Source organism: Platichthys flesus, chromosome 9, assembly GCF_949316205.1.
Source record: "Platichthys flesus chromosome 9, fPlaFle2.1, whole genome shotgun sequence".
Taxonomy (NCBI): domain Eukaryota; kingdom Metazoa; phylum Chordata; class Actinopteri; order Pleuronectiformes; family Pleuronectidae; genus Platichthys; species Platichthys flesus.
Window position 1 is genome coordinate 10,583,133 of NC_084953.1, and position 144,179 is coordinate 10,727,311.

General features: G+C 42.0%; 4 protein-coding genes and 2 long non-coding RNA genes across 8 annotated transcripts; 3 read left to right on the forward strand and 3 right to left on the reverse strand.

The window, feature by feature from the left end:
- Positions 1-1,093: 1,093 nt before the first annotated feature.
- LOC133961001 (arf-GAP with coiled-coil, ANK repeat and PH domain-containing protein 2-like) lies at positions 1,094-45,922 on the forward strand. Of its 2 annotated transcripts, XM_062395915.1 has the most exons (24): positions 1,094-2,384; positions 14,166-14,223; positions 15,324-15,443; positions 16,112-16,165; positions 18,246-18,304; positions 19,357-19,540; positions 22,622-22,666; positions 22,748-22,843; positions 27,465-27,539; positions 32,891-33,003; positions 33,451-33,502; positions 34,096-34,196; positions 34,360-34,465; positions 34,827-35,035; positions 35,775-35,844; positions 36,033-36,127; positions 36,362-36,564; positions 37,533-37,634; positions 38,207-38,299; positions 38,508-38,740; positions 38,925-39,034; positions 39,126-39,236; positions 39,969-40,030; positions 43,895-45,922. In XM_062395915.1, exons 1-24 carry the CDS (start codon positions 2,332-2,334, stop codon positions 43,990-43,992), a joined length of 2,502 nt encoding a protein of 833 aa, XP_062251899.1. In that variant the 5' UTR covers positions 1,094-2,331; the 3' UTR covers positions 43,993-45,922. The 2 variants fall into 2 exon arrangements, with proteins under 2 accessions (XP_062251899.1, XP_062251900.1); XM_062395916.1 differs by lacking the exon at positions 37,533-37,634 and having other exon boundaries at positions 1,105-2,384.
- Positions 45,923-49,842: 3,920 nt separating this feature from the next.
- LOC133960449 (uncharacterized) lies at positions 49,843-52,943 on the forward strand. The gene is made up of 3 exons (XR_009921925.1): positions 49,843-50,273; positions 50,433-51,634; positions 52,100-52,943. It is a non-coding gene; the product is annotated as an uncharacterized LOC133960449 (long non-coding RNA).
- An 873-nt stretch (positions 52,944-53,816) lies between these two features.
- psmd1 (proteasome 26S subunit, non-ATPase 1) lies at positions 53,817-84,529 on the reverse strand. Its single transcript, XM_062395059.1, has 25 exons — positions 84,349-84,529; positions 83,383-83,426; positions 83,076-83,149; positions 82,608-82,777; positions 82,183-82,391; positions 81,829-81,972; positions 81,402-81,628; positions 81,076-81,136; positions 80,835-80,963; positions 80,645-80,733; positions 80,449-80,527; positions 80,175-80,348; positions 79,787-79,898; positions 79,271-79,467; positions 78,797-78,892; positions 78,101-78,165; positions 67,995-68,109; positions 64,171-64,287; positions 63,340-63,442; positions 60,062-60,231; positions 58,021-58,113; positions 57,584-57,670; positions 56,327-56,530; positions 55,037-55,193; positions 53,817-54,014 (listed from the first exon to the last, which is right to left on the reverse strand). Exons 1-24 carry the CDS (start codon positions 84,362-84,364, stop codon positions 55,047-55,049), a joined length of 2,922 nt encoding a protein of 973 aa, XP_062251043.1. The 5' UTR covers positions 84,365-84,529; the 3' UTR covers positions 53,817-54,014; positions 55,037-55,046.
- On the forward strand, positions 69,766-77,868 carry htr2b (5-hydroxytryptamine (serotonin) receptor 2B, G protein-coupled). Of its 2 annotated transcripts, XM_062396413.1 has the most exons (4): positions 69,766-70,435; positions 70,831-71,431; positions 74,319-74,519; positions 74,801-77,868. In XM_062396413.1, the coding sequence occupies exons 2-4, from the start codon at positions 71,170-71,172 to the stop codon at positions 75,751-75,753; spliced, it is 1,416 nt and encodes a 471-aa protein (XP_062252397.1). In that variant the 5' UTR covers positions 69,766-70,435; positions 70,831-71,169; the 3' UTR covers positions 75,754-77,868. The 2 variants fall into 2 exon arrangements, with proteins under 2 accessions (XP_062252397.1, XP_062252398.1); XM_062396414.1 differs by lacking the exon at positions 69,766-70,435 and having other exon boundaries at positions 70,775-71,431.
- A 4,726-nt stretch (positions 84,530-89,255) lies between the features above and the next one.
- Positions 89,256-93,518, reverse strand: LOC133960600 (uncharacterized). Its single transcript, XM_062395341.1, has 3 exons — positions 92,634-93,518; positions 91,592-91,705; positions 89,256-90,740 (listed from the first exon to the last, which is right to left on the reverse strand). Exons 1-3 carry the CDS (start codon positions 93,397-93,399, stop codon positions 90,646-90,648), a joined length of 975 nt encoding a protein of 324 aa, XP_062251325.1. The 5' UTR covers positions 93,400-93,518; the 3' UTR covers positions 89,256-90,645.
- A 606-nt stretch (positions 93,519-94,124) lies between these two features.
- LOC133960602 (uncharacterized) lies at positions 94,125-96,746 on the reverse strand. Its single transcript, XR_009921936.1, has 3 exons — positions 96,573-96,746; positions 95,032-95,111; positions 94,125-94,385 (listed from the first exon to the last, which is right to left on the reverse strand). It is a non-coding gene; the product is annotated as an uncharacterized LOC133960602 (long non-coding RNA).
- Between the last annotated feature and the right edge of the window lie 47,433 nt (positions 96,747-144,179).

Here is a 144,179-nt window from a genome sequence, read left to right on the forward strand (position 1 = left end):
ATGGCCATAATGGTAAAAAATAGCTTCAGCCATTTTCAAAGCCAACTGTAGAGATTTGATTTTTATGTATAAATAGTACTTGTTCAGAATTCAGGCAGCCACTGGTTTCAGCCACTGGAACATTTAACTGCAAAGATTTTAAATCTGCCGGTGTTAGGTATTCCATTAATTTGTCTTTTCTCGTTACCCTGATGCCATTGTGACTCTAAAAGAAACTAATGCAGATCATTTTCATAGTGATGGTGAATCTGCTGAGACGTATCGGGTCTGCTTGTTTTTCACATCAAATGGGAACAATTAGGTTACTTTTAGCACATATGTAGAAATCTGTTTAGAAGTTCTTGCCCAGCAGTTCCCGGAAATCAGTGAAGCCGCACAAAATTTTACACACACATAGATATAAGCTCCCTAAATGTATCTTTTCATCAAGATCCATGAATTATTACCTCATGAAGAAGAGAAGATGTCCAAAACAAAGAAAGAAACAAAGTTTTGCAATTTGAAAGAAAGAGATGGATAACTAAATCAAGGATCCACCTCCCTAACTGGATCCTCAGCAAAAGTTAATGGGTCCTTTCATTAGGAAATTAATGGAGACAGCTGGCTCCATGAAGAAAGAAAGATATTGTTTGGTCTTGGATATAATTAAAATAAATAAAGCAACTGTCGAATATCCCAGTTTTACAATAATCTGAAATGTTGTACTTTGTCAAATTTTGGCTGTTTTCACCCACATGGCCGCCGTAGTTTTTATAAAGCACTGTATTTAAAATCTGTTGGTTTGATATCCTGTGATGTTGTGTGGCAATGCCTTGCTCTGATCATCAGGTGGCGCTGGAACACAACACATCTGTCTCCTTGTTGACTTTCCAGTAATTCTAATAGGATGAAGCAGAGGTCCGTGTTCGTGCGGGGATTATCCCACATGTAGTGTGGGCTCCTACAACTGAGCCTGAACGTACATCTGCCGTTTTCATTCAACCACAACGTAACGTTTGTAGCGCAAATCACCGCAGGATTATTCTCCACTGCTGAATGAAATAACACATGTTGGACACACTGGTCATGTATGATCATAGTGTGTAAGATCATAGTGTGTATGATCAGTGTTTGTATGATCATAGTGTGTCTGATTAGAATGTGTATGATCAGTGTTTGTATGATCATATTGTGTAAGAACAGTGTTTGTATGACCAGGGTTTGTATGATCAAAGTGTGAAAGAACAGTGTTTGTATGATCATATTGTGTAAGAACAGTGTTTGTATGATCATAGTGTGTAAGAACAGTGTGTGTATGATCATATTGTGTAAGAACAGTGTGTGTATGATCAGTGTTTGTATGATCAGAGTTTGTGTAGGAGTCTGCAACAGAAAACAGTAGAAGAAGAAACAGGGCGTCTGTCGTGTGTCGACGTTAATTCCTCTGGATCAGGAAGCTCCTGTCAACTCTGCCACAGATAGTGCACACAAACACTGAGGCATCACTCCCACCCTTTTTTCGTGGCTCGTTCTGATACTACACATCAGTGGTAATATTGTTATATGAAAAGAGACACTAACTGTTTTCTATACAAGAAATGAAAAAAATCCAAACAGTTTCCAAATCCATCCAATTATTTAGGGCCCGATCACTGACAGGCGCTGACAGACAGTTGAAATTGTAGGGATTATTATTTAATTTTTTCAGGCAAATTAATTGGCTTTTTGAGGACTTTAACAGGCTCAAGGTCTTACCAAAGTTTGCAGAAAATTAGAAAGTGTATTCTGGAGGAATTTCCAATGAGAATGGCAAAATGGCTGAACGGTTTTTGTTTATTTTGTTATTCTTTTTTTTAACTTAATAAATGTTATGTTAAATTTTGATTATCATCAAGGGTTGGTGATTTGTATCTTTTCCATAAACTCAGGAGCAGCAGCAGAAGCGGTTCACACGCTAACTGGGTAGTGATCCCTCTCTCCGGTGTAGACGATCTCTCTGTGTGTGTAGTACGTACACTGGCTGCTCTGCTCGGATCTGACCGGAGCAGCTACCGGGCGACTCTCTCGTGTCTTCACCTCGGACCGCTGCGTCTCTCACGGTCGAGTCCGGTTCGTCGTCGGGGAATCTGAGACCTCCAGCGTCCCGTTGTCTGTGGTCGCGACACCGGCAGCTGCTAAGCTCAGAGGCTCGCTGGCTAACGGAGCGGCGGCAGAGAGGAGGCAGCAGGTCGGACCGAGGCGCAGGGGACGTTAGCAAACAAGCTAATTAGCCAGAAGGACCGAGCCTGGATTATTGTCATTAATCAGAGAGGAACCGAGCGAGTCCGCGGAGAGCCTCACTGCGGCAGCAACATGAAGATCACGGTGGAATTCGAGGAGTGTTTGAAGGACTCCCCGCGGTTCAGGTGAGTGTCCGGCGTTTGTCCCCGTTTCTTTGAGTTGTAATTCATTTATGACAGAGGGGGAAAGTCTGTTAGCTGCTGGGCGCTAATCGGCATTTACCAGCTAGCTGCCTGCTACTTTTCTATTTTTGTCTGAAAGGAAGCCGGGGAGCAGAGGACAGAGACAGGGGAATCAAACCCTCACTGACTGATGGGCTGAGCCCGTGTGTTCTGTTCCAGTGGCTGTACATAAATTATGTAAACATATTTAAAATGCAGGAAGTCACACACAGTTCCACGGGCTGGTGTTAATGCATTTTCTAACATGCTGAGGGACACTGTATGTCAACTGACGCCATGGGTCAGCGGCTTTGTCCCGCGAGATTTAATCACCCCCCCCCACGGTCATAAGCATCACAACTGAACCGATCTGCCTCCCACTTGTTGGAGGTATGGGACATGGGCCAGAGAGGAAACCATTACACTTTGCTAAAGATTCATTTAGAAAGGCAGCTCCTCAGGATACATGTTATGGACCTGGCTGTACAGAAATGAGTGTATGAGTTTCATCCCTTCATTTGATTTCTGTTACAGGAGCCAGACATTCTACTGAGCGTCATTCTGGTTTTTATTTTATACTCTTCACCCGATTACATGATCTCAGATAACTTGAGTTATATGTACTCTTGTAGGTGTTTCTTGTGGACGGGCATGGATCTCACTTCTCTCCCAGCAGCCACAGGACCTGGTTCCTCCCAAAAATGTGCAGACTTTGCAGGATTTGACAACTGTAAATGTCATGTGCAATATACAAATAATTCAAAAGTACTCAGCTTACAATGATGTTTTGCAATGAAAAGCAGCAAATGTTATTATTGGAGCCTGGATTTACAGAATGTTTGGCATTGTCTCCCCATTAATCAATCAGTTCATTCCTTTTTCTTGATTAATCAACTATCAAAAGAGATGTGATAGAGGATAACTTTCCTGTTGATCACCTAATCAATTACTCTAATAATTTTAGACCCCCCCCCCCTCTAAACAACATCTTTTGTTCTTTATTACTGAAGATGAAGAAAACTTTGAGATGTAAAATGAAAATGTGACAAATATTCACATCGTAGAAGCTGACACCAATAAACTTTCAATATTATTATTCCATGATTAGCTGCCCAGCATCAAATTCATCAGTAACTTATTTTATAACGGACTAATTGACTGACTCAGCTTTTCAGGTATTGACCACAGTAGGTAATACATCCCAAAACTCACCATCTATTTTCATTATACATCAGTGGTTATTGTTTTTATTATAATTAGTAGAAGTACTAGTAGTAGTAAGTATTTAGCAGAAGGTATGACCTCTAAGTAATGGATGGATCGTCACTTTAGTGTAAATGAGCCCCTAGCAGTTGGGTCAGGTGGTGGCTGATCATGTGATGTATTCCGAGGAGCTTTCACATCATCACTCACTCTTCTCTTCCACTTTGTCAAGGAGAAGTTTTTGTCAGATGGGATGTTAGCTCTCAACTTCCTCCTTCGCCTGAATTTGCGTCGTACAGAGATTTGAGAAAGCCCCTCCCTCCTTCCTCCCTCAGCCCCCGCTCCCTCCGCTGCTGCTGCTGCAACATCCTCTCCCACAAAAACGAGGAACAGATGTTAGAAAGTTGTTTGCAGAAGAATGGATCTTTTTTTAATCTGAGCATTTCCTTTGGGGGTTTGGATAAAGGAAAAGTTCCCAGTCAGCTGTGTGACTTGAAGTTGGTTGGAAAATGATGCTGAACAATCTAATTGGTCTATTATTCACAAGCATTTCTTCAAAAGCACAACCGCTGAGTGCTTGTAGTTGTCGCAACCAGCAGTTTCATTATTGTATTCGTCAGTGGGTCTAATTGTCAAAAATGGTACAAAAACATCTAAAGTGATGTCCACAAATGCCTCTTTTATGTAAAACTACATCAAAAGAATCATGAAGAAAAGTAGAGAATCCGGCTATTTGGCCGTATTTTGTGTCTTGTCCAGGTTTTGCTTGAAAAATTACAACCATTGGTCACTCAGCCAACCAAGAAAAGGATCAATAATTTTAGCCCATTATCTTAACATTTTGGTCTCGTCTCCTTCAATTCCGCTCACATTCGATCGATTGTGGATAACAGAAAGTGCTGAGTTGCTGCAGGATGTTCGAAGCCGTCTGTGTCAGTGCTGTTACAGTAAAGTGAGGACGCTACTTAAGCTGAGCCGCAGACAGAGTCTGTGGTAAACTCACATTGTCTGAAAGTTAAACCTTTAACCAACGACTCTCAGTCCATAAACAATCCCATGTTCCCATGAACTTTAAATCTTTCTTCCCTGATGAAAGTTAGACATTTATGTTTTAAGTATCCTCCCTGACCATTAATAGATAGTGAACTACGACAGGCAGACCCAAAGACTTTTGAATTCAACTATTGAATGTAGATTGGACATATGAAATCACATTTCATTCAAATGTGCAGCTATAAATATGCATTGTACCCCTCAGACTATTGTTAACAACTTGGAGCTAAAACAATTGCCTAATTAAAAACTTATTACAAACATTGCTAACTTTATTTACTTCTGTCTTCTCATCTGTGAAGACTGCTTTTTTTCTCAATGTAATGTCCACCTGTTTCACCTGTTTTCCATCATTCACATGTATAATTACAGTTTCCAATTGGTCATTATGAGTTGTTTTTGATTACAAGCTGTTCCTGTGCTGTAAAGCGTGTCGTACAACTGTGACAAGTTACATGTGACAGAAGCTGTAAATCTGATCCAGACATGGACAATGTAATTAGCACCTATTAGAAAATATTTATTGAACCTCTATTACAGGTTGTAGCAGAAATGTGACATTTACCAAAGCATTCATAATACTGGTGTATGAATTGAAACATTATACAAACCTTCTGCTCTCTGGCAAATCACTTAGTCTGATGGGAAGCCACTTCCCATGATCCTCGGCTGCTGGGTGCCACGGCTAAGCGCATAGCCTCATCTCTCCCTCTCATCTCTATCTATATTTTTATCGACCTTTGGCCTTGTTTTGGAGTCATCTGTCAAAGTTTCCTGACTTTAAAGTCGTCTGCAGGTTCATCCTGACGAGTTGGTGCTGATCTGAGGTTTTCACGGCAGTTTTCCACTTTGACCACCATCGTTTTAATGTCATTTTTACAAAACCCCACTCTGTATGTTTAGCCAGAAAAGAGGACAGGGCAGGAGAGAAAGAGAGAACGGATGAAAACATGGAATATACACCAGTGTGAAGCAGCTCTCCCTTGCTGCAACATCTGTTTCCATTTTGGTGTTTGCTTTCAACTCTGTGCCAGCGAATATGAAGCCCCCAAACGCAGAGAGGGTTGTTTTCAAGTGGTGATTTGGCACACCCTACACTTTCTGCTCTCATCCTCATTTGAGTTAGGAAGCTGTCTTTGGTTATATACCATGCTTTCAGCCCGGAGGAGAAATGCACTAGTGCAAAGAATTATGTATTTTTGGCAGTAAACCCTGGTAGCCTAGTTTTCCACTTGAGAGTAGACATTAGACTCTGCCATGAGAGCTTTCCTGACTCCTCTTAAACTATGAGAGTTTTAAATTCCCATTCAGAGGACTGTGGCTTTTCTCTCCACATGTATATAAACACAAGTATTGCTCCACGTGCAATATGCCTTTCTCTTCTGAAAGGTCCCAAAGTAGCTGCTGTATATTTTTCATATTATGTTAGCAATATGATATTTGTATTGATAGTTTAAGGCTTGATTTTCATGGCATTGACCAATCTTTGTAACATATGTGAAGCTGAGGTGTTATATCTTTAACAGGGGGTTCAAGAAAGCCTTACATCAAGAAGTGAAATCCTAAAACCTTACAAAAGAATGGTGGGTATGTTTTTATGCAGAGTAGACATAAATTGCCTGAACCAGATGAGCTAATTTCGGTAATTAACAGCAACATGTTTCTCTTGATTCTCATCCTTATCGCCATAATGTGATTACTCGCTCCTGATTGGTTTGGCTGATTTGTGAGGTTGGCTGAGCCCAGTGACATGAAGTCACCAGTCGCACAGTTCCCCCTGAGTCACTGACAGCAGCTGCAGAAGCAGCAGAGCACCATCAGTCTCTGAGAGCTCATTCTGTGATCCACTCTCATTAGTTTCCCCTGAGAGTCCTGTTACAGGCTTGTTAGCATGCCCGGGGCTGTTGCAGGTTGATTTAATTGAGCTGCAGGCCATTTCCCTTTTAATGGATATTAATTAAGGAGATTAACAGCTAATGAAATATGAGGTATACTCTTTTGTTAATGCTACTGCAGGCGAAAGTACACCCAAGCAAATAATGTACATACATGTACTGTTATCTTATCTGAGCTGTAACAATAAAGAACATTTAATTAATCTTCTTTTAGAATGGTACAGACCTTATTTTTAACATATTTTAATCAATTAATTGATCAACAATCAAGTTAATGATTGTACATTTTGTATAGTTAAGTTTTAAATTGATTCTCTCACACACATTACATTAATGACCAAATTACAAATCTCAAACAATCTCAGCGTTTATTTCTAAAAACACTTGGCTGTGACTTCCACCTTCTACTCAGTGTGAGTTTCCTTCCTACAGTTTGTGTGTGACGTAGGACGGCCGAGGATAAACAGTCAACACAAAAATTGGCCTTAACGTTCATTCATTACATCATCAGGCAGAATTTCCCCATAGCCTTTGTCAGTGTTTATATTTAAGTAATTACCTCATCTAGTTGATGTTGTTGAAGCTCGTGCGTGTAATGGTGGGTTTTACCACAGCGGGACCCCTCCTCCCCATCAGCACTGCTCTGCTCTCTAACAATCACAGGATCTTCGTCACAGCACTGAAGCTCACCCCATTCTGCACATTTCCATCCACAGTAACAAATTCAAAGTGTTCAATTGTTCACCATAGCCACCACTGTTATGATAGTGCGGTAGAATACACCTTTTAATTCCTAATATAGAGCTTTCATGGCAGGTGTTGGACTGAAAAGGATAAACACTAAGGCAAACAACATTTTTGACTTAAAGATTGGGACAGTGTTGACAACAAAAACACTGGAAGGAAGAAGAAATTACTAAATACCGCGGGACACTGTACAAAATATAATTAGGAAACATCAAAGAAAAGCTGTCAGTAATAAATTAATTGGATTTGTCATACTACATTTTGAAGTAAGCCGGCTTTGGAGTGTGAGGCTGTATTATGCAGGAAAATATAAATTTGGGATTGGACTCAGTGCTGGCAGATATTCAACCTTAAATGACTCAGTTTGGGTCACTATAGACACGCCTATATCAGTCCCCAAATATGACAGATTTTTATTGATAAAATCCATTAATTAGTCCTTGGTAAATAAGTGTATTTAAAAAGAAGGTGAAAGAGTTCCTTCTTTCTAAGCCCATGTCCCATCTTGCCACCAAGTTTTGTGGAAAACACTAATTTGTTATGGAGTAATCCTGCTGACAAACAAATAAACAAACAGATAGGGTTGAAAGCACAAGTTAATTGGTGAAGGAAATGAGTTAACTAATCATTACAGCCCTTCATGACATTCCCTATATAGGCAGCAGTTCAGATCGTACAATGGAAACAGATTTCCATTCAAACAATACAATCCCCCAAAGTGCAGAACATCTGCAATAGAAAATATCTTCCACTTATTAGGAAAGTTAAGTGAAGAGCAGGTGGTCTTTTGATGTGAGCTCATTATATCTCTGAAGTGCCAGCTTCGTTTGTGCCACAGGCTCAACTGAAGACGTGTGCTGGCTCCGTAAATTACAAACGTGCTCAATGACTTGAGTCCTGCATGCAGAGTGCACACGGCCGGCTGCCAACAGCCAGACCCACAGTCAGAGAGCCTGCACTCTTTGTTTTGGAGACTAGTCAGTGAATCAGTGCGGAAGAATGAGATGTCTTCATTCTTACTGGAGACAGTGCTCTATAGCTCTGACTAACAGGTGGGGGTTTGTCCTCTCTTCCAGTTTTTTAATGATGGGTCGTGAAAAGTGTTTAAAGTGCAATTATGTTCTGAACACAAAAAGATGTTTGTATGTGAACTTACAATTAGAGGAATGGAGAGAGATGGTAAAAAACTGAACCGTTCTCCTGGCCCACAGCAGCTCCTGAGAGGCAGTTAGACTGACCTACAAGTCCGCTCTCAATGGTGGTTAAATTCGCAAAATACCACGTTAGCAGAGTTTGGCTAACATTAACAGTGTTAGCGCCAGCAGCCTTCTCTATATGCCAGTTAATGTCAACTGTCTTGTGGTTATGTATCAGCCATGTTTGTGTAGTTATGCTACTTTTTTCTGACACAGCTGACATAGAAATGTATTTTCATTTTCTAGATCAAAATACCTACAAACCAATTTCCAACGTGTTTGTTTGCAATATTCGGTCATTGGTTTGGGTAGACAGGGCCTAGTGATGGGTGGCTACGTAACTTAGATGCAACAGTTAATGTACATTGTTGTACTACATGTCAAGAGCTGAGTGGAACCCAAGTCAATAGGCTTCGAGATAGAAGCATAAAAGTTAGTTTGTGATATTTAAAAGTTTAAAAGACATGGTAGGAGATACTGACATATATCATTATCGTGCAAATATTAGAACATCTTTTTATTTATCAGACTGATGAAATTCAAGCAGTTGCCTTCTGTTCTAGTCATTCAGTACTTTGGACTTATATTGTGGTGTTGCGTGTTGTTAAGTTAACCTAAAGAGAACTAGGACTGAAAAAGTTCCTCAGTGATACTGAAGAAGTCTCTTTCTTGCTTCTTTTCTTCTTTTCTTCATGGGCTGTCGCCAGCTTTACCCTCACCGAGATGTCTTGGTTCCTTAATTTATGTGGTTCAATTAGTGAATAGAGGTTCTAATCCTTTGTGTGATGTTTCCTATTACTTTTCTGCTGAAATGTCCTCTGACCAGTCCTGCTGTGTCATGGAGAGTGAGTCCTCCCTTGGTTCCAAAGGTCAACAAATTATGTGGATTAGATTTCTCTTTACAGCCGAGTGAGCAAACTCAAACACTGTGTCGTCATAGCAAATCCATGTTGAGATGTTCATATGACACTTATTTTGTTAGGAGCTGGGACAGAATTTGTTAATAAAATCAACAAAAAATTATCCTCAATTCTAATAATCAGTTTTTTGAGGAATAGAAGAAATAATTGGCTACTGTTCTTAAATGTGAATATTTTCAGTTTTTCCATTTCTTCTCTTTGATACATTTTCATTTCAAAAAAGCAATGGATTGAACTCATGTCATTCTGATAGTAACATATAGTTGGATGTATCATGGTACCTTGTCCCAATTTGATGGGATTTCGCAAATGTTGCATCTGACATACAAGACAAAATTCCAACAATTCCGTATCCCCGTCATCATGATCACATCTTTACATCAATCCAAATGCTGGTCTGCTTTGGCGGCAGCTGCCACCTTTGTTGCGTTTACAGGCGCCACATATCAGATGTTTGGCTCACTTTACTCACAGAGCCGAATACCTACATCATGTGAGCTGTATCCTTATCATCTAGTCTTTGTTATAGCCCCATGTGGGCTCTTTAGAGATTATTGAGGCCATATGCAATGCTGTGATACATTTTTTTCACAGTCATATATTTTCTTAAAGTTTGGGAAATATGGGTCAACTAAACATCTTATTTTCAGTTTTCTGGGAGAATTCAGATTAATTCTGCCCTCACTGACAGAGAACTAAAAACAATTGTCATTTTTGTATAAAACTTCAGTGATTTCTATCTCTTTATCTAGTTTTCAATACTCGACCCATAATTGATTTAATCCAAACGTAGTCAATTTGCACTTATTTTTGTTTCAACACCACTCTAACGTACCTTCCAAGATAATGTAGGTGCAATATCTTTGTGTTAAAATCTATGCAACTGACAACAAATATTTGTTTTATGTACCCTCCTCGTTAATAAAGTCTCTCTAACCGTAAACTATATGATTTACTTATTAGGTGCACCTTCATGCACCCACTGAAGGACCTTGTCAGGTAAAGTCAGAACACCTTTGTTTGACCTGCAAACTTCCAATAAGCTCATTTGGTAGTTGACCTTTTCAATCAAGAATGAAGTTAACCAGTGAGCAAATGTGACATTGTCCCGGCTGTGGTCCTGGGCAACTCAGTTTGAGGAAAAATTGGCCCTTAAGTGAAAAGGCTTAAGGGTTTTATTTCCACAAGGGCAACTGAGGTAACAGCTTTCTCCAAATAAATGTTTATATCCCCGTACTTTTGAACTCTTGGGGATTTGTGATCAACCATCTTCCATTTAAGTGATAACATTTATCAAGATATATCCCAAGACGTACTGGAAATGTAACACCAAACAGGGAGTATGCATCACACAATGAATTCTACTGTTACAGCCCTCCCCGAATCTTTGTTGTGTATTTGAGAATCCTCAATAAAACCATCAACTCAGTTTAGTTCAGACTAGCTTTGGAAAGACTGCTGGTTCAGCAGCAGTTTATCAGTAGAAATTCAATGTTGCCAGAGTTTCTCTGAAGTTTCTTCTCCTCTTTTTCTGTTTGTGATAAATTTTTCTCTAGTATGAGTACAAATATTTGTGTCCACCTCATTTTTCCACTAGAAAAGCGCTATATAAATACAAAACCATTTGTCATTTTCCATTGTCTGATTCTGGTTCTCTCCCTCTTTCTTCCTCTGCTCATTATCTAGACTCAGGCAGGTTGGACATGCTCCAAGGTCAGAGCTGTGAGGCAATGGCCCAGATTTACTTTTTGTCAGAGCCCCTCCCTTTCTTATCCTCTGTCAGCACTTTCACAAGTTCACTCTGCAGACTTGAATTTCAATATCAGGTGGACGCAGTCATGTTCATGTAGTTAAAAAAACCTGAGAGTGAAGGACTGACAAAGGATTGAGTTCCCAAACTAATCTCTTCCCAGAGAAAGACAGCTGAATGTGTCTGACCTTTTCCCAGTCACCCTTCCTGCTATTGACTCATTTAAATGCATTTACCTCTGAGAGCAGCATCCTCAGCAGGTGTTCTACTGTTGGCCCCGGGGCAGGTAAACTGCAGCAGGTTGGGTCAGATACTTTTATCAAGGACAAAACTACAGGGGATTTTTTTTTTCAAGCAGTACTGTTGGCGAGCCTGCTGCTGTAGTAATCTTTGCATTTGTACTGTAACTGCAAAATGTCTTGTGTATAAAAAGAAAAATACAAGAACAGGCCAAATTCTCTTAAATCCCGAAATTACAGGTTTTCAGAGGAAGTCGTTAAAGAAATGGACTTTGCCTGAAGCAGCTGACAAAGGCAAACAGTGCTCGTAACATGCGCTTTAGCTTTTGACCGAGGTTGAGGTCTGTGAGAGGGAAAGAAGCTCTTAATTGCTTTTGACCCTGTTACTGGCCTCCTCGTCTGAAGTCCTCATTTAATCCTGCTGTGTTTGGATTGAGAGTAAAGCCTCGTGATAATGGACAGTACAGTGTTTCATCTCTGTGAAGCTGCTCCCATGTTACATATTTCAAAAATCTTTCACGGTAAGGGTGTTACAGTTTAGGTTTGTATGAACCAAATAGGGCTCACAATACAGCCTTGAGGGGGTGTGGGTTTAGTGCGAAGGGGCTGGATGTTAACATATTTGGCTGAATTAGGCTCATGTTAGTTTTGCAGACTCAACAGTGAGGTTTTGGTTTTCATATAATCCAGCTTGCTGAAAGATGGACTTGCCCCCCGTGCCTGCTTTTCTGGTTATTACCGAATAAACCAGCCAGTTAGCTCTGATCTCAGATTAGCAGTGGAGAAGCAGTCCTGAGGGTTTGGTGAGTTAGTCATGGACTTAATGAAGGCAGATTCCTGGTCCCACTGAGGCTGTTATGCAGCCAGATAATTGGTTTTTCTCCAATAAGCATTCTACCTCGTGAGATTTCAGCAAAGTTATTGCAGTTTCTAAGGACAGACGACCTACAGTGCTTTATCTTATGCAGTCAAATCAATTACTTTCTGTTGCAGGAGTGTCTTCCAAGGCTTAAAGGTTGCATTTGTTCAGTGTTGTGTCTTGCTGATGTGGCACAACTGCAAAAGACAATTCAATAAACGTGATGAATTATACCACACCAAGCACTTTTTTGATTCTAAAATCTTTGGCTGTAGTTGTAGAGTTGTCTGTAGTCAGAACACATTGAGACAATAGATATAACTATGTTGTATAAATCTGTTCTATACATTCAGCAGGAGCTTTCTTTACATCTGTATGTGAATTGCTCGTCCCCACATCCCTTATTGAAAACACAGCTCAGTCTGTCTCTTGTTTTTCCCTGACAGTGGCCAGATGTTGGCAGCTGTCAGTCTGATACCATATGGAAGAACAAGCAGCTTGGGGGGGGGGGGGGGGGGGTAGGGGAACACCGTCTGCTGCTACTGCGGGGGGGCCCTTTCTTAATCCCCAACACATACAGGCAAGCACACGGTGCTGCATATTTTGTCAGTGTTCCCTTAAATGTAGAAAAGATGTAATCAACATTCAAGCTTAAAACTAATATTCCTATCTTCAGAGATTTACCCTGAGTGCAGGAGGATAACAGCCTAGATCTCGATTATAATTTCTACCATAAACACATACAATTGCTCCAGTGGCCCCAGTATGACTAGGCCTTTTCAATGTTTCTATTGTGTAAAGTTTCCTTTCTGCAAATTATTACCGCTAAACTCTTTTTGATGTGGAACATGCGTCTGAGCTGTGTAACAATTGTGTGACACACCACTGCTTTTGTCTTGTCTTTCCTTTGGTGCTTGTTGTTGCTTTTATTTTTGATCAGGGCTGACAGCATCAGCTCAGACTTTATTGGCTTCTTGCTGAATCCGGTGAGAGTTTGAAAACAATTCACCTAAGTGTTGTGGTGATATCGTGCAGCTGAGTTCAGTCTGTTCTGCTGCTGTATCCTGACCTCTAAACAGAATCTCTGGTTACAATGTCTTGTTTATTAACTGTTTGCCCACTTTTTAAGTTTACAGTGTTAAAAAGATGTTCATCTGCCACTTATCTATTGGGTACCAGACTGAAGTAAGGTCACAGTAACGCGTTGAACGGTGTAGGGATTAGTTCAGGGAGGCTGTGCTGGGATAAGGTCTTTGAGTTTCTTCTTCGCCTGTCGAGGCACCGTGAAGCTCGTAGGCTGTTGATCCTGTGGAGAGCCAAGCTGTGCTTTGTCAGGTTTTTAAGGGCACAATGCCAGACCTGACTCCAGCCCTGCGGCATTACCCAAAATGGCAGCTCTCAGTTTGGCTGCCTCTAATGGAGTGAGTGTCTGCATGTGCTTGTCTCAGTACTTCACAAGTATATACTGTCATGTATTACAGCTCTACTTTTCAGAGGATGTAATTGTAGAGTATGTGCGCGCTGGTGAAGCGAAATTGTTGCGTTTAACTTAAGTCTCTCTTGTATTTAAAAAATGATTGACATGCAACAAGTGTTCTGTTTCACATAAGAGTGTGACCGTAGCTAGCACTGTGTAGATTATGATTTTGTTTGATTCATTCATTCTTATCTGATATGTTTGTATGTGGTGACAGATGATATATTGGAAATTGATAATAACGTGGCAAAGATGGTGAATCATATTGGCACAGGGTTCTTCACACAATGATTTCCCTCCAGTGTATCTTTTCTCTGTGTTCTAATCAAGCATATAAACATGTCTCCATGTCAGTGGAGTTGATACCATTGACACTTGATTTCAATCTTTTTTTCTGTCCCAACAGAGCCACCATAGAGGAAGTAGAGGGGGATGTGTGTGAGTTGGAATCCAAGCTGGACAAAGTGAGTACCACCCATGAAAAACATTGCTTAATTGTTCATTTGTTCTACTGTGTGAACTGGCTGCTACAGAGGCCATCCTGTGAGTGGGAAAATGTTGGCTTGTCTCTGGCCTTGTCCCCCTGTACATCCTCTGACAGATTGAGTAAGACTTTAATATAGACACTGTCAGGGTGCGAAGTACGCACTGGCAATCGGGTCCTCCCCTACCTAGCGCTCCAGTGTTGTGCTGAGGCGAGCGCAGGTCAGCGGGCACAATACAGCACCAATCCTGAACCAGCAACAGGGACATAGTAAGCGTTTAAAAGACATTTTGATGTAAACTTTGTCATGTAAGTAAATAAAAATAAAAAATTCAATTGAGTTAACCACCATAAAACTGTGCGTAAACACTATTTTGTATTTTAAAAGTTGCGTATACGTCGTAAACATGCCTGTACTCCCAACTACAGCCCTGGCGATGATCAAGTAGCTTTGTCTTTCTCCATATAGTCTATGGTTGATACTATGATGGTTAAACATTCTTCTTACAGTAAATTAAAGATGCAGATTTTTTGTTCTCCGCGTCATGGTTTTCTGTATCTCAGTGGGATTTGTTGAATATCTGCTTGACTTTTTAAGTAAAGGTAAAACAGTAATCCATGCTTTTTAATGACAATAGGTTTTTGCCTATTGGGGATATTTCCTTTAGCTGGTTCAGATTGCTGTCACATTCATGGTGTGCATCATCACAGTTCATTTCAACCATTCAGCTCAAATTAACTTGCCCAAAGTCAAAAAACACAGCCAAACAATCTATTGTTAAGCCTTACAGCTACCCAACCCTGTTAGGAAAAGGATTCTTTCTAACAATGGATCTCTACAGAGCTTGTTCACTAGCTAAGGACGAGGCCTCGAGCTTAGAAGATCACAGCATATGGTTCCTGGACTAACAGAGTCCCGCCCTCCTCATCGCCCCACCACTGTGACTCAGCCCTGTGATTCAGTTTCTAAAGTGTTTTTACGGAATCTTTATCATCTATTTCTGTTTCTGTCCATTACTACGTCTCGCTATTTCTTTGTCCCCCTTTTAAGTGTTTATCTCTTTGTCTTTCTCTCTCTAGTTGGTGAAGTTGTGTATTGGGATGATCGATGCTGGGAAAGCCTACAACGCAGCCAACAAGCAGTTTGTCAATGGGATCCGAGAATTAGCCCAGTCGTCCACCAGAGATGAGGTTATCGAGGTAAACTATAAAAAACCCTGTCTTGATCTCAAACATTGAAATAGTATTACTTTTTTTTGAGTGCGTGGGTGTTGGCCTCTATTGACATGTATTATGTGTTAAAAAAACATCAGAGTTTGAATGAGTAGTAATACGCCTTCATCCTCGGTGACATTAACAGATGAAATCCATATTTAGATTTAAAAAAGCCCAATTAAATTCCTGTACCATCCTTTGGGTCTTGTCAAGCACAGATGTTTTGTTTTGTTTTCTCACATGAATTTTGAACGGCAAGGCCAGCACTTCCTCTCTGTCTTTGTGTATGGGCCTCACTGCCTCTCCCTGGGGGTTGAACTTCAGCCACTGCCTGTATTTGGAGTTAGAAGCGTTGCCAAAATAATTCTTTCCCAATTACCATTCTGTCTCCAAAACAAAACACAGTTTACATTAAACCATACCGATCTGACAGAGTGTCACTGTGCAGTCTTAGATTTAGCCTTTGGCAGAAATTTGCATTTCATTCCATTTGTGGTTTGTGCAGCCTACTTTTTATAGTTTGCCCTGTGCAGTTTATTTGTATTTCATTGTTGTATTCTTAACTGTCGGGTGTAAGAATACACACTGACAATCTCTCTCTCTCTCTCTTTTTCTCTCTGTCTGCCTTCATGTCTGTCCTCTTCTCTCCACAGTCCAGTCTGACAAAGTTTGCAGAGAGCCTGCAGGAGATGATCAACTATCACACGGTATGCTATCACTGCCATGTGAAACTGAATGTATTATCATTACTTTTTCGCTCCGCTCGACAGCTGCGTGATGACAAAACTCAGTCTGGGACAGCTATTTAACTCTCAAGAGTTTAATTTACTGCTGGGAAGAACGGAAGCAGACTACAAGAAAAATTGCAATACATTTAATGTGCAGCTGCTTTCATTGGGGCTATTTCGAACCTTGAGGAACTTGAAAAATGTGAAGCAGAATGTTGCTGAAAATGTCTGGCTGCAGAAGCAAACACTGCCCTCCATAAAAAGTGGTTAAAGAAAAAGGCTTTGGGTCAGATGCAACAAAAAAACTATTTTTTTTCTTAAACCATGACTTGAATGTCAACATAGCTTTGGGATTTTATGGTCACTTAAGAAAAAAACAAACCTTCCTCCTCAGGCGTGTAAAGTCAGCAGCGAAGCGAGTCTCTGTTGTAAAATCAGTTTGCTGCCTTGCATGTTTTCCTTGAGTGTTTATCTGTTGAAGTAAATCATGCGTTACTGAAGTAAACACAGTCATGGTCAGCTTTTTACAATATGGTTGTTATCATGGAGGCAAATGAAAATTTAGAAAACACATTGTAGGCTTTATTCAGAGTAATATAGGTTTACTGTTCAGCCACTAGATGTCAGATAATAAATATATATTACACCTTATCCCTTGTTTTAATTATCATTTATTTAGTTTTTTCTATCCCCTATTAAACCCTCGGAGGAGCCCGGTGGGGCAGATCTGATTAAGTGGCTTCTCTCTCCCAGTATCCCCTTGTTGGTCTCAGTTGTCAGAATCTGGTAGACATGACGCTGACATTTAAAAATGGAGACACAACCTTCCTCTGCTTGTGTTCTCATTAAGATGCCTTTCAGCAAAAAAAGAAGACTTGTTCCACACTGACAGTTCCTCTTTGGATCTCGCTCTTGTCATGTCTTGTTTATATTAACATGTTCATAGTGAGTTTCCAGTCCGCGTAACACGATCATGTGACATCTGTGATGTGAGATATTTTTAGAACGTCTTGTCTGTGGCTGATGAAGAGTTAAACAGTGCTATGGGATTTATTCGGGAACAATAAAGAAAAAGTAATATCATAATTGAAGAGTCTGTTTGATTGTAGTGTCCCAAACACTCCATACATTCATTGTTGTTATTGTTTATGCCCATACCCCTGATTATTTATATTAGAAATAGGTTACCTTTATTTTGCCTGTTTTTTGCATCAATTGATGGGCAAAAAAGACATAGTTAAACCTTTTGTTTTTACACTGTCCATTTGATGGAAAATTGGCAAGTTGGACCTCGTTTTCTGATCCAATTGAACAATCAAAACAAAAGGAAAAAAAGGATAACACAAGGTAGATTGATAGAGAACCTCACGTTTAAAACGAATGCATTCAACATTATTGACGCTTTTAAAGCTTCAGCATTAAACTTTGCCTTGTAGTGATACCAACCTAAAATGTAATCCTCACCAGTGTATTTTTGAAAGGTTTTTCCCAGAATTGGTTTAGAGTTCAGTTAGGATTTGTCCAGGTGTGTTTTAATTTGCACTTTTTAAACCAGAGTCTTTCCTTGTGAATCATTTTATACGTTTCCTCGATTCGTCCCCTAAACGCCTCCAGGCGCCACAGTGCGTGAGACTGACTCAACAATGCAGACTGTGGTCACATCAGCTGACTGTCAGATAGTTCTTTTTTTTTTCTTTTTCTACCAGTCAGCCATCTTCCAGCACATGATCCCCTCAAACACAGAGCTCAATCTGTTTTCAGTAGTCACGTCTCATCACAGCCACACTCGTCATCTTGTCTTGTCCGGCCACGAAACCCCACTGAAGTTTTTGTCCTTCCTTTTTTCTGTGTCGGAGCTCCTTTTTAAGGAAGCATTGATGTTAATAGGGGTATAACTCGCAACCGAGACTAAACGAATAACGTAATATCTCTTGTTAATATCTTGATGAGGGGAGTTGTAGCCTTGAGTCGTTTTAATGATTGACATATTCAAATAACAAGGGAGACCCCTTTTTTTTCAAAACAGGGAGGATCATTTACACTTTCTGTCTCTTCGCAGATATTATTTGATCAAGCCCAGAGATCAATCAAGACCCAGCTTCAAACGTTTGTCAAAGAGTGAGTATAAAGTGCTGTTACAATTGAAAATAATCAATGAAGGTGTTTGCTTTAAAGCATTCAGAGCTTTTTTAAGAATGACCTAAATAAACAGTTTTGTTTCATCTGTCAAAAAGGCAGAGCACATTAATACGGAGGGATTAAGTTCAGTTGTAAATAAATTAAAATGAAGAATACTTGACAAACATAACACACCTGCATTTCAAATCCATGTTATTATAAATGTGGAACGCAAAACGCCTTGTCTTAAACTTATGAATATGAAGAAGAAGCTCGAGGGACGTTTCATATCTGATGTGCAATGGATTTAGACAGAGCATGTAACTACATCACACTAAGATAACCACAAAATTGAAAAATTTGATTTCATATAATAAAGAAAATTGCCCACAGTTCTATTTTCAAATCTACTGCGGCCCTCATTTTGCTTCCAATGATACAGCTCTGAATATTACAGTACTAACATAGGTGCAGGAAGCAGTGGAGGATTCTGTTGTATTTCATTACAAGGATTAGCAGTTTTTGCCGTTTGCACAACAGCGCTAAACACCCACATAAGCCGCAGCCATACTTCCTTCACAACTAGTCAGTACCTTTCAGCACTCCGAAGTGACTTAATCTCACTCAGGCAAAACACAACAAACAATTAATGTGGATCACAATGCTCAAGGATTCTTGTTTATCCTCCTCAAAATTACACAATCGCTTGCACATATACGCAGCAGCTTTCCAGTCACAAGAGCAGGGTCAAGAAGTTTCACCAAATCATTTAGTTTGTTTTAAACTTTTGACCAAGGTTTTTTTTTTACTATAATCTCCACCACTTGACATTCCTTTACAATAACTCTAGAGTCTATCCACCCTACTCAGGTAACATGATTTTAAGTATTAGTACTGATAAAAACTGTTATTAACATTATCTCGAAAATCTGTATATATATCATAATTGAGTATCTTCAAATGTGTTAATTGACCTTATTCCCCAATTTTCCTCCCACACAATTTGAAATGTGAACTAATAATACCAATGCACCTTGTTTCCTCTTTGCCAGTGACCTGCGTAAGTTTAAAGAAGCCAAGAAGCAGTTTGATAAAGTTAGCGATGAAAAGGAGGCAGCGCTGATAAAGAACGCCCAGGCGCCCCGCAACAAGCAGCATGAGGTGGAGGAGGCCACCAACATCCTCACTGCCACACGCAAGTGTTTCCGACACATCGTGCTCGACTACGTCTTACAGGTAGGAGGGACACTTGCCAATAATATTAAAATAATCAGTTTTTCTCATATTGATACAACAGTTGGGTGACATGTTGTTTCACAGTCAGAAGCTTTGTTACATATATCAAGAAGCAGCTGAAAGTTAATCTTATAGAAAAGTGGTGGACATACTCTTATGGGACATGAGGTCATAATGGAATTTCTTTTAATGTGGAGTTTTATATATAAATATATATATATATATATATATATAAGGAAGTAGTTTGCTCCTGTGTCACCAATTGCATTCTCACTGTGGGAACGTCTGGATGTCTTTATGAGTGTAAAGTCTAGACATTACTCTGTAAAGGGTCCTGAGATAATGTGTGTTGTAATTTAGTTAAGAAAAATTGATTTGAACTGAATTAAGTAGATTGCTGACATGCAGCTTTTATCATGGAAGCTTAAGAAAAAAAGCAGAGCTGTACACTCATAGCCAACATTTGCATGGGGAAGATAATATGCTGAGTCAGGTTAAAAACGCTGACGTGTTACAGTCAAGAGTGAACCACAGCTGTGTTTGATTGTGTTGCATTCAAGTTCATCCACCTGTCATATTCAAGTTTACCACAGCAGAGATAATTCAACCCCAAAACATCAGCAGCTCACAAGGATTTGATAGTACTCAGTGGCATACTACATCTACTTGTAACGCTGTTTAAATCTGATCTTGGGCTGTGAGTAGTGCTCATGCCTCATTGAACACATCAGCTGAGGCCCTTCCTCTTTCCTCTCACTGACGAATGTGTGCTGTCTTATCTCATAGGGAAACTGCCGGCCCTGATATTGAATCCGACTTCAAAGAACAGACAATGCTTCATGTGGCTCCAAAATTAGACTGAACAGAAACCCCAATATCAGGTTTCAAAATAGGTCTGGCAGTCTTCTCCACTGTCCCACTACATAATCACTGGCTCATAAAACGGAGCCTGGCTGTGAGAAAATTGGTTGATTTTTTTATCTTGCCTCTTAGTGTGCTCATTGGAAATCTATACGCTGAACAGCTAGCACAGCTGATCTAAATTGGTCTCCTTTTAAAGTTTCACATTTAGGGTTGTGCCATCAGCACTTTTTTACGATGCAGCTAACTTATGCAGCCATTCTCGCAGGAAACATTTGAGACTGATTGTAGTTTTATTCTTTTTTTTTTCTTTTTAGATTGTTTTTGCTGCATTTTTGCTTAATTATACAGTGCACAGTTTACAGTGACATGCAAGATGGCAGAGGGAGAGGAAAATGTATGTGAGGGGTGGTAAGGCGTACCCGCATTCATCGCATTTTAAGAATGGAGCGTGTCTGTTTTACCCTGCGTGCCACGTAGAGCTGTGTCGTAAAATACTAAACTTGACCCTTCGGGGTTTGTTTCATTGATGGTTATCAAGCCTAGAAATAAAATAGAATAGAGTGGAGAGTATTTGTATTGTACAAAAATAAAACAAAATTATGAGTGCTACTCATGGTGGGTGCATAGTAGTAAAAAAAATACATTTCATCGATTATAACATGCAGGTAAAACAACCTTATATATTCCTGACGGTCAGGGATGTACCTTGCTTGCAGAAACTCAGCAAGCGAAAAAGATTTCACACAAGATAAAACAGAGCCCGAACAGAAGGGCAAAGAGCCGCTGCACTTGCCATCTTCAGATTTCATTTAATAGATGGAATGAGAGATCAACAGGAACAATATTAATACACATGACAAAGAAAATCTGATCTTACTTCAGAAATATGGATGTCTTATTTCTTTTACATCTAACAAACATGAAAATTGCCACTCCTATATAAGGTCTGATTTGAGCCTAAATTTCACCCAAATCTGCAAGTCTGGAATTACCACAATTTACCAGCAAATTACCAACGAATGCTGATAAATGTTTTGTGGCTGTTGTGTTTGTGTGCATTTCCAGTTAAACACGGCTTATTAGACATGCTACTTGACTGTAATCTCTGTAAAGACAAACAGGGGCCTTGTAAAAGTTATGATACATCAGCCACTGGGATTAGTAGTTGGAAAAGTAAGCCTCCTTTCCTAAGTGGGAGTTACATCTGTGTATAAACACAAGTGTGTGGTTAGTGTTGCTAGGGAAAAGGGGGCCTTGACACTTCCTGCCAACAAACATATAGCTGGCCACAACAAGGATTTTTACTTTTAATCTTCACCGGATGGAAGTTCCTGCTTTACCGAACACAAAAAAGGAAACCAAATGGTCTGTGCTAACCATGAAACAGAGTGAGGAAGTGTAATCATAAGCCCTGCTTTTCATAGTGGCCATATGCATCCACCACACCCAGTCATTACCTGTGGAACTGTTATTAATTCCTCTCTGTCACATAGAATCGCAAGCATCGGTCTACATGTTCAACCAGCCATCAATTTATCCCTAATTTACAACGTTAACCTCACAGAACAGACGGGCAGCATGTTGGCAATGAGCTCTGGACACACACAGACACGTTTGTACTTCTATATAAGTGAAACAATACATTCCCTAGCCCCTTACCCATATCCTTAACCACCCAAACTAAAGGCCGAACCAAAACCTTATCCTAACCCTAACCCTGAAACCAAGTCTCAACCCTCAAACAGCCAAATCCAAAAATGTCCTCACAATGCGTAAAAGGTTTCTCACAAAGATATAAGCACAGGAACAAAAGAGCAGAGCCCTCCCTGCTTATGTGTGAGACAATGAATGCACCAGGACAGATTTTGAGTGAGAAGGGCTACAGCAGCAGCCACAGGGCAAACATGAGATATAGGGCTCCCCCTTGTGCCAGTTGTAAGGACGGCTGTCCAGTACTCCCTGGGCTGACATTATTTAACTTCAGTACAACTAATTTCACGCTTGTCTGCTTTCTTTCATTTGCCTTTTTTCCATCATTTGTTTCATCCCTCAGCATTTTACCTAATCGTTCCTTCTCGTTTTGACACTTTGTCAGATGGGATGTGGTCACAGTAGCTTATTTAATGTGAAGCCTTTTTTTCTTTTCAGCAAAGCATGATCAAGAAACATCAGAGGTAAAAAGTAGTTTCTCACTGTTTTGTTTTTTGCTCATTACAGATCAATGTGCTGCAATCCAAAAGAAGATCAGAAATCCTGAAATCAGTAAGTATAATTTGTTCACACATCAACTTACTCAAACATCATTGCCTTTACCTCATTGAGTAACAACCGTCTGATCTACAGATGCTGTCCTTCATGTACGCCCACTTGACCTTCTTTCACCAAGGATATGACCTCTTCAGTGAACTACAACCTCTTATGAAGCACCTTGGAGGACAGGTACAGCCCACAGCCGATAAACACATGCACACTCATTACAGTAGCTTCATTCAGGAGCATCAGCAGTTGCTCTCAGACAGACACTTTTTGTTTAAAAAAAATACTTGCACACATTTTTAACATTAGGTTTTAAATCTTAATGACATTATGGTCTGGGTCAAAATTTACTAAGCTACCAGATAATTAAGAATATGCACACAATTGGCCAGAAACAACTTGTAAAATTAATTTTATTTGTGCTGTATGGATGGATGCTCTATCCATACTAATTACTTAATTAAATCAAACTTGTAAGAAAGACATAGGGCCTTTTCCAAATTTTAGTAGAAATTCTCAAGACATTATTCATATTGTTGATGACAAAAAATGTGGCATTTTTGCTAAACTGATGTCTATGTGTGTGTGATATTTGGTTCAGTTTGATTTGAATTCACGGGGACTGTTGAGCCTTTGTGGTGGTATGTGCTCTTCTGAGTGCCATTCTAATTATAGTTGATATGACTTCATCAGGGTTACTTCATATTTTAAGTCTTGTTATGATCAGTGATGTGAAAGTTGTATTTGTTATGTATTGATTTCTGTATTCTATTAAACAAGTATATCTTTGAGCACGTCCCTCAAATTATCGTAAAACTGATTTTAGTACATAGTGTTATATAACTATTGAAAGAGATGTTGTATAACAGTTTTTCTAGGTCATAAACATTTGCTGTCCCATTCAGTTATGGGGGGGAAATGTAGTTCATTTAGCTTATGATTCAAGTGTCACTTCCTTTTTCATTTTAATACTTCCTGAAAAAATATACATGATACTGGTCCCGACAACATTTCCGATGCTGTCAGAACAGACAATATAAACACTTGCAACACAAGTAAACTGGGGGCTATTTTTAGTGCAGTGGAAGAATAACTGTTAGCTGAGTTTACATACCAGTGCACTGTCACAAGTAAACAGGTTTTATTATGTAGGAAAGGACTGTATTGCTTCCTTATTGAAACATTTTGGTTCAGGGCCTCAACTCAAGTTTAGAGGAATCGTTGCAGGTGATAACTTGTCTTGCAATCCTCTGAAATTGTACATGAGTGATCCTGAGTTTAGTCACATCATTATGGAGCAGGTCAACTACACTTTGACCTTGAGCCTCTACCTCTAGACAACCTCTCTTGTGTGTGTAGTACTGCTATCTTTTTGTCCACTGATGCTTCCGCTCTGTGTGTGTCTGTGTGCATCCTCTGAAAACAAACAGAGCCTTCCTTCTGGGCCAGAGGATGGCCCAAATGTGACTTTTAGATGATTATCACAGAGGAACTGCTGTTACAGTGAGAATGGAATGAGGAAGAGAGCAGCTAGGGGTTGGAAAAGGATTTTTCTGCAGCTAGACTCACACTCTTGAGGGTCAGCTGAGCAAACACTGCTAAGAAACCCAAGATATATACCGAAGGTTGTGGAATAAAAACTGGTCACTCTGAGGCTGGAGCACTGGAGGAGCCGAATGAGAAGAAGGCATTTCTCAACAATGGGTGCAATACCTAGGAAGGACCCAAGCCACACGTACAGGAGTCAAGAGGGAGCTCATTACAGCTTGTCAACATATTTCCTGATTTGTAAACCAACAAATTTGACAAAAAACGGAACTAAATTGTGTTTTTTATTTGACAAAGAGTAAAACAAGAGTATTTTTGAAGCCAGATCTGAAGACTGGAGACAGCGGTCCTCTGAAGTGGATTGGTGGTTTTTAACCCTCATCCTCTGAAGTTGGAACCATCTGCAGTTGTACTGTCCAGAAATTCACAGACAGAACCAAAGAGTACAGAGAAGAGACACAGACCCACCTCCAAAAGCAGATTTTTTGGGAGGAATACGGAGCAGAATGTAATTTTCTCAAAGCACAAAGTGATTGAAGCTGAATGGAAAGGCATGGACTGTAAGCCTGTGGCTTCAACACTCAAAAGACTGGAGAAAAGAAAAGCAAGGATTGTGAGGGGGGGATGAGAAGTGAACAATACCCTGAAGCGGGAGGGAAAGAGGGAGAGATAGAGGGCTGGTTACAAGCTGATGAACAACTGGAGTATAACTGCCGTGTAGTTTATAAGCCCGTCGCAATGAATTTGGAGCAGTATCAAAACTGAAAAGAAAAAGGAAGACCAGACAGCGAGCTGCAGGAAGCAGCGACCAGAAGGATTGTGGATTATAACTGAACCCTCCATCATGAAGCTGAAGAAGGTGGATAGGCTGTGCAGGGAGGTGTGGAGGAGCTGTCAGCAGGTCAGATAATATAACTTGATGCCTGTGACCGATTAGTTATCAAGGGTGGAAATAGTCTACAACAATAAACCAGTATATATGCAAAAGAAATAATCTATTACAATGAATACTCTGTACATTGTTTTAAATTAATATACCTAAAAGGTAATGTGAGGCGATTCTTTTTCCATTTTACCAGTTTATTTTCTTTGACTTGGTTTTGGAGAATATAGACTTAAGTATAGTATATAGTATAGTATGAACTTAAGTGCAGCAGAGGTGAATCTATTTACTCCTCCTTATCTTTATCTATTCTATAACTTGGGGTAGGTGAAATGAAAGTATAGAAGTGAGAGGAGGCTAGATTTTATGGAATTCCATTTGAAGTTCTTTGCATAACAACTTTATGACTTGTGTAAAATATGGGGCTTTTTCCCGTCATTGCTTCTAAATATGAGATATCTACCGAATGCATCTTTCCGTGACACAGATGCTCACAGCAGAACATGTGCTGAGGGAATATTTTAATACAGAGGGATTTTTGTGTCTTTACCGTGAATCATGCAGCTTGTCATCATAGTAGCATGTCAGATCAGAACCAAGTGCAGAGAAAGAGCTTCAGCGTGGTGCTGTGGTCTGTTGGTGACAGAAGCTGGATGAGTGAGATATATGAGGTGAATTGTCTCTGCTGGCATCATCATCAGCGGCTGCACACTGAGATAGATAAGATGTTAAAGGTACGGCGTGTCAAAGACACAAAGTATGTGGAGAGCTGCATTACAAACACAAACCTGCCTTTTCAGATATAGATAGAAGCAAATAGACAGCATGGACCAGACTGGACTAGTTGTTATGGTGCAACATGGGAGAACATTTCCCATCTGATGTTATCTGCCTGCCGCTTTGCCGTCCACCCATTTCCTCTCTCAACAAAAGACCAAGCTCCCTCAAATGCTGTTTTCTCATATCCGATAGAAGCATTTTCATTTTCTTATGCATCTGGAGAAAAAAGATCCAATGACTTTAATGTTAAGAAGCAGAATATTATTTTCTTAGAAAACGTCCTATCCACCATTAGATAGGAAGTAAAATGTTGGTCTCACCTCCTCTATATAATTATCTGGTGTGGTCTCTGTTTAGTGTGAATTGCCCCCTGGCTTGCAGTTGTGGTTACTGCTGCCTGTAAAACCACCACAGGCATTTAATGATGAATGCAGATAATGTGTTGTAAACAGGCAACACTTTTTTGTGCTGATGAATTTTCCTTTTGATTCTTGTTGTTTCAATAAATTCCCCTGCACATTAGCACCATAACTTGCAGCTGCAGCAGTCATTATTCAGCAGAAGCCCACATCAAGTGTTTATGGCCAAGTAGCTGATTCCGTGTGCATGCCGAATTGAAAGTAGACAGTGATTTTAAGACAGGGTCACAAAGAGATCATTATGATTATAGCTTAACGTGGCACTAAGAGTCCTGAGTTGAATCAGAGAAGACTATTATATGTAACTTCATAAATCTGTTATCAAGCTATTTTATTTTCTCTAAAAATAGAGAAGGGAAACCAGTTGATGGGGCTTCAGAAGAAAAACCGCCCCATTAGTTTTTTATTAATGTGCACTGTCTGTGTGGAAAAAATCAACAAAGATAAATGTAACTTCTAGATTCAGCTTCTCTCAGAAACTTTGAATCCTACTCATCATATGCATGTGCATTCTACATCTCCCCCCCTCAATCGTTGCCCTACAATCAGATACTGTTCCTTTTGTGTTTGAGGCTCGAGATTTGCTGATTTAGGTCACATTGCGGCACCAGACTACCAAGAGGCCACACAGTCGGATTTCACTGCTGCTAAAGGCAAACTTGCACATTTTCGCCATCGCCCTGCGACCTCATAGAAGCCCTATTTATATGTAATTCTCTTTTCTTTGCAGTCTTTGTTTTTCTCTCTCTGCACAGTGCTTACTTTCCCAGAGACGAGGAGAATCAACCCCCCCCCCCCCCCCCATCCAATAATTTCACACATGATGAAGCCTCTGTGGATCAGTTCATTTTGTTTAGGCGAGAAAAGTGTGTCTTGTCTTCATGGGAAAACAGTTCTGTTTGCTGGAATTATTTTTGCTTGCAAAATTGAAAAGGCAAACAAAGAGAGAAGCATCAGTGCACATGCTTAAATGTCCTTTTTACCGTTAAGTCAAAACGTTTGAGATAAGTGGCCCGGTTTAGATTGATCCTTAGGTGCTTCGTCTTGAACGGTGTGGTGAGATAAATGTAAAGAAAGCATCTAATGAGTACACACATTTCACCGTCTGAGTGAAACGTGTGTGAGACCAGGCGGTTTGGTACGGTTGACTAATCAGTGGTTCTGTCTCTTGCAGTTGGACCAGCTGGTGGTGGATGCTGCCAAAGAGAAGAGAGACATGGAGCAGAAACACTCCACCATCCAGCAAAAGGTACACACACACACACACACACACACACGCACACACACACGCACACAATCGCACACGCACACACACACGCACACAATCGCACACGCACACACACACGCACACAATCGCTCACACACGCAGACAATATGCTCTCATCTCCTCTCAATTGTAAACACAAATATACAAAACATTTTGAACAAACTAAAGCATTCAATTTAGAATGTTATCGAAAAAATCACATCCAACTTATCAAATTTTTTCTTCTTACGTCTGTCCAGCAACCTGGAAATCACAAATATATAAACACGGATTCAATGTGTGCTCAACATGGCCACTCTACTCTGAGCCTTAGCTTTTCCTGTGTGTATTCTAACTTTATGTCTGTAACGTGCTCGTGCCTTTGGTCACAAAGCCTTTCTTATTGCACCCAGGCCTCCACCCAACAAAAGTAAAGCCACTACACTCTACTGGGATCTTGCAAGATTTACCTTTACCCTACAGTCAAGTGTTGTAAGCCCCCTGACCACAACATGCCTCCTCTGAACTCTCTAAAAGCCACAATGCTCCATGCTAAAGTATTACAAGCTTGTGCTGTAAAGTATTCAGGATGAAAACAAGTCTTTATTTCTTAGTATGTTAAAATCCTTAGTATGCTTAAAATTGATGTCAGCCATTTATTTTTCATTTGAGTGAATGGAAGAAGTGCTCCGCCCCCATCTTGCCCAAGCAGAGGCTTGGGCAAGATGTTACCAACAATCGTCAGAATCTGGCCAATGAAATCTTAGAGCATTTTTGCCCCCATAGTTTTAATTTCAGAATAATTTCCTGGATATTTCTCAGCATGTTTGTCAGAAGAGTGTGTTGATTTCCGACAATGGTCTAGTTGGACCTTTTTGAACCCTGAACAGAAAAAGGTTAAGCACAATGTGGATTGTTATGTCACAATATAAAGTGATGGTGTCTTTAACTTTACAGCACACAGTCTCATTAACTCCAGACAACATCTGCCAGTTCTTCTCCCAGCTGTTGTTTGTCGGGCTTCTGTTAATTTGTCTGCCTTGTCTGTGCAGTAGTTCCTCTTTTGACAGGTCCTTTTATTCACCATCTGTCAGTTTCTAATTTGTTGTCCCCATCTTTTCCTTTTGTATATTTTTCTCCTACTTCTTCTCTTCTCTCTTGCTCGATCAGTGATGGTGCTCGCCAACTTCCCCTTATTTATTTTAAGACTCTTTACATTGTCTCTCTCCCACTGCCCTATCTTGTCTTGCCATTTGTGCTCAAATTTGACTGATTAACTATATTTTCTGCTCGTGCTCTTTCCCCTTCCTCTCTTCTTCTGCTCACTACAGGCTGCTCTGCAGGTAAGTTGTGACTCTTCCTTCCCCCCCTCCACACTGTAACTGTTGTTCCTGTGTCATGTCTGCTTGGTTGGACAGATTCTATACTCTTTTCTATCTGCTCAGACCTTTTCAGCTCTCATCATCTGTAGGATGAGTCAGCTGTGTCATTACACTGGCAATTCCATCTTAAGAGGATTCGCCGTTTAAAAGATTTCAGTTGTCAAATTGATCCTTTTGCCTTTTTTTAGTTTGTGAACAGTCATTCATGACGTTCACCTATTTTTATAGCATTAAATAACTAATTAAAACCAAACGCACCAGAAAACATTACACAATAACAAGCATCAGTTTAATGAGAACAACCTAAAATGACAAAAACATTCAACATTTTTGTTTGTCCATGTGTGTTAACATGGAGAAGAGGGAGTTTATGACCTATACTGCAGCCGGCCACCCTGTCGTCCATGATTGTATACAGTCTATGAGAGTAATACCTTGTTGTGGCTTAACTCTTATCCCAAAACGTGATAGTTCCCCAACATTACAGGATACATATTATTGTTAATGTACTAGAGAGGTACTTTAGCCCAACCCACTTTCCAACCACCTACCACTTTGCAATAGAACCTACATTACTAATTTAATAATCTATATTTTACTATAAACTGATTTAATATTGTGTTTTTCGGCCTTAGTGGCAAGGGTGGCTTGCACTTGTAGGTTGTTTTCTCGCGGCTGTTGTCCGCAGTATTTAGAAGCTCCACTGTGTAGATGTATGTAATGTTTCTTTTATACCTTGGTGTAAGTCAGATTATGAGTTTTGAAAGCCTGAAGTCTTGTAAAGGAATTCCGTCCCCCATTTTTTTATTATATCATCATATGTTTGACTGCAAAAAACTTTATTTACTGCCCCGTTAGGCTCATTTTACGTTTTAGTCACTTCATTCCTGTGTTTACTGTGCACCTTATTTGTGTTTGCACATAAACCCTTCCCATTAACATTGTATTGATGAAACCGTCCATCCTCATGGGTGTTGAAGAGGCTCCTGAGGTTGTGTTTAGTACACTTCCTGTCCGCCTGTGTGCATTATTCGGCAGTTGCACTGTGAGCACAGGGCATGACAGTCTCTCAGTGGTGCTTCAGCAGAGAGAGATGGGCTAAGGATTTTCCTTTCTCAACTCGTAAAGAAAGAAAACACAAGTCATTAGGGTTGAAACTGCTCTGGTGTTAAAATGGTTGGATTGTATTTCTGTAGAAATAAGCAAGAGTTTGTTAAACAGGCAAACATTCATGATTGTTATGTTAAAGGAAGAAAAACAAACCCTCAGCATTTTTAAAGAACTTGTTTCTATCTCATTGGGAGATGAGTTAGTGAGGGAAAAAGCTGAGTGCACGTCTGTTAAACTGAAGTCGAGTATAAATGATTGATGCCTGAGCTCCACAGCACAGTCGACTTATTTATTCTAACCCAACACACATTTGCACGCACATACACACTCAGACACAGGTGATCATCGCTTAGAGAGTGAGGCCTCAGTAGGAGGAGCAGCAGAGCAAGTGCCCAAAGTTTGGATAGACGCACACAGAACCACGGTAGAGGAGGAGGCGAGAGACGAGTAATATAGTGCTGGAGTGTTATTGAGATGCTGCACAGGTAGACTTTTAGATCGAAAAGCTTCATCTGCCTCTCACGGTAACGCTCCGTTACACACAAAGTAGGGCGCATGCCATAAAAGCGATGAAAATGAAGATTTTCAGCCGTTTCCATTATGTTTGGTACCTGGTAAGTGCGATCAATATGAACTGAAAATGTACATGTCTATGGGCTTTGATATTTGTAGTTAGAGTGTGTTTAAGTTAGCATTTCTTTAGCGTGAGTGTGTCGCTTGCACCATTTATTATTTTGCCATATCAGTGATATCTAAAACTCCTCTGTGTCCGTGTGAAGAAATACACATTTCTTTTCTCTGTGTGTCATTCTCTTGCTGTGTGTAACGTTTTAGGAGGTGACAGAGCTTCAGTCTTTACCAGACTACCGCAACTTTTGTGCTTGGACCTCCGTACGTAGAGTCACTGCATCGATTTCCATCTGACTTCCGTTGTGTAACCCTACCTGTCCCCATCTTTCATCGCCTCTTCTTTCCTTTCTCGCTCATGCAGTGCAGTGTTTGAGTTGTTTGTACCTCCATCTTTTTTGTTGCATTGTAGAGTGTGTATCAGTCTTGTCAATGTGTCATACTTTTGCAGCATGCATTATTTCCATGCTAGTGTCTGTTACATTCAACTGAGACTGCTGGTTTGATGAGTGATGAGGTTTGTTGAGTGGTTCTTTGCTTTGCAGTCGACTTTTTGGATATTAACCAAACCCTTCTCTGTTGTGAGACGTAAACCTTTCATCTCTGGAGTTGGTTTTCACATGGCAATTTCAGTGATGTGCTTTAGTATATGTTTCATTCTTTGGTCTCACTCTTGATTAGGGATGGTGGTTATTTGCTGGAAAATCGGACACACCATGGTGTCACAGGCCAGAGGTGTTTAATTTATTTAGCTTTGGCTGAGGCCACATTTACAGATTTAGGTAATGAGAAGGGATGTGTGTACACAAACAGACATCAATGAATCATTTTGGCACCATTTGGAAAGGTTCATGCATTTCAAAGTGCTTCACAGATGACTGACAACACGATTATAACAAAGAACAAATGCGGCCGTAAAATAATTTTAAAATAATTTCAAACTAATGCCCAAAAATGTAGGTAATATATAGATATTAACAAATAAATATGAACCATAAAACACTGTGAACCATAATAGTTAAATACAGACTGAGGAGATACTAAATCACACAGCAAACACATGCAGTATATAATTGTGTCTTTCAGGTCTTTGTTTCAGTCTCCTGCTTGTAAACTTTGTTATTAAAGGTCTGAAACTGATAACATTGAAGAGCAAGTACAGTTAATTTTATTACAGAGCTGGCAGGAAGGGTTGTAATCTAAACACTTCCATTGTTATATCATACAGAGAAGCATCTATTTTGGCATGGTTGCTTTCCAGGAAGTAAACAGGAGACGGTAGTTGATGACTGTTGATGATTGAGGTCATCTCCACTCAACGCCCAGAATTGTCTATGCTGATGTATTTTACTCAGTTTGCTGCTCTTGTATTTGTCTGTGGTAAAAATGTTATCCATTTGTGTGCATGCACATGTACACAGATGCACGTGCAGATGCATCATGGTTTTCAAATGCCACCTGAAACTGAGGTAGCCTGGAGGGTGTTAGAAGAGTGTGGCAGCAGCTCAGTTAGTTAAAGATAGACTGACCCATGACAGCATGGCAGATTGAGTTTCAGCAGGAGTCAGTGAGGGAGAGGCTGCATGGAAGCTCAGCTCTGCAGCTTTTCTCCTTAAAGGGCAATAACTATCTCCCTAACTACGAGCTCAATAACTGACAGGATTTTTTAATGGGGGTTCTTAATTTAAAGATTGTTTGTGGGAGTGTAGCACTAATGGGAAGGGAATTGGATACGGTGCATGTTTGCAACACAACATTAACATTTGACTTTATCTACTTGATCGTTTTCCTGGTTGCACACAAACAAAACAGTGTTGTATGTACTTGTTGTTTACTATGTCTCTGATCATTCCTGGCATTTGTTGTGCTCCCTTGCCACCCTACTGGTTAGATCATCTCTTCAGGGACAGCGAGAAATATAACATTTTGAAGCCTTAAGGCAAATGCTGAAGAAGTGTAGTGTAACTCCACATTTCAAGCAATACAATGTTTGTGACAGATTGTTACTCTTTAAGTATAAGGCAATTGTTTTTGTCTTTTCTGGTTCATGCTGTGAAACATAATTTCTGCTCAGTGTGAACAGTAGCCGCTCACTACAAGGTCATTGAGAGTCACAGCTCACCCCAGGGAAAAACACTTGTACCACATGATTCACAAGAATAATGTTGGAAGAAAAATACTTTAACACTGTCATCATTTGCTTTCTTTTTCTTCATCTCCATCCTCCTTTTTTAGGATTTCTCGAATGATGACACCAAGCTGGAATACAATGTGGACGCAGACAATGGCATCGCCATGGAGGGTTATCTTTTTAAGAGGGCCAGCAATGCCTTCAAGACATGGAATAGGTACAGCAGACTCCGCCAGTTAGCAGTTTCATGAATTGATTAAATTGAATGATCAAGAACAGCTGTCGTGGGCTGGTTATGGATTCAAGAGAGCAGCCACTATCATCATAATTTAGAATAGAGATACAGAAGAAAAAGCTTTTTATCAGGACCAAAATAATATAATATTGTAAAAGTAAGGAAGAAGAGGTAATGCAATGGTAGACATGAATGTTATTCCAAAGAAAAGACAGATTTATTCTACTGTTGTTCTTTAAAACAAACATTGTAGGTTACTGTTTACTGTGTTAAATTACACTATTAATGAATCTACTCATTAGCTCTACCACTCCAGGTTCATTCTATCTCTTTCATCCAGATTATATTTTGCAGTGATTCAGCTACCAGCATCACTGGTAGCTGCATGTGACTTTGCTTTTTTTAAATAATCTCATGATCTCTTTTCAGGCGTTGGTTCTCCATCCAAAACAATCAGCTGGTTTACCAGAAGAAATTTAAGGTATGTCAAGTGACTCCCTGAACTCAACCGCAGACACCATCAAATATGCATGTGTTGGACTTGCAGCACAAGTATCTCTCCTATGTATTTTTAATGGGATGCTTTGGATTCATTTTAGAGCAGTAGAAGTCAATTCAACACGTTAAATGTAGTGGAAAACTGCTGCTGTATGTGAAGATTTTTCTGTTTTTCTGTGTATAACTTTTTATAAAAATATAGAAGTAGTGTAACTCGAGTCACATTCTGCTCTATATCTTAACTTTTTAGTTTTCATACATGTCAGGATACACACATTTATTTACTTTGTTTAACACTGAACAATTTGCCAGGATAAATATTGTGTTCGATACATTTTAAAGGCAGTTAAACGATAACAGCTTGTGGCTTTGTTAGACATTTCCATGCAAAACTGTCGGTAGTAGCATCTTTGAAGAGGCATCTAAGAAATCTAAAACACTTTAGCTACTTTTAAAGTAATGGCCCAAATAAACCAGAAGTATGCCACACGTGTACCATGTTATTTGGATTATCTTTGGTGCTCCAGTGGTGTTTGTGCATCGTGTTTAGCTAAAGCTTCCATTTTGTCGCCTCAGGACAACCCAACAGTGGTGGTAGAGGACCTCCGGCTATGTACTGTCAAACACTGTGAAGACATAGAGCGTCGCTTCTGTTTCGAAGTGGTGTCACCCACCAAGTAAGTTTGAGTCACTGCCTTATCCCTCTGTACCTGTCAAATGATCACAGATATATGAAGGTGGGAGGGTGGTGTAGTAGTGTGCCCACCTCCTACCACATGTACACACACAACCACACACACAGGCTGACAGCAGTGGTTTGATGTCTCTCCGTCCCAACAGGAGCTGTATGATGCAGGCCGACTCAGAGAAGCTGCGACAGGCCTGGATCAAAGCTGTCCAGAACAGCATCGCCACTGCCTTCCGCGACAAGGGAGATGAAGGCGAGGTAAAAAGCAAACGCAGTCCTTATGTTGCTTACAAAGATTTAAATAGTCAAATAAATTGCATAAGACATAAATATAAAGATACAAACTCAAACAAAAATCCTTTACACTGCTCTGAAGTGACATATTTAACACAAGAGACACCTCCAAGAATTTTCGAGAATAGGAATTACTTTCATCTTTATGTATGTAACACTGACTTGCTATACTCTTAACATAAAATTCCTCTGTTTACTTGTAATCCACTATAGTATCCTCTGAATATTTTGTTCTCACATCTGTCCACAAAGCTAGTTTAATCTCAATAAATCATCACTTCTTCTCCTGGATGACTCTTTATATCTTGTATGTGTGTCGTGTTAGAAGCTGGACAGGAAATCGTCCACATCGACAGGGAGCCTTGACTCTGGTGGGGAGCCAAAGGAGCGGTCGCTGAAAGGAGAGAGTGCCCTGCAGAAGGTCCTGGCCATCCCGGGAAACACCTGCTGCTGTGACTGTGGCCAGCCTGACCCTCGCTGGGCCAGCATCAATCTGGGCATCACCCTGTGCATACAGTGCTCTGGTATTCACAGGTAAATTGCTGTGTTTTAGTGATTTAAATTCCTTTTAGAAGTCTTGATGGCACCTTAAAGCGGCAGCAAAAGCAGGGGCAGCAATAACAAAGAGTCGTGGGGGATGGAGATAATTAGAAAATCCCACTCAAAAGAAGAATACAACTGAAGAGGAGAAAACTAATAAACTCAAGAACTGATCTTGGGACAATTTATTTATTTATCACTTTGCAGGGAACAGTTCATTTTGTTATGGAAAATCTTTTCAATCAGAGCAATAGTGGAAGTATAATGTACCAAATGTTTTGGTCTGATGGGATTTTGGAAATGTAAACGCTGACATGAACACCCACTGTGCTCGGGACGTTGTAACAAAGTTTAATTGCTTAGATATTTAATTAATTACATAAAAGTGACCAGATCCCAGGATTTCCACACTAATATTTATCTCCCTTTTTTCCTCTTAAAACCTAAGAAAATAATCCGGATTATATTTTTTGGGGGAATTCGTTGTGTAATTTTAAGAGATTAAATCATATATAATATTTGAATCCCTTAAATGACTCAATATGTGTTAATCTCTGGCACTTTCCCTACCAACACGTTTTTGTGACGAATTCAGTTATAATCTGTAAATACTCTGAACCCAACTCTGTGATCCATCCATCTAATCTATACTTGTAAATGTAAATGGTAATAGCACAGCATTTAGTCTTTTATCCCATTGAACAAAATAACTCTTTGCCTCCTTCACCTGCAGGAGTCTTGGAGTTCATCTCTCTAAAGTCCGGTCTCTGACTTTGGACACGTGGGAACCTGAACTTCTTAAGGTTTGTAAGAAAAAAGCTAATGCACATAATCAATGTAGCTGAAGCAAAGTCATTCCTACAAGAAGTGCTATCTGATTACTGTTCATATCTTTTCATTGCAAACATTTCATTGGTCTAATTTACCACCAACAGTTTAGTTTTATTTTCTACTTCTGGGTGATGATCATTTTCCCTCTTTTTTCTCACAGTTGATGTGTGAATTGGGAAACGGAGTGATTAACCAGATCTATGAAGCCCGGCGAGAGGAGCTAGGAGCCAGAAAACCACAGCCAGGAGACCCGAGGTACTTTAAAAAGAGGAAGCACTTCAGAGAGAAAATAAATAAGTGCCAATTTTCTTCTTTAGATTAATTCATCACTGGTTCTGTTCCTTAATATTTAGAGGTTTTGTGTTGCAACACATGAAGGAGTGGGGTTTATAAAACATGGTAGTAGAGATTTCCAGTGGGAGGCTAGAGACCAGCTGATTTTTCTCATTTTATTTACAAACAAAACCTTTTGCTTCTCGTTTCCTCCAGACATGAGGTTGAGGCCTACATCAAAGCAAAATACGTGGACCGTCGGTTTGTGCGCCGCCCGTCGGACGAGGAGCTTCGCAACAAAGTGGTCTCTCTGAGCAAACAGGAGAAGAGGCTGAGCACCAGCTCCGAGCACCTGCCCCCCCGGCCACCTCCACCTACCCCCAAACTCCGACCGGCTTCAAACTCCTCTGGACAAACAGGTCAGTACAGCAAAGAAAGTAAAACACAACTTTGACTCAGTATCCATTTCTTGTTCTTGAACCTGTCTCTCATCTCTGAACCTTATGATAACTCAGGTTTACAGAAATGAGGGTTTGAACCCAATCAAGCTGCATCAAATTTTACACTCATAGGTATCAGAAAATGTTCAAAAACAACAGTATTCCTGGATCTGTCCCCTGGTCTGGATCCTCTCCTGAATGTGATGGGTTCCTCTGGGATGCATTCCACATCATTCCACCAGGTTTTTTGGAAATGAGTTTTTTGTTTTTGTGTAAACTTGCAAACAAACAGTGGTGAAAACATAAGGTCCTTGGCCGAGGTAACAATCTTTTGATGGTGGCTAAGGTGATGGGTTCGTTTTTGCCTTTTTTACTTGTTGAACTAACTTTTCCTTAAACTGCCGAGACATAATGAATGGATCCTTATATTTTTCAATTTTTGGATGAGGAGCATTGTTTTATAAATACTCAATCTTAAGCTGTAACTCAAAGTCTATTCTATGCACGATATACTTATTGTGATTACTCTGCATCAGGAAGGAAGAACCAGTGTGATTTGTGACCGATCTACTGGGTGCTCTGTTAGATTTTTTTTGCACTTCTGTGAAGACGTGTCCACCCACCGGCATATTGTATGTTCTTAGTGAACTGCATATGTCTGAGCCTTCTTTGCCTCCCATTGCTGCTCGTAATCTGTCTCTCTCAGCGTGAGTCGAGCTGGTAGTATAACTCTGTGCCTTCATCCTGCCCTCCTCCTTTTCCTCCTCCTCTTTTTCTCTCACACTCTCTCTTTTCTTTCCTCTCCTGGCTGTTTTGTGCTTCTGGACTAACCCCTGCTTTCACCGCCTTCCCCCCCCAAACCCCATCCTCTCCACCCAACCTCACTCGGACACAAAATTGACACCCTTCGCCCTCCGATTTCCAAACACCAATCATCCTTTGCGTAGCTGCTGCCAGCGGTTCGGAGGCCCGCCGTGACTCTCTCTTCTGTCCTGACGAGCTTCACTCGCTCTTCTCCTACTTTGACAACTCTGCCAAGCTCAGGAGCAGTAAGTACTAAATGCCTAGTGTTTCGCTTGCTACTCCGACCCCCCTTCTCTGTCCATTCGTGTTCACTGCTTTGGGGCTGTGGAGCAACAACCCGCCATCTCCTTCATCTTCGTTCCTCCCTCATCCAGACCTTCCTAATGGATCACTCCATCATAGCATTGCAGAGCGTACCATGTTTTGTTTTTTTTCCTGGGGGGCTGGGGAGGGTTTCTCTCCCACATGGTTTTGGTCACTGTCCGTCTGGTACTTGCATTTGTATCTGTCTTGTCATATTTTTGGTATTAAGGGACCTGAAGCATAAGGTGATGGAGGATCTGTCATTATAGCTGGGGTCGTGTGAGCACACTGACTGTAGAAAATATTAGGACCACCTGCTGTTGATGTTTCAATTAAGTTTAAAGAACAGAAAAACAAACGCCTTTATCCGAAGGCTGAGCAAAGAGAAGAAATATTTACTTTGCTTTAGACGATCAAAACGACCAGCAGGAAGGTGCTCCTCTTATTTCATACACGGGTGAATGAAGTCTGGGTGTGTTGTTCCACAAAAAGTGACCAAGACTCTGCTTTACAGTTAAAAGTGCAGACAGCGGCATCCAAAACAGTTCAGATGGAAGCAGGGAAATGCTGGCCAACACTCCGTCCAATAACAGCCTGACAGATGCAGGTGAGACATTTCATATCTACACTGTATTTATTGTTGTAAATAAAATCCCTGGGGTGAAGCTGTATTTTCTTAGATGATTAAATATATTATGTAAGAGATAGAATTTCTTTCCTTACAAAACATAAACTCTTTGAAAACCACAGCTGTACTGTACTAGACTCCCAGAGGTTTCCTCTTCCTAAGACACAACTTTCCTCCCTTTTCTCAGATGCTGCTGAGTCTCCGCCCATGGCCATGCCTGACAAGCTGCCTCCTCCGTCACCCTGTAAAGAGATGGTGTTCTATGAACCCAAGGAGTACAGCCAAGGTCTGCAGCTGTACTGGGCTTCATGTGCCCGCAGTCTGCCGGACATGGCGGAAGCACTGGCCCACGGAGCCGAAGTAAACTGGGTCAATACTGAGGAAGACAAGAGGACGCCGCTTATCATGGCAGTGCAGGGGGTACGTCTGTCTGGTACCATAGTGGATTGTTCACAGTATGGAAATTAATTAATGTTAATGTAGGCAGTTTATTAGTTTGAGTATAATTAAAGAACATACTTCAGTCTTGTCACACACTCAAAGCCTATGTATTCTTTGTTCATTGGACATTAAACCAATGGATCATATCATCTTTTATTTTCAGGGGTCACTGGTCACCTGTGAGTTTTTGCTTCAAAATGCAGCGAGTGTGAACCAGCAGGACGCTCAGGGCCGGGCTCCCCTGCACCACGCCACCATGCTGGGACACACAGGGTTAGTCTCCACACCTGGCTAACATCTTAACTCCACCCACCTGTCACTCAATAATGACGGCATTTGAGATTATGTTCCATCTCTCTTTCAGACAAGTGTGTTTGTTCCTAAAAAGAGGAGCGAATCAAAACGCTGCAGACATTGACGAGAAAACCCCACTGACCATAGCGGTGGATGCGGCCAACGCAGACATTGTTACACTGTAAGTTTCATATAATAATATCATTATTATTAGACATGATTGGTCCCTTCATTTCATGCTGGGACCATTGTCTGAGCTCACACTGTAAAACACTGTAACCCACTGAAAAAGCCTCTGGACTCAGTTATGTTGGTGTCTTGCTCAAGCAGATGAAGACCTAAGACAGTAATTCTTTGTAAATTGAAATGCTTTTCCACTTGGTTTGGAAATGAAGGATAATATATTCTGAATTCAACACCAGTTATTTTCTATTACTTATTTATGTGATGAGTAATTTACCGTGACAATAAATAAATCCTGACAAGATAAAAAAGAACCACATACAGAGCAGACATGACTAACAATGATTTATTCACTTTATATTATCACAACTACACAGCTGTTTAAAAAGAACATGGGTCATTAGGCTTTCATCTGATTACCAGCCTAGAGAAGCTTCTGTCAGTCCTCAAATATTTTTAGCCAGTAGGTGTCACCACTTCATCAGAGTAGCAGAGGTACAAAAAATCTGATCTCTTTTATTTAAAACAGTGGCTTCTTATCCAGAAATCAAATAACAGGCTTTCATGTGCATGGTAGATATGTGTAGATATTTGTATTTTTTTAAAGAATTAGAAGCATATCTGAAATCTCAGAAATTTGCTCTAAAAAAATCACTGACACTTCATTTTCTCTATGTATCTCTGTATCGATGTTGATCTGTGTCGCCCCGTTTCTTTACTCCCTTCACAGGCTGCGACTGGCGAAGATGAACGAGGAGATGCGAGAGGCGGAGGGGCCCTACAGCCAGTCAGGTCAATATAACACCAACAGCCCCACCGAAATGCAGTACAGGAAGTGCATGCAGGAGTTTATTAGCCTGCAGCTGGACGAAACTTAATAACTGTCCGCTCTCTTCCAAACAAAGGAGCAGAACACACTGTAAAAGCAGAGGACATGTGAAGTCTGGGTTCCAGAGTTGGAGTCAGTTCACTTAAAACAGCAGATTAACAAGAAGAAGATGGTTAAGATACTCAGACAGTTCATTTTCAGTGGAGGCATTGTTTTATTAGGAGACCTCCAGGGTTGTTGAAATTTGATCCCCTGACTGCGATGTTGGATCAGAGGGAACTGAATCTAACTCTGTGTGTCTCAGTCGCTGCAGCCTCTGCTTTAACGTCCCAGCTCTCGTGGGGTTCTGGACAAACTGCACCTTGGTGGGGTTCAGAGTCGGTGCTCGACTGTGTTTATGTGACAGAGTTAAAGCCATCGACTCTCGACATGACTGTAGAGTTTTGTTCCAAAGTGGAACATCCTCCTTTTCAGTTAAGTGACCGTTACTGTCACGTAGAATTTTTTGATAGCACAAAATTAAAGCAATCAGCGGCCGCTTTTTCTAGACACTTTCTACTTTTCTCCCTTTAAGTCTAAAGCTGCTTTCAGACATGCACTGGATTTCCTTGCTGATATTGCTTAAAATGTTCAAGTGTATCCATATCGGGATGAAAAAGAGGTGTCATACATGTAGAAGAAGTCAACTTGGAAAGACAATGAGATTCGAGAGCTTTTAATGATCAGGGCAGATGTCATCTTGCCTCCTGCTCTACACAGGCACCACCCCTCGCCTGAATCTTCCAGAAGTTGTTGTGAATGCGTCCGACCTGCGCTGCTGTGTTCCTCATATTTAAGAGTTCATGTCTGAAAACAGCTTGAATGACACTAGTTGTGTTGATTTCCTCTGTTTTGGAGGTGTTCGGTAATTTATGGTAAATAAAAAGACATTTGTTTTTAGGGCTAAAATACTTTTTATATTTTAATCAGTGTTGTGTCTCTGCCACCAGTCACAGCATCTTTACAAAAAAACTGAATCCAGCTTCCCAGTAACTACCATCAGTAACCAGTGGCACTCAGACCTCAAAGTGAAGGCAGGTTTTACTATCTTGCAATAATTGTGACTTGTGAATGACAATTTTTATCATGTGACCAGTGTCATCAAACGTAATCTGTGTCTATAAACCGGCAAGTTTCCTTTTAAACTGACTGATGTGATTTTAGCACATTCCTATCAATAGTTGTAACTGCTGTACCTTTACCCATGACTGTTTGTAAGGTCCCTGTTTGAAGTCTTAACCATATTCAATGCCTGTTTACTGTGTCGTCCAAACATGATGCATCTTGCTGTTGTGACACAGAAAAATGTCTATTTTGCAACATTTTCTTTTATAAAGATAAATATAGGGGTTGTATAATAAGTATACATTCTGTACATGTTGTAAATGATGTGCATACATACATTTGTTAAAGGTGATAGAATAAGCAGAGTTGAGAGTGACTCACACAGGTTGCATAGGGCTGAGTGCCATGAGGAACCCCTTGATTCACTCTTGATTTCTCTTGTTTTGATTGTGATGTATTTACCTCCTGTTAGGACGATGTTGTGTATTGGTTATTAGTCGGGAAATCCAGAATTGTAAGACAAGAGGCCTTTTGTTGCCGTCGCATTGATCGTCTCGAATGTGAGCGGATTACAGACAAATCCTCTGAGGATGGTCCAGAGTGAAGCAACAAGTGCAATAGTGTAGAAGGGTATCCACATGTATCCATGTATAGTATTGTCTTATATTTATCTTAGGTGAGCTTTACAAAAAAGGAGATATTCACAAAGAATGTGGCGAGAGATGAGTTTGAAGCTAACTGATAATATATGAAGAAAAAACTATATTCCGAACGTACCCCAGTTTCCTCACACCTCTCCGCTCCATGCAGCTACTGATCCCTGAAGGGCATGAAGCACTTTGATTAAATTCTCATTTCTGTTGTTTCACATTGACAGAGCAGCGCCCCCTGCTGCTGATAGAGCAATATTTCACGTCTTGAATTCACTAGTTAAAATAGAGATTACCGATTGTGTTGTTGTTGCTTTTACGGGCAAAGTTTTCTGTCAACTTTAGACACGGAGCGGTTTATACCACGTTTTTAGATTGTAGGGGAAATGGAACCTTGTACATGTCTGTCTGTTGACGAAATGAGAACAGGGACAAGTCTTAGACAGAGGGCTCGTTGTGCTACTGTAGGAAACTGGACTTTTATTTGAATGAAGTGGAAGCTCCTCTTTTTAAAAAGAAGACAGGAATGTTTCGGACCTACGACAAGAACCACTTCTTTAGACTTAGTGTTTTACTTGAGCATGTGCAATGGTTGTTGATAGAGAAAGACGCAGAAAGTATTGCCGGCTGTTGTTGCCTTAGAGGTCAACGGACGATTGTCCGAAGAGGTCGTGTCTGAAGTATGTGCTTCCAGTCAGTGAAGGATTCTCCTATCGCTTCGAGAGGATTCGGCTTGTGCCAGCATCAGCTCGCCGTCCTCTCCGATAGGCGTGGGCCACTTCACTAGGGCCTCCAATCAGCTGATGAGTGAAGGGGCTGATGAGGGATATTCAGGGTTGATGAAAGTGAAGGAACCTCATCAATCCTCCCAATGCCCTTGTTTTTATTTAAATTACACTTCCCTCCGCTCAAGTGTTTGTTGAGTGTTGACGTTGTTCTCAGCCTGAACGTGTCTCAGCGCTTTAAACTATAATCTATGAAATCTTGTTGGGGAATATATGCATATATATTTTTGAAATAGAATTGTAATTCTTTTTTGATAGATATATTTTTCTTTAATTGGTATTTGTCCCCTGTTGTCGTCTAAAAATTTATTTTAAAACGACCATGAGGGGGAGTCCAAACACATGAACCCTCCAACAGGTTGAGAACTGCTCCACTCCTCTTTACCGCTGTCATCCTCCTCTCTCTGTAAATTCACTCTCTCTGTTCTGTATTTATCTTTTTGCTTTCCTCCCTCTCCTCCCCAGAGTTTGTGCCTTTGTTCTGTTCTTCTCTTTTCTTTGGGGTGCTGAGGCCAACACAACTGTATTTTGTACATTAACTCCTGCACTTTAAACATAATACAGTTGCTGACAAAAACCTAATCCCTGTGGGCTTGTCTTTTCTTTCTGAGTCGATCTCCAGTTAATAACGAAAAAAGACTGTTTCCACAACCATTTGCCTTTTCTGCTTCTTCAGTTCTTTCCTTCTTTTCTCTGCCTCTGTGTTGATCTGTTTCATATTTCGAGCCACGCCCCAAACTCTGACAGGTACGGCTGACTTTCCTTCTTGTTTCCTTCTTGGTCTGATGACACTGTGCATATGGCCTCCTCCCTGCAATACATTCTCTGCACCTACATGATGATGCTAAATTGATTTTGGTCACTTATGTGGTCACAGTTTAGTTTTGTAATATTTTGTTGCAGCATCTTTGGCCCTTGTGCAAACATTGAATTGTGGAAGTTGTGGGAGAGGGAAACTGAACAGGAGACCGTGAAGAGTTAGTGTTGTCTCTGCAGATTGTTACGCTCCTGTGCCACAGCAGGAGATTAATGTTTAGGCCTTTCTATCTATTCTTAAACTGTAGATGTTGAGTTTTGTAAATCATGTAGCGTTTATCAAACTTGAATGAGTTGAGAAACGTTTTCTTCTTGGCCCATGTCCCATCCTTCAACCAAGGTTCAGGACAATCTGTTGAGCAATTTTCATTTTTTAAATCGGGTGTTTAACCTCCTGGGTTTCAGGTAAAAGCAAACGCTTTGTTTTTATTTCTGTTGTTGCTCATGTCTTGTGTCCTGGTCGTTCCTGCAGGTGATGAAACCTACCAGGACATTTTCCAGGACTTCACCCAAATGGCCTCCAACGACCCGGACAAGCTGAAGCGCTACCAGCAGTACGACCCGCAGTGACCCTGACGCTGCAGAACCTCCGTCCAGGAGCACCTGGAGAAACTCGGCCTCTAAACCCCCGCCCCGGCCTGGAAGGTCGCCTGCTTATTACTCCTCCCATCATTCAGAAACATCTGCCTTAAAGCCGGTTAGTGCCGCCGCAGCTGGACACGTCGGCACGTCTCACATGGCTGACGCTCTTTCATCACAATAATCTGACGGGTTGCTGTGATCACATCACTGAAGAGATGGGGAAAACCTCCCTGTTGTTAAACTGTGCTTCTCAGTAGAGGACCTATTACAACAAGTGAATGGTACAAGTGTTAAAGCCTTTGAAAGGATCGGCAGTAATTAAAGAAACATGTTTTAACTCTGTCTGAATGTAGAGCGCCGACGAGGCTCAGTTTAATCCCTCCTCTCACACTTCCTGTCACACTTCATCCAGGCATCTTTGTTTATATCAAACTTTTCTTTTATGAACTCAGCTGTGTATCCACGGCAACACGCTTCCACCTATTTGCACAAATCCCTTTGTCTTAAAACGCCAGCGATGTTTACCAGTTTGACATGTTGTAAAATGTACAGTGATTATAGAAGTAAACATTTTATTGATTTATTTTAATGATAAATAGAAGTTGTTTTTTTTAATGGTTTTTATTTTTCAACATTTCTTTCTGAATGATTTCAATTTCTGTCTCGTTGTCAGAAGCTGTTTTATCTTTATCTGTAAATTTTAATGCAGACATTTGATTCCCATTGATTTTAGAAAGCTGATTTTTTTAATTTTTTACAGGTTCATAATTTTATAATAATTACAGCAAATGTAGGATTTTTGTTGAAAGAACAACTTCATCTAAACTAAAATAAATGTAATTGAGTGAAGTAATGATTCAAAATTTTATAATTTCAACAAAAATTTATAAAGAAAGTTATCCTACGATCTGGCTTGTAGATGCATTTGTGATAAATGCAAATATTTTGTTAACAAGTAACCTTGTGTAACTGTTAAACTATGTTCGCATTTTATTTTGAAGTAGCATCAGTAGGAAGTGTTACCGTGATGCTGGAGAACATATTCCATCATTTTAGGAGAAGTTTGTAAACCCTGTTGCCAACAGTTTAAATGAATATACATCAAGATAATACTGGATATTAGTACACTTTAAAAAAAAACTTTCCATAACACCAACTGACAATATACAATATGTCAAGTAACTGTACAATGTTGTGTAGTAACAGTTCCCATAATGAGCACATGGACACTTTGGTGACTGGAGAAAACAAACTCTACACTCGGAGGAGAACCAGTTGCACCAAAAGATGTTTTTCCCTGATGAGTGAATCAGAATAAATCATCCTTTCATTTGTTTTGTTTATGAATCGAGCAAATTACTATTAGGGATTATTAGGAAATTATGAACCTGTAATCAGCAATAAAGAATCACAGAGAAACCTGATGTTTTAAAGCCACATTGTGTGATTTCATGTGTTGAGCTGAATTTACATTTAAGACATGTTCAGACGCCTTCTCCCAAAATGTTTAGACTCAGAAATAAATTCTGTAAATGTCATAATAGATGCTCTGCTCTGTAATTTAGGACTTTTAGTTTTTTCTTGGTCTGCCTCTATTGAAACTGTTCAATCTTTAAACATTGATAGTTTATGGCAGGATGTGACGTCAGTTCCTGAGGAAATCTTTGTCCAATGACGCAACATGGGATACAACTCTTGTACATTTTGTACAGATGCTTTTGAATTCTGCAGTGAACTGAAGTATAAAGTTAGAGGTACTTGAATCATTCAAATAAGATATTGTATATGCTGTTCTTTGTATCCTTCAGTCATTTAGCCCATTTTATATTGCCTGTCTGTAAACCATTATACATGAACTGTGTATTCTACCTGTAATATGTAAGAACTTCAATACATAGACTGAGGATTCTCCAATGAATGAGGAGTCTTTGTTTTTCTTTGTCTCGAGTGTGTGAGTGTTGAGTGTGTGAGAGAAAATATTTTGTGTCACGTTCACTTCCACCAACTTGTGTTTGATACGGAACATACTTTTCTTCAAAGTAGAATGTGGAGCTAGACTCGCATCTATCTCACCTGTGGAGAAAGATTTTACTTCTCTCATACAGTTTATTTTTATTTTATAGAAGTTCTTGGGATTTTTAAACCTGTATTAGTCTTTGTTGATATTAGTTAATATCCCTCACACTACAATATCAGACCAAATAATTTCAATTATTTTCGGGTTCGGTAACATTAGCTCATCCACTCAGCCGTATTCCACTTTCACTATTAACTGTGCTCCACAACAAGATTATTATAAACAAGATCATTTTCCACTCTGATGAGAAGAGTCTAAAAATACCCAGCGCAGTGTGAAGAGCAGAGGAATCAGGATCTGATTGTTACATTTGAGGATTTTTCTGTATTCATGCGCTAGCACAGAAATCCAAATCATCTATATGGTTTTAACTGATATTCGGTGTCACATCGATTCTTGTGATATCCAACAGAATTCATGCAGCTTCTCAGTAGTTCAACTTTTCAATATGTTTCTTAGTGAGAAGATGTGGATTCTCACAATCTTTAAATTGATTAAATGTGATCACCACAGTTTGACCGTCCACCAGAGGGAGAGCAGGTCCCTGATGGTTTGTTTTAAGGATAATTTCTCAACCTGTGGAGCTTGAAAATGCAGCTGGGAGTTTAAAGGCAGCTTCACTCGTGTCCTGATTTTTCCTTTGTCTTTAATTGGTTTACTTTAACCTGGCAAGTTGATTTTAACCCTCACTTGATTTTAAGCAGAGTAGGGCTGTGTTTGTGTTTAATTATTTTAAATCATAGCTCCAGTTTATTCAATACAAATAAACTAAACATTTTAGGTTTAGTTTAAATTAAACCTAAGAGTCGTCTCCTTCGCCCTTGTACAATAATGTGGTCATGATTTCATCCTTTGATTCAAGTGGATTTATTGCCTCATTCCATTCCACCTTTAATAATTACAGCGTGTTTATTTCTGCAGCTGTTCAATGAGAGGCAGACCAGTGGTGCCCACTTCAAGTGAGTTATAGTCCTGTGTGTGTGTCTGTGTGTCTGTGTGTGTCTGTGTGCATGCGTGCGTGCACGTGTGTGTGTACAATAAGCTGGCGTTCATGTTTAGTCTGCTGCAAACTAGGGTTCTTGAAAACTCGCCACTTTTTCAACAGTGATAGCAGATTCATAATTCATCTGAAAACTCCATGAAACACACACGAGCTGCTGGAGCTTCTGAAGTACCAGTCGTCAGTCTCATGATAAAGGATGAAGCAGGGGACATGAAATAAAGAGAGAAGCTACTAGAAATCTGAAGTTCATCATAGGATACAGTCTTTACTCTCTCTGTCAGTACGGTGGCCTTTTATTTCTAACACAAAAAATCGCATTTGCCAAACTGTCTCTAAGTTACACTTTCCACATGTGCAAATACTTTCAATGATTCACTGATCTTAAATCGGTCTAATTCTAATTCTGAAATATGGTTGTAAACTACGAGTTAAACTGGTTGACACAAGATGAAATCATGATTTACTCTATAAGCACTAAACATTTCACGTTTTCACACGTTTTGTGTAAACTGCCTGTTGTCGTGATGTCAGAACATCCTGCTGCGTGTACGTTAAATAGAAAAGTAAGATGCATGGAGAACTTTCCTCGTTCAGCCCTCGGGGCCAATAAGGAAGTGTAAAAAGCTGCTGTTCCATGAGAAGCCACTATGCCTGGCTCCAAGAGGGAGCAAATCCCCATTGACTCCCATGTTAAAAAGCCAGACTTTAGAGCAGAATTAAACCTGTTTACCGCCTGGTTCAAAATATATATATATATATATATATATATATATATATATCGTCTTACCTGTGTCATTTTTATGAATAGCATTTTGGCAGTATCATAAATGAGATTTTACAAAACATTTTTAGCTTCAAGTAGCTAATTTCTGGATACTTCAAAGTACTATATAAACACTTTGCTCAATAAGTTCAGAGAGAGACTGATATGCCTTTGTTCAGAACATCCCTCACATCAAAGTACTGTAAAAACACAGTATATATACATGATATATACAGTCTATGGTTCAGCCTCCGAGTGTCACTGTCAAGAGGAAGTGAAGGAACAATGAGCAGAGGACGGATCAGAGCTGTGGAGAGGTCTTCAAATCTGAGGCGGCTGAATATTTATAGTCTTTGTCGGAGTTATTCAACCACTGATCAAGTCCTTCACTGTTAAGATGTTTAGTCACGTTTTTATATGTTATTACATTCTCTCCAACATTGTAATAACTTTGTCTCTGTTTTGCGTTTCAAATGAGCCATTCTAAAGTGCTTCACAAAGAGGACAAGCAAAATCAAGAATACAAAACATCAGAGACAACAAGCAAAATATTAATTTTATTTATTTAAAAGTTATGCCAATAAGGGCTTATGCTGAAAACAATCAAATAAAAGCCATTTTATAAAACTAAGTTTTAGAGAAGTTTCATCAGTTTCCATAAGGTCATGACCCTGAGATCGAAGGCCCTGTCACCTTCAGAATTTCAGCCAAGCAGCAGTCTATTAAAGACACCAGTCAGAACATGCAGGCTTTATTACAAGCTGGTTTTATCTCAAAGAAAAAAACTAATGAATACAGAAAGTGAAAGAGGGCTATTTCTTTTATACAAAAGTAATAATTAAACAAAACTTCTCCCCCTCCTCAGACAGTAAATTTAGCATCTCCAGTAAAGATCTGAACCCGGTGATTTCCTTTCCTTATCTTCTTCTCTGATAAACCCTCTCAATGTCCAAGTTTATAAATGGGATCTGAAGCTTAAAGCATCTAAGGTTAAAGGTCATGTGCTGTGTACCAGCCTGTCCCAGTCCGGCAGCTGGGCCCGGCTCACGGCCTCTGCTCATGTTCATCTGCCTTTTCCAGGAAGTCTGCGGTCTGCCGCCTGTGGAGAAATGAAGGGCCACCGCTGGACACGTTTCCCTCCATTAAAAAAAACACCATGTGAGAAAACGCCAAGAGGCCAAGGCCCATTAATGCTGCTCGCTCTGCCAGGGGCCGAACTACACAGAACACATTCATGTTAACAAGTGACCGAGTCCAGTGGGGGACTGAAGTCCGGATCTCTTCAAACAAATAAAAAGCGCCCGGCAGATGAGATCATTCCACTTCTACTTCCAGAGCACAAGGTTTTTGTTGTTTTTTGGGAAGTACTCAACAAGTTTGGGGTAAAACTTCAGTAGTTGACACTGGATTGTGTTTGTGCTGGAAGATAATTGACTCCATCACTCTTCTTAAAGATATTTTCATTGTCCTTTGTTCTAGCTGATTCAGAAATGGTGATGGGAAATCTTATCAGTGGAAGTGAGTCGTGGCCTTTTTTCTAGAAGCTGCTGGCACACCCGGCTGTCGTAAAAAGGTCATAAGTCATCTTAGGTAAACAGCGACCCATCAAGTGAACAGGATATTAAATTAGCAAGACAATAATGTCCCAAAATTACATGTTGATCTCACAGTGAAGAACAGCACCAGCACATCAGCTTGGACTAAGTCAGAAAACCAGTCAGAAGCCGATCACTTCCAACTTTCAAACGTGTCAGCGGTGTGAGAGACTCCCTCGTCCCTGCAGGGAGACTTCCGGTGTTTGAGATCCACGCAACCATCATGGCGTCCATGTTTTGCTCTGCCTGCGTTCACACTCCAGATTTTGGAGCGGCCTCCTCGTGCTGGAATCCAAACAGTTCCTGCCTCTACTCTCTATGTGCATGATGATGAACGGACGGAGGGAATGAATAGGCACAGTGTTAGACGTGCACGCTCATGTCCTGCACCACACTCACACTGTCAGGGAGGAGGAGGAGGAGGAGGAGGGTGAAGGTTGGACAATGTGCAGTAACGTGTTGCACCACCTTCTCCTCCCTGCACAGATGTGTAGATACACTTCACCCTCCAGACTAATTGAATCTACGTCTCCACGGCCTGCCTTCCCAGAATGGGCAGAACCAGCTGCCCTGACGCTGGCTTTTTCTTTTTTTTTCTTCCTTCATTTTTCCATTTTGTTTCTGATGAAAGCCTGATGGGAGCCGAGCTGTGCAGTGAGCGGTCGGCCGTCAGCCTTTCCAGCAGGGCTCCTCCAGCTGAGGGGAGAGCGAGGGTCTGGTGTCCAGCTGTTCTCTCACCCAGGAGGACGGAAACCTCCCTCAGCTGCAGGGAACTCAGTCAACCTGAGCTTCTCTTATCCCAACAAACATTTGTTCAACACAAGCCCAAAGGTCGGATACATACACACACACACATATTTAGAACAGCAATTGGAACACTTAAATACATTTCCCATAATATAACACTCATTCTTGCCAGAAGTGTCTGTTGAGTACTTAAAGCTTTATGTACTTTATGTACTAAACTATTTTCCGCGATTTTAATTTCAGAAGGACGGACGTCTCCCATCGTCGGTGCTCGGGTCCTAATTATGTTTCAGGAAGACATTAAGGTTGAAACAAACTTGAACCAGACAGCTGCCATCTTAAAGCCTTGTTGTCCGGGGATCGAACGCAGAGCTTGGACTCAGCACCAGTCCCGTCTCTGCTGATGGATCCCAGCCACCACACAGAGCCTTATATAAACCTTCACACTGTTTGGACACCAGTCGCCTGATCTGGGATCAGAGGGGCCAAGTGAACGTCAACACAGTAAACTTCAGACTCTGGGGCAGAGGCGAGTAAACACAGGGTCGTGTGGCACAAAGACCAGGAGCTGCATTTACTTCCTGAAGCTGCTCCTTAAAAAAATGGTGCATCAATGACTCCTCAGTGTAAAACCAGTGAATCTATAGTCACTGCAGCAACATCAGCAGGAAAACCTCTCACATGATCAGTCACTGCTCTTTTTTTATAAATTTTTTATTTCATCGTCACAGATAGAAGGAGAGTTTACGAGCTGCAGGTCTCTGGGGATAGAACCCACAACCTCCTGAGTCTGAACCTCAGTCCAGAGTGAACTGAAGAGTCGGGCTCTTCCAGATCTCCATCGAGGACCACGATCAGTCGCTGCTCCTCCAGTCGAGCCCACAGCCTCTCTGTGACCTCGTCCGCAGGCCACACACTGGCTGACCTGAGCAGGGAGCTCTCTGGTGGGTCTGCCTGACAGCTGAGCCTCCATCCTTTCACCAGCATCCACAGACGGTGACTCCAGGCTCCGTCTGCTCACACCAACCATGGCCCTCCACCTCCCGGTTGTTTGCCCTGTCAGGTCGCTGACAGACGTTAGTGGCTGCTGGGCCGCAGCCTCCAGCTCCCTCACCACCACCATCACTGCACACAGGGGATCCTGCTGCCTTGTATGGTGCGTTGCGCTTCTACTCATCGGGGGAATTTGAGACTAAAATGTCTCTTTAAAATGTCCTAAAAAGAACAAGTCCAAGCTCAGGGGTTGGAGTCACAGGTTTGATCCCTAACCCAGGCCAACGTCCTAAAGTCTGTGGCAAGACCACAAACTGTAGAGCTGTCAGGATTGAAGAACATCATACGCATGTCTGATCATGGTGTTCGAGTCGCACAAGGAAGACATGACAGCTCTCCAAAGTGAAGCCTGCCTCCTCCGTGTTAGCAGAGTGGACACAGACTAAGTAAAGGTCAAACTACACACAAATTTTGTTTTTTATTCTTAAAAACAGTGCCTGTTTTTTTCATCTTGATAATGGAGATAGATAAAAAAGATAATGAATGAAAAAATATCTTCACTTAAAACTTAAAACATATTATTCTTCATGGCGGGGAAAGGAAAATATCTCCAGAATCATAAGGATTCGTGATGAGCGGGACCCGTAAACAGCAAACACAGCTAAAACTTATTGAGATGATTTCTACTTGTAATTTTTAACTCGTGGGGGGGGGATTAAGTGAATCAGACCTGGTTTCATGCACCTAAACATGTCGGAGCTCCACTGAGCTTCTGTCCATTCACCTTCATGGAAACTGGATTCTTAGAGGAGACAGAGCTTCACAACTGCTCCTGTCAGAAACATCTGAAAGTGATGAACAGCCTTTACAAGGTTCTCCGGTGAATAACTGATTCGTATCACTTGTTCGTTTTCCAGGTGCAGGAGCAGAGGAATGAGGAGAAAAATGTGAGCGCCTGAAGTCCGAGACGTGGCTGAGGAGCGAGCCAGATTTTTCACACCCAGAGACGAGTCCTGAAGATCCCACCCAGGCTCCTCCGGGTCGAACGGGAGGCGGGAGTCTGCAGGAGAGCTCATCTCCTCCGAGCTGGAGAGCAGCACGGAAACAGACGGAGGGATTTCTCCTGCAAGACTAAATACTCCCTCCTGAGGGGACGACACACAGGGTCAGGAGAATCTTCAGGAATGCGATAGAAAATTCATCAGCTCTGGACTCCGCTGTCTATTTATTTAGGATGAGGAGTCAGACAGGGACCTGCTGATGCCTCCTCTTCCTTATCGCTCTGTGATGATGACGAGGTCAGGGTCAAAGTCCGAGACCTGAGATGACGAGGGTGTGTTCTCCTCCTCCCGATATCCTTCCTTGACAACCAGGAAGAGGAAACCTCCACAAACACTTTGTTAAACTGTCCTCCATGACCAGGCATGTGGGAATGTGAAGGGAGGAACTGATTAGACTGAACGTCTGATCTGAACGTCCGTACGCTCGGGTTTCTGCAGATCCTCTCCGATGACCCCCTCACTTCACGGCAGAATTCTTTTTTTTCTTTTTCCACCAGTCTTACGCATGAGGAGTCAAACGAGAAGCATTCCAGCACATTTCAACAACTGCCTGTGTTAGCGTTTCCCCGATCGCCTCCAAAACCAGAGTTTTCCACATGAAGCTTCGTTTACCAAATATAAATAATCAGGTTTTAATAAACTCCATCTTGGTTTTAAAGCCCAAGAACCACAAGAGAAGAAAATAAATTCTTCCACAGTCTTGAGTCTATTTACAAGTTGGATGTTTGGAGTGAAGATGTGTAATAACCAAACTGTGCAACTTCTCTTACTGAGAACATCGTGATGACAATACTCAAAACCTTAGCTGCAACAAAACAAACTGTTTGCTCTATAATAAGACTTTTTATCAAAGAGTTTGTGAAAACAAGGGGAAACTTTAAATTATTAGGAAAACATTATTGAAAAGTTTTAATGGCAATGAGAAAGAATAGAAATTAAAGCTGTATTGAAAAAATAAGATTTTGAGGGTGCCATTAATTAAACAATAATCTTAATTTTTATAAAAAACACTGAAAAAAACAAATTGTGAGGATTGGGTGGATTTATATAATCTATAATAGTTATAAAATTAGGTGATTTTGAGGTTTGTGTATGATAATACAACTATTAACTTAACTTAATAAGATTTTGAAGTGCATGGTGTTTAGTATTTTCATTATTAAAAACATGGAAGTTGCTTTTTAACTCAGTGCAACTGTTTTGCCAGTTTAGGTTTATTTTCCGACACCAAACTTATTTGTTCTGACTCCACACATCATTCTTACACTTAAATCATGTGAGTATTGCCAGTGATCAGCTGATTATCAATCGGATATTCTCAACTGCGTTGGTTAGCAGGATTACCAAAAAACGACCCCACGAGGTCCATTGAATCTTGACGAGGGTCGACTTCTAGACGTTGACAGAGTTAAGTTCTCTTGGAGACTCGGCTCAGGAGAGACAGAGACAGACTGTAGCAGCAGCTGCTCAGGGCAGAGAATGTAAACCAGTGTAAATGTATGGGATTAGAGAGATTCCCTCTACACACGCCTTCTAGAATATCAACTCAAATAAACACACACTCGCTCCAGTCTCCAATATATATCATTTTATTGTACGCACTGAAAATTATACAATTGGAGTATGTAAAACATTCCCTGTGTGGGAAACAGAGCCGGCACGGGAAAAAGAAACGTGTAAAAGAGGAAGTGAAGCAGGAGGTGGTGGATTAGATGGATGAATGGAGGAGAGACTCTGGACCAACATGCTGAGATCTCACCTCTTCCGATGCCTGAGGAGAGAAAGAAAACACATGCAGGTCTTTATTTTTTTGAATTATATTTATAAACAAAGAAAAGAAGTATCTTTATAGAAGAATCCTCCTTGTTGGTCTGGTGGACACATGAAGCATTACTAAACATCAAGTGGGAGTGATTTCATGTAGACCTCCCACGTCCTAATTCTGCAAGGGTGTAATTTACACTTGAGCTGAATGGAACTCATCCCCTCACCTTTAAAACCGTTTATACCTTTTGCAGTTTCCATTTAATTTGTTCACTAAACTGTTCTTACTGTCAATCCACCATGTGTCAAATGAGCCAATCATTGACTTAAGCTTCAGATTCAAGCTTAAGATGGAGAAGTGAGAGATTTATGGTTCCTCTGGTGAATCGGTCACACAGCACTTGTACCCCACAGAGCGATCACATGCTCTGAGTCCCTAATTTGGTCATTGACACCTCATCGGTCCCATCACACGCCGCAGCAAGCTCCGACATGGGAGGTGCGCTGCGGCCAATCCAACACAAACACGATAAGCAGCCAGGTTTCATTAAGCGTATGCAGACAGGAGGTTTTCTGTGAGCTGGCGTTTGGAGATGGCAGCGGTGTTTACATTCCTCCGTCAGGGACGGGTGAAACTGGGTTAGGCTCGGCAACAACAGCACAGACCTGCATTGTGCGCTATCTCATGGTTCTACTTCCTTTGAAAGAGAACTGACGGCTACATGGCGTCACGCTGGAGAACTGGGACAGAGAATTACAGAACCTTTACTGCACATTCACACTGTGAGCAGCTATGTTACTGTATATCCACTTTGATTTGTTATTCTTAAACCTCAGTTTTTTTTTTGTATCTGTTTGCAAGCTTAACAATTTCAAAACTTTTAATTTCTATGATTTCATAATAATATTTCGAACATTATCCAGGCACACGAGGAAAACACGACCAGTGTGGTAGACATCAGCGACACGTCGAGCTGCTGAAGTTTTCAATGAACAACAAGAGCTTAGGAACGATTTCTGTGAACATACCTTTGCTGTTCTACTCGTCAATATATTCGAAAGGCTCGGGGGGTTCGGGCTCCTGCTCCTCCTCCTCGATTTTGGGTCCGTGGGCTGAGACAGGCTCTACCAGCTCCTCTTCCTCCTCACTGGTGTCTTTCATGATGATGATGCCTCCTGTATGGAGCTGGTGGCAGATGTGGAAAATGACCAATGAGTGTGGAGCAGAAAGGGTTGGATTCTACCAGAGGCTGATGTTCCTTGTTGATATGTGCATCTCATTGGGGATAGGAGAATCGTCAGGTTGTTAAGAGGGATGGCACCACCCTCAACCAAATCATCTACGTGTTAAAACCACAAGGGGTTCCTTACAAAGTACTGACATCGTTTTCCAGGCCAGAATCTTTAAATGACCCAGGACAAAAATGAGCAGCTCATGGCCCAACTATAAAATATGAAATACAGATGAAATATAGGACGCGCGAGGGTTAATCTATTCAAAAATATGAACAGGTCATAAATGTGTTTTTTGTTCCGAGCAAATGTCCACAGGGGAGTATAAAAACCATTTGAGAAGTCAGTCAGCTCCAGTGGACAATCAAACACAGGAAACTTCATATTAATTTAATAGGCTTTCAATAAACCTCCTGACATTGACCAGATTTCAAGATAAATATTCAAGAACTCTACACTTCCTTAACGCGCCTTTGAGAGTAAAAACAAAGGCCGAACTTAAGTCCAGCAAAGACAGTATTTTGGCATCTGATCCTATAAGTCAATACAATATAATTCTCTTGAGCTTAGCTTATTAGACACAGAATTAAACAGTACTTCCTCTTTACAAGACTGAGGTGAGCTCTCATTGGTTGACCACACATCTTCCTTTCATTTACTGCGGAAAACTGCTAACATTTACAGCAGAGTAGCCGTTGTCAGGTTTACATCCCTGAGGGGGGGGGGGGGGGGTTAGATTCTCCACAGAAGCCGAACACCAACCTACAGATCTGATTCATTTAGATTGAAGGGACAAACTACTGAGATAATGTTTCATTGTTAAATATCATCTAATTCATGAGAAGTACATTCCAGAGGTTTTAAAGGTAATTCGGGGGTCTCCCCAGAATTCTTGTTTATTGGTGCTATAAAAAGCATTAGCAAAAAGTAGTGAGGAGTTAAATAAGTGCATTTAACATTTTATATGTGAAATGTTACGATCACATTTCTAAAAAGGGAAATACCTGTTTCTGAAGAGGTAGCCAGAACAAATGATTCTGAATAATTGTATCTGGAAACAAACACAGTGGGGTGGGCTGTAGTTACCGGTTTGAAGGGCTGGTATCGGCAGGTCTCGGGCATGTTGAGGACTTTGAGCTGAGCTGGCATCGCTCTGGCTGGATTCTCTAGGAGCTGGAAGTTTGGCTCTGCCTCTTTCTTCTTCTCTTTCTCCTTCTCTTTTTCCTTCTCTTTGTCCTTCTCCTTCTCCTTCTCTTCATCCTTCTTCTCCTTCTCGCCTTCCTGGACCTCCTGCGACAGACAATCAGAACATGACTTCTACATCAGGGGCTCTGTCGTCCTCACGTTATCTTTTTCTTTTACATATTTCCTCTGTTCTGCTTCCTGTTGACTCTTTAAAATAACTGTATAATTTGCACCATTGAGATATGTCTTAAGGAATATTGCTCACCTTCAACTGATGTGTTTAAACACACCACACTTAAACCACAATGATAATCAATTTTTCTCTTAAATATTTACATTATTTGACTGTTTGCAGGATTTATAGTTATAAAACCAGGTTTTCCTTCTTTTTGTTTTCGATTCAGTCAGTTTCCTGCTCTGGTTCCTGTTATGTCTGGTGATTTACTGGGCTATCTGTGTTTCAACAGGTCTATCTATTCTTTCCTCAATGTGCAATATCTAATACGAATCATATTATATGAAGCATATACACTTCAATACCTTTCCGTGTTCAGTTCCATTTTAATCCTCATCAATCTACTAAACTATTTTATTGTGTTATATTTGTTGAAAACAAATGTATAAATCAAAGAAGAAGCAAAAGAGATATGTACAAATCAAGTTCTGCCCCCAGTTTGAGCAGATCTTTCCCCTTCAGCTGCTTCTCAATGACTCAAACCAAATGAAAAAGAAAAAGCGGCGATGTGAGCAGGCCGGACGTTTCCAGGCTCGTCTCTCAGCACTAGAGCTGAGACGTAGCGTGGCAGACAACATCAAACATGCTGCTAACGCCAAGAAAAAATCCCAATGAAAGTTTAACTGGCTCTGGACTTACTGCACCGGGCATGGAGGAGTGAAACTATAAAGCCAGACGGAGAGAGAAGAATTAAAAAGAGGTGTGCATGTACGTGTTGCTAAAAAGCAAGAAAGATTTGTGTATGGAGAAACCATCCAGAACACAGGTAGCTGGGATTTTATACCTGAGCATTCAAAGTGATTTTTCTATAGTTGAAAATGTTGAGAAAATATAAAAAACTTTCAAAAAAAAGGAATAAAAGAAATAAAACAGGATTATTCTGAGAGAGGACAGGGATTAGAGTTTTGGGTATTTCCACTTACCACTTCCATCTTCTCCTCCTCCTTTTCTTTCTTTTCCTTCTCCTTCTTCTTGGCTTTGGCCGTGATGGAGAGAACAGCAGTAGATACCTGCCATGCAGAGAGAGCAGAGATGTTTCCACAGTGTAAAACAATACCACTGACACTCAGACCTTCTACAAACACAGCTTGAACTGTACAAAGCTAGTCAACCGCAAAAGAAACGCTGCTTTCAATACTTTCTTCTAGAGCATCAAGGATTGAGACATGAATCAACTGAGAAAAAATTGTTTGGAGAAGCCCAAATAATAAACGTAGCGGGAAAGGAAATGATGAGTCTGACTTGGAGGATTCAAAATGATTCACAAATCAAAATGAGGAAATATCAACTTTCCTCGACATATCATTTCAGTCAAGGGAATGGAAAACAAGCTGATGTGCTGTGGCGCCTCAGTTCTCACCTTCTCCTTCTCCTTCTCCTTTGGAACTTCCAGGGCTGGTGGGTAAGCGAAGGTGGAGGGCTTACAGTTGGAGCGGTACTGCACCTTGGGCATCTGAAAAAGACGACGAAAAGATGGTCACTTTTTTTGATTTATTAATACATAACCTGGCTAAGATCACTGTTGTATCCACTTAAGAGGATAAAGACTGATGTTTCCAGCTCTGATGATTTACAGGGTATGTGTGGGTCACACAGACACAAGCATTTAGCTCAAAGCACATTTTCCATGTCCACAGTAAACAAAGCCTCACACAGTCATGGACATGTCTGCAGACTGTCCATGACAAAAAAAAAAGTTTGCTCTGTTCTTTTGGCAGAAAATGTCACATCACAACATGTTCTATTCTGTATATTTTGGTAGTTTAAAATTGAATTATCAAATTTCACTGAGTCATTTCTTTTGGGCCCATTTTTGTTTAACATTAAATAGGAAGCTTCTAATAAAACTGTATGCTCTCACGTTCATCAGTATGGTCTGATCTAGTGTTTGCTGCCTTTCTTAAACTGTCCAACAAGTTTGGGCTTCATCATTACACAGGAGTTTCTACTGCTAGACCAACAAGCCAAAAGAGGCGACAGTGCTTTTGTTCCAATAGCTGCAACCTCATGTTTAAATGAAGAAGAAAAGGCCACGTCAACTCTACTGAAACAAACATAATCTAAAGGCTGACACTAAACAGAAGGCACCTGGTGCTGCTGTGGCTGGAGATTATCTATCATAACACTCACTGAAAGTAAATGATTGAAACCATCTCTGTTCCAGTGGAGAAGCAATGCAGCATAATGTGTGACCAAGAAGGGAACATTTTATTATAGATCACCTCTCACTTCAGCCCTTTCAATACATTTGTAGAAGCTGAGTGGCAGTTAATGGATTGTCTTGTGTAACAAGAGTCTGGAAGCTAAGATACATGATGGCTGCTGAAAAGTGGTAAATAACGCAGATGTTCTTTGTCTGGTGGCGACAGGTGCGTCTGTGAAGACTCGTGCTGGTTCGTTAAACAGGTGCTGACGAGTGTTGGCAGGATGCAGCACAGGACTATTAAACCCTGCTGCCCCAACACCGCCCCAACCTCCAACCGTCCTGCTGCACTCTATCCCTGGTGTATTTACGAGGGGATTCACACCAATCATATACTCCAGGGCTTGGTTAAGCTTGGAACGCACATATCACAAAAGTCTGCATGTGTTCATGTGTCATGTGCTGCTGATTTGGGTAGAAATTGAGCGATAATATCCAGCTAATGCCATTTTAAGACCCCAATATGTTGAGTGATCCCTTGGCGTCAGTTCGCGAGTGGCAGTGTGCCAGAGCAGGCGACAGTCAGGATGGCCTTGTTACAGATAGGCTGCTGCTGATGACACTTGTTACCAAGACAAGAAGCTAAACATTTCTCCATCAAATGCAACACAAAACACATCAGCCAAATTTAGCAGCCATACCTGCTGCTCAATGGAGGTTTGACCTTTGCAAAACAAACATATATTCTTGCCTCTGCATAGTAGGTTACATTTTCAACCCCATGCGTTTGTTTTTAAGACGGATTAATGCATACAAACACCTAAACTGATTTCACAGAACTTGGTGGGAGAATAGGGACATGGGCCAAGAGAGAACCCATAAACAATGTTTGTGGATCCAGACTAAAGAGATAGAACCCATCACGTTCTTAAACATTTCAAGTTCTTTTTTTTAGGGATCCCCTGCTGTGTTCACACACCCACTTTTCCTGGAGTTCTACAGACATTATACGAGGAGGCCAGGTGGATAAAGTCCGCAGAGACTGCAGAGCATCTCACTCAGACATTTGCGTTCACACATGCACCTCCTCCGGAAAAATTCAGGAGGACTTTTATCAACAGCTTGCTTATGAACATTTTTAACCGTGAGTGTGAGGTTTTGAAGCTTGAAATTTAAATGATCTCATGTTTTATCGTTGCTTTTACGAATACAAATTCTGACAATTATAATATTATCATAATAGCAGACACTCCAGTACCTTGAGGTCCTTGTTGAGGCCAATAATAGCAGTTGGTGTGAAGGCCAATGACAGGAAGTGGGAGAGGGGGAACCAGAACCAGAACTGGGTGAAGACCAGCAGGCCGACCACCGACGGCATGTGAGTGTGACCGGTCCTGGACTGCAGGGAGATGGTAACGTTACGTCCACCTGGACAGAAGAGGACAGGAAGGTTACAGACATAATGTGACAGATCTAGGTGAATTAGTCAAAGCAGTAAAGGTGAAACATCAATATTATGCATGCAGCTCAGTTGAGGACCATTGTTTGGTCACATAAGAACAGTAGGTGAAATATTTGTGACACTCATTGATGATTGTGAAACAAACTGTTTGCAGCTTGGCACAGAATAATGTGATGAGGGATTTGGAGGTTAATGAGAGTTCAGGGCAGGATGGTCACCACCCTGTTCAGGTTGTCTTTTGGCTTCAACTCGTCTGATCTATTGATCCCAAGGCAGAAGTTAAACTACAGACATGCTTTGGTGAGCCAGTTAAACCCAGGAATGCATTGTCTACCACATCCTGCATTTAATTTAAAATGAAATCTAATATTAATTAGATTTGAGCTGCAACAGAGATTAATAACTGATCTACATCACAAGAGGCGTGTCAGCTGCCCCCAAAATAAAACAGATGGCTTTCACAGCTGTGTTGAAGAAGTTTCTGAATTTATAGAGCTCAAATTTACTTTAAACAAAGTAAATATTTTTAACTAAGCATACAAGAGACCTGGTATCCATATACATTATCTGGAAGAATAAGGGTGATGATACATTCAACGGTATGGTAATACAACGTTAAGCCTACAATTTGTAGTATTGTGTTACACTCAGGTGTTTCAGTTTTATTTATATCAATAAAATAAACTGAAGTTGACGTTGTACCTAATAAACTGCATGTATTATTCATGCGACAAAAGTGAAGAAGAAACTATTAAACAGCTTGTATTCATTTCTTATTCCAGAAAAAGAACCTCAGTTGTTGAACCAAAAGTTAAAAGGATACAAAGTACAGTATCTTGTAAGACTATGAGAGGTTTACACACTTAACACTGTGGTCACTCAAGAAGGAAATGTGTGCTCTACCAAATAAAAACCTGGGTCAATTTAGCTACGACAGTGGACCTGACTAAACAAATGGATAAAAGAAGGATCAAGTGTACATCTTGAAGAAGGACAAAAGAAAAAACAGACCTCCCGTGGTCTTTTTAGGGGGGAAAAAACAGAAGGGAGGAACCATAAAAGGGAAGACAGACCGAGGGGAAGGAAGAGAACATCAGCATCAACTACAATGAAGCTGTCATTTCTTTAAAAAATGTCCTTTAAAAAGGAGGCATGTTATGAGGGAGTAGCCACTCCAACTAAAAAAAGATATCAGCCAAAACAATACCAGTTTAATCATCTGCCATTGTCTTGCTTTGCAGCCCCCTCTTCTCAGAGGTCACCGAGATGATTTAATAACTGAGCCTTATCTCGACATCTGAACCAGTGTTGAAACCTTTCCCCTCCCACACACTCAAACTTGGCCAGAATGAGTCATGAGCTCTGCTCGCTGGACGGCAAACTTAAAAAGTCTCTTAAAAGCTTGAGGAGAGGTTGAGAGCACTTGACTAGCAGCTCCCCCCCACACCCACTGTTTTTGCCAACTGTTAGTTCGGTGGGCCAATTTTCATTCCACAGAGCTGTGAGGGAGGCACGGCAGCGATTCTTCAAAAGGTGTAATGTGACAACATCAACAACCAGCCTGTGTGCTGTTTGGTTTGAAAAGATGAAACAAGAGGGCATGTTTCATTTCGATGAGAGAGAAAACACTCATTAAAGCTAATTAATGGATTGTATCAATTAGTGAAGGACAAAATGGAGGCTGGATGTGTAATAGTGAGAGGGAAATGGATACAGAGTGTGAGAGAAGGAGCAAAGAGACTTGACATTTCCTTGGTAATGAGCACCAGAGATCATGAAACTGCTCTAATGGCTTCCTCCCATCAAATTAAATATAATTACCTCTGCAGCTCAAATGCTACAAACTCCTCTACAAGAGCCAGAATCCTGAAACATTCACACTGCACGAGCACGAGCGTGTCTGACATTCAAACTGGGGGGTGCTTTTCCTGCTCGTATGTTTTTAAACTTCAAGCAACACGCTGAACTCTACTGAAACATGGGCAAACAGTGAGAGCTGGTGTTTTGAGCAGCAAGAGGGAGGGAGAGCCGGGAGCGTGTCTGCATTCTGAAGAATGACACCGGTGTTCAGGGTTCGTCTGGATGGTCTCACGCAGGGTTATCTTGGCATGTTGGCCCGAGTATATTGCGGTTAATGTGGCTGATTTGATATACGATTGAAGTCTGTCCGCCTCTCAAGACGGCTAATCTGCTCAGGACAAAACAGCAAATGAAATAGTGCTGCAGGAGGGGCGGAGTTAATCAGGAGGCAAATTTAATGAGAGATGATAAACATTCACGTCATTTCAAAAACACATACGCTGCAGTTAACCCTTCCACAGGTGATGCAACTTGCACAAAGCTGCAACACCTGATAGTGTATTTGGAGAGCAGTGTGTAAACAGAGCTGGTTTTCATCTGGCCTAACACACAGGGTCTTAAGATGGTGATAGAAAATGAGTTTCTGCTGCTGCTGCCCGCATTGAGGGTTTCTGTATACATTAGAATATGGGTGCGCTCTGGATGTATGAGAGTGTACAGCGCGCACTGTGATGATGTACAGCTCTCTGGGACCCCACACACACAAACACATGCCGCATGCTTGTGTCCACAAACACCCGCACAGAAACACAAACACAGGGACTATCAGACAAACAGTAATCACACGGGTGAGACCAACAAGCCATGTGGGCTGTGTGCTGAGTGAATCTGACGTAGGATCGCCAGGCACTAATGCAACTTAGCATGATCAGTTCCAGAGACACGGAGCACGGGTGGTCAGCCAAGAAAGTTTGCTTAAATGCAAAGGAACTTAAAGAAACACATACTCACAGCCACAAACCACTTACAGAGCAGTTCACTTGATTTACTGTGTAATTACGAATATAGTCGTTGTGTATCCCCAAGAGGAGTGAAGGTACATGTGCAGATGGGACGATACATTTGTTTCTCATCTTCTGCTCCGTGACAAACAATGACAAAGCCACACCTACAAGCAGGGATCCAGGTGGTTCCTTTCCAGATATACACGTAAGACCATATTTCCAACCACCAGTCTACAGATGTTTCTTGTGCCCATTTGTCTGGAGACTAACCTGCATCGAGGATTCCCTGGGCGAGGATGGCGCCGAACTTGGCCATAACGTCATCGTGCTTGTCGTTGATGACCTTTGAATAAAGCTGCCTGAACTGGTTCACCTGAAATAAGAGGGAAAGGACAACATGTTTGTGTGAAGCCCATAGATTCAGGTGTAAAACTTGAAAAAGAATTTCTATGTCAAGTCGATCTGTGCCACCTTGTCAGGGGGTCTCCGATTAAAAGTTATTTAAATATTGCCATATCACCACACCCAATGCTTAGCTTCTTATTTCTAAAGAGTTCCAGCAAACCTCAAAATTGACTAAACACAGTGTTGGGTAGTTATTGGTCAATTGGACCGATTTATCAGCCTCAAATGAAGAGTTTGGTCTACAACTGAGAAACAGAGGTGGATATTACAAATATAGAGACTTTGAAATAAACAGTCATGGATCCACTACCTCTTGATGTTCAACAGTTTCCCGCATATACCGCATTAAGGACTGTCGCTGTGCAGACAATGAGTCTTTGAAAGTACCTGGCATATCTTAACAGTGTGAGGTGCAAGCGTTTGTCTGGGTTAGTTAGTCACTCCAGTATTCAATGACACAGATGTGTTTCCTTCTAACTTTGCAATTCAGATGCTTTCTGCATTTAGTTAAATCATAGCCTTTTCTTAAAAAAAAATTCTAACCAGCTAACTGTGCTCTGTGGTGATAAGCATAATTTTAAGAGTCACAAAGGCAGGTTTATATTATTCTGCAGATAAACAGAAATGGATTGAAATTATTACGATAATTAAAAAGCAATCAAACAAATATCAATCCAAAAATCCAGTTGCACTTACCTTGGGACAAGTGACTTCGGACTGTTGGATCATGATGAGGGCTGAGGAAATGAGGGCCCCCTGCCTCACATAATTAACTGGGTCATTGGTCATGGGCTCCAGCAGGTTGATGGCCTCCTGTGGGGGTAAAGGTATAAAAGAAAAATCAGTTGTGTTAAATTAATAAATGTTCAAGTTGAGCAGATTTTTTAAAAGCCGTATAATCCCCGCAAAATTAGGTAGAAACTGGTTGCAGATGATATGAAAATAATCTGGTGTGGGAAAAGTTGTTAATACAAAACATGTAGTCAAATTATTTTCCTATGTTGATATTTCAAGATAAAGTAGGTAGAGAAGGACCAACGACCAAGAGAAATTGCGCACTTGGCACACATTTTCAGATTCTAAGATAGATCAGGTATTTTCCCTGGCCGTGTGTACATTAACTTGGAATTTACTGAAGACAAAAATCTAGAGTAAGTGCAGGTTTGAAGTGCCACACAAGAAACTATGCAACCTGAAAAACTGCTTAAGGGCAAAAAGATGAACGTTATCTAAATATAGAAGAAAGCATGTTTTATCAATGGATTGTCGTTGTAAAAATATTAGTAGTAAATGATACTTCTCCTATAATGCCAAACGATAATTATAGTAACAAATGGAAATTGTACTCATGAGTTTAGTCTGTAGCATAGAATGAACCAGAACTGGTTGCCATGTTAAAACCATCTGGTAGCTAAAAGGCAGAGTAGATTCATATTTTCATGCTGTAATTTGAGAATGATAGATATCTTGATCAGAGCCTATATTATATGTTGCCAGTTATTATTACCCAATATTAGACTTTCATATAAATATATCGGTATGTAACTCTGCCAAAATGCACCATTATGAAAACCACACAGAATTTAAAAAAAAAAAAGGCAGAAAACAAGTTTACATTTGTTTTTAAGAAATTTCATCCAAGATCAATATGTTTGGTTGTATTTGTTTCTTCTTTCATTTATAGTTATTTTTAATAAAGTTTTTGATTAAATTGTTAAATATCAAGCCTCAATAAAAAATTAACTAAGGTAGATCTTAGAAATCAGTGCAATCTATTTTTTAATATATGTATAAGCTGAAATATCATATTGGACATTTTTCCCTCCCCATTATTGGTATCAGCAGCCAAAACTGTTAGTGGAACTCTAGTCTTGAGTCATTCCCACATGGTTATCCAATATGGACAATGAGGAATAAAATCAAACAACAAGTTCTGACAATGACAGACTTGCACATCCATTTCCAAAGTTATTTCTTTGAGTTGTCCAATTGAAGCAGAAAGAAAACTGACAATTTGTTCTTTTTACTCCATATGCAATTAATATTCTGTCATTCCCAACAGAGCAGAACAGCGCAGCAAGGTCACTTCTGTTTAGTCAAATACAGGAAAGGGGATTATCAACAGAGGCAGCCAGACCAGGAAAATAATGACATTAGTGTCATTCATATCTGGTTGCCTTGGACAACAGTAACAACAGATATGACAAGCTTTGCCTTCTTCAGTTTCCTCCCATTATCCATGTGAATGAACCAGTGAGTGAGGACCACCTACTCTTTTCCTTTAGATTTCTGCTCGATCATCTGTTCTTACAAGTTGTAATGGCTGTAACTCACACCACCAGACGAAGGAGGCGTCAGCTCCACCGAGGCAAGAGAAACAAACTAGGATGATGACAGTGGAGGTAAAATAAACCAGGTTCCATCGGTGCTCTCGGCGTAGAAAGCCCCATACTGGGATGATAAGTTAAAGTGTAAAGCCAACAACCAGTCAACCAAATCCTGCTCCTGATTGGTTGTCAGGGGGTTTAATTGAGGGTATTTACTGTCAGGCACAATCAGCACGAAATGTAGTTTCATAAGATCCTTTTACTCCATGTACAGTTCAGAATCCAGAGCCTGTTTTCTACCAGTTTGAATGACAGTTGAGACTTTACATGAGTTTCAATCCAATTCTGCTAAAAACTGGCTAAAGAATTGTGTAGAACAAAAAAAGTAACAGTGCAGAACACACAATTTACAATTTTAATTCAAAGCTGTATCATCTGACCATTAAACTGAAAACACTGAAACGATTCTCATGAGTCTGTTTGGTGTTTAATATTCAATATACACGCATGTTTCAAACTAAAACTGAACCGTGACTAAGATTTTCATAATGGAAAATAATCAATATAAACAAACTGACTACAGAAAAGACCAAAGCTGCAGTCCTGTGCAACTTTTCTTCTTTCAAGTATACAACAGATGAAGAACACCCAGTCCAGTAAAAATATCCAGAGGCAAAGCTGAATAAATGATGGCGAAGGAATAGGCTTCCTCTAAATGGATGACCCCTTTTCTTTTGCCACATCATCATTACTCTCACTAAGGGCCTAATGTACTTGAGAAAAACCAAGCAGTCAAGCCTAGGAGCTGATCAGCTCCGAAGCATGCTTTGGTCTGATCTGGTCCTAAACAATCACTCTGGTGCTCCAAGGCTCAGGTTGCAATTAGCCACGACTCTACTTTGGCTTTGCCACCTGAGACTGACCAGCCCACATAGTTGGACAACTCAGGAACTGGCAGGACCCAACACATATGTCATCTTTGGTCAACTTTTCAGACTCCAATGTGAAACAACAGGATGATAAGATACAGCTGTGTACCAATTGGAAGTATTTTATCAGTCAACAGTAAAACTAAAGAGTAGCTTCTATATAAATGAAGATGATGGCTGAAGCACTTAAAGAGCTTAAGTCTTTGATCAAACCTTGGAAGGGTTTGAAAATTACCCTTAACTACTGTAAGCCAGCTTCAAAAGCAGATGATAGTCATGTGGGTGCATCTGGGAATAATTACAAATGTTTTTGAGCCACAGTCATACACCCATTTCATGAAAAAACATTTCTAAAGCTACACTTTTTGAGATGGCATCATTAAATATGACAAGAGACACGTCACCTCCCTTTCTAAGCTACTTGTGCAGGGGCAACAGTGAGTCTGGGCTCAGAAGTAGATAATCCTCACAGAAGTCATACATTTGTTTGCTTTAAGGAAAACCCAAGTGTAGAATGATCTTTGCATCAGTTAAAAAAAAAGCCCACTGAATAAACTAAGACAACAGGAGCAATGCTGCAGTTTTGGATGAAAAATTGCTGAATAGTCTAATGGGGATTATCAATCTTACCTATGAGTCCAATAAGAGTTTGTTCAAGTGTTGACGTCTAATTAAGAAAGTACTCATTTTTATATCCTGGAACTGAGATTGCCAACCAAAACACATTTGAGTCTAATTGTTTGCAAATTTGACGTGAGGGTCTGTTCAAAAAGTTCATCCTTGTGTATCATGTGTTTGATATGAGCAGGAAATTCAGGGGTCCTGTTGACAACTTGGTATTAATATGAATCTTGGGTCAATCAAGAACAAGTGGACAAATCTAAATTAATCAAATCACCCTTGGTATTAGAAATAAAAAGGAAATGAATATGTAGCAGTCAGTGTTAATATTGAGGCAATGATGACTCTGTAGGAGGTCAGAGGATGTTAGCAGAGTAGGTGGTCCTTCAATGAGTCAACCCTTCCCATCCCCACTGGGATTTGTCCCAGTATTGCCAGTGATAAGTGCGACTACGGCACAAAGACACCACAACTATCTGGGTGTTATTCTTGCACTATGCTTGCACCATGAAACTTTTAAGTAAAAATGAAGGAGAGGGGGATTAAGACACAGTAGATGGCAGTTATGCACCTTGATGTTGGTGGCTACTCGCCAATAAACCGAACAAAGAAGAAGAAGGGGGATTAAGAAGGAGGTCCTCACCTTGTTGCCGGTCCCAGCGCAGCAGATGCCCAGAGCCATGGCAGCTCCACAGCGAACATGAGGGTTGTAGCTTTCAGACAACAGAGACACCACACTGGGACACTGCTCTGGGGTCCTGAAGAGAGACAAAAAGAGACAGAAAAATTAAGACTAAAGAAAATTAAGCAAAGAGGAGAAGAGCATGAGCTTTAGAAAGCACACTATATACATGTCTGAGAGGAACTGTATGAGACAGGGATAGAAAATCTAATATTTCTGGGATAATACTAGAAAAGGGACAGAAAGTGAAAGAGTGGATATGAAATGCAAGGCTTTGATTTATGTCCTTATGTCTCCAACTGGTGCTATTGTTGAACAAAGATAATTGAAATAACTTTTGCTTTAGAAAAGCCACCTGCTTTTGCTTGCTATTGGATTTCAGTGCAATGGACCAAAATAAAACTACTTTAAGCTAGGAAATAGAAAGTAAAACAAACCATTTTTTAAAGATCTACAGCTACTTTGTATTGATCCCTCAATAGTTAATAGATAGAAGGTGGTCAAAAGGTTCAAATTTTCTGACTTCATTTAACTTCAGGAGGTAGTTAAACTAAATGTAAACAAAGTCCAATAAATGGGAATTAAGGCGTCTAGGATTTGATCACTTCCATCTGACCTGAGCCAATAAATACATTCAATGAAGTCCTGAAAATAATGTGTAAATAAGTACAAGCTTTCACGTGTTTTGTATTTAGATGCGTGAATAGCTAAAGTGGCATGACTCTAAAGCATAATCTCCACTGCTCTCATTGGAATTAGAAGCACGGCTCAACCACTACAAGAGGATTTAACGAGATCACAAATGGCAATCACTGAGAAATCGGGACCAACTTTCAATTCAACATTTGAGGATAGAGTTTATTCTGTATTGGTTTTGCTGGTTGTTACAGATGGGAAGTAAGCCAACTGTACTTTGTGGATTCAAAGTGAAAAATCGGTCACCCCAATAAATCATGAATACATTTTCAAATAAGATAAATTGAGAACTTGTGTGGCTTTTAAAGTTGATTCCTAAATACTTGTGCCAATTTTCAGGAGAAACCAATGGCTAACATTTCTTAAGATAGAGAATTGCTGATATTGGCTGTTTGACAGTGTGACAAAGACGTTTTCCCCAGACTGATTAGAGTTCATTCTTAAAATATGCCTATGTGGTATGTATTTTATGTTCTGTACTTTTAGCAGCACATAAATTGGACAAGGATTTTCTCCTGTAATTAATGTGGGTCAGTTTATACTATGGTTGTTAGCTCAAAGATTCCTTTCTTTAGTTTGACTTGAGAATGTCTCCTGGTACAGAAAAATACCAAACTTAACTTATTTGAAATATGATGACCAAACAAAGCACATAATGACGCATGGTGACATTTTGTAGTAATATTAGCACGGTCAGAGAATTAGCTATCATTTTTCAGCTAAAACATTTTTTCTTTGTATAGTTCTATTCCTGGAGACTGTGTAGAACCAGGTGAGGGGGGTTAATCGTTGCCCTTCTCACATTTCCGTGCAAGATCCACTCAACATTGTACTTGACAAGTACAGATTATTTATTGCTAAACATTGTAATGTCCAACATCTGTTTTTGAAAGCAAATCAGTGCAAAGATAATTTTCTTTGAATTTTTAAAACCAGAAAGATAACAAGGTACAAACACATGGTTTAAGTTTTGAACTTAGTCATCTAAACAAAATTAAGATTGTAATTGAAATACTTTGGCAGCCTGAAAACGTGAGCTCATCGTGGACAAAAAGCAAAATCTTTGGTGTACAAGCACATCGAAGGCTTCTCCCCATACACCACTGCTGCTACCTCCCCCACTGCTTCACCCGCTTTGAAAAGAGGAGAGAACAGAAAGTGACAAATATAAACAGTGGGACGCCTGTGTTGAAGAAAATTACCTCCCAGAACCATTGGCATGTGGCCAGCACCAAGACGTTCATCTGCTGTGTGCAGAGTCTGACTCACGGACACAACGTAGAGGGAGGGACGAGAGAATGAGAGAGTGAACAAGACGGGAGAGAGCCTGAGCAAATCTCAGGCTGTGAACAAGGGGCAGCAACTGGAAGCGGGAGAGAGGTGGACAAGCCACAACATCTGAAAGTGTTAAACCTGTGATCGCGGTAGGTGATGCGGAGCAAGACTGGGGGTTACTCCAACATGTGGAAGCAAAACAAATTCCACATCATGGACTGCTTCAGACAGAGACAGATTTAGGCTTTGCAGCTGAGGGAGGGCATGCTTTGTCACGCTCTTACTTGGTGGACGGTGGAAATATAAAGATGAGAAAGGAAATGTTGAAGAAGACGTAGTGTTTATCAGCACAAAGTTTTGCTTGCGTAACGAAAGACTTGTAGCGCTGTCTGGAAACGTCAAACAGCAACAAACTTTACGCTCAGGAGCAGGTAAGAAAATTTCACTAAATAATGACCGTCTAATTGACACCGTTGTACTTTCATTAATAGTGTAATCCATTCCACATGAAAAATGTTTATATCTCTGTAGATGAACATGTTTAGACCGTAGATGGTGGTCTGTTCTTTTCATTTAGAGCACAAGAGTTTTTCCATGTCTAGGCGTTGTTTTAAAACCTTTTACGAACTACTTTTAGTTAATATAAACCCAGCAAAAATCTCAGCTATTACACCCTATATTTACCAGTTAGGTTAATTTCTTAATAATGTGGAAACAGAAATATCACCACAGAGGAAAGACATTCTTCATTTCCAACTGTAAACATCTCATTATGACACCATCTTTCAGACAAATTGGTAACAAGCTTTCGCTGTTCCTTCAACAGGATGATGCACTGGGTAACGGAGCTTCTGCTGCCTGGGAAAACGAGGACCCCGAGTAACAGTTCACTGTGGAAGTAATTCTCGTGTTGGGATTACTGCCAGCATTGGAGTTTGTAGCACAGGACCCATTTTCAGTGGATTCTCTACAGATTTTTTAGCTTTTCCTCATGGTTTTTACACTTCACAAGGGATGACGCATCCTGTTCACTGATCCTGAGCTGCCCCACACTAGCCTTTTGCCCTTGCCTGTGGGACCCAGTGACCATGCTGACCGAGTGTCCAACACCAGAAAGATCAGAGCCCCGACCCACGCTCAGAGCAGCTGTGACCTCTGCAGCAACATGTCTCAGGCAGTCGCGGCTCCACTTGAGATTAACAGCTCGTGGCCAGGAGAGGAGTCTGGGGTTCAGCTGAGATGGGCCGCCCTGCTTATCGTGATGGTCATCATCCCCACTATCGGGGGCAACATCTTGGTCATTCTTGCGGTTTCCCTCGAGAGAAAGCTGCAGAATGCCACAAACTACTTTTTGATGTCACTTGCCGTTGCTGATCTACTGGTGGGACTTCTAGTGATGCCCATTGCTCTTGTCACCGTTCTCTACAGTAAGTTTAGCACGGGGCCATGTGTCCGAAAACCTGATGTAATATCTCATCTTTAAACAAAAAATAAACCTGTGCAATAAAAAAAAGAGCTAGAAATATGACTAGTGAGAGAAAATGTCCTTGTTCAACAGCCAGATCAACTCATTGACACCTAATGCTATGTTTAACACTGACAGACACTACACTGATATCTAGCGATGTTTGAACAATTTTTAACTGCTGAAAGGTTTAAAAGTCTTTGTATACAAAAACATATAAAACCTAGTTAACAATGGTTCAAAGCAACAAGGTTTTAAAGAGTGTTTCTGTGGGATGAGGAAATTAAACAATTTTCCATTACATAAAAAAAAAGATGCCCTAACATGGAATAAGGAAGAAATCCATAATCGACTTTAATAATCTACCAAGAAAATCAAGTCAACGTAGTTAGAATGAAAATAGTTTGTGAGCAACAATAGATTCAATCGCAACAACGATTAAACAATTTGTTTAGGATTAAATCTAACAAGAAATAGCTTGCAATAAACATGCTCCTTCTCTGAAAGTTTATACCTTGAACTTAACTCCTGGTATAGCATATAACCAAAGTCTTATATTTCAAATTGAATCCGGTGAGAGTGCTGTTGGTTGTATAAGATTGTTTGGCAAAACTTGTTGTGCCCAGTAATGCAAATGCAGGACAATGATCTCGATCAGAATTATGTCTCGCACATTTACCAGCAGAGTTCAGGGGAGGTACTGGGCTACTTGTCTTCTTAACTCTAGTTTAAGTTTTCCATGAGAGCTGGATGTATTACAGGTCAAACTTGTCACAGCTGGAGCTTTTATCCATCTCATCTTAATGCAGAAGCTACCAAAGCCAGAGCCAAGCAATTATCTAGTATTACATCTATATTTGAAATAAATCTGCCCTCTAAACACTGTCCAAATGTTTGCTGTCCATAGCTGGCAGGGTTTTGACATCACATTGTGAACGTATTTAACCTAAATAATAGATGAAGCACCAACTCAACTGTTTACTCTCACCCTTAAATACACAATATATGTCCTTCTTTTCATTTGCGGAAGCTGAGAAGGTTGACTCAAACTTGCAGAGTAATTTATCAGAAAAAGCTGAAAGCTCAAAATACTAATAAAGCGGCAAAAAAAATCTTGATCCCTTGGTATAAAGATTAATAGCAGTCATTAATTTCCATGTGCTTCTCTGTGACTGAAAAAAGTACCAAGAGTTACAGCTTCATTCAAAATATACATTTCACTAGCAGGAGGTGGCAGTGTGAAAAGAAGTTTGAAAAGGACTTACCTGTAATACTAGGAATAAATCCAATGATCACTAGTTAGTTTGTTTGTTTAAACACTTATAATAGGACTTTTCTCTATCACAGTAGTATTTATGTGTGCTGAAATGTTGCATTTGAAAAAAAGAAAATCGAGGCAAATATTTTCCGATGCAAGCAGCTGTGATTACTCTCCTATTTAGGGAGATGAAGCTGACAGTACCATGGTAAGAAAGGAGAGGTCATAGGGACGTAAACATACACAAACATTACATGAAAGGAGTTTGTCTAATTTAAGAGAAAAGCACAAGGTCACAATGTATTCAATATTCCTGGGAGAGTATATTATGTTTAAGAAAAGGCTTAAATGTATAATCCTGAAAGGATGAGACACAATGTGACCTGATTACAGTTGCACTTGTCAGCACTGCCAAGCACTTTACAAATCTGACAGACTGATTAGTTCCACACAAACAGGCAACACATTAAGACATCTGATGTTAACTGTGGAGAATAGAGCACTGGGTGAGAAAAACAAAAACGTCAAAAAGATTTGGGAAAAAAAAGGACCAATTATTTAGTTTTCCTACCTCATCTGTTGAGAACATCCATTCACTTCTCTTTAAGAAAAGGGCTACGGGTCAGAGGAATTATTTTCCATGGTCAATGGGCTATATTTTTGGGGTTTAGTTCATTAAACACAAACCATAGAAAATACCTGAAAACAAAATAAAAATTGCAGCCAACACACATTGCAGTTCTTTGCTAAGAAACTTAACCCACGCCTTTAATGCTTTTAATGTGAAAAATTAAAAAAGGACGAATATTTAGGTAACAGTCGTGATAAAAATAATAAAAGTTTGTTACTCTTATAAGCTAAGACTGAACAAGCTCACATGCTCCATTTCAGGAGAGGGTACATTTCCTATTGAAATACACTTTGGCAGAGGGCGATTCTTAACTTTGGCCTTGCAAGGTGTTTATTACAGTTCTGTACGATACTCAACCCTTTGTAAAACAGAAACACTGAGTCTGCTTTAAGAATGAGTTCAAGTATTTGTCAATGAATAAGTAAACCCCATGAAACCGAATCAAAGCTATGACTCAAAAATTCCACCAAGAGTGAAAAAAGTGGTACAAGAAATGGAAGGGGAGGTGGCACACCAAATCAAATTTAAGTAAAGGACTATTTCCAACAGTCTTTTGCAATGTTAATGGGTGTCGGGACAAAAGCCAGAACAATTACTTGCCAATTTTATGCCTGGAACAAAAAATAAACACTACTGTTATACAGAGACTCCAGCACATCTACATAAAGAGCTTTTAGCTCCATAAACACTCATTGAACCCTCCTTTTTCCAGTAAATTCACTCCTCACAGAGATAAATAAACACCAATCTTTTGCATGAGAGCTACGTCTGATCTCATGCCATTGTGGTACATCTTCCATAACAGACAGTGTGCAACACTCAAGCTCTTTTGGAATCAAAGTGGGTTATACATTAAAGTTATACATTATAAGGGTTGTAGAATCATGACCTCGGATAAACAATGTACAAATCAAAGAAAACGGTCTTTCTAAATTAACCTCCTTTTCATCTTCTCTCTAGACTCTGGCTGGCCTCTTCCTGAGTTCCTCTGCCCTATTTGGATCTTCCTCGATGTGCTGTTTTCTACAGCATCAATCATGCACCTATGCGCCATTTCACTGGATCGCTACATTGCCATCAAGAAGCCAATCCAACACAGCCAGTACAAATCCAGGTCAAAGGCAATGGTGAAGATTGCACTGGTGTGGCTCATATCCATATGTAAGCACATCAGTATAGATTTCCTTGACTTTTGTTAGCACACACTGTTTAGAGCTCTGTATCAGCCCATACTTTAATAAAGTCTGATGTGTTGACATAAATTCCAAGGAAAGACTGGGTTTACAAATGGGGAGAGTTAAGGGATCAGTCAGAGAAGTTACTGATGATGTGCCAAGAGGACAACTACATTTTTATTAGAAAGGCCTGATACAACTTTTTTATACCTCATCTGCACAAGTGCCAATGTTTTGCAAATTCTAACTCTTGTCATAATTTTCTAGGTATCGCCATCCCTATTCCAATAAAGGGACTCATGAACTACCACCTTCCCAACAATGTCACCTTCAACAGTAACCACACATGCCTGCTGAAAACCGACACCTTCCGGGAATTCATCATGTTTGGTTCCTTGGCAGCATTCTTCATCCCTTTGACCATTATGCTGGTCATCTACCTTCTCACTGTTCAGGTGCTGCGCAAAAAGGTTTATTTGCTCCAGTCAAGGGTGACTCAGCGCTTTAGTTCCCAAGCAGTCTCCACAGTTTTTCAAAGGGAACAGGGTGTGCCCTTACCTCAGACTGAGCAACTGAACATGCTAGACAACAGACTTCCCAGGATGCAAGAAAAATCGAATGCAGGCACAACAAACTCTCCTACAAGAGGTGAGATTAACTTTCGGAGATTGTCGACAATGGGCAAGAAGTCAATGCAGACTCTGAGCAATGAGCAGCGCGCCTCAAAGGTTCTGGGCATCGTCTTCCTTCTCTTCGTAGTGATGTGGTGCCCCTTCTTCATCACCAACATCACCTCTGTGCTATGTGCCAGCTGTAATGTTAATGTGATGGCCCGCCTCATGGAGATATTTGTTTGGGTTGGTTATGTGTCATCCGGTATCAACCCGTTGGTCTACACTCTGTTCAACAAAACTTTCAGACAGGCATTCGGGCGTTATATGACTTGTAATTACAAAACTGGTCACGAGCCAGGAAGCCAACCAGGGGCCTCACATGCAGATCGGTCGCTCACACGGATTTCATTCAGCTCTTCTATGGCGGCAAACTCTAAACGGTTTATGAAACGAGGAATGAAAAACGGCATTGGAACGGTGAGCTATCAAAGTCCGCTTAAGTGCAGACAAGCAACTGTACAGTCATCTGGTGGCGTTGTGTTAGACACAATGCTTCTGACTGAGAATGAAAGTGGTAAGCATGAAGAACATGTTAGCTCTGTGTAGATATTTGGACATTATCCAATTAAAGGGGGAGCACTTGAAGAGGCTCAGATTTATGTTCTGTACTTTTTTTAAAGACAAAATGCTAAATTAAAAATTTGGAACTTACTGTTGCGCAAGAAGTAATTTAAGGCCAGGAATCACCCCACACAACAAAATCAAACCTGCTGCGAATTTAAAAGCGAAACGAGGCAATGCTACAAAGTATGTCAAAGCTGTGAATTCAAAGACCGAAAGACAGATCATAACACAGAATCAAAGAGAAAAATCAAAGTTCAGTAATGGAAACACTATGGTAACCTGGAAGCTCTTATAAATGCAGTATACAATATATTGTTATGCCGAACCTTTCAACTTGTGCCATCTAAATATGATGTAAAACATCTCAGACCACATGCTTTCATTTTCAGACAACCACAACTCAACCTCTCAAATCTCTTCTGCAATAGACACATAATGCATTGTACTCTTGAAATGATGCGTATTGTATTTGCTGGATCTTTGGAAAGTGCCCTCTTGTATGTGTATTACAGCCTGATGTTGACACGATAACAAGGTTTCCAAATAAAAAAAATGCTATATAAAAAGAACAAAATTCAAAATAAATGAATGCTGTCTTGCTGAATTGAAAGAAAATTATAAAAGATCTGAGTATCTGTACCAATATCAGCAATTAGAAATGCCTCATTCATTAATATGTTGATTTGGTCATGAATGTGCAAAGACGGACATTTGAAAGTGACTCCATAAAGTACTATATTTTTGGAATAATAAGGAGGAATATTGTTACAATTCCAGGGGTCTACAGTTTTAAAAAAAAGGCACGAGCAAAATAAAACCGTACAAATATCAGAAGCAATTTCTCAAGTCCCTATACACTTGATAATATCAAATTGAAGTGTTTTAAGAACAGTGCAGATATCCAAACATATATCAGTGTATGGGGTTTAGTGATATTTAGTGGCGAAGTTGCATATTGCAAGTGAAAGGCTCTCTCTATCGCCAGTGTTTGATCTGTCCATTCTGGACTACTGTCAAAACATGGCGGTGCAATGGGATGGACTTGTTGTAGATGTTGATATCAGGGGTTCATTTTGAGTTATATACATTAGTAAGAAACTAAACTATAATAATAATAAACTATGTTTAATTCCATATTGGCAGAAAGATCCAATAGATCCTTTACGCTGGTTCTTCAAAAAGATTAAATATAACAGACTTATAAAAAGCATGTCTCATTTTTTACAAGGCGGAACTCTGTTGATTTATTAAGAAAATTGCAAAACATTTAAACTTGGAGATGTCCAGTTGTGCTTGTTGGGGGGGTGGATGGAGTTTCCTCGAGTCATTTTGGTGGAAAGCTGTTCTGGTTCAGAAGTCAAAATTCTAAACAAAGCGAAGATTTACACATGGTTTGTCTAGCAGCCAATTGATCACACAGAATATCCCATAGCCTTTTTTGGGCTTAAAAATGTACACCAAGACATTTGTGCACTGGATAGGCTCTGTGATCAACACTGCTCTGGTCTCTGATGGCTAATTCCCTATAAATAGCCAAGGAAGAAAATGTGTGAGGGACAATGACAAGAAGGTTCAGCCATGGAATACCTTCCATGAAGAACAGGATGTTACTGAAAAGACAACGGTGCATCTACCTCATCAAAGAGGTGTTTGTGTACATCCAGTAGATGCCTGGTAATTAGGGCGTAACAGAAAACTAGAATGCAACGGAAACTAGAATTAAGAAAATGTTCTCTTAATTTTAATCAACAAGAATCGTTCCAATAGTTGCTGATTGGTACTATGTCAATATTTGGCATAACTGCAGCACAACCATTCATTTTAAACATACTGGTGCTTATCGAATTAGAACAAATAAAGTTTTTATGAGTCCTTTTGTATGGAAATCAGCAAACAAGAAAACTATTTCAATGATATTTGTGATGAACACAACCAAAGACATTACCCTTATTACTGTACAATAAAATCTATGTCAAAAGTAAGTATTAATCATTTTTTTTAGGGCTGGCTATGGCACAAACCTTTTAATGCAGGTTTCAGTAGAGTAACTTTGTTTTAATGCTCTTCTAAACAACACCTTGAGGGAATACGATAATGACTTCTCGCAAAGTTTTTTTAGATTCAACAACATGAGCCGAAGTTGACAAATGTGTCCGAAAGTTTCAATAAGTCTCCACACAAAGCAGTGTGCGTGTGTGTGTGTGTGCTGGGAATAAGGAACTGGGAGTTTGGCCAGTTCCTTGAGGCCTTAAAGAGAAAGCCCTCTGTTGGATATAGAGAAACTAAACAAGAGTATCCTTCATTCAAGTAATACATTCTGGAAACCTACCTGAACAAGATGAAGCCGATGGACTCGACAGCAGCCCTTCTGACATCATCGTTCACGTCGCTCACCTTATTTAAAAAAAGTAAAACAGTCAAATCACCACAGCCAATACTGAGACTCATTAAACCCTGCAATTAACATTATTGATGTGGCTCCCTTATGGCTCACAGTATGAGGCATATGCTCTACCATGGCACCATCTGATAGCTTGTATAAGGCACCACCTACAGGACAACATGTTGAACTGTTCAAACCTGTCAATTAGGTTTTGTTTTCAATGAAGCCACTGAAAGTACATTGACACATACATATTTAATCATATGCTATATTGTCATAAGTTTAAGCTGCCATCTGACAAACCAGTTATTTTCCTTGTTGAAATTTTATTATTTCAGTGTTAGGTGGATCTTACAATTAGCACTGGTTTTAACAAAAACGTTCAAGACTTGATGGGTTCTGAACTTCAATCACAGATTCATAAAATGATTAGAACAACAATGTTGCTGATGTCTAACCCTTTAAGAAGAGTCAAATGTTGAATTCCAGCAAAACTTCTTTTAACAAACATGAATAAGTAACCAAGTAATGCCAGCTACAGTTATGCAGCTCTGGCTCTTGGCATCGCTTCAATGCCAGCAAGATAAACCTGTCTCCTCTGAAAAACTGTTGTGAAGAGGAGACATAACAGGAAATACTCACAGCGACATGTAGCAGACGCCGAATGGCCTTGTTGTTCCCAGAGCCGCAGTAGGCCATTCCCACTGAGTACATTCCAGAGCGCCGCAGGATGGGGTCCTATCATGGACAGTGAGAGGAAGCAGAGCTTTGAGACTTTGTGTCTGGATACAAAACCGAGATCAACATTAATTGAGTCATTTACCACATTCATGTCTTACAGAAGGGTTTCTGGCACACAGTACAGAGGTAGAGTCTCCCGTATAAAAGATGTACACAACCTGGTGTTGTTTGAATACAGGAGTCAAAGCATCCACATAAGAACTGGCCAACTGCAAGGTTTACAGAGTGCAATGGTTCTTTTGGAGCTTCCCAACTATTTATTTTTCCAATTCAAGCTGGGGTCCTTGCATGTATAGTTTTTTTAAATTTTAAAAGCTGCACGAGGGCCACAAAAGTACTGCATGTACATTTGCCCCGGGTGCATTTCAGCCTCACCTTGTCTCTGCAGAGGCTTTCAATGAGGGCATCAGCCTCCTCCATGCGTCCATACATCACCATGGCGATTCCAACTGCTAGGCCACGCAAGATCTTCTCATGCTGCGTCTCCTGAGCATAGCCGACCATGTCCTCAATGGCTTGGGCGGACTTGGAGCCCAACATGACGAGACCCAGAGCCAGACCTGCAGCTTCACCTGAGGGGTTACACATTACCATCAGCAGGTTGTTTGTTTTAACCCCAAATCATCGGTTTACTCGTGTATATTACTGAACTAGATTCAACAACAATCAATGCATGTTAAAGATCTTGCAAAATCACTACAAGTAGCATACAGCACACCTTTTTGTCACTACATTTGATTGACCACATATTCTTCCCCAAAAATAATTTCCAAGCCTATCAGACCTGGGAAGGTTAGGTAATTTTTGCCAGCTGAATATTAAAAAACAAAAAAAACACCCTCCTATTCAGAAAACTTTTCAGTTTTGAGATATTGTCATTGGCCTACACACCAGTTACAGCATCATCCTGGTACAGGTTGGATTTGAGGAGGTCGTAAACATCCTGTCTGGCTGTGCCCAAAGCAGCCAAGCCAAGGCCAAGAGCACCACCATGACGGACGATCTGTACCGCAGAAGAAGAAAACAGAGCATGAGCGATGGAACACGGAACATAAATCCACCAACTGACTGTGACTCAAAATAAATGGCTTGTCTCAGCTTAACACCTCAGGCACTAATGTTGTTTTCTCATTATATTATTTATTTGTTCCAAATTATAACTTTATAGCGATATAGGGACCAAAGTAAATGTAAATAACAGGAATATTGAGGTTTTCTAAACTTTAAAATAGTGTATTTCGTTACAAGCAGCATTCAAAGTAAACATCAAGACACTCACATCATTGCTTGCGTTCTTGAGTTGACTGAGCAGGTAGTCGATAATGTCGCCACCATGGTTGGCATGAATGAGTCCAAGAGCGTACAGGCCTCCTCCTTCCTGGTAGGCTGAACCAGGGGAAGTGTCTTTGGGCAAGTAGGTGGCCATTAACTGGAGAGCCTCTTTCTCATGGCCCTGGAAAACAAAGGATTTAATATTCAAAATGAATTACATTTATAATATGCATTAAAAATGTTACTTAGATTATACCATCAACAGTGTGACGGAAAATTACCTTGTGGATGACACCCAGACTTGCTGTTGCTGTGAACTTTGCCCAGTTTGTGGCTCTTGCAAGCCATTCTAGGTTTTCTCTAAAAAATATAAAACAAAAACCTTTAGACCTAACATCACTTGGAGTATATACGTTTCTCAGTCGCTTTGTGCAAAATTTATTGTTGTTCCTTGTTTGGTTGAAGCTATACAGTTACCTGAGGAACTGGTCACTTGTTGTTCCTGTGTGCATGAAAGAGTTGGCTATTACTGTGGCTGTGTGGCACACAGAATTTCGGACTGCGTCCTAGAGTGATGGAATAAGGAAATTGAATGAGGTAGCTGTAACAGCCCATTGAGTAGTTCATTTGACCATGTAAACAATAATTTGGACCTTAATCTACTTACCTTTGTGTTTTTGAGAATCATTAGATCTGTATTGTTGTTTCGAATTAGAAACTGCAAGTGCAGCTCAATGGCCATCTCCCCGCTGAGGATTTTGATCATCTTGGCATTCTGGTCTTTGGGCTCATCTTTCTGAAAAAACACAAACAGCCAAATAAGAGTTGCTCTATGTGGGAAAACTAAATTAATCACAAACAGCTGGTATCACAAAAGTTTGGATTTAAAATCCATCCAAAGATCTAACCGTTTCTGCTAGCTTTCCAGCGGGGGAGCTCCCGGCTTTGTCATCTGTCTCCATTGCATCACTGTAACACAGGAGAAAGACTTATGAGTATTGAATCACCTAATTTGAAGGAACAAATATAAACAAGTGTTTTTGAGATTTAAATAAGTATCCGAGGTCCCTAATAACTTGACTGTACTTAAACTTAAAAGGCGAAAATATGCCAATCCAGACTGATAATTTAGGCCCCGGACTTAGGTTTTCGGTACCGACTGCTGGTGAACCGGAGTTCCACATGGTGCTTAAACATGGGTATTGGTGTGTTATTGTTTTCTTTCCCTGCCCACCTGTCTTTGTCAGGCGTTGGCACAGTTCCTGTATTTGTAGAGCCAGGTACAGCGGGAATCGGTGTTCCAACGGTTCTTAGGTTCTGGATGACAGAGGAGAGGAATTGCTGGCTGGCACTCTCGTACAGGTCAAAGCAGATCTGATAGGCCATCAGCAGGTTGTCCTCCTTCACTAGCTTCTCCAGGATGTCGCTCACAGCCTGTGGGTCATCCAGGAATATCAGGCACTAGAGAGAAAGGGACAAAAAAAATATCAGTTCGAGAATTTAGGTTCACACTTCACAATCCCAATTACATTAAAGCCGCATTTTAAGAAATCAAGGACATGAACTGTTAAAAAGTGCTTGTCAATATTCCCAAACAATGAATGACTGGTTGCATAATCATAACAATTACAATCTGAGTTGGTTGAGTATTTGATGTTTACCTGGCAGACATTGATGAAATCAGGCTTCTCCAAGTTCATGTAGAGCTTGACCAGCACGCGCAACACCTCATTACGGAATTTCTTGTTCTGCATTAGCGACATGCACACTTTCAGGCTGTAGGCAAGGAGCCCGCTCACATCGGTCTGCATGAAGAGATAAAGAAAACAGTTACTTATGTGTTTCATGACAAAAGGCGGAATAATTCTGGACAGTCTCTCAGAAACTAAAACATGGACTCTTGTATAAAATATGCTTGTAGCAATAATATATTCAGAGCTCAGCAGTGCAACTCTTTTGCTTGTATTTGCAAATAAAAATAGAAGTGTGCAAACAAACAAACAAAAGCTGCTAACCGATTCCAAGATGGTTTTCTCAAACATATCAAGGCGCCTGGTCTCCAAGGCGATGCCAATGGCCTGCTTGTACTTGTGATCGTCAAGGCAACGCAGAAACATCTTGTTGACAATCCCCTCGAGGCGTGGATCAATGCTTTTCTTCTCCTCCTCCTCTGGCAGCTCGGCATTCTCGACCCGCAGCTTGGTGTAGTGGTCAATGCATTTGGCTGGCCGACACAAAGAAAAGAGGGTCTTCATTTACTGCAGAATTCAACTACCAAATTCAAGTAAACATCTTATTCCATACTTAATTTATTGGCTTATTTACATCACACTGGCACACAAGAGTACCACCTTCACAGCAGACACAAAACAAGAGCATTGTCACATGGTCACCAAAAAAAATGGTAAATAGGGTCAAGTGCTTTTTTTGGTTCTCTCACCAATGATGGTCTCCACATATTCTGAGTTGTCTGTGACATTGAAGAGTTCACCAGCACCAAGTGCGTAGTTCAGAGATTCCTCAAAGGCTCCCAGGTGGTAGAAAACCTTAGACGCCACTAAGGCAGCGAATGCTCGACTCCGAAACGTCTCATCCTCATACAAGACCTCACTGAGTAGAAAACAAATGGTTACAGTTAACAAGAATGAAAACTTGCACCAAGAAGTGGTATTTTTTCACGAAATTAAATGTATATGCGTCACCTAATCAGCATTAACTGTGTCTTCAACTGCCCATGAGCAGTTTGTGCCAAAGAGTAGCAACTAGCAAACTACAATGCCCTGCTACATTTAACTGCCTCTGTTGAAGTGTGCCAATATGGACAAATCCAGGGGTGTAGCCTAATGTTCCCTACTGTAAGTTTATGAGCATCAGTTACAGTTTCCAGTCATAACGTAGTCATACTTACATTTTATCTACAGATCCAGAAATCTCAGCCCAGAAGTCATTCACAATGGAGTCGAGCTTGTGCAGAGCAAACTCCTGTAAATGAGACAGAGTTGTTTAATTTAGATTTTACTTTTAACTTACACATTATTCATGTTCTTTATGAAACATGTCATGGCAAGTCAGTGCCCTACAACTTATGTGCTTATACTCGTATGTTTAATAATGACTTGCAATTTCTTTATTTATAAACAGCAGTGAACATGACATTAGATGAAGGTATCTCAGATTCTTTCATCTTGAGGCACCACACCACACACTCATCTTACCTTGAGCTGCGGCTCTTCCTCATCAAGGAGGGATATAATTCCAGCTAAAAAGAAAGGAAATCAGAACTGATTGAGAGGTTCACACACACACATCTCTTAGATGACACTTGACACTATGAAGTCAGAAGTGTACGATTTCATTAAAACCTGAGTTGATTCTTTAAGTGCCTTAGTTATTGAATTTAAGCTAATTTAACCTGTTTTATTTATTAGGGTTGGAAATAATGATTATTGGTATAATCAATCTGCAGATTACTTTTATACATTAAAAAACTTCTGAATATCTTAAAATGTCATCTGAACGACCAGTAATCAATATACCCAGAGGAATGTAAAACTATATAATCTTAGAAATACATTTGTAACAGACATGACATAGAAATGCAGGAAGAATTTTCATTTGTGAGGAAATAATGTAGGGAAACCTAGTATCATTTTACAAATGATCAACAGATTAATAAAAGCTTATGTTTAATTTGTTTGTTTATTCATAGTTTCGATTACACGAAACGCGCTTTATTTACCGATTAAACTCCCAAACTTACAGAAAGAGCAAATGGTTGAACCTGATCGTGATTTGCAAAAACTTAACTCACAGTAAATCGCATAAAAAGAACAACAATTTGTTGGGTCGTTACCAAGATAAACCCCATTCGTTAGTTTTCATTATGATGACCGTGATCTTTATTATCTGAGCAGCTGAGATCATATTTAGCACTGCTAGCATGAACGTTACAGCAACATTTTCTAAACAATCCTGTTCATAGAAACTGATGCAACGGTTAAAACCATCCCCACGTTACAGTTAAACACACGGTGAGAAAGCGTTTGTCCGTGAAGATAGAACATGTTTGCTGAATGTCCTGTCACCGGTGAATACTGCTACGTTAGCTCTGTGACTCAGCTAAATCAATGGCAGCATGCTAAAGACAAGCTAGCGACATGAGAACCGAGTCTACGACCTACCGGCAGATGTGATCATGATTGGTTCTTTATTTCCTCCTCAGCCCCAAGAACCTGGTGCGACGGTGGAAGTTCAAGAGGTTAAACGTCCGAGGATGAAGAAAATACCACAGTTTTATTGTCAGTCCACCGAGAATCCACAACAACCAGCCGCTAACTTCTTTTTTGTCTGACACCGCAGGTCCCCTTCTAGAGGACCTCAGCTTAGCGCGGCCCTGATATGCGCCTGACTAAAGATACACACTGATCTATTATATTACCTAATCCAAATTTGTTGTTGGTTGTACCAACCTGCGTTTGCTTTATAAAGTGAAATACTGTCTGGCAGATTGTAATACAAATTATTATTCAGATATAGCAATGAGACACATTTATGGACAGGCATTTCTGTGGGCGAAATAGACTCCCAATGTTGGGTCATACGTCTGTGCTGTGTGTGCACTTCAGTGAGGTCAGAAAATGTTTAATTAATTTAATTAACATTAAAAATAGGTCATAGATAATTTTCTCACAACTGTCTGTCAATGTTATAATTTATAGTAAAATAAGAGGCTGCAGTCTTTTATTTTGAAATTGTCAGTAAAGTGTACAGTAAGTGCAGGTTGAATATTTAATTCAATTTGACCTAATTGATCTCGTCATACTTTTGGCCAAATGTATATATACACAGAAAACATTTTTGGTTGCTTCTTAATACAATTAAAGTTACATCTCCATTATTTTTAGACTGCAAAAGTAGTATAGGTGTGTGTAGTGGTTGCTATTTAAGCTGAGTCTTGACAATAAACCCAGCAGTGTTGTGCATGTTTACACCTCTCATGAACTAGTTCAAATTTCAGTTCATACAAGTAAACATGAATAGTTCACGTTCATAGTTCACCATTTAAATTCTGAACTAGTTCATAGTTCAGTTCATGTCATAGTTTTAAGGTGGAAAGTGAGAATGAAAGACTTAACTTGTTAAAGAAAACCTTATTCATCATTACTCCTTGCCTTTACTGTCGGAATCTTTATCAGACAGTGTGTAAAAATCCCTTTCTGCTTTCTCTTGCCATCTGTATATGAGACCAAGAGCTGTTGTGTTGCAAGTAGGGCCTGCCCCTTTAAGGAAAGTTTGTAGTGTGTGACGTAGTGCATCTGGGTAATGCTGGTTAAAGACGCTGAAAGTGTGTTTATAACGAGAAGTGACGGACCAACTTGAGGTGATGCCAGTGTTGCTCCTGCTGTATATCCGAGAAATAGAGTGTGGCCGCATTCCAAGTAAAGAAACATGTCCTCCTCCTTCTTCACGGAGCGGTCCGGACGGCTGGTTACCGGCCAGACAGCGAGCCAAGATAACCAGTGACAGGGGCGGCACCTGGTACAGGCGACATAGAAGACTGATTTATCATGACGTGAAACATGCAATTTAAAACAATACATTAAGTCACACCATCATTCTCTTAACCCCGGGGACGCACCGGTGGTAGAAGCGCTGCGAAAAGCGGTCCGCTTCCTTTCCTCGCCCATGTTAAATACTTGGGCTGTTCGCACCGGGAGGCTCCGCGGCCACACACACACACACACACATAATCTCCTGTTAATACCAGCATAATTTACCCCTGAACCAGCGCGGAGAAAAAATGTTGATGATGACAAATTAAAAATAAAAAAAATAAATATGAAATTAAATATAAAAAAATTAAATTAAAAATTAAATTAAATTAAATTAAATAAAAAAAAAAAAAAAACCTGCGCGCGCACATGCTGCGCAGAAGTCCACTGCGCACATGCTGCGCAGAAGTCCATTGCGCACATGCTGCGCAGAAGCCTACTGCGCAGATCTGCGCAGAAGCCCATTGCGCACATGCTGCGCAGAAGCCTACTGCGCACATCTGCGCAGAAGCCCACTGCGCACATCTGCGCAGAAGTCTACTGCGCACATCTGCGCAGAAGCCCATTGCGCACATGCTGCGCAGAAGCCTACTGCGCACATCTGCGCAGAAGTCCATTGCGCACATGCTGCGCAGAAGCCTACTGCGCAGATCTGCGCAGAAGCCCATTGCGCACATGCTGCGCAGAAGCCTACTGCGCACATCTGCGCAGAAGCCCATTGCGCACATGCTGCGCAGAAGCCCACTGCGCACATATGCGCAGAAGTCTACTGCGCAGATCTGCGCAGAAGCCCATTGCGCAGAAATTGCGCGCGCAGTTTTTTTTTTTTTTTTTTTTTTTTTAATTAAATTTTTTCCCTTTTTTTATATTTAATTAAGTTAAATTTTATATAGTGTAAAGCAATCTGCATTTAATAACTGATATCCCACAAATTTTAAGAGATCAATATTTTTCTGGTTCAAAGATGAGAAGGAGCGGGAGTCGAACCCGGGTCCTTCTGGTGATAGACCGGACGCTCTACCCACTAGGCTATACCGCCTGATGATCCTGTGAAGAACTAAACACATTTAGAAGAAGGCCAAATTATCATGTGCGCGTGTTTGATGCACGTTTGATGTTATGCTGCTTTTGATAAACACTTCAGAGAAGACCGGGGAACCGCTGCGTTTAGACACGATAACACAAACATTATGACCCGCTGGGTGTCACTTTATTCAGCAAAAACTGGCGCGTCATCAACATCCTTTTTCTGTTAGCTGCCATCGTTCACTGTGTGTGAGGTTACTGTTAGCTGCCATCGTTTACTGTGTGTGAGGAGCCGGGAGGACGCAAATAAACCAGCGTGGACTTCTTCCATATACCTCATGAGGTAGGCTTCTCTAAGCTCGACTTCCGTTGCGCCTTCTACTGTTCTGGCGGTGAATTGTTTTCACAAGCAAAAGTCTCGTAGAACTATAAATCAAAAAGGGTCCGTCCGATCCGTCCGTCCGTCAGTCAGTCAGTCCGCAACTGACTCGGAGAAGGCCTTCAAAGAATCACAATCTGCTGTGATGTCCTGAGGCTGCCCCCTGCTGGCTGCTGGGTTCTTCTGCTGCTCTAGCTTGGTTTGTGCAGCTTGTTATTAACTAAAGTTTTCCATAAAAGAAAATCTTTAATATCCTTCAAGAGCAATTTGATGTACAACCAGCAACCTGTGCACGACAACAATAAACAAAAACATAAACAATGTAAATAAAGCACAATATAAAAACCCAATAGACTAAGTAGCAGGGGAAAATTAGCTTTTAATAAATTAATTGATAAGTCGACCAACAGAAAATTACCCGTCAACTATTTAGATATTCTCTTTTTTCTACTTTAAATTTCCTGTTGTGATTCTATTAATTATTAATGTTGGTGACATTTCCTTGATAAATGGGTGGAGGTTTTATAACCTCTGCTAAGGAGGTTATGTTTTCATCTCTGATTTGTCAGTCAACAGGTTTACTGGACCAATAACCACACAACTTGTTAGAAGGAAGCTGCATGGATCAGAGATGAACCTATACAGCTCTGTTGAGCTCTACTGAGTGCCAGTCTAGTGAATGAATCTGGAATCTTCTCTCAAACCCCCCCCCCCCCCCATAGGGTTTGTAGTGTGAAGCTAGTGAGGTGTTTTATAAAGATGTGATCGAAAACGTCAGAACAAGTGAATCCACATTATTTCAGCAATAACAGAAAAAAAAGAAGGGAGTTTCATTTCACTTCACAACAGTTCCTCCTATCAGCATGCTGCGTATAAAGAGATGTATAAAAACCTACTCATTTTGGCAGCATAGTAGGAACATTATAGACTGCGGTTAGAGTCAAAGATGAATCAAAAGAGATTAAATTAACAGGTGCACAATTCAGAAAGTAGAGGAGGAGAAGAAAGAACGATATAGAGGTAAGAATCACCCCGATTGTGGACATCATTAATGTTTATTTGTGTCGACATGACTATCAGTACAGGACTCTTTTGATATATTTTATTATATATTTTTATTGTTTTTTATAGCTTACAAATTTGTCTGCCTGTGTGTGCATCTGTTTACAGTTCAAAAGTTCTTGGGGATGCATGACAGTTTGCCTGTGTATGTTGGGGGGCGCCAATTTTCAATCTCGCCTAGGGCACCAACATTACCAGGGCTGGCCCTGACCAGTGAGCTGAGCTCCCAACTACGGTTCAGAGCCGAGACACTGGCCAGAGAAGAAAACACTTGGAAAACGTTGCTTGATTGGTCTGCATATGTGTGCCATGAGTGATGGATAATGTAGTGCGAAGTCGAGTTAGTTGGTTTAGGTTAAGCTACATCGCGGACATTTTACGGGCACTGAGCAACGACATGATGAAAGCATTCGATTTAGACAAAATCCTGAGGAGAAAGTATTGAAATGTCCAAAGCATTAAACAGGTAGGGGTGGGGCACGTGACAATTCTAGGCCAATGGCTGTAGGGTTTTGTTGGATGGCAGGCTCTCATTGGCTGATGAGTTGGCATATCAAGGGTGAATGAGGAAGGGGAGTGAAGAATACAGTGGTGGATGATAAGAGTGTTGGAGTTACGAAGTGTGATGTGTTCGTTGGACTTTAATAAAGTTACACATAAAGAGAGAAGTTTCCTGTCGTCTGTACGCGAGGACGCTACAATATGAACGTGTTCACCGTTCAAATTCATTATTTGTCATTGAGTTGCGTTCAGTTCATTGTCTCGTAAAAGTGAACGTGTTCAATGAACGCGTTCTTTTGCGTTCGTTCATGCACAACACTGAAACCCAGGTACATAATGTTTGGTTTGGTGGTGCTCACTTCTACATGCATCCTCTGTGTTTTCTTATTAAGACTGGTGACAAAAAAGGAATATGAAATAAAACAAAAAGAAAATATCCATGCTGTTTACAGTTTTGTAGTAAATATGGTTGTCATGCTTTAAAAGGTAATATGTGGAATTGTCATGTTGACTGACGGATGCTGCTGTCTGAATATTTAGTGAAAAAATGTAGAGAAAGTTCTTATCAAGAGATACACAGGATGGTTTTATTTATATTACTGTACAGACCGCTGGCAGTTTGTAGACTACATTAATACATAAAAAAGTGAAAAGCAGACTATGCAGTTTCTGTTAGAGATAAGGCTATTGATACTAGCAGTCGTGTAAAGGCACAAATCCTGAAAACAGAATCCTAGGGTCAGTCAAAATAAGAAAAGTTGGGCCCCCTTTTCACAGTTACTCCTGTTTTCTGTGCAGTTAAACAGTTTTTCTTCACTTGATCGCGCTCCAGGTTAGATATGCAATAACTTAACACAACAGAAAGTATGTCAATTTACACATTCAGTCAGCACTACATAAGGAACATCACACTAATACTGGTAAGGTCTCCATTTGATCTCATTCTTTTGATATCATGGTTTATGTTGATAATTTTCCTACATTGTCATACGCATGATAGGGAACAATACTCAACATAGTTACTGGCATTCAAACCGCAATTGATTGGCATCTGTTTGGCTCTAAATGCGACTGGGATACTTTCCCCACATGGTGGCACCAACAGCCAGAACTGTTGACATAAGGCAGGTTGGGTTCATGGATTCACGCTGTTGGTGCCAAATTCTGACTGTGGTCAAAGTCACATGATCACATTTACCTTTGGTTTCTGATGTTTTATATGAATACGATCTTATCCACTAAACTGCTGCCACATGATTGGATTAGTGTATAAATTGTATTAATAACCAGGTGTACATGTGTTCCTAATAAAATGCTCAATTCATGTATCTAAAACCAACATATTGGAAGGATCTGGAAATAGTAGATTTTGACACAGAGCTCCCTTTAAAAGATAGAGCTTCAGCCAGGTACACTAATAAAGACCTTTATCATGTCAGCTGACACTGTGATTTAATGGGGTATTTTCCAAAATAAATGATAATGAGCACAAATAAAAAAAATTCAACTATAGCACAGACCAGTTGATAAACGGTACGCCTGGAGTTTGGGGGTCCCGTGGAGCAGTTGCCCTCATTGCCCAGTTGTTAATCATGTTCTGTGTTTCGACTGTGCATCATGTTAAAGTTGTAAATGTGCTGTAAAATGTCTACTTCCACTATTGTGCAGTCTCAGAATGTAATAAGCTAACGTACAAATCTCTATCTGAAGGTCTCTGCCCCCCAAAAAACGTACGTTAATGTGTTTCAGCTTCTACTGCTCTTTACATAAACAACAATCAGCAAGACGGCAACAGATTAGACTGCTTCAGGAATCATGTTGGCTCAGCATTTGGGATTTTGAGCACCATAAGGAAATCCCTGTTTTAAGGCGCTGCAGCATCATGAGGCCAACTTCACAGTAAAACCAGGATTGTCCATAGCAATAGGCCTGCAGCCATAAGGTCACGTGTCCGGACATCAGCTGTCACCTCCAGGTGGTTCTCCGTCCACATGACGCCCAACAGTCACAAAATTGTTTTTTTGCAGAGGGATTCCTTCTTCTAGACTGTCACCTGTAAAACATTAATAAATACTATTACATACAATGCAACCAGAGTTTGGTGCGGTGTGGCCTAGTGGTTAGAGTGGTGGTTGTTCAAACAAGAAGGTTGCCTGTTCAAACCCCACCCTCTCCCATCTGCATGCCGAAGTGTCCTTGGCAAGATAATGAACCCCTAAATGGGCCCTCATAAATAATGAGTGTACTAATTGTAGGTCGCTTTGGACCAAAAGCGTCAGCCAAATGACATGTAATGTAATGTAAAGTTTAAAGAAAATAAAAAAACTGTGCTCTCTGTTATAGCTTCAATCGTCAATGGCTAAATATTCAAGTTTAACATGAGAATGCTCCTAACATTTTTGTGTATAGATTCAATCTGACATCCAATCCATTACACAAGTTGTGTTTTTCAGTTGTATGTTCCCATTGAGGATAAACAATAGTAAAAAGGTAAAAGATTTCTTATATTCCCCCCAAAAAGAAATTCATTGGTCTTCCTAAACCTTACGACCACATTGCATTTAGCTATAATGAAGCTGGATCCTGCTGTGTCATCTAAAACCGATTGATTTTTCTAAATTATCATCACTGCATTAAATCTGATGCTAAGACAAGCTCACAAAGTGTTAATATGTGACTTGCCCTCTGTCTGTAGATCCTGTGAAATACTGGGAACCTGTATCTAGGCCTTTAACCCGTGTAGTGCAATCTGGGACATAAACACCAACTCCAGGAGTACAAGAACAATCTGATGTATATATACATAAGGATAGAAAAGAATAGAAAAAAGGAGGTTCAGAGAAAATGCCCAGTGGAAGTGGAAATGCCTGGCTCTATCAGTGTGAATAGGGGTGAAGCAGCTACCTCTTTGCCTGCTGTTCGTAGAGTTGTTGGTCTGACCGCCGCCTCCTCTTCTCCGATGCCAGAACAAACATTGGAATGGCCAGAGAAGCGGGTTCCCTCTATTCCTGGTATTATCTAAAAAGAGGCAATAATAAAGCATTTAGCAACTTGGCAGCTTATCTAAGGGCCTGCTTGTTTCATGAATGCTCCTTTTGTTCCCGGGGCCTTTGCAGCCATGCCTGGGAAGAAAAAATGTGTGCAGAAATGTGTGATCTCGTGAGTGTCATGGACTGACCTATATAATGGAGTGCACTTACACAGATTACAACACGGCCTGCAGGAACGTAGACTGTGATTGAACTCATTAGTGGGTTATCAATTGAATTATTCGATGGTTTTCTGAATGAAAGGCATTGTTATTTTCCTTTCAGTTAATCTACATATGAGCTGTAGGATTGTGTGATATATGTACAATATAGAGCCATCGTTTGAAGTATCTTTACCAATTTTCAAATGTTGGCTGTGCATCAAACTGCATGTTGTCCTCTTTAAAGATAGCAGGGTTCAAACTCCATGTCAACAAACATCTGCCCTGCTGATGTTCATGATGGGCTAATACTTGTTTAACATACTACATAATTCTACACTAATCACATATTACCTGAATATGAGGATGTGCGTTAATACATGTACAACTTTGCAGACATTGTTCTTGATGCTGAGCATGTTGGCCTATGACTAGAAATTTAGTTACTTTGAACACGATGGCTTTCTTAACCAAAGACATTGCTATTTCCCTTTAAGTAATAGTTACACATGAGCTGCATCGTTGTGTGATATCTGCACAATAGAGGCCCTTGATTTAAAGTTTCAAATCTGAACCAAATTGAAATTTGTCAAATATGTCCCGATTCACTAAACTGCATGGTGTCCTGTTGACAGACTCCAGGGGTCAACTCCATGTCATCGAGCATTTGCGCTGAAGACATGTGCTTGGCCAAAAAAAGACACGTTCCTGTCAATTCTGCACGAATCACAAACTTGAACATGCGTCATAATACACCTGCTGTTTGGGACGAGTGTAGCACTCTGCAGGTGTTTCTCTTGATGCTGAGCATGTTGGCCTCTCGGTTCGGGATGAAACAGTCGCTCCATATCGTCTCCGGAGGATGTTTATGGAACACTGAGCGGATCAGACTCTCCAGGAGCTGCGCGCACCGGCGGGTCTCGGCGCTCTCCTGTCTGGCGTGGATTAATCCAATGAGAGCCGGCCGCGGGATCCTGGCACGCTTCGTGCGCGCCCTGACGTCCTTCAGGATCTCCTTTACGCACAGCTCGCTAGAGTCTGTGGCGACAAACGTCTCTCTGAAGATGAAGATGATGATGGATGAGTCTATCGCTCGCTTCACGCTGGAAATGTCGGCCCTGCGCGTCGCTGTCCTCTGAGCAGACCGCGCCTTGCTGTCGCCGGAGCTCGTCTGTGCCACCGGACAAGCTCCTACATCCAAATCTTTGGGCCTCTCTGCCAGAGGGATTTCATTACTACACGTAGCTGCCTCTGTCTTGCTGTAGATGTGGTTCTGGCTCGCAGTGTCTTCTGGGTTGTCTGGGGAGGAGGAGTGGGGCTGCCCGTTGCTTTTCACATGGCTGCTGCCGTGAAACATGTCTCGTAGGAACTCCTTCAGGATCCCGGCGTCCTCCACGTCTTCCTCTTTACTTTCACGAACATCACAGACCAAGTAAATCCGCTCCTTTCCTCCGATCAGAGCCACGGTCTTCTGGAACTCCTTCTCCTCGTCGGGCAACGTGTCCTCCACCAACTCTGCCATCCTTGCGCAACTGGCGCAGCGCGGATCCGTGTCTTATTTACAGTGGGGAGTCGGGACGTTCACGACCACAGTCATGACCGGTGAAGTGCAGAGCTACTTCCTCACGGTCATGGGCAGCTCCACCAACAGGGAGGGAACAGATACCCGGCGTCTGGTGCCATTGGCTCGTTCGTTTAATGGGCGGGGTCAAGTGCCAGTCACTGAACACGACACAGACATTAAAATTAATCTTTGAAGGCATCTGTTGGTTTTTTTGGGACTATACGGTGTTTTTATACTTTGCTTTAAAAAATGTATTGTCGGGTTTGACACACATACACGGAAGAGAGTCCCCCCCCATGCAACCTCAGAATCTCAGTGGCCATGGTCCACATCTAAATGCAAAGGGATAAAAACTAAACTCTTATCTCAAAGGGAAGCAGAGATCTGTATTTAGCACATTGTCTACCTCCTGTCATAGCAAAGCAGTAAAAACCTTGTATCTTTGCACCAAATGTACGTAGTTTACCTACGTATATCAATTTACTTTATCATTATCATATATGTGTTTCTGTGAAAACTTTGTTTATTACCCCTAGCCTTGTTTATCTATTGTTTTCTTATGTTAATTTATGTGTGCTTTAAGTTGTTTGCTTATTCATGAAGTTTATTTAAACATGTTTAATGGATAATTAAAAACACAAACCTTGAACTAAAATATGTTTAAAAGGAAGAAGAAAAACATATTTTGTAATTTACATTTTTTATTAATGTCTCCAATAATCTGTCTCCGGTCTGTTTCTATGGATTGCTGTACACTGTCTGAACAACAAATTTACCCTCGGGTACTAATAAAGAAACCTAACCTAACCTAACTTAACCTAATCATAGAGATTGTGGGGTTGACTGTGGATGATGACATCTCTGGGTGCAGCAGCTGCTTTCTTTATTCCCACAATTCTCATAGTGAAGACTCCTGGCTTCCCTCCAGTGTTGTAGAGTCCTGGCTTTACAGAGAAAATGCAGAAAAACAAAGACCCAACAGTCACAAGCAGCAACTTCAACACAGCAGCTTCAAGTGTCTCCCCTGCTCCTTCAAAAACTAGTTCCAGCGATGCTCGACCTCCCCTTCATCAGCAGTGTGCAGAGCTCGAGAGACTCTAATCTTTTAATCCACACATTCCTGTTAATAAAGGGCTGTCAGTCAGAAACGTCCAGAGTTCACAGATTCAAGGTAAATAACTTTGGCTGCTGATTGCTTCACTGTTTACTGGTGAATAAATTACATATAACAGAGTCTGACCAAAACCAACACAGGTTTCAGTCTCTGACCTTTAGACTCTGTGAGCATTGATTAGTTGGGAGGTGACTTTGTTCCTCGTCAAACTAAATCTTCACTCACATGTTTATCAGGACATTATGATCTAACTAATGGAGTAACTGGGGGTGTGGGGGGGGGGGGGTGTATTCTTAAATCCTATGGGAAAAGCACATTTGAGGTTCTTTTTTTGTTTGTCTTTCAACCAAAGATTATTTTAAGTTTGTAGTTGAACTCATCAAACAACCCCCTAAGAACATTAATTAATTTCCTGAACAGACACCACAAGGGAAAGATATATGATATGACTTTAAAAAGTATTAATATCTACTGACCTGTTTGCTGAGCGAGAGGAGGAACTGAGGGTCGAGAAGCTCACCTGGACCACTGAGAGATACACGGAGACCTAAACGAACTTCAGAAACAAAGAATCGTGAGAGCTGTTGTTGATGTTGGGTTATATTGAACTGATTTTAGCCATTTATTAAAAAGTCAGACATTTATGTAATTTGGGCTTTCACTGATGTAAATAAAATATAATACAAATAAATGGTTTAAATGAGATATCGCAGAGTTATCCATTCTTTCTTGAGACAAGTCAGACCAGATGTCAAAATATGAATGTCCTCCTAAAAGAATAAATCACTAAACTTTAACGAAAGAAAAAACATTTAATAATAAAACTGAAGGCTCACCGATGAACTGACTGGAGCGATGTGGGCGGATGTGATAAACAATGGCTGACTACAATCCCTACCTTCTTTCTCTCTCCTGACAGGCCACAGTTATTTTGAAGTTTCTGTCCCTTCGACTGAACGCACCTGTTTAGCAACACTTTCTTTTCCCCCTGAAAACCCTGTTTGAAAACCTTTTCATTTTCTCCAACTTACCTTTCTCCCATTTCGACGATAAATTCTGTAGTTTTGGCATCAAACTAATTACCGAAGCAAAAATTCACTCTTTTGCTTCCAGCATGTGACTGAAGTCTTTAAAGTTAAACTGTGTTGTGTTTCAGACTGCAGAGGGGAGTGTAACAATGATTTTGATTTAGTGTGTTATTGCTCCTATGCTGTTGTAGAATATACATTAACCTTTGAATTAAATCTCAGGTCAGTCAATGGACATGTGTAGAACATCAAACAGCGACATGGTTGATTTTCAAAACATGATCTGTGATTTTTATAGAAATTTTTTTCATTTTCCCTAAATTGTGCAGCTGTCAAATAGGATTTGGGGAGATGTGTAATCACAGGTAGAGCTGCTTTGACTTTAAAGCAACTTAATGCAACTTTCTACCTAAAAAACCTCTCTAGCTTTTACTTCAAAATTACTTTTAATTATATGCTTTTGTTCAATGTAACTTTGGTGAGTGGGTACGACTCTCTGAGAAGTATGCAGCTGACTGATGGCCTAAGCTTAAATGGACAGAATCAGGTCCGGCAAGTTCACGAGTAATGCTGAAGTGTAGATCAGTTAAAAAGACCTAGAAGTCATTCCAATCCAGCATTTATGTCTAGTATATAGTGAGGGATTCTAAACAGAGTTTGGTGTATTTGTTACAGCTGCAGCTCTTCTGGTTCAAGAAGCCAGGGATTAGGGGTAATATCCATCGTGGAGTCATAGATTGATAAGCTTTATTTTTTCCCCTACATGGAAACCAATTCATCAATCGGACACATATAATATATATATTTATATTTTTTTAAATGCCATATTAATTCTGATTCTTGTATCCATTTGACATAAGACCAGGGGGAAACAAACAAGAATGCAGTCGTTGGTCGGGGTCAGCTTATCTTTACTCGAAATGACCTTTATTTTCATGTCATCGTGCTGTGATTAGTTGAGCGGGGGGGGTGTGGTGCAGTTGTGCAACCTGAGATTTTCTTGTCTGAAAGTAGATCTCTGAGAGCAGAGAGATGAGAGGTCGTCAGGAGGTTCCGAGGCAGATCAGAGTGTTCAGCGTCACCAGAGCCCGAGCTGCTTCTTCTTCTTCTTCTTCTTCTATGGACATAATTCTCTGTCATGTTGGTGTCATACTGAATCTGCAGTGACACTGGCTGGACTGTTGGCAGAAGACAGGTTACTAAGTTATGAGCTTTAGATTTAAAAAAGTAAAATGTACAATGACTTTGCTGCTGGAATGATTATTAACTTGGCCTAGTTTCCTCTTGAGGTAGATACAGAGAAACACTGATAACCTGGAGTGAAGGCGTTCTGCAGGAGTGGTTGTGTATCTGATGACCTGGGGGCATTTCCTCTCCACGGCTCCGATTCCTGTGACGAACCTGAGGAATTGTGTTCAGTGAACGTTAAACAGAATCTCCCCTGCTGATATCGTATATGGTTGGAAACATGAGTGATTTGACATATTAAACCAACAGGAAAACACAACGACTGGCTGAACAGTCACAATGATGATCTGTTTATGCTGAAGATATTATGTTCCGTCCTCTTTAGGTCACGGCATAATCCGCTTTATTTAAAGACACAATCTACCTATTCACTCACAGTTAAATATCACAAAGTGCATAACTGTTTATTCACTGCATTTTACATTTTCTTTTTCCTTCTTTTCCTCTGGGCTACTTCCATTGATGTTATGGTTTAAATTTACCATTAGTCCTTAAACAACCCTGTTAAGTTGTTCCACATAAATCAGAGCTGGTTGGTTTACTAGCAAGTTGATTGGGGTGTGATAATAATTGCCGATTCGCCATTTTTCTGACAAAACAACACAAAAAAAAATGTCTATGTTGGCGGAACACTTGGTAGTTAATAATCAAACTGTGCATCACACACAACAACACATAGATCCTTGGCAAGCATAGGAAAAAATTCTTTGATTTTAACCAAAAAACATTTGGTACAAACTACCTAAATGAATCTAAACAATGTAATAGTTATTTTATGCTTAAGAACAATCACTGTATTTGCGTCAGAATAAAACAAAATGTCAACAACAGTACACTGATGTGCAGCACACATGTCTATGTAACAAAATAAATCATTGTTTTATGGATATTGTTTTTATTCAGAAGTGTAATTAACTTACCGGCTAATACAGTCACCAGAGGAGGTAAGAACAGCAAATTACCAAAACTAATGAAGATCCAACTTCTTAACCTCAGAGCTACAAAACAACTTGTCCTCATTGTCACAGCAGAAACGCGGCTCTGAATGAAGTGCTTCTGAGAGGAAACATGACAGTGTCCCAGTTTTAGAGTAAAACACAATAGACCAGACTTGGAAGTCATGGTGTAACATTTCAGCAGCTTTCATCTCATAACAAAGGCTTAGACATGGGGGAGTGGGCGTTCCATGTGTGGAAAAATATGAAAGTAATATACAATTCATATGAGAACTTAAAATGCTCAAAGTTTTTTGTCACATGAGGTATTCAACATTCATCAAACAAACCAATGTAACGATCACATTAATGTCACTTATATGGATGATTTGTTGTCATACAGATGAATTAATGTAGAGCACATGCAACAAGCCACGAGCAAGAAAGCTTCACTAATCCCATGTGATTATATGCAGAACATAAAACTGCACTGACCAACAGATTCATCATTTTATTTCCACGAGTGCCGGAATATAAAATAATTCATACAAAACCACTGACAGTTTGTCAGGTAGAGATCTAAAGAAAATATCCTCTAGCTGAAAAGCTGTTGTTCCTCCAGTTTCAGCAATATCGTAGGAGTTTAAAGCATAACCTGTAGATGGCAGTATTGTATAGAAATTGCAGATCCGTTCTCTGTTCTTCTGCAGTATAAGCTTGTGCAGGCCTTCCTCCACTAGGCGGCAGACTTGTCTAACCAAGAGTGAACTTCTTTACTCGTCTGTTCTGACACTCTGAGCCAGCACAAGTCTTTGGTGCAACACCACCCAGAGAGAATCATGCACCGTGTGTCACCCAATCCATCATCAACACCACACTTCACTGTAGGAAGAGTTAGTGGAACAGTTCAGTGAAAACCAGAGAGGAAGAAAAACATTCCCTCACTGTCAGCATGTCATAACACAGCTAGTTCACTTAGTGGAAGGAACTTTGCACATGATGAATATGAGCAAATTGGATGTGATTAGGGAAACTCAGCTTGTTTGTGCAGTGTTGTTACTACAGTGTGTGTGTGTGTGTGTGTGTGTGTGTGTGTGTGTGTGTGTGTGTGTGTGTGTGTGTTTGTGTGTGTGTGTGTGTGTGTCAGAAATGATTCAAAAGAGGTTTCTCAATCTAATCACAATCTCAATCTGTGTCAGTCACATGTCAGCAGGCTGACACTGTCACTGCTGTGGCAGTTTGGGGGAAACATCCACTTATCTGGAAAATACACGAGTGAAGGGGATTCGCACCAAGTTATACATTTGTTGGTGAAGGCTCAAAATTCAACAACATTTGATGAGATCGTCCTGCATCAGGTTCTCTGCCTGATGTATCAGCACAGTCACATCAACAGTGAGAGAGGCTCTGAGCTGACACACACACACACAAACAAACACACACACACACACACACACACACACACACACACACACACACACACACACAGGGCCTATGTAAAGTAGGCAAATAAACACTTGATCAGGTAATATAATTTGATCAGTTGTCATTGTCCAGCTACAACCTCTTTAATGCATAAAATATAAATACAATTGCAGTCCTTAAGAGCCGCCCTGCTTAACTAGAACTCTGCTTTTTAAATGTTCGAGAACGTTGAGTTGTTTATACGTCTGTTTTACTTGATGACAGTGTGGAATAAGTAATTTAAACATGGAATTTAATAATTTAATGTTGTGGTGATGATCATTTAAATCTGGATAAGAATACGTCTTCCACTCTTTAGATGTTTTGGTTGCAGGATGCTTTCAGTAGATTTTGATTATTTCCATGTTTTATCTCTGAAAAATGTAAATGTCAATCGAAGGGTTATAAGTCCTCTGTGGGTTTTTGTAGCATATTTAAAACCTTGTTTTACCACAGAATGCAGATTTATAATGTTGAATACATGCTTGGTTTTCTTTGTAGTCTTAATACAATGTTTCAGTGCAACTGCTCCTGAACACTCTGGCATCATCGTCTTTCTATGGAACTTCTTCTGACTCTCATCTGCATCCTCTCAAATCTACAAATTTCATTTTTTAAGTTTGTGTTTTAGCACCTAAACAAATATATTCGTATTATTGTATATTTTAGATGGTAAATGTATGAAATGCAAAAGTGATCTTGATAACGTTTTTTCTTATGATGTCCAAAATATAACTTAAGCATGAATTCATGTTTAATATTTGTTTAATATCTAATAATATGTTGCTTTAAAGGCTGACAAACACACACACGCACATACAAGCACAGACACGCACACACACAAACACACACACACACAAAACAATTAAAAACAGAGGCAGGGGTCAGTAGGTTACAAGTTAACTCGTAGGTGCAGATAACTTAATGAGCACTGTTAACCAAAAAGATTTAAAAAAACTAAAAAACACAACAAGTGTCCTCCAGAAGCTCCACCTCTGTCCGTCCTTTCTTTTTTCCTGAGCTCAGACGTTTACAAAGACAAACAGACAGTTCACTGTAAGCAACTTTTCCAGCTCAGTGGGCCCGGACACAGAGGACTTGTCCGGGGAGAGAGATGAGGGGTGGGGTGGGTGGGGGCACGGCACAGATGGTAACACCTTGACTACGTCAGTCTAAACCCACATTGCATGACAGGTCAAGGGTCGCCAGAGTCGACAAACTCCACAGAAGTGAGTTGAGGGTGAGGCGAGGTAATTAAAGAGCCTGGGGAAGGGCAACAAATCAACACACAAGGGATTTATCAGAGGAGGAAAAATCAAGCAACGTTGTGACTAGAGATTAGATTAGAATCTAACTAAATGACGTCTAAGATTTACTAGACCTGTCTCTCCTCAAGAGCGTAATCTGTCAAACTAAATATAATAATGAGAAATGAAACTATCTGCATGAGGACTATTTCCTAACTTCATAGTTTCATATGTAGTTTCATTTAACTGGAGCGATCTTCAACATAAGAATCTTACTCAGCCTCGTGAGGGAAATAAACTGAAACTTTGCTGAATTAAATACAACATTAGAATAAAGAGGCTCATATTTTCTTCTCTGATTGTTCTCTGGAAAGAGGAAATAAAAAAATAAAGTTTCATGTTATTGTTTGGAAGCTTTTTGTTTTCCAAATGTGAAGTTTTATCAGCCCCATGACCGAGAAACATCCTTCATGTTTCCAGTAGATCTTTGAAGGAGACATCATGTCCTGGCAGGACTCACTGTGATTTCCGGGAACAAAACTTTCAGGCAACACATTGAAACGTCCTCACATTTGAACACACTCTGCCTTTGTAATTTGTAATGAGCTGCGCAGTTATGAAACGTTTCCATGAACAAACAATGGAGACGTCTAGATGCAGAGGCCACAGTCTCGTCTGAAAGAAAATGTATATTTCATTTGACTATTTCAAATTTGTCATTTGACTATTTTAGGTGTTAGAGGACCTTCAGCTGTATGGCAGTGTTTTATGATGCAAATCTCTCAGACAAAAAGACCCGGTGTTAAAGCGCAGGCCTTGGCCATATTAATTGAATTATCTCCACTGAACCACAGGCATGGAGCTGCAGAAAAAATGGAGTCAAGCAGAAATAAGAAAAGTCGTTGACCATGGCAAACCTTCCCATTAACAACTCCATATCTGGGCAGTTGCTCTGTGTTTTCAAAGGAAACAATACTGTATTGAGGCAGAACTATTGACAGAAGAAGGTGCCGATCACACAGATCCTCAGCTGCTCGACCACTGGTCCATCCACGAGCCATGGAAAGTGAGGAACAGAGAATACATGTTGCAACATTGCTAATTCACCAATTACTACCTCTAATTGCTGCCTCCTGAGGAGAGGTTAAGGAGACGATTCAGTGCCTCCCTGGGTGCTGCTGACTGGCCCGCTGCCAAAATGTCATCCATCCTGGAGCCTAATCGAGTTATCATATCAACAAATCTCCCATCGGGGGCCCTGTGGTTGACACTTCCAGAAAGACACCCAGAGGGGGACAACAAATTTCTAGCAGCAGGACACTGGGGGAAGGAGCTAGTGTGTCGTGCAGCCATGAAAGCTACCTGCAGCTCCTGGTCAAGCTCCCCTCGGGGATGACACTTCAACGAGACACTGCAACTCCAGCTCTGCAGCCCGGGACGTGCCCTGAGAGTCAGCATGAGAACTGTTTGGATGCGGAATGCACATTATTTAGAGCTGCACACAATGGTCTAAGGGGGAACACAATGCGGCATCTTGCAGAGTTAGGAGGGGAGAGTGGCGGCCGCGGGCCCCCTGTGGTGATGTGAGGGGACAGGGGGTCAGGGTTTAAGAGACGCACTGGCCTCGCCCAGGGAGAGGGTTAATGTACTAATCTGAGGTCAGAGATGTGGCTCCGCACTCATACATCACCACTGACAGCAGCAATCGGTGATGACCACCGGCACCAATCCTCCCTGTCATAAACTCTGCACATTGGTGCTATATAGCTAAATGACTGGGTCGAGAGAAGAGTCAGAGACTTTCACTGTTCTGCCGCCTTCCTCCTCTGACTGAATCATACAGATGCCTTAACAGCTGATGAAATGAAACAAAGAAATGCTGTGCTGAGAAAACATCGATATGTGGTGAATCTTTTCCAAAATTATATCAGGGAAAAAAACCTGCCATCAATTTTAAATATGAATCTGTGTGAAATGGAAGAGAGGGTTTTGATCTTCATGATTTAAATAGGCATATTAATATTAATCTTTATACGACAATACAAACATATACATGGATAAAATAAATGTTAAATATATGGTCTGTATTTATATGTTAGTCTTCATGTCTGATAAACACTCAAAGTGTGTTTCAGTACAGTTTTGCCTTCTACGTACATATCCATGCAGTGCAGCTATGAGAAATACTTTATCAAATATTACTCAAAACTCATTCAATTTATCCCATGTGGATCGGAGGAGCTAGGGATGGAACCCTTATCATTCAGGTTAGTGGACAACCCGCTCCAGCTCCCAAGCCACACACTACCTCAGGATTGGGGGTGGCAGGGTGTTGATTTGGCAAACAGGGAACACAAGGATGAAAACAGAAATAACTTGGTCTTTTTTATTTTTAACATAAAGAATGATACAGACAGAAGTCTCTGCAGCACCCATGTTGATGCCACATGCAAGATTTCACGTACTGCTGACAGTGTAAATGGTAATGACCGGTCTGTTACCTCACCACTGAGAGTTCACTCTAAATTTACAGTATATCAGTATATTGTTGTTGCAGTTGTGATAAAGGACAACTGAAGCAACTGATCAAAGTTCTGCAACTTATAATAATCAATAAAGCTTTCTAAAAATGCAGCGTTTATGTGAAATCACATAAATGGCTCACAGAACACCCACTAACCTTTTACTAACATTTCAATTAGAGATACACCTAGTCTGATGTTGACTGCAGGATGAAGATTTAAATTTCAGTAACTCCAATTCCATATTCCTCAGCGGGGCCATCTAATAACAATGATCATAATAGCTGTGTGTGTTTGTGTTTGAAGTGCTGACGGTGCATGGAGGCATGAGAGCGAGCATTCCCTGGATGCACAGATATGTCAAGATAAGGCGATAGGGGCGGGATCTGGCTCAGCACAGATCCAAATGTTTGACACGATCTCTCACCATCCTTTTGTCTCAAAAAGCATACTTTACATATCCACACATGCACAGCCACACCGGGCCCTGTACGCACACACACACACACACACACACACACACACACACACACACACACTCACGCCCGCGTCAACAATCGCTGATGGCTGAGATGTCATCAGAATGTTTTTGTTTTGAGTCCGTGATAAGATTTTTATCCTGGCGAGGTTGCTGAGACGAGGCCCGGCGTAATGCAGGGGAGCCTCTGACCTGCCTCGCTCACAACTTCCTTTCACGGACCCATTAATCAAATTATCTATTCATCGAGAAAGTGGAGAGTGCACTGAATTAGTCTCTCCGCTCTGCCACCTCTCAATCTTAAGAGTCTCCTTAGGGGTGAGTTGACTGGTTCCCTTTGTATGTGGCTGCGTCTCCCTCAGCGTGTGAGAGTGGAAGGGGGAGACGAGGCAAGGCAGGTATGGAGCAGCCCACATGGGGGCTAACCTATGACCCCGCTCTGGAGAGGGACTCGGGTCTATCCAGCAACACAATACTTCCAGCATACAGCCCTCAGTGGCTGCCTGCTGCTACCCACAATGAAGCCCTTTGCTGGGGTCTCTCTGGGCAGAAAGGCCCCCTGGTGCGCAGACTGCCATCCGGAGGTCTTTCACCACTTTCTCCCCTCTCTACCTCCGGCCCTTGCCGAGAAAGGGAGTAAAAACTCAATAACATAGAAGATAGAAGCGGAACAATGGTCTTTAGAGGGCATCTTAACCCGCAACAAACAGTGTCAACATCTGTGGGGAGCGGATAGATAGATAGACACTATGTCCGCCGCAGACAGAAAAGGCCCTTAGCTTGTGGGCAGTCACACTGAAAAGGCTACAGTGTTGTTTTGTTGTGTATGAGAGGGATTTGGTCCCCGTCCCTTTTCAGCTGCAGTTGAACCGCACTGTGGTGCACGCGAAACGATTTTGTCTCGCTGCAGAGCCGGGGCGAAAGATGAAGCAAAGCCTCGAGAGCAGGGCCTTTCTTCCCATGGCCCGCTCTCTTGGCGGGGTGAAAAAGATTATTGTCGTACACGTTGAGTTAAAAAATGCATCAAAGTCGGCGGGGAGTGTGGCCCTGATTGAGAGAGCGACGGGTTGATGTTTCGAGGAGGGGGATCAACACGGATACATGTGGCGTGTAGCGTGTGCGGTGGCCACACACCAACCCAGACGCGTGGGAGTGTATTGGATTCTCATGGGCTGTCTGGGGAGGACACTGTCCCCCTCTCTCCTTTTTCTGTCTCATTCCCTCCCGAGCGTGTGGTTTCCACTCATGTGAAGTATAAAGAATCTCTTCATCTCTCTCTTTCGGCTCTCTTTTGCATCCTGATGTGAAAAGAGTTCATTCACTTGGCCCCGCAGTCCAACTCCCACTCATCCCAATTTATCAGTTACTGCCAATTGAGCCTAATTTGGAGCTTGTGGGAATCCAGGTGCTTATCATTAATGCTGCTTGGCTGTGGTTATTGAGGATACGCGGGAGGAACTATGTGTCATGTTCCAGCATGTCTGCAAGGGCCTCGCCAAACCCTGCTTCCTCTCGATATACTGCATCCAGACACACGCCCACACATGCAGTTGCATATAGGGAGGACGTGCCTGTGGTGAAGCTTCTGCAGATCGTCTTCTGTCATGCCGACATGAGAACGCAAATATCTGGGCGCTATTAAACGTATAATGTCGCCGCATGCCGATCCGGTGTCACGTTCGCTCTTAAACTTCTGTTCTCCCCGCTGACATGTGTTTTTGGTCAGTTTATCATAATATTGTGATATCATTAACTGCTTTCAACTTGCCTGGGACAAGTATACTGTTTCATATGTGGACGCGAAAACACATAGCATTCGAAAAACCATCAAAGCAAACGGGCTAATGACAAACAAAGACGGCCTGTGGCCAAACTGTATCATGTGCGATCTAAATCCTCCAGGAAAAACCACATCCCGAAAAACTCGCTGCCTCACATAATGTACAACCCCTGGCTGGAGTTCCTGTCAGACGCTTTAGAAGTGACACAAATAGACATATTCATGCAGAGATCAGAGGGGTTCGGTTCTGCGGGTGTCTGAGCAGACAGAGAGCTTATGTTTGGTTTGTACAGTCAGCATCTGCACTGTCAGCAGTTTAACATCCAATACAAAGCGCCGCATCACATTTCCCCAGCGCTTGTGTCTCAGTCATTATTGTCCACAAACCAAACTATGTGAAGAGTCGTGAATCAGAGCTGTGACTGATGACACTGGACTCTCCTCCTCTCCTCACCGTGAACTCAGCTCATCATGTCTATTAAATGTCTTTTCTTCAATCCGAACCGGTCAGCAACACATACAAATAAAAGTTGGTTTTATCTGGGCTGCAAAACTGGAAGAATCCTATATGTCCCATGGCAAACGAATGAATTGATGAAATGATTAATCGTCATAAGTACACACGTTGGGTAGAATTAATAATGTATTAAATGCAACTGAGACATATATTTATATATATAGTTTTATTTTTATTGATGTCAATGTTAATGGCAGGCTTTCTTCTCCTGTGTGAATGATGTAGCTGCTGATTTGCTTTTGATGCCCAAAGACATTATCAAAAATCAAATTACAAAACATACAAATGCCCGTTTAAATTATTTTATTTCACCTTGTGTGTCATCCATTGATTTGTGTCTGTCCACTCTGAAACACGCTTGATGAATAAATTGAATAATTAAGTAATGACTTCTACTGTATCATGCACATCGCGCTTCCTGCACGACAGACACACAACCAATCAATGGAAATCATGCACTGAAAATGTGTCCAGACATCAGCAACAACAACTGATGGATTCTCCAGTTTGGGTTTGAGCTTCACTGATCTTTGAACAATCAGGTGAACAGCGCTTTGTGCAGCGGCTCATTTACTGCAGGTGACTTTTACAGTTTCAGAAAGAGAGCTGCACTCAGCCCATTCCTCACTGGCATGTTCAGAACAGGCGCTGCGCTAGTACGAGTAATTATATCTGGAAAAAAACGTGGTTTCAGTCAAAAAACACGAGATCAGTGGCACATTTGAGGTAAAAAGGGAATTTGTGGTGAAACACTCCCTCTCACGCAAGCATTAAGAGAGTTACACAATCGAGGCAGGACATCCCATTTCCTGCTTCATGGGCGATAAGAGGATGGACACTCGACAAAAGTGAAAGGCCTGTAAAAGAAAACACTTTCTTTGAGGGTCGTCATCCTCCTGAGAAAGAAACCGCTGATGAGGGGGGGAGAGACGCGGACACCAGCGGTGAGTATCTTTAGGTTCTCAGTCAACCGGTCTGTAATGTTCATTAGCAGACCTGGGGAACATGAATGGAGGTTACACCTTTGTTCCGTAACCCTGTGCCTGGAGACACTCAGTAACATTAGCTATGGCTGACCTGAGGTGAATGTTGGCCTCGGCGAGGGAGCGAGAGTGCCCGTAGTGGGGGGGGGGGGGGGGTGAGGAGAGGAGGAGAAGCTGTGCCCTCCAACCTGATAATCTCTTGTATTCCTTCCCCCATGGTGCTGCTTATTTCCAGCACCCCCGCCCCATTTTCTTTCCTCTTGTTGGTTAAGCTACTTATTGCCAAATTACAATTATTGCAAGCGGAGGTCTGCCCCTCGCAGCGCTCTCGCACACGGACACACACTTCCTGCCAGCTGAGGTCCTGTTGGAAAGGGCCTGCAGATGAGGTGCCCCTAATACATGTCTAATGGAACTGCATCAACTGCGTTTCATTAAAGTGACCCACTGGGATTTTCTTTTCTTTTTTTGCATTGTCTCGTTCAGAGAATTGAGAGATTACAAAAAAAAGGGGAAAAGAACAAATTCTTTTCTTTAAGACAGAGGTGCCACTTAATCCTGGGAATTGTCCGTGTACCTCAGAATGTTTTTAACACCACAATGCACAGAACACAGTCCATGCTTATGCTAATACGCCACAGTCTGAGTCGGAAAGAGAGCGCAATGAAAGATCACTTACACAGCAATACAAATTTGGTGGTGGCGATGTTTGTAAAAAGCCGATTGTAAAACTGCATCTAGCTTTGGGAAGAGAATCTATAAACGTGCCAGTTGTTTATAGGGACATTTTATATGCCACAACAAATGGCAATTTGAATGCCTGGGCATGACAACCAACATAATCTCTGCCTCCTCCCCTTCCAGGAAAGCGGCTCTAGCAGTTTTAATGTGTGTTCACACAAGCTGAAAATACACACTGCGTCACACTCCCTCCTGAACCGCAAAGAGCCCTCCTGTTAGGGCCAACCTTAATGAGGCTGGCGGCGTGTACGTGCCTGTGTTTGTGTGTGTGTGTGTGTGTGTGTACGCTCATGTAGCGGCTAACACCTGGACCAGCTGCTCGCTATAAACCACCAGCGCTGTCAGAGGCTATTAAAGCACCTTGCGGGCAGCCATCTTTCTTCCTTCCCCTAAATCTCCAGCGAAGCCTCTAAAATCACTTAACAGCATCCTCCAATAATTGGCTTCCCACCTCCAACAGGCTTAACATGAGGAAACACATTTGTATGTACGCACATGCACATTCAGAGCAGAGGAATGCTCTCACACACATTAAACCACAAACACACACACACACCCTCAGGTGATTCAACAACTGCAAACAGAGATCTTCCTTTTTTTTCCGCAGGCCTATTTGGTTTCTCAAAAACGAGGCAGGCAGCGGGTGGTAGGACTCTGTGTGCGTGTGTGTGTGTGTGTGTGTGTGTGTGTGTGTGTGTTAGAGAGAGAGAGAGCTTATCTGGCTCAGCATCAGCAATGGGATGATTCGCTCGAAGTCAGCGTTGTGTGGTTGCAAAGAGAACGCCTTTGTCCACCTGCCTGGAGAGGTGAATGTTGGGATCCTGCCTCAACAGACACCATCACATTCATTATATTTACCAAGTAGAGGAATCTATCTTGATTGTGTTTGTGCAGAGGCAAACAGACGATTAATGGCGCACCGTCATTCTCCTCTTACCAGGACTGTAACGTCACTCCTGGAGTCCTGTGAACATCCTGCGAACGCACCGCAATCAAGGATTGGCTCAGCATATACAACATTGGAAAATATGTGCAACCGTGCCTCATGCAGGTCATTATAAGGTTTCTTTATGATTGTCACGTATGCAACAAACAGTAACTAGAATCGGATTCATTCACATCATTCATTTACATCATTTTAACCTTTCCAGACTGCTACGACCACAATCGTTTCACATGAAAGTTGATGGATGGCAGGTATACAATGAAAACTACACTGAGAACAACACTGTGCATGCATACAGTCGTGAAATGTGAACAAGTCCAACAGTTTTAAAGACGAGCACGAAAGATGGAACATTATATGAACTAAGAAGAAAGGAGGAATTTCCTTTAGAGGCAGCTGACAGTTTGTAACAACAACCAAAATGCAACTGGACCTAAAAGCATAAAAAACTGTAAGTGATGAAGACATGATGGATTGATGGTGAAGACTCACACGGCGCAAGACTGTGGGAGTTTTAGCCCCAACAACAGTTGCACGTCTGTACTCTTTTTTTTTTCTAAAGCGCAAAAAGTTTTTTTAGAGTAAAGTTTGGGGAGATATTATTTTATAAGTAGGCAAAATACTGTGCAAAATACAATACATCCCACAACTACAAGGGCCATCAGTAGAGCACATACCTCCACCAAAGGATCGACACTTAAAATCATTCATTCCGAACCTCACCAAGATGTAATAGGATCTTCCCATGACCCATGACCCCGTTCAGCTGGTTCTGAGGTAATCCGTCCAGTAGTTTTTGCGTAAATCCTGATCAATATCAGATACAGCAACAAAAATATACAGTTGAAAACATAACCTCCGATGCAGAGGTCTCGTAAACAGTAAGACATATTTTGTTATGTAAATACTTGCTGTTGTGTGTTGTGTGTTGTGGTGTATTTAGCTGTCAGACATGTTGAGATCACAGCTCAGGGAAAGTCTGCCTTTTATGGGAAATCAACTTTAAAATACAAGCACAAAACTTGACTCTTGACCTCATGAGAATCGTGGTTGATGTGGTGCATGACCCCCTGACTCTCAATTAGAGAAAAACAAACACTGGGAATTATTAACCGATGTCATTTGACTCTGATCTGCTCAGCAGCTCGACTGGGTGTACGCCATCCACAAGTACATGTCAGCATGTGGAAGATTTACTGCCTCTGAGCCAGGGGCCCGTTAAGCCCGGGAGTGAGAGGCTGATTGACTGAGTATGTGTTGGAATGGAGAGTGTGTATGTGGGTGTACAAGTGCATGTGCACGTGTGCGTATGTGACAGTGAACATGCGTATGACGGAATGTGTCTGAGAGCATCTGCGTGTCTGTGGGTGACGTCTGTATACGTGCACTTGGACGACCGGTGGGTAAATTCTTTCAAGACTAACCTATGCATTCCAGTGTGTCCATTTATGTGTGTGTGTGGGGGGGGGGTGTGAGATTGTATATATGTGTGCTGTCTCAGAAGCCAGGCAGCAGGGGATAGCGTGGTACTTTGAGCTGGAGCAAAGTTAACAGCTCATTAACACCAATTCATTACGGACCACTTCTCCATCCCTCGCGGTGCTCTGCATTAAGACACAACCAGCCGGCCTCTTTCACACACGGCATAAATCACTGCGGCCAAACTCAAAGGCACAGAGGGGGAGCCAGGCCAGATAAGAACCCCCCCCCGGTGAGAAGTACTACCTTTATGTTTGTGTTTTTATAAGCGTGAGGGCGTGTACACGTGCAGGGATGTTGCAAGAAATCCTGGGCCTCCAGGCAGCAGCACACTCGTGACACTTGAGGGCTAAAGGTTGGTTAAATTAAAAGTACACAAGTAGATATGTATATGTTTGTTCACTGTACACTGAACATCATGTTGATACGGACAATCGAGAAGATAAACTTTGTATGAAAATGTCTTGTGATGTTATAAATCAAGTCAATCAATCATTCAATCAATAAATCAATCAAACCATATTTATATAGCAATCCTCCCAAGATCCTCCGCAGGACACGTTTGAAAACAGGCATAGACTTCTATAGACACTGACTTAGTCATCTGACCAGTGCAGTCGCCCTCTGCTGGTCATTTGAGAGAAAATAGGTTTCAGGGAATTCTGCCTTGGCTTCACTTTCCAGACCGGGAGTCTTCGCCCATTTTTATGCACATGTCTATGACGGGCAGGGATGTAAATCCATGAGAGCGATTACATATTACAAATGGGGAGTATATAAACATCTACAAGATACGTTGCTCTATGAAGAAAAAAAAGCCAAAATATGACACATAATTTATAAATTCAACTACATATTGAAAGTATTGAATAAATAATTGTCTTCTTACATCATTGTGTGCATTCAAAGTGAAATCGTCACTGGACCCATACAACTTTGGATTGTTGTTGAAAACCAAACTAAAGAAGGTGTAAGTTCATGTGAACGGCCGGAGATGAGGAGAACAGAGACAATTCTCCAGAGAACAATCATGATGTTGAGAGGATTTGTGACACAGCTGCAGAGTCTCTATAGACACGCTCTCACAGGATGAGTGACGGCCCTAAAACGCAGCTGCTGGAGGTGCAGAGAAGTACCGAAGGAGTATCTCTGTGTATTTGTATGTCAGCGATCTGTCCCTTGATAGTTGGACCCTCTCAGCAGCTTCATTTGTAACACAAGACAGGTCGGCACAGAGAAGGAGCCGAGAAACAAGATCAAAGTGGTGAAGCAGAGTATCAGATGCAAAGAAACTGTACATTTTAGACAATAAATCATGAACAGCCTGCAACACTTTGACCTCTGGCTTTAACAACTCTATACTTTCACATGACTCAAAGTGCTAAATCTCAGTTTTATAGTTTTAATCAGTTTTAATCAGTGGGATCGTATTTAAATCTTTGAACCTTGTTGGTCGTGTAAAGAAAAGGGTTCAAAGGTGAGGCTCTGTTGGCCCCAGGGAGAACAGCCTCTTGCAGAGTAACCACATGTGCATCCTTCTTACCCACAATACACAGGGGCATGCTTGGCCATTGGTCCTAAATTTGAGGACATCTCATTTGTTTTTAGACATGGCACTGGGTCCGAATGTTATCCGGTGTTTGCCATATATTAGGAACACAGCTGCAGATTGTCTGGCTCAGCAGCGTTCACAGGAAAACTGACAGAGCATTCAGGTGAGGGGCGTCACCGATGCTGCAGGACATGACGTTTATATTTTGTTACGTAGAACAGTGCGGTTTTTGTTTACAGCACATCGACGTCGGCATCCTTCACCCCACAAGCTTAGCAATCTCGTTGTCTTTCCAAGTTGACGTCTTCGTCGTCATCTCCTACTTTGTATGGCAACATTTTTTCATCACGAAATATTTGCATGGTTACAGTTTCACATTCGTCATATGTTGGAAACGTCATGGAAACAACCTGCTTGTTGGCTGTGAAGGTCGTGGGGCTTTTCCCGCTGTCTTCCAACATGGGCTCAGTTTGACATTCTCTGAGGTCTGGCAGGAAAAGTAACAGAAAATGTCCACAGCAAGTGACTCGGACGTTCACTTTTATACGTACAAACCCTCCGGGAAGATTTCGGGGAACTGTGTGGACTTCAGTGTCTGAAAGCTGCTTCAGTAACTACAATGGCAGCCAATGCCACTTTTGAGGCTATTATCTGCTCCTGCTTCCAAAGCCATCCATTGTGAGGGGAGCGAAGAAGAAAGAGAAACAATCCTCTTATTATCAGGCAAATAAATACCAGCATATGGACTCACCGCTCACAATCCCCTCCGAGCTGCTTTATGTTCGGCTCTGGGCACATTTTCAGTGCAAAACGTATTTAGACTTTAGCGGAGGGGTTGATGAGGTGAGGGATCGTTACCTCCGCGGGATTTTCTTCTGAAGGCTCCATTTCTCTGAAAAAGCGGGAGTGAGGAAAAGCCATAAAACCTATTTTCCATCGCGTCTCTTTAAAGCGCTGCCCACAAGTGACGGGACAGAGAGAAGAAAGAAAAACTGGCTTCTGGATACCGTTTACATCACTCACATGTCAATGCAAATAAGGTGATCTGGCCGCTCAGCCCTTCGTTTACCCCGAAACACAGAATAACAACAAACGTCTTTGTGTCTTAGATGGTGCAGTGAATGTGTTTTTTGCCCATATAACTCTTCTACCTCTTAATCACAATAAGTTGGTGCCATAATAGGATTGTCAACTACCAAGGAGTGACAGCTTAAAAGAAACGCTTTCCAGTTGAAATGTGCCTTTGAGGGCCGATTTTCCAGAGCTTTCTTGCTTCACTTTAAAGCCCCATCCAATTCAGCAGCCCTTTCAGTGTAGCTGGGATACAAATCCATGCCACTGCAGCTATCACAGGCCCAGAATGAGCATAAAAAAGCTGCATTACATCTTGCTTCGTTTTTTTTTTAAAAGGTTCTCTTTGGCTTCTCATGTGCCGCGGCCCTCTGCAGCGCTAACTGGCCCACTTTGGTCTGCCAAGTGTCTGTGTTACTGGGATTCGTCATAGGGAAGTCAAAGAATTGCCGTAAAGACAATGCGAGCAGCCACCATTTCATCGTAGCTCAGCCTCTCTATCTCATTTCAGAAACACCATTGTCATGCTGCCGCCTGCCAAAATGTGAACCCTAGGCCAGTTACCAATCAGCCGTCTGCAGGGGTGATTTTCTTTCAGTTAGCCATTGTGCTTCCAAGGTTCTTCACTTTAACTGGCTCTCTCCCGACTGTTCATTTCCCTGCCACGGCTGACAGTTTGACAGATCTCAGGAGCGCTGGTGGTTTTTAGCGAGCGTGTCTTGGAGGCAGTGGCAGCGGATGCGAGTGATAACCGTCCCCAGCCAAGGGCTACTGCTGCGCCTCCAATCCCTTTGTGGGCGATTTCAAGGCACGCTCACGCCATCTCGCACCATCCGCCCTCCTACAGCCCTCTTCACAAAAGGGGGCACATTCTCCACCCTCCCCCTTGAACGCTCCTACACTTTTGTGAGGAAGATGAAGGAAAAGTGAACCTGCGGATGATTTTCACTGGTGTAGAGTCAGATTGGGTCAAAGCAGAGACAGATGTACGGAAGGAGAAGTAATAGGGCATAATAGAGCTGCCCTGTGGTCCTTCCTTGTGATGATCACACAAATACGAATTGTTCCAAACCCTTTTAATATATTTGATATCTGTAGCTTATCACCGAAGCAAGAGAATTGACTATAAAGGGACTTTCAGAAATCCGGAAGGGCTAGATTGGCCTCCACGCCCAAGTCAGTTGATTCAGACATTTTACTGAAACTTTGCTGCCTGTCCATTGGTAAAATGTCAGGAAGATGTGTGAGGGAGCCCATGGGACAATCAAGGGTTGCGTTTTTCATGTGAAAAGCAAACTTTGAAAGTAAAAAGAATGAACAGCTATGCTCTTAAAAAGGAGGAGAATGCCCTCTTGGATGCTAACACTTTACCCTCATGGCTGAAATCAAACATCAGGATGGAAAATATTGCAATGGGAATTGTCTACAAGATGCACACTGCATGAACCAAATCTTACATGTCACATGTTTCATATGAGGTCTTTTAACCCAGTGCCTGCGTAAACACAAGGAGGATTTGGGAGAGAAAGTTCCCAGCGGCTCATTTCACCTCTCCTCACCCCTCGCTCCTGTCTTTCCTCTCCATCCGCAGGTCTGATAAAGCAGGGAGGCCCAGTGGCTGCGCTGCTCTTCCCAGCGAGCCCAGACCTGGGAACGAGAAGGGACCTCGTAAAAAGATAATCAGGCTTAACGAGGGCCCCTCGACTACTGAGGGAGAGGCCACTTCTGCCTTTCGGTTTTCCTCCAGCCTAATGGGGAGCAGGAGACCACAGTGTTCAGGAATCACAGTCAAGCTACAGATGGGACACCAGGAAGAATGGGTTCTATCATGAACATGCCCACTTTGTGCTGTTTGTGACAAATGTATTTGAAAACAGGTCTGACTCACAGTCTCAGTAAGGAGAGGAGTTGCATCAGTGCAGCTTTTTCATTTCTTCCCAAAATATTAATGGAACTTTTTGGAATGAGATAAAATGTTAGTCCAATTTATCTCACCAGGATATTAGTCAATTACCTCACCAACAAGTATTACTCATTGTAAATAACAAGGTTGTTTTTATGTTGATGTGGTTTTCCATCATAGGGGTTTTTATTTGTTCAATTGTCTCTTGCACAAAAAGAGACACTTCACCTTGAACATTTTTTGGAGCCAATTCCAAGTCCCTTAAAATAATCGAATTAAGTAAAATTAGTGAAAATGTAATTTATTTTCCTTCCCATCCAATTTTACAGGACTTCTTTTTCTTGCAAATCAGAGAAGAGATTCATTCTGTCTGCATCTGGCTGGAGTGTGTGTATTTATGGACAAACTTCAGAGACTCTCAGCAAGACAGATTTTTTATTTTTTTAACAAAACTTTGCTTGGAACAAATTGCTATTGGCAGCACATAACTTGTATCGATCTGAGCTGCGTCATTTTGAAATGGCCATTAAACATGTCCAATCAAGAAAGATAAAGAGAGACAAAGGATGAAAGAGACAGAAGGGCAGAAATGAAAGGCAAGATGCTGGAATAAAAGATGAGCAAACAGAGCGGACTTAGAAGGGAGAAGTACGTGAAGGAGTTGTAAACAAAGAGAGCAGCCAAAAAAGAGAACGAGAAAAAAATCGACTGCATGAGTGAGTCGGTGGTGCTGAAGAGGAGCCAAACCCTGCGGCCATCACCGCAGCCACATCTTCATAAGCTGCAGTGCCTCCCTCTCCACAGTCCAGCCTCTGGCCCTGCAATAAATACATTTTCAATTACAAGCACAGGGGAACAAAAAGGAAGAGGAGGAGAAGAGGAAGGAGGGCGGGAGGGAGGAGGGCCCTTGAGGAGTCTGCGTGAATCCCCCGGATGACACCTCTGGCCACGAGGCTCAGATGTGCTGCGGCGGAGGCCCCGTCATCGTGCCCCGGCACACGCGCACAGTCTAATCACCGGCTGGCTCTCTCCAGCCAGTCAGCCATTTAACGGGGGCCAGGGCCTGAGTCCAGAAGTGCACCAGCCAGCACTTTGATGGAACACCTGCAGTGAAACGAGATCTTTACTGGATATAGTGCAACCTGAACCCCACACAGATGGAGGGTTGCGGGGACCTGCCACAGGGTCGGGGTCACGAGCGTGTGCTGGACTCCAGACATATCACCGCCAGTGCCTTTGAAGACTATTATAGGTGGTTGTTGTCAGGGCTAATATATTGTTTATGTCAGTGTCACTGGATGTAATGGTGATATCAGACTCCAGTTCAACCTCTGACAGTGTACTCAGACCACAGCCTGTGAATATAGACCGTATCTGGGTTAAGCTCTGAGCTGCTTGCTGTCTGGAGTGACTTTACACACACTGTACTACGGGTCTGATTACAATGTCTGTGGTGACCCACACACTCCATCCACTTTCAAATTTCTCTCATCTGATCTGAATACAAACTGGTTTCACTGGTCGAAAAACAACTCATCAGCTTTCTGCAGAAATACAAACACAAACAAACAGACGATGTTATTTAGAACATGATGACGCTGCAAAGATGTGAGCGATAGAGCGAACTGCGTAATGGCGGTTCACACCTTGAGGCAAAAACAACAACCACATAAGCTTAACATTCAGACGTGGATTACACAAGACTTTGTGCACAAAAGACATTCGGCATGAGAGGATGTTGGAGTTGACAGGAAATTTAGGTAATTGGTTGCATCACATGTAAAGAAAAATGTGTTGTTAGACCCATAAATACACCAACAAGATTGTTGCTCAACAGGAACCACTCGACCTCAGCGGTTCTGGGCTCTTTTCTGTCAAACCTCCAGTAAACAGCCATGTCAAGGTGTCTGGTTCTATTAATGTGATAGGATTTTTCCCTCCTTGTGTCCAATATGTCATTAGTTTCTGAGCAAGATCCATTAATTTATCTTTTTTGCTAATATAAGATTTGTTTGTAAATGACCATGTTAGTCCTGCCGGGAGGGGACCATCTGTGGAGTATTCAAACATCTCTACAATCAATCAGCCAATCATTCATACTTTATTTGCATAGCACCTGTCCTACAGGTTAGGGCCGTTTAAAGTGCTTCATATCTGACTGATGAGCAGAGAATAAGAATTCAGAGTAAAATATAAAATAAAGATACAGAGATAAGTTTGAGGCTTTCTTTCAAATATTTCAGAACGCCTAGCTGCTCTCAGTTCCTCAGGTGCAATGTTCCAGGGGTTTGGAGCATAAACGCTAAAAGCTGCAACACCAAAGGATTTTGTCTTGCACTTTGGAACAGCTTCTAACCAAAGGAACTTAGGAGACGTTCTTGTGCTTAAAAAATGTAAAAGAATCTTAAAATCAAGGCGGAATGGCAAGTCAGGGATAAACAACCTTTCATAAGACCGAAGTTACACATTAAGCTTTGGTCAAAATATTTGAGGCTCAGTCCAAGGTGGGCCATTATTATACAACACATGCAACACAACATTTCACCGCACTCCATGGGAATGCTGGGTATCCCCGCTGCGACACAATACACCAGTCGGCAGCCATTGTAGTCACCAAATATGGGCTGCTGCGGAGAAGTCAGTGATGAATTTGTCGGCAGGTCTGGTTTCAGCAGCACAAAACAGAGCGCTGCCTCAGCTACACGGGCTGTCACTGTGCCCCGCCCAGGGTCACGGTCTCTGTTCTGAGCACCGTGACCGCTGCGGTAATTACCGAAATTGGTGAAGAGGAAAAAAAAACCTACGCATTCCTGGAGTGTCAGAGGGGCTGGGTTTGTGTGGGCAGAATGAGAGTGAGATTCTCTGATTCCGGGGTGGATGTGAGGGGATTTAAGCATTCAGGAATTTCCCCTCTCCTTATGCTCTCCTGTCACCATCCCACCCATCACCCCACCCACCCCTTGATCTCCCCCCTGCTCCTCAGTAGGGGAGGAGAAAGAGGGCTGGAGGCGGGAGACGCGCTGGAGGTCAAGAGAAGTATGTGGTCAGGCCTCCCTGGTCAGGACAGGTCAGTGGGCCGGGCGCCCTCGAGGTGGGTCAATGTTGTTGTAGCTGGCGTTACTGTAACCAGAGAATCTGCTGCTGCTTTGGGTCAGAACAACTTATTAACTGGTTATTTGATGAGAGGTTTATTAAGTTGTAATTGGCTTACAGCTGTAACGAGTAAATTGCCTCAGCTCCGGTCACTGGCCTCAGAGCTGGTTATGTTTCACCTTTCCTCTCCCAGCCTCCTGGCAGTAGCAGCAGCAGCAGCCGAGCACGCTCCCCGGAGACGATGGAGCAGCTAGCGTCATCAGGGCTAACGAGGACCACGCTTTTGCTGTTTCCACCAGGCCTGCCAACAGTTCCCAGACAGGGCCCCATTTCACGGCTGCCTGCTCAAGGTGTGGGACCGAGTGTGGGCCCCACAGCTGGTGGGGGGGCTGTGAAAAAGAAATAATGTGTTTTTTGAGCATGAAATGTGTGTGTGTCTGTGTGTGTGTGTGTGTTTAAAGGCTTTAAGACTTGCTATAGTCTAGGAGTGCATGAGAGGTATAGCTGTGTGCCTCATAGTGGAATTTCCATGTCATTTCCTCTTTATCCAATCAGTAGGCCTGTGGGCCCCCAGCCTCGTCTGGCAGGGGGTTGTGGGAAACACTGTTCGACTGCGGGAGGTGATGTGATTTAGGCCTCGCTCGAAGGGAACGCGCGGCTATTTTGACAGACGCTGGCCTCCTGCTCAGACTGAGGTCTACAATTACACAGGACATAAACACGGTGCGCTGAGGCCAGGCTGGAGCTCCGGGGGCCCCTGGGAACGGAAAACGCCGCACAGCTTTGTGGAAGCCGCAGAGGCCCTGGCAGGCGCCCACAGACAGCCATCGCGTGACTGTGGGAGAGGGACGACTGGTGCGTAACGCTGGAGGACAACACTGAGAAAGACTAGCTGTGTGAGAACCCATCTAGAGAAACACACGCACACATGAAAGAGATGTCCTGTGTAGTGACATAATAAAGATGTGTACACATAAATGTGCACGTGTATCAGTCAAACGTGCAGACACAAATAATCTTGTCGCCACATGTTGTACAGACACCGCAAACTGGATCCATTTGGACGGGAGAGGCTTTCTCTTTCATCTCATCAAGCTACTTGCGCACTTCTTAAACAACTTCTTCTTCTCACCCAGGAGTCCACAGCAGGCCTCATCTGTCTCCCTGCGAATAAACGCAAAACCACCTTCTCTCCAGCTGCACGCTTGCTCCCTCCCTCCCTCCCTCCCTCCCTCCCTCCTCTTCCCCCTCGAGCGCGGGGGGTGAAAAGGCTCTACCTTGCTCTCACCGGGGTCTGTGTTCAGTTTCCTACGCAGAGAGGAAGCTCCACTGGGCCTAAAACAATTACCCATTTAAGTGTGGCAAATCAACTTGCATCGTGGAAACAATGCGGCGGCTGCCACTGTTATTTACTGTAATGAACTGGGCCCCATTGTGAGCGCGGCGCTCTTCTGGGACCTCTCATTGAGCCGGGCTGAATGTAACAAGCCCTGAATGGATGTCAGCCCACATAAAGGGTTTCGAGCAACAGTGAGAGTGTTGCCTTGTGGATAAAAAGAGTGGCGGTGAGATCATATTTACCCACCATTCAGCCTGCTTTATGTACGCCCATCGGCCACATCCTATTTGGATAAATCAGGGACAGAGGGAGCGGCCGGCCGACTAGAGTGTGTTTTCCACAGTCAATTCAGAGCAGGACCTGACACAAGCATGGGAAAGCAAATAACCCGGATTAGACCTCTTCAAAGGCCTGGCCCTGTGAAAGATGGGAGCAGGAGGAGCAGACAAAGGTGGGAGTTAGCAGTGCACACACACACACACACACACACTTAGTGTTATGACAGCAAGACACACACACACACGCACACAATAAGTTGAGATGGTGTATAATGCTCTATCCAGCTGAGTTGTGGGTTTGTTTGGCTGTTTTAGATTTTTTTCTAAGACAGAGATCAGGGACACGAGGTAAAAGATGTGTGTGTGTGTGTGTGTGTGTGTGTGTGTGTGTGAGAGGGGGTTCGGGGGAACAAGATAGGGGCGGCATGTTGAGGCATCTACACAGCAGGATCAGACTCCACCTAACCTGCCTGGTGTGCGAGTCTCCACGCTCCGCCGAGCCAAGCCAGGCTTACCATGACTACCCCTGGCCGGGTGTGTTTGTGCGCGCACGTGCGTTCGTTTGTGGAAACTTCCCATCTCTGAGTGCAACAAAAGTTCAACCAGGGATGTCTGCGTTTCATTAAACCCATTAGTGCACATCAGCTGCGGACAAACGCGGATCATTATAAAGCCAGTTTCCACCAGAACATGGGGGAATCTGACGGCAGCCGCAGCCCTGAGGAGCTCACCGAGGCTCCACTCCACAGCAGTTTCAGACTTTCTGCAGTTCAGCAGCACACGCCATACAGTACCTCAGACCACAATAACGTTAATGTTGCAGCGCAGGCTAATTCCTCCGTGGACGGGGCAGTTAAGAGCGTCAGTGCTCCCTGACATGAAATCATGTTACACACATGTGGTACATACCTCTGTACACAGCCTCCACTGCTGCGCTGCGGACATGACATGTACCCAAAGACAAGCATTTTCAACAGCAGGAATGTTCACAGCTGTGTGTGTGTGAGTGAGTGTGTATGTGTGTGTCTGTGCATGTGTGTGTGTGTGTGTGTGTGTGTGTCTGTGAGTGTGTTTCATGCTTCAGTCCATTACCCCCTCCTTCACTCCATATCTTTTCATATCAAAAGCTTGCCCACTTTTCCCAAGAGTCACGGTAGCCTCACAAATGTACACAAACACACACACACACACACACACACACACACACACACACTTCTATACACACACTACATGCACGCGCACGCTCACACTTCCACATGCCGGCACACAGCACCCGTCTCCCTCAGGCGGTCTGGCTGTAAGATGATACCTCGTCTCAGAGCATTTCGCACATGCCTTCCCGGACAGTTCCCACACTCCCAGCCGCCTCAGCCTGTCTGACCTTTGCCAAGCCCGCCACCCTCCCCACTGCCCCCCTGAGCCCTCCTTCCTCCTTCCCCCAGCTCCCCCTGCTCTCCCTCCTCTTCCTCATCTTCTCCCAGGGCCTGCGGTTTGGACAGCTGTGGCCAAGCTGGCTGCTCGGCTTGTGGAAAACATCCGCCACACATGGAGGACCGCGCTGATCCTTCTTGGCCTGCGCTGGCTGGCTGAGTGAGTGACTGGCTGGGTGACTGGTTGCCTTTTTCCCAATCCCACAAACAGACACACACACACACACACCACTACTTACACCCCTTCGCCTGATCCAACTCTGAAAATAATATGTGTAATTTTGGGGGGCACTGTTTAAGTTTAAGTTGAGAGCAGCAGAGAGCTGTGGAGACAGATGATAACATGTCATGAACTCGCTCTGTTGTTGTGGTTACATGGGTTACACCTCAGGCCACACGGACCACCAGCATGACCCCATATCCTTCAATTAAGGTTCATTTAAACTGTGAATGATGATCACAGTCAGACTTTTCCAGATATAATACACTTCACAATTCCTCGTTTTGCTGCTTGTGAAGGAATTCACAAAGAAAGGCTATCTGGTTACTGTCTGCATCTATAACATCTGACATATGACATCTGAGGTGATTTAGACTCATAAGGTTAATTTTCCGATTTTAAACAATTCACTGAAACATTGTTACAGATTGTACCTTTAATATGCAGTGGGCTCCAAAAGTCTGACACCACTTTCCCGTTCAAGTTAATGAGAAAATGATCTCAGACTCTCGGACACGTTGGAAGCTACATTGCTCCCTTTCCCACAGACAGGCTTGTTTAAAATAGAACTCGTTCTCCAGCCTGGGTGCAAGACTCCAAAGTCGTGTTGAGATGGATATTTTCTGCAGTGCAGGGCTAATCCCCAGCAGCATGGCTCCAATTTAAGGCCTCCCAACTGACATAGAGTGGTGCATAAACAGGCCTGGGTTACAACTCTACCCCCCCCATCCACCTTCTCCCTCACTACACACTCACACACAGACAGACACACACACACTCTGCAGACCCTCTATCACCACCAGCACCTCATCCAACCTCCACATATGAGACTGATTTTGTTTTGGATCTGGGCTCTGGCCACTGCTTGGAGCCTTTTTCCTTTTTATGCTTGCTGCAGAGTCAAACACACACAAACATGCGCAGAGACACACACACACACACACACACACACACACACACAAGTGCACGCTCATGCACAGACACACACTCTAAGTTTGTGCTGCTACCATTGTTTTCACTTTAATTCATTGTGGAAAAACTAACCCAAGCCATACTTGAGTCTAACCATAACCTTTACCTATCGTCAATTTACATCTTAACCGTAACCTGAGCCAGGACCCCCAGAAATGACATTTTACCTCATTAAGACCAAGCTTTGGTTCTCATGAAGATTACTGCATCTAAAAAGGTCAGTGTTTGTACCGGAAAAGACCCCAAAGGGCAACAAAGACATGTAGAAACACACTCAATTCTGCCTACTGTGGTACATGCATGCATGAGCGTGATTGACTATAAGAACGTACAATAACCATGTGTGTGTGTGTGTGTGTGTGTGTGTGTGTGTGTGTGTGTAAATCTGCAGTGGCTGATGTAGGCATGCACATATGCACTCACACAGAAGCACTCACACTGTTTCCTGCTGGAGCTCCCTCTCTGCGCCTCCTCTCTGCGCCTCCTCTCTGATGCTGTTGCCGGCGACATTCTCCTTGTTGCACATACAAACAGAGTCAAGTCTTTCCTCCAGTTTCCTCACCTCCCCGTCTTCACACAGGATGAAAAATGAAGTGTGATGAATAGAAGGAATGGTGTAAGATGGAGGATTACACCCCTGGATGGAATTTTGAAGGGAGTATATAGCTTTACTGTAAAAGACAGAAAAATATAATCTTGATGGTGTTGCCAACACCTTGCATCACATTTCCCCCTCTGTTTGAGACTGGATTATGGTAGGCAACCAGAGTCTTGGCAGGGCGCTGGCAGTTTGACCTGAGGATCAGGGGATTCCTCTGGGTTTGTTGTTGAACTCAGTCATCATGATGCACACACACTCGCACGCACACACACACACACACACTAACACACACACACACACAAACACACACACACACACACAGCCTCTCAAGCAAACACAAACCAGTCGATGTGCTTGGCCACTCATTGTCTCACAGCAAATCGAGGAGAGCAGGCGAATGCTTCATGCTGAGTGAATTTTACTTTCAAAGTTTCACTTTTTTGGGCCAGTTATTTGTTTTTGATGAGAGAACTTTTTTTTACAATCATCACATCCACTGCAATTACATTTTTTACGCAATTCCTTAATTGTCAGCAGCAGGACCGATGAAGTTCAAGACTGTTTGTGTGTAATAGACAGGATGTGGTGCTGCTGAGAGGTGAGGTTAATTATTTTCACGCACTTAAAGAGCAAAAAGTCTAGTTCACGATTTCTACCATCTCAAACAAAAGGTCATGAAAACCTTTCAATAATATATCACCTGTGAAATAATAGCTCTGCTGGCCATAATTTAATATGCAAAAGGCTTTTTGGATAGAGGCAAAAATGTCACAAACAAACATGAAAAAACATTTTAAGTGATAAAGCTTTATATTACATGTTGGCGGAGAATCTGGTAAACCTGTTGGGCTACCATGGCTGCTTATAATAAATGGTCCCCAAAAACTTCCTTCGGTCCATCCATACCACTTCTCCTTCGAGGGTGACAGGGAAGCCAGAGCCAATCTGACACTGGGCAAGAGCAGCGGTACACATCACCAGCGTATCACAGGGTCAACATAAAAGACGTTCTGCTGGAGTACTTAAAGAAAACCCATGCAACCACAAAGGCAACTCAAAAGTCTACATACAGAGCCCGGACAAACTGGGATTCAAACCAGGAATCATCTTGCCAACCACAGCTACGCCCCCCAAAGGTCTGGTTTCCTCATAAAGCTTAGATCAGTTCAGCCCCACTTTAATCTCTGTTTGACTGTATGTGATATGACTTTACAGTTGGCAGTTGTATTTCTAAGGGTCCCAGTAAATGCACGGTCGAATTGGGTGTTCAATGTTCAATCTTAATAAACTTTATGTATACAGGTGACCAGAGCTCTGTCGCAGTGGCTTCTGGGAACTCATCAATGTAAGTGGTAACCGGTGAGCAGCTCGTTGTGCTGCAGTGGAGGCACAGCATCAGGGCTCCGTGGACTGAGTCCTGATGCTGGTCTATCTTTCCCATGGCTCAACTCCTGCAGGTCACTTTTAAAGTTTCAGTAAGAAAACTGCAACCAGCGTAAACCACAGGCCAAGAACCAACCGATTCCAAACTGGAAGGTTTGAAACGGCCACTACACGAGTTATTCAAATGAAGAACTTCTCACCTAATGGAGTAACAAATGCACGTCGGGTGAAAAATATGACTTATCATGAAGAAAGGCTTAAACAGTGATTTAGTGGGCCAGCTGTGTATGAGGTAAAATGTCAGCTTGCAGAATTTATCCTGAACACAAACAATTGATGAGCACAAGCAGAGCAAAGAAGTTGAATCATCTGATCTGTTGAAAACCAATAGTTCAAATGGAGATATTTCAAAGAAAAAAGCATGAAACAACGCCAGAGATATGACAGATATATTTAAAGTGTTGGGACTGCAAATGCTTCTTCCTGACTTCTAAATTAATACAAACCATCTACAGCTGTTTTTGAAATCCTAAAACACATAATTTTGTCTGCATCCTGTAAACTAACATGGGGAGTTACTTAACCGTGTAAAGTCCTGGGTATTTTTGGAAAATTGTATTCATGAATAATCATTATGAATGGGATGATGTGGTTATACATTTAGGGGGCAAACCAAAGACTTTTTAATTTGATCTCAGAAAACAGATATAAATCAATGTATTTAAACGTGGGATCTGGGGGGATGGCACAGGAGCATTGACGGCAACATGAAAAACTGCACACCCACATTCAGACTTAATCCATACACACACACACAAACATTCTCACACAGACACACACACACACACACACACACACACACACGCACACACTCACACACACACACACACACACACACACACACACACACACACACACACACACACACACACACACACAGACACACAGACACATACACCTACACCTATAAACACTAAATTCTCTGCCCATCCTTTTGCCCTCCTCCTCCTCTTCCTTCTCCTCCTCCTCCTCACTGCTTCAATCCATCCACCCGTCTCCCATGAGGAGCTCTCGCTCCAAGGCTGCGGTGCAAGCGCTCAAAAAAAAAAAGAAAAGAAATTGCTTGCCCTGATGATGGAAAAACCGACACCAAAAAAGCAAAAGAGAAGAAATGTAGTAGGAAAAAAGTGTTAAGTTGAAAAGTGAGCATTTTCTCTCGCTCTGAGCTCTTGGTCCAGGCTCAGAGCATCCCTCGATGCCAGAGTCTTTCATCATTTGGCAGCCTTGCTCTGCAGTTCAGTTTTACCTCCTGGCTGGAGGCAAGCAAAGCACCACTCACTCTCCACACAGCAAGCAAGCAAGAAAGAGAGATGAAGACAAAGAGAGAGTGAGAGAGTGAAAAGCAGGCTTTTCAAATACAACCTCTGGAGTCATGCGTGGCATGGGCCCCTGTCTTTTTATTCCACACTCTTCCCTCCACTCCTCCATCTCTCTCCTCTCTTTGCTTTGTTTTCTGATGTGCTGTAGCACCACAAGTAAAATGTTTGTCATTATATAATCTGCAGCAGCACATAGCTCCAAGTGATGGTGATGTTGAAAGCAAAGTGGGGGAGATATGCGCTAGCGAGGCAGAACAGAGTGACCTCTGATGTCCTACTCTCGTCTTTGGAAGGAAACAGATTCTCGCTGGTATTATCGCTGGAATACCACAAACAGCCGTGTTCAGTGCTTGAAGACTGCAACGCCTTCGTAGGCGATTTCAAAGTCCACCTGCCACCCTGTTTTACCCATTTTCTTCATGAGGCTCTCTGAAGCCAAAACTCGACATCAATACTTCAGGCTGTTTATCCCGACTTATTTTACTTTTGTATTTTGGGGGAAGTTACAAGCCCCTAAAACTCAACTATGCGCAAACCACCAGAGATGTGACAACTCATTGAAAGTATAGAAGCAATCTGAAATCCTATTAACAACCTTCACAATCAATTTGTTTTATTGTGATGTCTGAGAAGCAAATGAAACAAATGTTTAATTATACAATTGCACGCACGAGAGGGAAACTGTGCAATAGGAAATAAGATCAAACCTCCCGCTAAGCGAGTAAACTGCACCAACTGCGCTGAGCAGTGTTTGAATGCTCTCCACCGCTGAGAGTGAACACAGGTTCCCACAGGGCTTGATAAAGCACCCCTACCATATGCATTCTTTTGCCATGGATATGCCACCATGAACAAGACACCCGTGCTGTCAGGCCAGGCTGAGAGGAAGACTGATGTGTCTCATCATTAGGGCCGATGGCCTTCCCCTGCGGCGAGATGTATGTTCCTACTGTGGAGGCCCAGCAGGGCTTCACTGGCACCCCGCTAAGAGTTCTGGGAGGAAAGGCATCTGGTGGAAAACGTCTTCCTCCCACTCAGGCTCATGGGCCTGGATAGGAAAACAAACAGACACCCAAACACAAATATTCTGAAGTATGTTTCCAGATATAGATATATATTTAGATGGTGCATGTGCACACACACACATAAACACACACATAAATATATACAGACATATACACAAAAGCCTGTTGAAAAATGGGTGCAATCTGGCCCCTGGGGAGTCTGCCCGCCGCCCTGCTGAGTTTGCCCAGTGGGAGCTCCAACACTAGCTGCTAGCTTCACAGTGGGGTGTCTCGGAGATGTGGTCCTGGAGACTAAGACTAGGAGTGGTGTGGCGACCACTGAGGCCTTGTCCCTCAGACAGGCCGCAAACACAGAATGTTTCTCAGGCCCGGGCATAAGCTCTTAGACATGGACGATTGTGTCGACTCCTTTGCTACGGCTGTTCCCATGGCCTTAACCTGAAGGGTCCTGAGAAATGAGCTTAATCATAGTTTTCATCGTTAGAGGTCCATGAAAAATAATTAAGACTGAATAGATTTTTTGGAACGTCTGAGAGCCACTGCTGGACACGTGTGTCATCTCTGGTGAGAGTTTAGAAGATGCATTTCAATACAACAGAGTATATAAAGAACCGTATAGTGCAAAGGTCTAACTCATGTGAATTGAGTTGAATTTTAGCTATTTAACAACATCAATAATCCAAAAAAAACTCAAAGCAGCCAACAATGAAAAGTGAAAGGTCACAGTCTTTGACTCAAAATGTGAATGCGGAAGATCAGAAAAAAACAAGATAATTAAAACCATTTCAAAAGTTTCTTAAAACACATAAAAACCATTGCAAGAGATAACATAAGAGCGATCACATTCTTCCTGAAGCTAGATACATGTGAAAATAATAATACATAATAATAAAATGTTACTATCATCAATGTACAGTCCTCAATGAATTGTTGTGATTCAATAAATCAGTTTGTTCTACTTTCAGACAGAAGTGTTTAAACCCACTCACCTCCTGAACAAACTGAACAGCAGCAGCCTGTGGCAGTTGATTAAGAACTGGTAGTGTGACCACAAGGTTGGTATTTGCATCGCCTGACTTTTTGGGGAAAGATTGCAGAAAATCTTCTTCACTAACTATCAGCAGGATGCGTTGGCATAAATATTATAAATATATTTATATATATTTATCCCCAGTTTCAACAGAGGACTGTTGTTTAAATCAAACTTTCTCCAAAATCCAAAGTCAAGCTTATGAGAAATGTCATAAGCTTTTTTAAACTGTTTATGGCAGCTCCATCTATTTTGTGTGGTGAGAAGATGTTTATCTGTGAAACACAACTTATAAACTGCAATTTGAACTGATACAATTCTTAGTTTAGTTTTTTTTTTTTTATATGTAATGATAATGAGCTGTCCTACAATCAAATAAACTATAAACCAAGATAAAAAATATGTTTATCTAGGTGACAGTGTCGTCACATTTGGCCTGATGAAACTGGAAGATCAATCCATTCATGTCACAGTGAGGTTTTTAGTACAATGTTTGGATTCTTTTTTTAACCTTGTGATATTTGAGAGGTTTTTCCCATATAAACCAACAGCCACACCCTATAAACCCTGAATTAGTGTTTGACCACATATTATTGACATCTGCTGACCTCGGGGGGCTTTGGTGGCAATGTCACATCACCAGAGAAGATTGGCCGGTGATTGATGAGCCTTCTCATCATGTCCACATTTACCTGCCACAGCTCAGAGAGGACAAAACCTCTGGGCCGGCCCAGAACTAACTTAATTCTTGTCTTCCGCCCCTTTGCAAGGTATGGGAAAAATGGCCTGGACTGAAGAGTTTGGGAGATGAGAGAAGTGGGACTTGAATGGAGCCAAAAGGAGAAAGGGACTGAAAGGAAAAGGAACTCGGTCAATGAGAAGGGGGCAGGAGAGGCTGAATGCACCGTTCCGTAGTCTACAGTGTTGATATTTCTCTCAATGGTCTCTTCTAAAGTGAGCGATTTAAGCCACCCCGACACACTAAATTTGCCCTTTGTGCACGGTGAGGCCCCTAGCTGTCGTGATGCAAGGTGAGGAGGCACTGGGGGCAGATGGAACCTGCTTGTCACCTCAATGGTCTCCTTTTTCCCCCCTGCATGCCCTCCCTGGCCCGCCCCGCCTATCGCCACCATTCACCCAACGCTCCAGTGGGAACGTCCATGGACCCCACGCTTTGGTCCGGCCCCATATAATGAGCCCCTCTGGATGGCTTGAATGTGGCGCCATTGTTCTACCCAGAGCCATTAAACCACCTCCTGGGCAAACAAGAGCGTCCCTCTTCCTTTATGGGGCCCAAGAAGGCAACAAAGAGAGGAGTCATTGAGACACAGAGGGGCCGCCCTTTGTTTGGTGTCCTTTTGCTGCTCCTCAATGCCTGGGCTGGGAAGGGGAGGCTCCTGTTGGTCTTTAGCGCTCCTCATATCACCACAATCCCTTGTTTGGCCAAAGTGGAGATGTGAACTTAATTGACTTGAGTGGCCCCAGTGCACCATGTAGCAAATAACCTGGAGGAGATACAGAGAAGGTATTGTGTATGTGAAAGTATTTTCTGGCTGTGTGAGCAGTGGTGAAAACCTGTGAGGAAGGTTTTACGACCCCAACAATCACAGCTAATTAAACCCTGGAGTATTTTATCCCATCTGATTTCAAAAGTGACACGTGGCTGAACTGCAGCTGATAACGATAGAGGGATGGAACATTGAATAAGATCCAAGGACTCCTGTGAAATTATGAACGATAGTGTTAAAATGATTTTTACAGCTAATTACAGTTAATTCCTTCTACAGTTGGTGGAACTAGAAACTGTATATCATTTTACATACCAGTAGTAATGTAATCTTGCCGAGGTGAGACCTCACATGACAAATACGTTAACATAAGAGACTTAAATAGAAAGATAATTGAAAAACTGTTGGCCTCTGCTCAGGGTTTTTCAATTGGCCGACACTGTGAGAGACACTTAACATGTTTCAGATTCCTTCCCTGTGTTGTGCTCCTGAATGACGGTCCAGCCACTGCTGGAGTGAAAGGGCCTGATGCTAAAAGGCTGCAGGCTGGCAGGAACATCTCTCACATCTAAACAGGCCCTGACCTCAACCTCTCCTCCGGCCCCGATGCTGGTCAGCAAGGCTTATTGACCGAGGGCAGGTGTTGGGCGCCTGACTCCTCAGGAGAGGTTAAGGAGAGAAGTCGGCACCTCCCAGTGTGCTTCACACTGGCACGCTGCCACTACGTCATCCATCCTGTAGTCTAATCGAGTTATCATATCACAAATCTCCCAACAGGGGCCCCATAGCTGACACGTTCAGAAAGACGCCCGGAGGGGGCCGACAAATTTCTAGCAGCAGGACACCGGGGGGAAAGGAGCCAGCCTGCTAGGCGGCAATGAAAGGTACCTGCAGCCTCCGGTCAAGCTCCCCTCTGGGGACGACGCTCACGCTGGGCGCCATGCTGGGGTGGTTATTCGATTAGGCTGCGTGTTATGTGGGCAACTCCATTCTGCAGCCCTGTGACCTAGTGAACCACCCACTGGGAAAACTGTGCGAGTTACCATGGGGAGAGAATGAAAACATTCTGGGATAAAAAGCATCCAATCTGTTAGAGAACCGACAATATGAAAGGATAGGTCAAGGAAGCATCGGGTAAGCAACGGTCATAAAATACTGCTTCCCTCTTTTGTCCTCTAAAAAGTCCAAATTAAATCTTAACTGGATGTCAGGCAAGTCTAATGCAAAACAAAATATGAACCTCAAATCAAAAACATAACATAAAAAAGTTTTAAAAGCAACACCAATGACTCATATCCGTGCTGAGGGTTGTAGTGTATTTAGCAAAAGATTATTATTTGTGCTTTGCTGGGAATTCAACTTCCCTCCTTCACACACACACATGCACAATATTACACTTTCCCTCTTGCACAGAGAAATACCCAGCAGGGGTCGGTGGGAGAAGGGGGCACTTGTGTTGCCCTGAGAGTTGACCTGACACTCCATTGCTACCTGCTGTTAGGACACAAAGGGGCCCCTTGGCGAGCCGCGTCAGGAAGAAAAGCCAGGCGGAGAATGAGTCAACTCGAGCCGCACAGAGAAGAAGACCCTCGTCTATCCTCCATGACCACTCTGTCATCCATGAATACTATTTACACCACGGGAAGTCTTTTCTCTAATAGACCCCCCCCCCCTTCCCTTTCCCTTCCCCGCGCACTCTCGCCACATTCACAGGGACCCATCTCGTCGTTTGTGTTCTGTCTCATCCTTTTCTCCCTCTCTATCCCCCCCGCCCCTTGTATTTTTTACAGGCTAAATCAAGAGAGATGCTCCCCAAGCATTGCAAATTGATTATGGCTCTGAACATTTATTACATGACGGCTGGGGGTCTGCATGGTGGAGATGTGAGAGAGAGCGGGAGCGTGCTGGGCAGAGGAATGCGGGCTCACCCTCAGGATCATCATTATGATCACACACTCCGTCACTGTCACGGGGGATAGTCACCGCACACGTGTTTCACGGAGGAGCTGTTTGAGAACTAGGACAATCTTTAAAGACCACTGACTTCTATCTCATTAAGCGTGTGGATTAAATTTCACTGCACTTAAGTGAAAATGTCCAATTTTGCTGGTTTTTAGTTTAGGTTTAACTTCAACTGATGCTTTACATTACTGTCTGTGAGTTACGGCATGTGGATGTTATAGATTTTATCATCATACATTAACTGTGAGTATACTTAATGCAATCCAACACAGTAACACTTCTTTATAAGGAATATGTTAATGGTTTAGGATTAAATCTAAATCTTATGTGTTTGTGGAGTGGACAACAAAATATATCAAAAAGGACAATACATTTAAATCATCCTCTCTTTGTCATGGATTAAAAACTTGTCCTTTTGAACTGTGTCTTTGGTGAACACATAGTTTGACTTCTGCAAATGTAATAATGTCATCATTGGCTGTTTCACCTGATATTTTCTTTTTAGAAAATCTCTTGTGTCCCTGTAGAAAAACCTGAGACGACGTAGGTGGAGAACAGACACTTTGTAGTCTCCGACTTCTGCACATGAGCAGAAATGAGTCAGTGTCAAAGCAATGTTTAAAGAGTTTATCTGCAAGACCCTTTTCATAAAATGTGAAGGTTTTCATGAGAGCACATTTCAACACTACATACACACTAACATAGGTTACACACCCTCATGCATCTGTATTTAAATAAATAAACACAACTAACCATACACATTAATAATTGTCTGGGATTAGATTGTTCCTTCGTTTCCAATTATCATCAGCTATATAATCAACAGTTTTCACCTTTGGCGACATAAGTCTAATAAATGTTCACATTAAATCCACCTTTTTACCACCCAGTCATCCTTTCTCACACAGCACCAGAGAGGGAGAGGGATGGATTTTTGGGGTGACCCCTGTTGTGCCTGGGTTTTTAATGCTGGCCGCGGCACCTTCCAGTGGGACAAAGGGATTATGAGCGGCAGGATGCCAGTCCTCAGTTCTCCCAACGCTCTGCACAAAGCTGCTGCCACCGTATTATGATTAGTACGTCAGTGGCGCCCACGGAGCGCTTGCTGGGAAGGATGCAAGCTTAGACCCACGCCAAGCCACGCAGGGCTCCGCCAGCACTTTGAAGAATAGAGAGCTGGTGAAAGAGAGGGCCACAATGAATACCTAAACCCCCCCATTCAGCCAGAACTTGAGAAGCACAGGTTGCCTCTGTGGTCGGTCCTCCTCTGTTCTCCGCCTCCTTCTGTTCCCTTCTTCACCTTGGGCCGAGAATTTGCTGACGTCTGCAGTTTCCTCAAAGACGTCTTAGAAAGGGACAGAAGGACAACGCGACAGGGGGTGAGACTATTCCAGAGCAGCTCCATCAAAGATGGCATGGCCCAGACCTGGCCCAAGATGCTCACGTTGCTCTGCTAATAGCCCGCATCAGCAAAAAGACAAAAGGAGCTCGGCAATTATTAGACTCAAGAACAGGCTGCAGTGAATAGGGAAGTCCAAAGGAAGTCATTGTACATTGATGGAGGAGTTGGGGGTTAGCTAAGGTTCAGCGACAGACCAATACCCAGGCCTGGAATAATTAACCAGTCACAACTATTAATCTTGACAAATGACAGAGCCTGAAACAATGGGCACTGACCAATCATTGATGGTTACATCCACTGTGAGGACTTTGGCTCCCAGTGCTCTTGGTGTTTTAACCACAATGTATCAGCTTCACTGGGCACAGTGATGGATGAATTGCAGTTCTATGAGGAAACTGTTTGAAAAACAAACCTCCAAAAACCAGTGGGAAAGACCTCGGTTGAAGTTGCTGACGATGCAGTTTCCTTGTTTTGTGACACATTATAATGACAGCATCCAAATCAGAGACATTGTGAGAAAATAAAAAGTGGGAGTATAAAAGTAAGCATGTGCTATTCCTGTGTGCAGCGACCGATCATGCAGGAGAGTCCTCAGTGCTCTCCTGAATGAAAGCTACCTGGTAAAATAGGAAACCTCTACAGTGCATTAGCACAAAGTAACATCAGATTGTGGGTTTTGGGTAATGACCCGAGGTATATGAGCATCCATCCTGTCTGGCTGGGATCCTGTCATCAGAAGATCCAAAAATAACAACGTTGCATAAATACTCAGAACGTGGGAGGTAATCTTACACTAAAACAAACAGTGTTGAAGAATAAATTTGGGTTTAATTACATGCAAACTGCTCTGGTGATAGAAAAGAGGATAAAAAAAGAGGCAGCAGCAGCTTACAGGTGTCAAAACCAACAGGTAAGGAATGAACCCTGCAGGAGATCTGCACATGTAGCAACTCAGCACCCTGAATGTATCCATTCACACATAATTATAGAAACATACATGTCGAAAGTTGCTGCTCTCTTCTATCTATGCAAATAGCCTGCAGCAAGTCGTGAAAAAACGTGTTAACCGCATGGGCGAAAAAAATAAAACTCCAATGCATATTTAGATCCAAACCATGACACTGTAAGAGAACCTGAGATTTTTGATTTTTCTGTCTGAATGAACATTTTTACAGGATATGTAAGCGGATGACTCAATTTGTGGAAAAAATATAATTACTCAAGAGTATGTGCCATATTTCATGGTTGTGACCTTACTATGTAAAGTGCCTTGAGATGATGTATGATGCAATTTGGTGCTATACATATACAATTATATTGAATTGAATTAATAATCGAAACCAGGATAATATACAACACAAGAATTTTTATAAAGTTTCTTGGCTTGGACCTCGTATGTTCACCATATTGATTTAAACTTTATAAAGCTCAACAGTTTACATTTCTTTATAACTTCCGCCAACGATCTTTGCACGGCCACTTATTTAACAACACGTCGGCAGTTGGCTTATTTTTTTGAATGAGCAGTGGTCAGCGTCTGTTTTATCTATATGGGAGAAGAGTTGAACGGGGAGCGAAGGAGGAGGGGGAATGGGGGTATCCTGAGAGACAGGGGCCTAAAGGAGGCAGTGATGGGGGGCTGTGGAGGCTGGCGGGGTGGTGGTACAGTATGTGGCAGACCCCTGGCACACACGCCAGCATCACTTTCCACGCTGCTCACTCTCTTGACGCTGGGCTCCCCCGGTGCCCCTGCCCTCCTTCCAGCACCGCTTTGTCTGCCCACATAATCTCCCAGCAAAGGGGGCGACGCAGGTGGTCCCATCCCAGTGAAGGCTCACCTCCCCCTCCATCCTCTATCTGTCTTGTGCTCTCACCCTCTGCCTGCTCTTGTCTCTCTACCCTGGCTGCCTGCATCCTCTCGCGCTTCAGCCCACGGCGTGGCGACACAAAGAGACACCTCCCTGGCAGAGATAAACCTATTTTAGAGATGCCGAGGGGGAACCTGATGCTCCCCGCCTCTCCTTCCCTTGTTCCCTTCATCTCTCCCTCTTGCTTTCTCCCAGGGAGAGCAGCGCCGGGCTTCAAGCACCATTAGCGCCGCAGTTGTGTGTGTATTCTTGTGTTTATGTATGTTTGTCTTTTTGTTTTATTTGTGTTCCTGTGTGTGTGTGTGTGTGTGTGTTTCAGGAGGTTCAAAGGGTTTCTGCTTCTATAGTTCACCAGTCAACCTGATCCATGGGGGACGGGGGAGGCAGGGGGTGAAAGCGAGGGACACTTTCAGGGTTTAAGTGGAGGTTGGCCTGCATTGTGCAGATGTTATGCACATCGCGAAACCATCTCACGTAGGTGATTCATAGTTATCATGCAAGTGTGGTTGCTGCAGTCCAGTGAGAACATTTTGAAATTAATGCAGTTTATGATCACAAAAGTCCTGAAGAAGCAAAAAAAATGGTTTCTCTGTTAAAATCCCACTCATACAAAGTAGTTTGGAGGGTTCCATGCCCAAGGACATTTCAGCACGTGTAATGGAGGAGCTGGTACTGGTTACCTCCTGAGCCACAGCCACCCCATTGGTTTTCTGTGGGTACTCCGGCTTCCTCCCACAGTCCAAACACACATGGGCTAGGTTAATTGAAGACTAAATTCTTAATAGTTGTGAATGTGAGAGTGAATGGTTGATGGACTGGAGACCTGTCCAGGGTATATCCCACCTCCCTCCCACTGTGAATTTGGATTGGCGCCAGCACCCCCATAACCCCTAAGCGGGATGGATAATGGATGGGGCAAATCTCAGAGGCATGAACTTTTCACAAATCATAAATATCCCATCTATCTTCAAAGAAGTCTGGACTATGCCAAAAGGGGGAAATGGGTGTCGAGATATTTTGAATACAGTATACAGCTACAGTGGCTGAGGCCCGCCTGGAAAAGTTTCCTGTAATAAAAGTTGAAATCAAGTATAAACCACTTGCACGTGTCCCATCTTGTACCATCACATCCCCTTTCCAGCCTCAAACAGTTACATCAAAGCCCTTTATAGCAGAAAGAGAAACAAACCCTCCGTCACTGCATTAGAAGCAATTACCTCCTTCAAGGATACAAGGACACAGTCCATATCACTCAGTGGGAAAATACTAACATGATCTCTCTCTTGCCCTGACATCATTGTTATCACACCAACCCTCAGCCCCCTCTCAAGCAAATCAGACATGGAAAATTGTCTAGTATTCCCCCCAGGGTGCTCACAATCACTGCATCAAAGACATGACGCAAGGCCGGGACAAAATGGAAGCCATTATGGCTAATTAGCCGCTGCCCTTTAAAGCAGAGGGACCTGCCGGCTGTCGGGCCTCTGAGTGTGTGTCGGAGCAAATGCCACTGACAGCTCCCACACTACAGAGGAGACAGAGAGAGGGAGGGAGAGAGGGAGGGAAGGGTAACAGATGAGAGAGAGGACAGGAAGAAAGAAAGAGAGGGAGAAAGAGAGAGAGAGAGAGAGAGAGAGAGAGAGAGAGAGAGAGAGAGAGAGAGAGATTGCGAATGAGTTGGAAAGCATGTGTTCAATTTCTTTTTGAAATAGATAATGGAAGAAGTCAGCAGCATTGAGCAACACGTGATGAAAAGGGTTCCTTCTTTCCCTGCCAGGATCCACATGGGCATTCTTCAAGCTCACCCAAGCAGAACATACACACACACACATCCTCTCCCTCAAACCTCACCTTTATCACCTAATCGATTACCCAGCCTACCCTCCCCCCCACACACACTCATTTGTCATCATGCTCCTATGGCTACAACAACCCCAGTGCGCACGCACACACACACAGATGGTAATAGATAAGGAGGATACACACATGGGTACACACACAAACACACATTGACAGCCAAACACATTCTAAGTTAAACACTGCGTGCCCCCCTGGCCCTCAGCCGGTGTGTGCAGGTATTCCACTGTAATCACTTAACTTAACTTAATTTGCTTTATTTTTTTCATTATTGTTAATTTTCCTCTCTCTTGTGTTTTTGAGTAGCCCGCTATGAAAAACCATCATGACCCTGCAGTCTAAAACCGAATTTCAGTTTCTCTTAAACAGTTTTTTACATGTGCATATAATAGTTGCAAGAAAATAAAAAAGGGGTTTATTCTTATTTCAGCAGAATTATTTATATTTAACACAAATGGAAGGAATATTTTCCCTTCCATTGCCAATATTTTTGGCAGAGAAGGTGGCCACAGTACAGCTGCAGGCCAAAAGCACCACACAAACAGTTTGACCTCAGTGATGTTCATCAGGCTTCAGGGTTTGCATCAATAAATTAAAATAAAAATGTCAGAGCTGGCAAATTTGTTGTTCAGGAAACAAAATGCCCACAAAATATTATTCAGTAGGAGTGGGTTTTGTGACCTAAAGAAACCTCAACTCCTTTTTCTGTTGTAATTTCCACTCATTCTATATTGTGTAATAATAATAATTATTCAATAATTTTGTCAAGTATTATTATTTTATTAACATGTTCTGCTAAATTCTTAGCATATTATGATGAAATAAATAAGAAAAGTAAACATATATTAGTGCTCGGATCTGGAAGAATTCTGCTTATTGATAAAGTTTCATTTCCCTTCATATTTATATTATTTCAGGCCTGCCTGTTTTTTAACTACACACCAAAAAACACACACAACACTGGTTTGATTGTTTATTAATTTCCTCCGAAGCATGGCCTTAACATCTCTAGCCTCACAACAGACACTAAGAAGAGCAGAGGTCAAGGCCTCGTCCTCCACCCACATATCCAATCTGTCCTTCCCAAGCGAGCGCAGACGGACAAGTTCCTGTGCACTGGAATCCCTAACCTCTTATTCCCAGCTCCAAGGCTGGGGAGGGGACCTGGGGAGAGGTTAGAGGTCCGGCATCTTTTCACACATCTTTGCAGACATAAAAGCAAACAAACCTAGGGGTCTTTATCACTGAAATCTAAACCCCTCGCTTGATTTCATGTCTTTGGGCCTAGGCCGGCCGACACAGCGATGACCACCTGTTCTCTGTTTCTCTTCATGGTCGCCTTTGTCACGGGCTTTACATTCTTTCAAACCATTTCAGGCCCAGGCCGAAACTTAAGCTTTTGCCACTTTTTCCCCCGCTGCACCATATACGAGAACCTATACTGTCTGCTTTCAAAGGCTGCTTGTGTGGGAAATTAAAGCACAGAGCAAAGGGTGATGTTGTAGGTTTCTATAGTTCTTACTGTTTCAGCATGAGTATCCCAAGACTCGCCGCAGCTGAAGAAGATTGTTGAGTTGTGTTTCTTTTTTCAAACAAAAGCATTCATTTACAGGGGAGCATCCTTTTTACCAGCCCATTGAAGTAAACCATGTCACAGAAGCATTTATTGAAGGACTTTGGGGATTTTAAAGGGAGACAGTGAAAAGAGCTCCTCATACATATAGATTCCATCAACCAGCTATAAAACTGAGGGGAGAGGAGTCTCATTTATGGGGTAACATGGTTACATTTTACTGCTCTGTGGCATTGAGGCAGAGGAGGCAGAGAGGACGCCTCTTTTGTTTGCTGCACGGCTGCAGCAGACAATGATTGAGGCGTGTGGAGTGCAGGAATGTCCTTACTGTAGACACTCTCGGAAGTCGGGTTCGAGTGTGTGTCTGTCTGTCGCTTTGTCCTTGCATCAGTGTGTGTCCATTTTCATGACAGATAGGACTGTGGGAAAAGTGCGCTTACAATCGCTGTCCATTGTCTCCCCTCCATCTATTTGCAGTTCGGTTATTCCGATGTTAAGAGATGGGGAGAATCGCAACTGAAAAAAAATATTCAAGCCACTGCAGCATTGTGACTCGCTTACATGAATCACTTCTTATTAGCCTCAAGCTGGCATGGCCGAGCCGTCAGTGAAACTGCACAATCAAGCGGAGGCTTCGTGAAAATCAGGAATCTCCGTCCAATTGAAGACCAGTCACTTCTCTGACTGTTTTGGGTTCGCTACAGAAGCGTTCATAAACCACTGTCAGGCCTCACTGCCACTGTCGTCACATAGTCATCCATAATGGGCTCTGACTATTATTAATACAGAGCCCGAGGCACTCCTGACTACATGCAAGGGCTAACCATAAAATATGTTAATCAAATCGGGCCCCTGGGGGCCCCTCAAAGGGAGCTTTAACACAAATTGAATATCACTGATGGCTTCAGAGGAGGGGTCGGTCTAAAAGGGGGGAGGCCATAACCCTGTTAGTCACACGGGTTTGAGCTCAATGACGCTGCATATTTCCAGTCACTGTCAATTACCCTGATATCGTCTGTGGAGGGTCGCACGCAGCCAAGACTTCAGGGGTAAAGAGAGGGCACTCGTCAACTGGTGGCCGACTCTTTGGAGCACGTGGGAAAATCAGGAATAGGTGTGTGTATCTGTGTGTGTTACTTTGTGTGTGTCTGTGCTAAAGACACCGTGATTTTGTGATTCTCAGGGCAAATCTTCAACCCCGTCAGCAAAGGATGCCACACGCTAATCACACTAATGCCTATTGGCCGAGTTATGGAGGAAGTGAAGAAGCCAGCTTTAGATTAGTGGATCATGTAAATTATCTGATTCCGCAAATGTATGACAGCTCTACCACTCAGTGTTCACAGAGACAGTAATTATGATGGGTATGACGATTTCAACTTCGGTCGACGGACAATATGTCTATTCTAAGAAAGAAAGCAGCAGACCATAAGGGACCATTTAAGCATAAGACACATGGGACTGAAAAAAGAAAAGAGATCTGCTGTGTAGTTAAACATCTCTTCGTGGTAGTAAGGAAGCCGCTCTGAGGCCTGGAGGGAGCAGAACTTTTTCAGCAACCCTAAATATAAAATTGAAGAAAAGAGATTCAGAATACCTTAAAGGGATAGTACACGGAAGAATTAACCCATTATCTACTCACCACTATGCCGATGGAGGGGAGGGTGAGGTGTATGAGTCCATAAAACACTTTTGGAGTTTTAGCGGTAAACAGTGTTGCAGCCAGTCCAATACAGTTGAAGTCAATTCTTCATATGTAGTTAAACAGCAGAAAAAACTTAACCTGCCTCCATACTGCTCGTGTGGTGTCATCAAAGTGTCTGCAAGCCCAGACATTCATATTCGACTCTAAACAGTGTAATTCACACTGTGTTTTTTTAGCCTTAATGTCCTCTGTGGAGAAAAGTTCACGTACCCTCGGGCACCTCAGAACACTGCGCACACTTGCAGGGTTCACATTCATATGCTACGTCCGCTAGCATTACTTCTAGTGGTGGACTTTTAGGCTTAAAATGTTGTGTCAATGACCTCGTTGCGAGTCGAATATCAGGGCACCGCACAAGCAGTAGGGAGGCATGCTGTGTTTTTTTCCTGTTGTTTTACTACGTCTGAAGAAGAGGTCATTGACTGGCTGAAACACTGTTTACCCATGAAACTCCGAAAGTGGACTCCAACATTTCTTGTCTGTGCATCTGTCTGCGATCCACATGTTTATTGTGACACCTCCCACTGTCCAGAAATAAAGCTAAAATATCATCATTAGGACCAACATTTGAACATACAGCATTCTGATAACAAATCCTTACAATGACAGAAACCCTCTTTGGGGAAATTTAATAGACATGATCTTTAACTTTTTAGATTGGTCCATATCCTATCCGCTAACATGTAGAAGGCAGGGTTTATGAGCTGTTCTGCAGCCAGCCACCAGGGGGAGACACCTTGGCTTCACTTTTGGAAAGCCATCATGTCGTCCATCTTTAATAGACAGCCTGTGGTCTCACTGCATCCTGCCTTGGCAATGAAGTTTGGACAGACAAGCTGCTCTACAATGTAAAGTAGTTGTCTTCTTCATTCAGTGACTTATCTCCACTCTCAGGGATGACACACCGCTTCTTCCCTTAGCAACTACGAACAAGGAATACAAAGCAAACACTGTGGTCTGTGCCTTTTGAGCGCATTACACAATGCCATCAGAAACACGCCACTCATCTTCTGAGGTCTCAGTTCCTCTGCCCACTCTAGGTGGCTGCATTACAGCTTCTGGGATAATCATAATGGAACCATTTCAAAAAGAAACTGGGGTTTACAAGTCTGTGACAAGCTCGCCAATATCCCAAATCCACACACACGTACACAAACACACAGACATTTGTCTCATTCATGATGCAAACCGGAGCTGAGATGACAGCAAGTCTGGTGGGAGTTTTTAAGAATGTACTCCACAAAGATGAAGTTACATAGACACATGAGGTGGGAGGTATGACACCCCCACACACACACACACACACACACACACACACACACACACACACACACACACACCTTACATCAAATCCCCCTAAAATTTAATGGGGACTTTTTTTGTCCCCATAAAATAGACAATTCACCATAATGTCACTGTGAACGCAGATTTACGTCCCCTCATCGTTAGTGATACTTAGACCACACACGCACACACACAAAAACACGGTCAATCTCATATAAACCCACACTGAGGCTTTGTCAACGTCTTTGGAAGCAAGACAAACAAGTAAAGACAGACAAACACATTAACTGTCACACACTGACCAACTCTTTTTTGTGCATACCCTCAAACAATTACATTCTCTCAAACACAGACTCACACGTGTGCACAAACACACTCGGCTCGCTTTGTTTCTTGTGGTCATATCTCTGGGGCCAGCTCCTCTGTGGCTACAGCCACTGGCTCCAAAAAGGGAAAGAGGATTAGCTCCTGGTCCACGTCACTGTTTAGGCTGCTTTTGCGTGGACGGAGAAGAGGGAGGTGGGATAATGCTATTTCATGTCTCAGAGCACCGACATGATGCAATGTTTCTCAGTGGTGACACACTTAGATGCAAGGGGAACAAACAGTGACCAAACCACAGCTCAAATAAAACCCACCAAGATAAACAAAAGGGAAAGCAGGACCCAACTGGAACTGAGGAGATGGGCATCCCTATAATATTACTAAAGTTGACTCAATATGTGTTGTCACAGCTGCTTCAAGGTGCAGGTGGATCCTGAAGGGCCTTGAGGAGCTGATCACCTGGGCTTGTAAGAGCTGCAAGTCAGTAAAGTTTAGAGCTCAGGTACAGAAGAAAGAAAAGCCAATGACGGGTTCTGCTGCACACTTTGGAGTGAAGCCTGACATTACCTTGGGGATCAGAGAAAAGTCTGAGAAAGGTGTTTGCAGCCTAATAGCCACATAGTCCATCCTGGAAACCAACCAAGAGCTGGAAGCCAAGCTAGCTGCAGTGGACAAGTCAGGCCTACCAGGTACCTTAAAGGCCTAGATAAATCCTACCACAGATTCTCCCTCCACAGCTGAGGGCTTTGTGAGGAGGGTAAGCAAGTTCCTATGGCTGGTAAAATTGCCCTTTACAGGCAGAACATCAAAATAAAGCCTCCCTCACCATAGCCAAATGGAATTATCCATGATGACCTGTACTAGGAAATCCAAGTCAGGACAGGACAGATTGAAGGGCAGCAGAGGCCATGGATGCTGCTGAGTAGAGGCTAAGGCACAGGGTGCTGGTTGATGCAGTATCTCATTACAACACCTCATTAACACAATCTAGTCTGAGGTATAAACATCAGGCCAGGAGGAACGAGCCAGCTGTATGGTTAGAATGCCGTAGCGGGGGACCTGGACAAGCTAAGATCATGCAGTGAAGCACAAAGTCTTGAAGGCCTGAGCTTTGGAAAGACTTTGGAAGCCCCATCTATTGAATTTCCTAATCAAGACGTTCTAGCCCATCCAACTTGTGTTGTTGGGAGAAGGTAGAGTCATCAGTTTGCTCTTTGTGCCTGGAGAATGAGACCCTGGAGCATATCTTCAGTGACTGGGTAAAAGCCCTGGGCGAGGGGGACCCACACTGGCACCATGACCAAGTCCTGAAGGCCATAGCAGACACCATTTGTCGTGGGATTAGCGACAGCAAGCACCTCTGCCCAGAGAATATAACATTGCTTTTGTAGGGGCTGGGGGAGAAGCCAACATCAGTTGCCAGGACCACCTCCTCCTGCTAGCAACAGAATGGATGCCACAACAGCGCTAAGGCCAGACATGGTGCAGATCTCAGAACCTGCCAGGTAGATCATTTCCCAGGGAGGACTATAATGAGGAGGCCAACAAGAGGAAGAAAGCTTAGAAAAAATGCAGAAGCAACAGGTGATGAGAGAGGTGTGAGCCCATTGACATGAGATGCAGAGGGTTTGCAAGAAAGTCCCTCTGCAGGGCCTACATGCTGGGCTTCACAGGAGCCAGTATGCATTGGGCAATGATGGTGGTCACAGAGGCAGTACTGGTTGCTTCAAGGTGGCTGTTGGTCATGAAGGGGGAGCTGCAGGTAGTGTGGCACTACCTAGACATAAGTCAGAGTTTGATTAACCCTGGCTGGGTTGACCTGGTGAGAGTGTCTGGTGCTGAAGAATCCAAAACACCCGATGACCCTTGTAAACATCCCTGATGTGTCCAGGTGCATCACAACATTATGTACGTTAAAAGTAAACAGGGATTAATGAATTTTAATCAGCTTCCTGGAGTAGGCATATGGAGCTGAGGGTTAAAAGGAAATGACACATCAACAGGGATTAAGAATCACAAGAATTTCCGGTACACATTATAACGTCTTATTGGAAGGAAATGCATTCTCAGCACAAGGCAAATAGCAGAGGCACGTGAAAATGATGATGATGATGAAGCCAACGAGTTATGAATGGAAGCACAAAGTAGGACTCAAAACAGACAAAGCAACACAAGCCCATGCACACACATGGAGGAGTTTCCTCTTTCAGAACACATAACTTCACCATCATTTCTCATGCTGAAGTGTAAGCCATGAAATCAAAGAACACAAACAAAGCTGTTTGTGCAGTCAGCACTTAATCTATCAGTTTCCGCGCCAACACTTCTTTCCTCAGTATCCCAGGCTCCCGTGTGTGTGGCCTTGAAGTTAACATTACATCATTTACACCATCGTCATGACTTTACAAGAACAATATCCAGCGTGTTGATTTATTGACATTCAACATAGCTGATTCCATCCCAGCTCCATCAGAGAGGGGGGAAAAAGAGCTGGATATACGGAAACGTTTGATGTATTCATGGGTCGAAAAATCTGGTTTCTCTTTTCCTTCACCTCAGAGGAGCCCGAGCTTCCACTAAAGGGCTGTTAAAAGCAGGAAAATAAAACCAGCCACGCGAGGGCAGAGCCCGTAGATCATATCGCCCAGCAGTGTGCGAGTTGAGTGCATTAGGGATGAGTTTCCCTCTCCTGCTGCATTTCACAGTTCTCCCTGGGCCACATTAATTGATCTCAGCTTCCCTCTTATGTGCAAAGAGAAACAAAACCCCAAAGAAAAAGGGATGATGTAGTGTGAAAGCAGTAGTTGGTAGGCTGCAAGCAAGCTCACACATACCTGAAGACATAGATACTGAGCATGAGCTCAGAGCAGGTGACATTAACCTCTCCCTCCATAACTACTTTTAGACATGTAATGACCTCTAGACATTTTCCAGAACTATGTCCAGAAAAATCCCTCTGAGCAAGTGGTTGTTTCTAACGTTGGATGGACACAAAATAAATAAATAAATTATAAGTCAATAATTAAAATAGATCAGGATAAAAAAGAGGAGCCATAAACGTAGAAGATTTGAGAGAGGAGGTGTGCTGTAAACAAAAACACAATGCTTTCCACGGTGGAATATATACAAACATTTGTGTGCTGAGGTGAGAGCGTCTGACACATAGAATCTGCGTTCTCCATGTCGGAGGCAAATTCCGTACCAAATTTTCCAGGCATTTTCTGGAGTTCATGTCTAGCACCGGCTTATGGCTCTCTCTCAGACACACATACACACACACACAGACCATATATAAAGTCTTTGGAGGGTGAGACTCAAATTGCATGGACATCCCTCACTTCTGACCTCGTGGAGGCAAAAAAGTAAAGAGCAGAAGAATCCTTTTGAGTCAAAGCATCTACCCTTGTAGTTCATTCATTCATGTCAAGGGAAAACTAGTGCATTTCCAAATTTGCCCGACTACACCTACCACTTACTTAGTTGTGCAGAGGTCGATT

Excerpts from the sequence above, each read along its gene's own strand:
- LOC133961001 (XM_062395915.1), top strand. The coding sequence starts at position 2,332 with ATGAAGATCACGGTGGAATTCGAGGAGTGTTTGAAGGACTCCCCGCGG. Across the intron at positions 38,741-38,924 it reads TTATCATGGCAGTGCAGGGG|GGGTCACTGGTCACCTGTGA; the intron begins GTACGTCTGTCT and ends TTTTATTTTCAG. Across the intron at positions 39,237-39,968 it reads AACGCAGACATTGTTACACT|GCTGCGACTGGCGAAGATGA; the intron begins GTAAGTTTCATA and ends CTCCCTTCACAG.
- LOC133960600 (XM_062395341.1), bottom strand. The coding sequence starts at position 93,399 with ATGGCAGAGTTGGTGGAGGACACGTTGCCCGACGAGGAGAAGGAGTTC. Across the intron at positions 91,706-92,633 it reads ACACTCGTCCCAAACAGCAG|ATAATACCAGGAATAGAGGG; the intron begins GTGTATTATGAC and ends GCCTCTTTTTAG. Across the intron at positions 90,741-91,591 it reads TACGAACAGCAGGCAAAGAG|GTGACAGTCTAGAAGAAGGA; the intron begins GTAGCTGCTTCA and ends AATGTTTTACAG.
- htr2b (XM_062396413.1), top strand. The coding sequence starts at position 71,170 with ATGTCTCAGGCAGTCGCGGCTCCACTTGAGATTAACAGCTCGTGGCCA. Across the intron at positions 71,432-74,318 it reads TCTTGTCACCGTTCTCTACA|ACTCTGGCTGGCCTCTTCCT; the intron begins GTAAGTTTAGCA and ends TCTTCTCTCTAG. Across the intron at positions 74,520-74,800 it reads GGTGTGGCTCATATCCATAT|GTATCGCCATCCCTATTCCA; the intron begins GTAAGCACATCA and ends ATAATTTTCTAG.
- psmd1 (XM_062395059.1), bottom strand. Across the intron at positions 78,166-78,796 it reads GGCGTCTGCTACATGTCGCT|GTGAGCGACGTGAACGATGA; the intron begins GTGAGTATTTCC and ends TTTTTAAATAAG. Across the intron at positions 56,531-57,583 it reads AGGAGGAGAAGATGGAAGTG|GAGGTCCAGGAAGGCGAGAA; the intron begins GTAAGTGGAAAT and ends TGTCTGTCGCAG.